Genomic DNA, 132,170 nt, shown 5'->3' with positions numbered 1-132,170 from the left:
CCAAATACTCAATATCAACACTTTTGCAATCTAGTATCGTATCCAGGTACATTTTAGGACTGGTATTTTTGACAACCCTATTAAAACCAAGCTAGCAGGCAAAACTGAGTCTGAGCCAATTCATGGTCGTCACAATTCTGCAGATTAACCTAATAAGATATTAATGCGACGTTCTTCTTCATACCATCAGTCACGCGCATGCTACAGTACTCTGCTCACTGTACATTCCCACAATGTTTCCTTATAATCCTCCGATTTGTCAGGTCTGATTTATGACCAGTGGCTGTCTTCAAAGGCCTCCTACCCGAGCGTTATCAGTTCACACGAGATTTGGTTAAGACAGTGCTAGCCTGGCTTCTGCTGTAGACTATCAGCTGTTTTTGCTAAAAGTTAAATCCCTCACAAAGACATACACAAGACTACTACTTAAATTCATGTTCTGTTAAGGTTTAATTTTCACTCCCTTTTCCAGCAACTAGCCCAGAAACGTGTGATCCCCCCCCCCCCCCCCCATATAGGCTATTTGTTCATTTTGCTTGATATATTCATGTCTCACTTGTTCGTCTTCTTTCTGATTTTATTTGGATAAGAGTGCAGTTCTCAACTTCCTCTCTGAATTGAGTTCGAAGCTGCAGATTAAAATTACACTTTCTTGTGAGCCACGTCAAGGGTTAACATGGAGGCCTGTCTATTCGCATTTGGAATAACACAAAGTGTACGCGTCGAAAGGTCGGAACGGAATGTTCTCGAAGTCACCTGGCGTACTCAAGTGCTTTTAGTCCTTGCCCGCAAGCTTTTAATTGTTATTTTCTGAATAAAATGATTTATGATTGCTTTCTTTTTGTTCCTGAATTGTGGGTCGTAATCTCCTGTTTATTAAGGCAAATAAAGAACCTGTGCAAAGAGTTAATTGACTTTTTTCTTCTTCACTTGCCTACCTGCTATTAAAAGATTCACAGCTCCACCACAAGTTTATTATCCAAAATCCCTAGAGGTGGGAATCTTGGTGCATCTAACGATTCGATTACGATTCAAAGGCTACGATTCGATTATAAATCGATTATTGTTGCTCCCCCCACCTGCTTTTATTGTTTCGTACATCAGTTCCAAAATTTTTCAAAAATCCTCTCAGGCTAAACCAAACTACTACTTCAGTATCAAGTTAACAGTTCGAAACAGTGAATAAAATACTCAAGTGCCCATTCTGTGTCAGCAGCTTTAAACTACATTCAATTATTCATTCATTTCATTCATTTTCCATGCCGCTTATTCCTCACGAGGGTCGCGGAGGTGCTGGAGCCTATCCCAGCTAACTTCGGGCAGTAGGCAGGGGACACCCTGAATTGGTTGCCAGCCAATCGCAGGGCACAAGGAGACACACAACCATTCACGCACACACTCACACCTATGGACAATTTAGAGTGTTCAATCAGCCTACCATGCATGTTTTTGGGATGTGGGAGGAAACCGGAGTTCCCGGAGGAAACCCACGCAGGCACGGGGAGAACATGCAAACTCCACACAGGAAGGCCGAAGCCCGGGATTGAACCCTTGATCTCAGAACTGTGAGGCAGACGTGCTAACCACTCAGCCACCGTGCCGCCTACATTCAATTAATTTTTGGAAATCGTTTAATGTTGTGAATCAACTGTAAAAGTTGTTACAATTGCTCCCATTATTCCAAAATTTCCCTTATGTCTACTTTCGATATGTGAAAGTTTAAAAACTGTTTCATCATTTAAAGATAGATTAATGTCAAGATTTTGCCGATTTAGGAGTATTTTAGATAAAAAGTTAATTAGGTTAGCTATAACAGAGCCTTCCAGAGAAGTCTACTGCTTTAAGATGATGGCTGTTTACTTACGCCAACAAGTCTTTCATTTTGCATCTAGTTCTCTATACATGTTCTAACGCTGCCGTTGTCTGTCATTTAGCTTCTAGTTCTATATATATGTGATATCTACTGTCGCATGTGGCCGTATGTTTGTGGCAACTAGCAACTGGGCGTTGTTTGTAGCGGCTGTCGGCCAAAGTCAGGTTTTATTGTTTTTTTATCTAGCGGCATGAGTTGATCATGAGATTTACTCTCGGTCCGTTCTTCATTGCGTCCCGAAGACGGCGCTGACTGTTTTAGTTCCGCTTTACCTGGTATAATTAAATAATCGGAATCTGGATGTTTGTGAATCGTTCTCGAATCTTCCACAGCCGAATTGCGAATAATCTTAGAATCCGAAATTTTGCACGCCTCTATGAATCACTATATAGCCCCTGTCACAAACATATGCTGGTAAATTCCTGTGTAAGGTGACGTGGGATTTACTTGCATCCTTGATTTCAAGCATGTAGAGATATCCCGGGAATGATGCAGGTTAGACACTTTCACAGACTTGTCCCGTGTTCCCCACTGACGCTCTCTGTGCAGCCAATTCAAACTCATCGAGACTGTATTTAAGCCCAGGTGAGTCAAGAGAAGGGTGCAGCGATATTAACTTGCTGGGCGCCATTCGGTACCTCGTTTTGAAGTCCCCTACGTTTTGTTGGTATTTGAGTGTATTTGTTTTGTTGTCTTATCGGCTGTCTGCCTACCGCTTAGGTTAGGATTATTGATCCCCGTCAACCTACTGTCACAGACCCATTGTGTCAGGTTCCACACCCGTTATGCGGAGCTCACGTTGCGTTACTCCTTAGCCCGAGGTTGAAACCAACGATGATGAAAAAAGTGAGACCGATCTTGATCCGGACTCATCAGATTCAACCGGGAGCAGCAGAGAGCCTTCCCCGTTGTTATGTGTGCAAATAGTTCAACAGTTCAATAGTTTAGTTATGTGTAAATAAATTGTTACTTTGCGATCGGAAGCTCTATTTGTCTTGTTGTTTGTTATTGTGTAGAACGAAAACATTATTCAGATGTTTGGGATGTCACATAAGCGAAAAATAGCTGTGTTCATGTCAAAGTTATATTTGAAATGTATGCGTTCACAAAAAGCTCAATTTTTCAGTTTTTTCATCAGAAATTGGAAAATTGCTCAAACTAAGCTATTTTCAAATGCTGATTTCTAAAGAATGGAAAAAGATATGAACTAACTTTTTTTTCTGCTGAAAGAAGAGAGTCTAATCTTTCTTTTGGTGGGTTCCAGGTTTATATAGCAATAAAACAGAATTTTCTGTGGGCCTTACAAAATCAGTCAAAATCCAGTAAAACGGCTGGGAGCGAAGGGCCTTGCTTCCGTGAAAATGGCTGGGACTGAATGAGTTAATAAACCCTTGAAGGCATTCCTCCATTGTTTTTTGCTTTGAGCTACAACCTTGTTTCCGCAGTTGCGGACCCTAACATCGGCAACAAAATAAACCACGCATTTCCAAAGCTGGACGATGGACTCTTCCTCGGCTCTACAATCCAGTAGCAATTTAATCTCGTTACATTTTCGTTTAATTTAGCTATTACAATCTTGCTATGTTGACATTTGCGATGTTTGTTTACCACTTTTCGTCTTACTGCAAAGAAAGAGGAAGTGACGATCGGCATGCAACGATATTTACGTCATCAGCCCGGGACCCGGGAATTTAACACTTGCTTTCACATGACAGTCCTGGACATTATACAAAGACGCGACCCCTGAAATGTCCACGTAATCTCAGTGTCAGTACACCCAGGAAATTGCTTTCACATACAAGGGCTGCCCGTTTAAATCCCGGGTTTTATTAATCCCGGTGTTTAGGCATATGTGAATGGGGTTTATGTTTATTCAATGTGTACACAACTGTTTGATTCGTTTTGTAGCTCTTTTAATCTTATCATATCAAATGTTACCATACATGGAACTGCTGGTGGCTTGTAATGTTCAGTGAAATTCTTCAGATAAGTACAGTAATAAATTTAATCTATCAAAGTAAATTTTTTATAAGCTATATCGTCATAAAACGTTCAAATAAAACTAAAGAGTTGATATACTTCATTATTTGAATGTACTGTAGTTTTTCTAAAATGGTTGAGATGCTGAGGGTTCTCCATTTGATTGACACTCAAATTCACGAATCTGAGAAAGGGCTGCTTTCCTTAACATGCCTGCAGGCCAATCACAACTCGATCCTTTTTGCCCGTTGCCCGCCCCCGTAGCTGCACACGCCTTTCAACTTCCATCTGGTCTCTTTTATTTCCCGGTGTCCTCGAAAGCAGCAGCAAATCAACTAAGCGCTTCCCGAATTCATTTTGGACCGGGAAGTATTGCGAGGAGACCGACAAGAAGGTAAAAGCCGCGTTCCACGATGTATCGACAAGGCACACCTTACTGTTTGTCCGGCCGCGAACACGATGGCGGCAAAACGTCGTTTCCGGGTTGAACGCCTTTTTGTGCACACGGCACCGAGCTAGGGGAGCTGGTGCCGAGCGCACAAAGCAACGTGCTTGTGTTTATGTACCTTCCCCGAACGTTGACGTCAACGCGGCTTCATTGTTGCACTTTGAACGGCTATTAGTCATAATTGAAGCCCCTGCGTAGACCGACCAGCTTGGGCCTATCGGCCCGGCCGAGCCTTCGCGGACAGCCGGCTGTGACGTTCCGTCGCGTCTTCAATGGTAGTTGAGGGTAATCTGCCGCTAGCATAATGCTAACGGAGGTAGATGCGAGATTCACTGTGTGAGCATCAAACGTTCTAAAACATGTATTTTATGAAAATGTCATGATCTAAATTTTAATACGCTTTTAAAGGCCATCATTCAAAGACCAAGTCGCCTCTGGCTTTCTGGCATTAGACGTTTAGGACACCAGACTCCGTGCGTAAAACCACCTATATAAGAAATGTTATTATATTAAAACAATGTAATTAATATCACAACTCTTTGGACTTAAATGGAGGTAATTGATAGACGGTCTTCATTTCGGCACCATTCTAACTGTCAATCGACCATAATCAGCATGTTATTTATTCATAACCTTTCACGTGATCAGCAGGTATACCGAAATATGATTGATGGAGTTTGTTTTATTTTAACTTTTGAGATCAAGGTTCATTACAATAAATACTTCAAAGTCTGGTTCTACCTAAAACGTTACTTTTATTTTTAAAATTTGCTCTACTACAAAGGACTAGAGGCTGTACATCATTAAAGACACAGGCCTGCGGTGACTGCTTCTCTTTTAGAAGTTGAGAGACAAATCCGCATATCTAAAATGGCTCCCTGACGATGTGGGCACATCGTCTTCAGTTCACACCTACGCAGCGGGTGTGAACATCTCTCTCCTATGTTATTACCATGCCGACTGACCCTGTGGACATTATCTGATCTTCTGGTGCGAGGGGCTGGGAAAATGCATGAGAAAACAAAAGATGAAAGTGGAGACCTACAGCAATGAAAAGTGAACTCATGTAATTTACAATCTAAACATGCGACAAAGAGGCCTCTAAGGGTGATCTAGATTAGAGTAATATTTCAGTGACCTGACCACACGAGCCCAGACTTGGGAGAAAAGCTTTTGAATTGAATTTGGAATGCTCATGTTTGAGTGCAGTTGATGGGGCTGGATATCCAATTCATTTTGATTCAGTTCAGTCAAAAATGAACTGGACGTCTAGCGTCGTCAATGGCAGACAATGAGTTGGTAAAGACACTACTCTAGTGGATTACTTTATCCTAGTGCAGTCCTTCTCAAATAGTGAGGCGCACCCCAAAGCAAAGCCGGGTGATGGGTGTCTCATGGGAAGATACTTTTTTTGCCGTACCACAACCCCTAGCAAAAAGTATGGAATCACCAGTCTCGGACGAGGGCTCACCCAGACATTTTATCATGTAGAACAAACTCAGATAAAAAGCTTGAAAAAATAATTCAATTAATTCAAAAGTGCAACTCTTTAGCATTCAGAAACACTAAAAGAAATGAATAAAAAACATTTTTGGTGGTCTATAAATGTTACCTTTAAAGAGCAAGTGCAGGAATATATATATGGAATCATTCCATTCTGAGGGAAAAAATATGGAATCGTGAGTCATAAAAAAGAACAATCAAAACAAATCTGTAGTATATAGTAGCACCACTTCTGGATTTTATGACAGCTTGCAGTCTCTGAGGCATGGACTTGATGAGTAGTCTTCATCAAGTTGGTGCCAACTCTCTTTGATTGCAGTTGCCAGATCATCCCTGCAGGTCGGAGCCTTGCTGTGGACCTTTTATTTAATTTTCACCACAGGTTTTCAATAGGGTTGAGATCTGGGCTACAGTATTTACAGGCCATGACATTAACTGGATTAGTCTTTCTCCAAGAAATGCTTGAAACAGTTTTGGCTCTGTGGCATGATGCATTGTCATCTTGGAAAATGACAAACATATTTTCAATTGGAGGGATAAGAAAGCTGTCTAAAATTTCAATGTAAACTTGTGCATTTATTGAAGATTTAACCACAAGTGTCTCCCCAGTGCCTTTGCCTGACAAGCAGCCCCATATCATCAAGGACTGAGGGAATTTTTTTTCTTCAGGCAGTCATCTTTGTAAATCTCATTGGACAGCACCAAACCAAAGTTCCAGCATCATCACTTTGTCCAATGCAGATTCTTGACTCTTGACACCTTGTCCAATGCAGATTCTTGACTCTTGACAAGGAGATGCCTGTGGTTAAATCTTCAATAAATGCACAAGTTTACATTGAAATTTTAGACATCTTTCTTATCCTTTCAATTGAAAATATGTTTGTCATTTTCCAAGATGACAATGCATCATGCTACAGAGCTAAAAGTGTTAAAGCATTTCTTGGAGAAAGACTCATCCAGTCAATGTCATGGCCTGCAATTAGCCCGGATCTCAACCCTATTGAAAACCTGTGGTGGAAATTGAGGAAAATGGTCCACAGCAAGGATGATCTGGCAACTGCAATTCGAGAGAGTTGGCACCAAATTGATGAAGAATACTCATCAAGTCCAGGCCTCAGGACAAAGCCATTTTCCTCATAATACACATTCAGCAAGAAAACTACAGCATGTTCACATTATTATACCCACCTGGACGCCACAAACTTCAAATTAAAAAAAAAAAGTGAGTTTAAAAGGACATTGGCTGTTAGCATTAGCCTAATCCTAACATGAATGTGAATGCTATGCTACATTCATGTTACATTTAGTGTGTGATGATCACTCAGAACAGAACTTCAAAGGCTAAAGCAACATAGCATATTCTCTCTTGCCAAACTAAGAAAACAAATCTTACAGTGTGTGTTTCAAAATAAGCAATCTTGGAGAGGACACCGGTGAGTTGGGATTCAGCACACAACATGAGTGATACAACCAAACACTGCTAAAATGCAGGCTTTTACTACACATAAAAACATAACACATAGGGAACAACAAAAACTGGCATTGGTCTCCAAAGACAGGTTTTTAGCTTGTTCTCATCATCGTCATGAAAAACTACTCGTCGATGAAATGTTTTCATTATCGTCATCGTTGACGAAAACAACACTGTTTTGAACAAACCCTTCAGCTACACCGTGAACAAATATTTGACAGGGATGTCGTGAATGTCTCCCGAAAGCTAAGACAAGGAAATATGACAAAGTGTACGTAGCGTTTGGTTTCACTTTTAATACAGTGGGAGACAAGAAAAGACAGGTATGTTTACTGTGTCTAAAAAAGACTGCAGCGGACAGCATGAAGCCAAACCAATTAGGACGTCAATTAAAGACATTAGAACCCAACCGCATTGATAAGCCGCTTGATTTTTTTTTTCCCCCCAGCGAAAACGTGTTGTCAAATTTTGCTAACAGTCGTCCTGCTTTACGAGTACTACAGCAGTGAACCAGTAAGCACAGTTGGCATCATGTAAGCTGCCATACAAAGTTGCTTAGTTCAACAAACCCCAGACCATAGAAAAGGAGTTAATACTATCGGCCGTGCTGGACCATACAAGAGCTGCAAAAATAAAAACTAAAAATTGTATGGCATATTGTACTCTCAGTTAATGTTGCTAATCAATTTGAATTTATTATTATTTGTTGATTTTATTCAATTTTTTCGGTATCAAATGGTCAAATAATGTCCTTTGAGTTCTTTTTTTTAATTCAGGCAAATTGATGTGCTTTAAGTCTTTTCTGTTACAAAAATGAGCAATGTTAATAAAGTTAGACTTTATTGTAAGTTGAAGCGTTTAGTTCTTCCTTGGGGGCGTAACAGAAAATAATTGAGAAGCACTTCTCTAGTGGAAAATTTCTGTTCTTTTATAAACAGTTTCATATTTTTAAAACGATAAATCGATTCTTAGTGGGAGCATGTCAGTTGGCCTTTAGCAGTGAAGGAGGTTTTTTTTTTTTTTTTTTGTTTTTTTGACTGAATAGTGTATTTTTCGCCACAGAGATGTTTTGGGGTGAGGCGATCCGGCCCATCTTGGTCGTTACTGTCTTTTTGACAGTGGCGCTGTCGGCACGAGACGACTCCAACAATAGCGCGGTTGACATCAGCAGAGCGCCTGTCTTGTCATCAGCAACAGACGCGCGGCTGGCTGAACAGAATCAGAAAAAACACCTGGAGGCGCTTTTTAACAGGTTGGCGCCTCTCTGCCCGTAGTGGACTTTCGAGCTGGGTGCTTTGTGACCGTCACTAACCCGATCCTTTCAGGTACGGCGAGAATGGGAGCATCTCCTTGGAGGGCCTGAAGCGCCTTCTGCGCAGTGTGGGTTTGGACCGCAACAGGATCGTGACTGTGCAGCACCACAACCATCACCACCATGATGAGCACAGTCACCATGACGAGCACGAGCACCATGACGAGCATGACCACCATGATGTACATGACCACCACGATGAACACGACCACCACGATGAACACGACCACCATGACGTACACGACCACCATGATGACCACAATCACCATGATGACCACGATCACCATGATGACCACGACCAACAGCAAGTTGAGGTGAGTTTGCAAAATTGCAGACCTGGAATTGCTTCCGTGCCAGTGATGGCAGTAGGTGTAGATCTTAGCCTGATAAAAGTGCATACACCACATACAGGTATGGTGCATAAATAAAGAGTTAATGAAAAAGAAAAAATAATAAGGTGGTGAATGAACATAGCCACTACTACTACTACATCGGGAGAGGGCCTCAAACAAAAGCCATTGCCATTGATGGTGATAGACAAGCAAGATCAGCTCTAAACTGAACTGTTTTTACGTTGAGCACACAGTACCACTTACACCACTTCAAAGAAGGAAATGCATCAATGACCCTGAACAACAATTTTCTGGAGAATGTTGTCCCTACAAATTACATGGTTATTCTTGTAACAATAACCACTAAAAAGAGAGAGATTCTAACATTGTGCCTTTTGTTCCTTCTCCAGTGTGAGAACGCATCCAGCATCCTTTGGTCACATGGGATGACTCTGGACGGCGGCCTCACCCTGGCTGACTTTGCCTATCTGTGCCCAGCGCTCCTGCGCCAAATTGACGACCGCGCTTGCATCTGGCACACAGGGAGAGGTGGGTAGAGTAGACATGAATTCTACTCAGGTAAGAGTAGCGTTACTTCAAAATAATAACACTCGAGTAAAAGTATAAGTAGTCATCCAAAAAAATGTACTCAAGTACAAGTAAAAAAGTACTTGATGCAAAGAATACTCAAGTCAGAGTAATATTGTGAGTGTGACATTTTTTTTTTTTTTTTCAACAATGGTAATTTTATTCTCAACTTTTGTTATAATGATACTGTGTACAATAACCCATTATGTAACCACATTAAAGTGCCTATGGCAGGATAAAAAGAAAGTCTTAAATAGCATTATTATGTGAATTACAATCATATGTTGAGACAATTCGACTATATACAACAATTTGGCAAAGCGCAGATGACGAGAAATTAGTCTTTTAATCTGCCGTTTAGCCCCTGCCTGTCATTATAGTGTTCTAGCGTCCCCCAACAATCTGATTAAAAATTCAGCCCATTGAGAGGGAATTATTCAGAATGAGGAAAATGCGACAAAGAGGGCCGCAAAAATGTCATAGCTTCAATCTCTCTACTCCAATATTTTTACAGGATATTCTTTTTATCTCAGTATTTTTCCCCAATTGCTAAATAAATGGTATGGTCATGACAAAAAACAGTTTTGTGCTAAATGGAATATGAAATATTAAAAATGCATTTTTTCAGTACGACATTGCAAAATTTGCAAAATTACTCCATAATGGTCAAAACTCTACTTCTTGCACTTTCCCGAACGATATTTTATGCCACCGGAGTCAGTACGGCTTTTGTCATTTCCCTGCCCTGGTTTCGGATAGCGTAAACAAACCAGGAGGCGTGACAGCTAGCCGACATGCTAACCCGAACCGAGTGATGTTTCAAAGTAATTTTCTCGCCTTTCGAAGCAAAAAATCACACAAAACTAGCCCGGATCATATCACACGGCGGCGGGGTTGTCGATTGTCCTTGCTAATCGGCAACCCGCCCGGCGGCGAGCGAATTACGGCTCGTCTTTCTCCTGCGGCGGGCAGGAGAGCTCGTTTGCCGGGGAAGCATGAAATTGGTAGAGCTACTCTTTGCATCACTGGCAAAAAAAATCTAATATGTAGAATAAAGAGGAAAAATGGAACAACTCTTGTGCATCCCAAAGAAGCGGAATAAGAGTAGCATTTTTTCTTCATAAATCTACTCAAGTATAAGTAAACTACTCTTAGAAGTACATTTTTCTCAAAAAGTTACTCAAGTAAATGTAACTGACTAGATGTAAAGCGTTACTACCCACCTCTGCACACGGGTGACGTGGAGTTTCACTGTACCTGGCACATGCTTCCTAACATAAAACATGGAACAAAGTATTAAATTAAATAAGCACAATAAGACTGAAAAGAATCCTTTTCGAAAGTCCAACTGCGAAAACAACCCCGGCATCACCCCCTGTCTGAGTTGGGGGGGGGGGGGGGGGCTCTACGGGGGCCAGTGTTTATATTTTCTTATGAACATGAGCAAGTTAATCCTAGCCTCCTGGACCGCGCCATGGAATCACACACTATGGAAAAGTACTCGCCGGCAGTGAAAAAGTAAACATTAAATTTGTCCTGTTATCACAATTTTGAGGAGAGTTCAAATGTTTCCAGAAAAGGGAGCAGCCACTTCTGTATGGAACCTCAAAAGGGTTCAAATTGAATAAATGAAAAAAAAATTATGAAATAAATATGTCTTTGTTAAATAATGAACAAATTGTGTTATGTGGCCCTTAAATGTTAAAATAGGTAATATTATTATAAAAAAAAGCATTTTTCACAAAATATTGTTTTAAATATATGATGTCGTTTTTCAGCACAATGAAATTTTACAAGATGCATAGTGCTTTTCACGAATAATTTGTTTTCATAATGTCTTTTTCCACAATCCTTTTTATTTCATAATGTAATTTTTCAGCACAATGAAGTGTGTGCTGTCAATCAAGCACATAAGGCGGAGTCAGTTAAGTGATTAGCCCAATCATGGAGTCTAGATAGCTGCGCTATAATTTGGTAGCGTCGATGTACTGTTAGGTAAGCTTTCAGAAGCATCTACTTTAAAACACAGCTGCTGAAATCCTTGCTCAGGCTGAGGTAAAAGCTGTTCATTACTAACAACCGGTTCGCAACTTCTCTTAGTAACTGTGTCAGTTATGCTACGAAATGTTAAGCGCAGCTAGCCAGCCTCCGTGATACATTCAGCCAATCACTTAACTGATTTCGCCTAATGTATTTGATTGACAGCACACGCTTCATTGTGCTGAAAAATGACATTAGGAAATAAAAAGGCTATTGTGGAAAAAGACATGATGAAAAACAAACACTTTGTGAAAAAACGCTTTTTATCTTGTAAAATCTCATTATGCTGAAAAACGACATTATGAAACAAAAATGCTATTGTGGAAAACAGCATTCTGAAATTAAATTAAATTTAAAAAAAAAAAACACTTTGTAAAAAATGTGTTTTATCTTCCATCCATCATCTACCGCTTAATCGAGGGTCGGGTTGCGGGGGCAGCAGCTTTAGCAGGGAAGTCCAAACTTCCCTCTCCTCAGCCACTTCAACCAGCTCCTCCGGCAGGATCCCAAGGTTTTCCCAGGCCAGCCGAGAGACAGACAGTCCCTCCAGCATGTCCTGGGTTGTAAAATCTTTTTTTATAAAAAGATTTACCTTATTTTACAATTTGAGGGCTATATTACACAATTTGTCTCTTATTTATCAAAGGGTATTAATTTCAAAATGTTGTTTTTATTCAGTTAATTTCGACCCTTTTGGGGTTCTGTACTTCTGTGCATAAGCTGGAGAAACGTAATAGAATTGTAATGACCAAATATGTGCAATTATATGTGAATAAATGAAAATCTATTCCTACAATATGTAGATATCTGGGCTGGTAGTGAATGAGTGAACTGATTGGCTACCATCAATTAACTTTTAATTCCACGACATATGAGTTGAACCTTGCACAGAAATGACATGGTCCCGTGTATCTCCTCTTCAGAGCATCATAACCACAGTCACCATGACGACCAAAGCGAAAGTAGCAAAAACATCGCAACAGGTGAGTCAACTTGGAACTTTGTTGAGAGTGCCAAAACTGAACGTGTGACTCGCGTGCGTCCGTAAGCATGGCTGGGCGGCTTCCTATCCATCACGGTCATCAGCCTCCTGTCGCTTGTGGGGGTGGTGCTCATCCCGCTCATGAACCGAGTCTTCTTCAAGTTCCTGCTCAGCTTCCTGGTGGCATTGGCCGTGGGGACGCTCAGCGGCGATGCTTTTCTGCACCTCATCCCACATGTGAGCACGCCTGCTGCTGTTTGTAACCACGAATTGGTCTGAATGATCATCTTTATACACTAGTAAATACGTATTACAGTAACGAGATGAATCAAACACTAATCCGTGATCAAAGAAATGTATTCTACAATAGTCATGGGTTCATGGTTTAGAGATGAATTTCACTCCAAACCCATCCTTTGTGTCGTTTGCTTTCCTTCCCACTCAGTCTCAAGGAGGTCACCAGCACCAACATTCGGAGGACCATATGCACCACCAACACGATGAGGACCACTTGGACGGCGTTTGGAAGGGTCTGACTGCTCTGGGTGGAGTCTACTTCATGTTTCTCATCGAGCACTTCCTGACGCTGGGAAAAATGTACAAGGAGAAGAAAAAGAGGGTGAGAAGTCATCTTTACTCTTACTGCATGTTACCCCTTAAATCAGCGTACACAATATACAGGTAGTCCCCGGGTTACTGACGACTTCCATTCCTACGCTGGCGATGTAACCCGAATTATACATGTAAATCGGAACTAACCCTTTAAGTACCCCTAAATACCCCCTAAATCTCAAAATAATTATCCATATCGTCTATTATTCGCCATTGTACTGCCCTTGCTAAGACGTTGGAGCTAAGTCCTAGCTAGACAGCGAGCTACCTCATAACCCAGGGACTACCTAAACACCAGAAGTCTCAAACATGCAGCCTGGGGGCCTATTGCAGCCCGCGGGATTGTTTTTTGGGCCCCCTACCGAACTGTTCAGAGCGTTCATTCAATCATCGACAGCTGTCCTTGTCCAAATGAATTGAAAGTCTATCGGTGTCGATGGCAATGAATGAGTTAATAAGTTTTTACAATGTGCGGTTTGCTCTTCTGTAGACGCAGAAGCGCAAAGGGGAGCCAGAAAAGCCCCTGCCAGCCCCGATGGAGGATGACATCAAGACATGTGAAGGTGTGTCATGAAGAAGAAAATGTTCTGAGAAATGACTTAGATCATTGTAGCAGCCACCATATGTAAACAGAGCTTTTCCGGTAAAAATTCATTCTTGGGAATAAATTAAATCCCTGCATTCTTTAAAGATATGGATGTAAAACTGTCTCGATTCTTGGTTCAAAGCAAAAAAAAAACCCTGCAGTTAGCATTTATTATATGTAAATATGTCGAAGTACGATGCTAGTCTGTCAGTCAATATGGCGGCTGCCATATGTAAACAGAGATTTTCCGGTGAAAATTCTTGTGAATAAATGCTTGCATCCCTAGATTATTTAAAGATATGGACGTAAAACAGTCTCGATTCTTGGTTAAAAGCAAAAAAAAAAAAAAAAACGTGCAGTTAGCATTTATTTTACGTAAATATGTCGAAGAATTATGCTAGTCTGTTAGATAATGTGGCGGCAGCCTCACAACAAAAAGCTTTTTCACGTTGAAAATTCTTATGAAAAAAACAAAAAAATATGATAATTACCTTGAATCCTCGAACAAATCACTCCTGAGACAATCCTTCCTGTTTGTATGCGGTACAGCTTTCGTTCTTTTTCAACATAAATCCAGCATTGGATCGCTAAATGTGTCGCTTTGACCGACAGCGAATAACTGAAGCGGATTGTGGGATGGCCCCCTACTTGAAGGCGTGGAGCTGTTGAGGTCGAATCTGACCTGTCAACATCATTTTGAAGTCTATGCTTCCTGTTCATTGGTCACTTCCTGTTGATTTTGGGGCATTTTTGGGTCATTTCCTGATGATTTTCGGGCCCTTAGAGGACACTTTCTGTAATTCATTCGAAGAGTTTAGTTCCTAAGAGCCACAAGATTTCACCTCTATCATCGTCAACGGTGATTTGAAAATTTAAGTATCGTTACAACAGTATTCCACACCTGATTTTTCGCTCGGTCCTCCAGCAGACGTGGAAACCAACGGCGGTGGAGTGTTTGCCGAGCGCCCCGATGAGGATGGTGTGGCGGAGGAGGAGCAAGTAATGCTGAAGCTGTCGCCAATGACAGCGGTGGCGGCAGCTTCGGGCTACACAGCGGAGGACTGCGAGAACAAATGCCACTCGCACTTCCATGACACTGTGGGCCAGGCGGACAGCCAGCACCACCACCACCACGATTACCACCATATCCTACACCACCACCACTCCCAGAACCACCACCCACACAGTCACACGTACCCGCGCCACCACTTCAAGGACGCCGGCGTGGCCACGCTGGCCTGGATGGTCATCATGGGGGACGGCCTGCACAACTTCAGTGATGGCCTGGCTATTGGTGAGCTGCCGCCGCTTCCCTGCTTCTCAAGATTTTTGACAGCAGAATTTCGAACACTGAATTTGAGTTTGTTTTTCTTAAGCATCAAAATTCAGCTGAAAAAAATGAGCCACAAGAAAAAAATCAGTAGGAAAAATTTAGTTGCAAGAAAACATCAGTCGCAAAAAAAATCGGCTACAATAAGATAATTTACGAAAAAATTACTACAACTACAAAAATTAACCTGCAAAAAAAGAAGAGTTTTGAAAATGGCTGCAAAAAAAAATGTTAGAAAAAATTCAGTTGCAATCGTTCATTCATTCATTCATTTTCCATGCCGCTTTTCCTCACGAGGGTCGCGGAGGTGCTGGAGCCTATCCCAGCTAACTCGGGGCAGTGGGCAGGGGACACCCTGAACTGGTTGCCAGCCAATTGCAGGGCACAAGGAGACATACAACCATTCACGCACACACTCATACCTACGGACAATTTAGAGTGTTCAATCAGCCTACCAAGCATGTTTTTGGGATGTGGGAGGAAACCGGAGTTCCCGGAGGAAACCCACGCAGGCACGGGGAGAACATGCAAACTCCACACAGGAAGGCCGAAGCCTGGGATTGAACCCTTGATCTTAGAACTGTGAGGCAGACGTGCTAACCACTCAGCCACCATGCCGCCACAGTTGCAATCGGTTGCTAAAAAAAAAATCCAGTTGCAAAAACAATTTTACAAAAATAGTGGTTGCCCAAAAAATTCAGTTACAAAGGAAATCCGGTGCCAAAAAAATTCAGCCGCAGAAAAATTCAGTTCCAAACGAAATTGGTTATCAAAAAAATTCAGCCGCAAAATAATCAGTTGCAATTAAAATATTAATAAATTATTTTCTTATATCAAAGAAAATGTAAATAAAAGTGAACTTTTTGATATTCGCCCTCCCACTTCAAAACGATTGGACGTCTACTTGTGACAAACACACCATAGAAGTGTGAGTGGACTCCACATGATTGAAAGTCTAGCATTATTGCCAATGGCACTGAAAGAGTTCACGAAGTCTAGCATCTTTGTCAATTGCACTGAAAGAGTTCACTGTAAATTCAGGTTAACCTGCTAGCAGAAAGGTGAAAACCAAATCACTCTATTCATAGACCAGAAATTTCACTACACTTGGACCATTTTTTTTTTAGGGAACGTGAAAGTGAACATCAGCCTGGGTCATTTTTCAAATTAGAGTTGACTTGTTATTTGATTGATTGATTGATTGATTGATTGACAGGCGCTGCATTCAGCGAGGGTTTGTCCAGCGGCTTAAGCACATCAGTGGCCGTCTTCTGTCACGAGCTTCCACACGAGTTGGGTAAGTTTCTTCTCCAGGTCGAATCCCGGCCAGTTATGGAGGACAGGAAGTGGTCAAATTCTGTTAAATTTTTTTTTAAAATCCTTAACCCATTATAGGTCACTCATTTAACTGATTGTCGGCCAAGAGATCCATTTCAGCCAAAATGGATTGGACATCTAGTGCCGTCAATGGCACTGAAACATTGTAGTCAGTCCTCCCAGTTTAAATGAATTGGACAGTGACATCTATTGTTATCAAAGCTAAATACCATGGGGAAAAAAACCCAACAACTTTAAGTTGTTTTTTGGGGCCCAGGGTGTATTGGTTTGTTTTTATTTATTTTTATTGACGTTTTATTAATTTATATTTTTATTTAAAATATAAAAATATTTTCAAAATACAATAATGATTAATTATATATGTACAGTACAGGCCAAAACTTTGGACACACCTCATTTGTGCGTTATCTTTATTTTCATGACTAGTCACATTGTAAATTCTCACTGAAGGTGTGTATGTCATACTCTTATTGTGAAACATTAAATCTGTTCAGACCAACCGGACACTTAGACTTCCATTCTCCGTGTCAAACAGCTGAACAGGACAGGTTAAAAAAAAAAAAAAGTAAATTCTCACTGAAGGTAATAAAACTATGAAAGTGTGGAATTATGTACTTAGCAAAAAAAAAAAAAAAAAGGTGAAATAACTAAAAACATGGATACAATTCTAGTTCTGTATCTTCAAAGGAGCCACCCTTTGCTCTTGATTACTTTTTTGCACACTCTTGCTATTCTTTTTTTGTTTTTTTCTTGTTTTGTTTTTTGTCCTGTTCAGTTGTTTGACACAGAGAATGGAAGTCTGAGTGTCTGATTAGTCTGAACAGTTTTAATGTTTCACGTCTGAATATGACATGCATAGTTCTTGCCATTCTCTTGATTGGGGCTGTCCCAAACGATTATTTTTCTCACGATTAAACTGCAGACTTTTTTTAACAATTAGTCAACTAGTGCAATGATTTTTTAATGATTTTTTTTTTTTTTTTTAAACTAGCAATTAAATTTATGTTGACGATCATTAATTCAGAAAAAAAACGTTTTGGAACACTTAAATTATTAAATTACAAATAAACACATAAATAACGATAATAAATCCCAAATGAACAATGAGGTCAAATGCTGATGGCATTAACTAATGCAAAAGAATGGAATGTAAACAGGTTCAGAACACTGTGACTTTACTTTTCCAACAGGATTCAAAACAATTCTTACTTTCTCTTTTTGTGGTATGGCTATATTGTTCCCAGCATTAGAGTGAGCACCAGCTGAGCAAATAAATATCATGTATCACCGGTGTGAAGTACATGAAAAAAACGTATTGATGCACGTTGATACGATGTTACAACGGCGTATTAGGGCCAAATAAAAGTTGTACTATTGCTAAGAGGGAAAAAGTCTCATTTATTTTGTAGGGGTAATGTAGCTGGCTAAGCATTTTACATACATGTACTTTTGCCGGGAGGTATGACGAAGAATTAGTATAAATTCTTATATTGATTATAATTTGATGTAGAAGAAGCAAAATAATAAGGATGTCCTTATTTGTAAAACCGATTCCAAAACATAACATGCTTTCAATATTGTTGATTTTAACGGAGGCGGTGACGCGCTACGTAACATACTTAGCTGTTTTGTCAGCTACATTAGCCCGACATTAGCCCCTAATACTTTGTCGTACGACCCATATAAAGGCAACATCAATAAAAAATGTCGTTATATGGGCTTACGATCCGCCAGCATATTGTCTCCTGTCGTCTTCCAAAATTATACCTGGGTGACGGCACTTCAGGTGTTCATTCACGGCCGACGTGCTGCCGTGGTATGCAATCTTGGCATTGCAGAGATTGTACACGACTGGGTACCCTCCTTTGTTGCGTTGAAAAAAGTCCATGATTTGGTCACTCTGGTGTGCTTATTTGGCTTTGAGCCGCTTTCCCCGTTTGAATCCCGAGCGTCCGCCATTCCCGACTTTCCACGTGTATAATTTTTTAACCCTTTATTACCCGTCGACGAGATTGTGTGCTCGTCGACGCATTTACGTACGTCATCGATGACGTCGACTAGTCGGGACAGCTCTACTCTTGATGAGCTCAAAGAGAGAGTAAAAAATGGTAAATGGACAGTACTTATATAGCGCATTTATCTGCATGGTTACCATGCCCAAAGCGCTTTACATTAGCACACATTTACCCGTTCACACACACATTCACAAACCAATAGCCCTTTGGTCCAAGGACAGCTCTAGCTACCAACTGCGCCACGGCCGCCCTGTGTCACCTAAAATGTTTTTTGACTTCACAGGTATGCCTTTTCAGGGCTGATTAGTGGAATTTATTGCTTTATCAGTGGGGTTGGGACCTTTATTTGTGTTGCATTTAATGAGGTGTGTCCAAACTTTTGGCCTTTTAATGTATACATACATATGGCAGGAAGTTCCGCTATGAGACCCCCAATTAGGCCAAATTCTAAAAGTGTCCTATATGCAAGTGTGATACATCATTGAATTACAGTTTTTGATTGGGCTTGATTTGTGCATAGAAAAAAACATTTCCAGGGAAATTTTAGAGGATAAATTCCAATGCCCTAATATTTTATTTTTTGCAGTGGGCTTTTAAAATACTTTGTCAATTATGATTAAAGAATGTGAATGCAAGTTACTGAGAATAAAAGGCTCCATATGCATAAAGAGAACATATAAATATAAGTCCATAACAATATTTATTGTATTTAGCCTTTTAGCCTAGGACCTAGGCTTTATGATTTAAGCATCTAATGTATCTAATACATCAATATCATCCCATAATAAGCTATCCAAACTGCAACAAGGGTCGAAAAGATAATAGACAGCATCCTAGTCAGTTAGCCTACTGTGTCCATAATTCTCTCGCGAGCGTTCGACTGCAATTTGTGTCGTTTTGTGGCTTTCCGGTACCTCAAGGTGAGAGCATGAGAGAGCATAATTGAAGACACCATGATTTTAATGAGATGTTGTTGCATACTTACCATGTTTCGATGCAAAAACTCCGTGTAGCATGTATCACCGAATGTCAAGACACAACTGTGAATGGCCACAGCCGGACTTTGTGGGGATTTTATGGGTGAAACAAGGTAATATAACAAGGTCGCGATGCAGAATTCACAGACAACAAGGAGTGGTCGAGTTTTTGTTTTTCAAATATTTACACTTTTAAACTTTTTTTTTTTTTTTTTTTTTTTCAAATTTTCTTTGTTTGGATCGATTATTTATCATGTAAAACATCAGGGAAAATATGACAGTAACAAAAAAAATACAATTAAGCCATAGTTATGAGGTACACTACCGCTCAAAAGTTTGGGGTCACAAGTGACTCCAAACTTTTGAACGGTAGTGTAGATATCAGTGACCTATTTACAGACACTATTTTTTTCCCGTTGTGACGTAATTCGTTTAAAAGTTTAAAATATGCGAGTGAGTAATTTTTTAGTCTTTTTTTTTTTTTTTTTTTTTTAACTAAATATTAAACATCAATTAATTTCGAATAATAATTATAATTACTTCTTTTTATGGTAAAACGGACAAATAAAAATAGTCCGAGGGCCTAATGCGCCATGGAACTGCTATGGCAGCATATAGACATATTGTTCTATCAAACACAACAGTTCTTTTGGCTCAAAATGCAGCACTTTATTTCAAAGAGGGGTTCATGAGCAGAAACTGCTTTTTCTGCCTTGTTCGTGTTTTCAGCCATATATATAGTCAGAATTATCACCTGTCCATGTATTTGAATGGCAAGACTTCATTAGGTTACAATTTTTTGTGTTTTGAAAAATTTTAAATAAATCAATAGAAATTGAAATTCATAAAAAATACAAGGGAAAGAAGTGTTGAAATAAATACGGATTGAAATAAATAAAAATTGAAATATCATTACAAATTGAAATGGGAAAAAAATACTACATGTAACAAATATTGAACGATATATTAATTGACTTTGGCTGTTTCAGGTGACTTTGCCGTACTGCTAAAGGCCGGCATGACGGTGAGGCAGGCCATCCTGTACAATGTGCTGTCTGCCACCACGGCCTACCTGGGCATGGTGACTGGAATCATCATTGGCCATTACGCCGAAAACATAGCCATGTGGATTTTCGCCCTGACGGCCGGCCTCTTCATGTACGTGGCACTGGTGGACATGGTGAGTGGACGCTGTCGGCCTGTTCAAGCACTTTTCTTGTCACTACCAGCTGCTCGCCTTCACGGGCAGCATACATTTAATGAAGAAAAGGGTTTTAAAAAAAACAATTAATACATGAAATTATAAAAATGAGACATTTATTATTTTTTTAAAAAGTGTATAAAAGTGCAAATGAATTCATCTTGGTAAAGTGGCATTGAATTATTTCTAGTCGGCTTTATAGCAAATTTTTGCAATTTTTAATTTGCATGAAATAATGTCGGGAGAAATTTTTGGAAATCTAGGGGTTTTCTAGGGGGATTTTTGTGGGGGTTGGGGTTGCCCATGACATTCGCCTGGAATTGGTCTTCAATTCTCTTTTAAACTCTTCTATAGTCTTCAGTTTCACTTTCTGGAACCCAGTCGGTTCCCTGAACTCCCTTTACAGTGATACCTCAACATACGAACACATCGACATGCGATCCTTTCGACATCCGACGTAAAATTTGATTCGTCATTTGTCTCCATATATAATGACATGGTCGAAATACAGTGGCACCTCTACATACGAAGTTAATTCGTTCCAGGACCTTTTTTTGTAAGTCAAAATGGTCGTATGACGAGCAGGATTGTCCAATAAGAAAACATTATTATTTCATTAATTCGTTCCACAGCCCAAAAACCTACATTAAAGCCTTAATAAATACTTCTGTTACTATTGCAAATGGCAATTACAAAGACCAAAACAAATAAATTATGAATAAAAATCAGAATAATAATAGAATAATAGTAATAATAATAATTATACCTGTAATAATTTAACGAATCAGGTTCTAATAAGGCGGACTTTTTTGCTGTACCTGAATGCACCACGGGGCTGACGTGACACTGAGCAAGAGAGCGCAGCTCTATTTTACTTCCTGTTTTGTTGCTGGCGTCAGTGTTGCACAAGTGGATGGAATAAATTAATAGAAACCTGACGAAGCTGGCGATTTCTTTGGCGATATTACCACAAAAAGAATTGTCACCTTAACATATAAAGACTGGCGAACGGAGGAGGACCGCTGGCCGAGATCTATCATTTACATCTTCATTTCAATGGTAAACGTCACCTTTTCTTTTTTTCTCCACCTGCACTAACTTTTTTGGATGTAGTGTTGATTTCTCTCACAAGAAAATCAGCCATGCGTCCAACTTCCGGCAAAACAAACTGCGGCGCTGTCAAAAATCGTCGTATTTCGAGCATGTCATTGGGTGTCCAAACAAATGGCGAGTCAAATTTTACGTCGGATGTCGAAAAGATCATGTGTCAATGTGATCATATGTCGTGGTACCACTGTACCATGATTTACAACAGCGATTAATTGCATTGTTTTCCCGCAAGACTGCAGCACGGCGGGTTTTCTTTTTTAGGGAAATAAACATGTGTCCCTAGAAGCTGAGCGCAAGTGGTGAAAAAAAGGAAAAGGTGATGCTTACCATGGAATACTTGTTTACCATTAAGATGAAAATGATAGAAAAATATGAGCATGGTGTGCGTGTCAGTCAACTGGCTCGACAATACGGCCGGAATATGTCTACAATCTCTTTTTTTATAATGCTAGGGTGGTAGCAGGTATAGCGTCTGATGCGTCTCATAGATATCGCATGTATATAGATTAGATGCGAAATGACAGACTCGGTGGCGTTAGTAAACAGCTGCCACCTTAAAGCAGTAGACTTCTCAGCGCTAATAAATAAGATTAACGCTACTCTCCCTTGCTCACGTAACGTTAGCCCTGCGGAGGGTTAGGTTTTTATTAATTATGACTACTGTCGATGCTTGGCTAATGTGTCTTACATACAGGCTTTATTTAATCTGTAAAAACATGGCGCTGTAGCGTGATGAGGGTGTAAAATAAAAACAAAGCTAACTGTCAATTTTAGCTCAGTAGTCATTGCTGGATAAAACACCAAGTTTCATTGGTCATTAATGTGCTCCAATGCAGCAGGTATCATACATTTATTTTGAACACTGCAAAAACTCAACATCCTATCAGGACTCACAGTTTAGACTAACTTAAAACTTAACTAGAACTTAGAAATAGCTTAACACAAATGGAAATTCAATTGAAACACGTGGGGAACTTTTAAGTGATGTGTGTTATCAAGCGTAATGCCATTTTTAGGTAAGAATGAAGATTTTTTTGATGAAATCTAAAAGTTTTTTGAATGAAAGCAGTGAATTGTTATTATTATTTTTTAATTCTAGTCACATCTGAGATGCAATTGTTGGCTGTTTTCAACAACGTACCTAAAAAATAAAGACATTGATTGACTGAAAATGGTTTAATATTAGAGGAAATGTCTTGTTTTCTCATGTATATTTATCAGAGGTGTGTATCGGCACTGCCCTCACGATTCGATTCGATTACGATTCAGAGGGTCACGATTCGGTTCGATTTGGCAATGCATCGCGATGCATTAAAGCCTGGGATGCATTAAAATTCTCAAGCAAAGCATATTTTTCGTGAATCATGAGGCAAAACAAGCGGTCAGACATTAAACATAGTTTTTATCTTGTGTCACTCCTGGTTGAAGTCAAATGAAAATAGTATACTTTAGAGCTGTCCCGACTAGTCGACATCGTCGACGTCATCGATGACGTAAATCCGTCGACGAGCACAACATCCCATCGACGGTTAATAAATGGTTAAAAAATATATGCGTGGAAAGTTCAGAACTCTGTATGCAAGCGGGGAAAGCGGCACAAAGCCAAAAAAAGCGCACCAGAGTGTCCAAAACATTGACTTATTTCAAAGAAACAAAGGAGGGAACACTCTTGTGTCCTGTCTCTTCAGTGCCAAGCTTGGCTGCACGTCGGCCGTCAATAAACACCCAAAGCGCCGTCGCCCAGTTTTTAAGTCAATCTAACTAACTAATGACATGTTTTATTGAAGTTGCTAAGCCTGTCACGATATGCAATGAGTCCATTTATCGCACGGCAAATAAAAATGTGGGCGGTAATTTTCACAGCTGCCTTTTATAGCTGCGCACGTGCATGCGTGCATACATTAGTGCGTGCGTGCTGATGGCATATGAGTCTCGAGTTCCTTTCTCTTATCAACACGCTGTAGAATTAAAGTTCAGACATACAAAATAAGAAAACACATCTATATTAAACACTGTAACGTTAGCACTGCTACACTGAGGTGAATGGGGGGAAAAGGCAACTTACTTTAGCCTGCTATAAAACTTTGGCAGTCGTCTCGTGAAAGCAAACTTGCGGTTAAAAGGTGACACTTCAGACATGAAAAATCGCTGGTTAACAGCATTTGCAAACGAAAAAAATGACCAAAAAAATCTATTATTGACACTACATGCAATGACAAAAAAGTGCTTTTTTTGCGGCATGTAAAGCTGAAGTTAGCGGTTTAGCGAACGTACTTCCGGTGAACATTTCAAAATAAAAAGCATGTCATGCTCATCATATAAATAGCGATTTCTGAAGTTAATCCCACATAGGCTACTTCAGAATTCAGATTCTACACTAAGCCTTTAAAATGACACCCTTTATGAAAAATCTGATTGGCAATGAATAATTATTATAATTATTATAATACTATTATATATATTACTATGCTATACTATTAATGCTCGGTGTTTTTTTAAGAATTGTTTTGTATCATGTTGGAAAGGCGAAGTCAGTGTTCTGAATCTGTTTACATTCCATTCTTTTGCACTAGTTAATTCTATCAGCATTTGAACTCATTGTTTATTTGTGATTTATTATTGATTTACGTGTTTATTTGTACTTTAATAAATAATTTAAGTGTTCCAATATGTTTTTGTGAATTGATAAGCGTCAACAAAAATTTCGTTGCTAAATTAGTTTTAAAAAAAAAAAAAAAAAATTTTTTTTTTTAATTATTAGATTAGTCGACTAATCGTAAAAATAGTCGGCTGACTAGAAAAAGAGAAAATTAGTCGTTTGGGACAGCCCTAGTATACTTTTAGATATATATATTAAAAAAAAAAAAACTGATCAAAGCATTTAATTTGTGCTTTGAATGAGACCACGGCTTTCTCTTTTTTTTTTTTTACACACAGTAACACTCCCTCTTTCTCCGCTTCAGCCATTGTTATGTTATGTCCTATCTCTCTGCTCTCTCGATTGCAACTGCACATGTCTGTGACGTTACTCCGGTGAGGAAGCAGATTTGGGTTCCTTGTCCCCCCTGCATTGCTTTGAATGTTAAGTAGCTTCCTCTACAGGTAAACATGAGAATAATAGTACAAATGGGGCAGCCAAATCCGTTGCATCACCGGAATTGCGCAGGGGAGATTTTTGAACGTACTTGTTTTAGAGCCTAGTTCGGGCCAAAAAAATCCAGCCCGACCCGACCCGGCCCGGCCTGTGCGTATTAAAGCCTGACCCGGCCCAAGCAATTAACTTACCTTGCAGGCCCGGGCCCGAAAAAACCTGAAATTTAATTTTTTATTTGTATGCCCGAGCCCGAAAACCCCCCGAAATTTTACGTTTTATTTGTAGGCCCGCGCCCGGAACCCCCCCAGCCCCCCCCCCCCTAAAATGTACGTTTTATTCGTAAGCCCGAGCCCATTTTATTTGTGAGGACTCAGGTGGGGAGGAAATGCGGGGATGCGATGCGTGGTTGCGATTTTTGTGACGATGCTATGTGCATAACGATAACAAATTAAAGCCTGTCTTTTGTAACAAACTCTCCCAGTTAAACAAGACTGTAAGATGCATATTCAATAAACATTTATGTCTTTGATATTTTTGTGTCTGTTCTATCAGGTGGATAGTTCATGGGTCATTTCCTCGGCAAAATGCAATAGACATTTGTTTTAATTTCTTCAAGTTGGCAGAAAAAAACGCAAGTTTTCTTTAAAGGGCAACTGAAGAGCTTTTCAGATTTCGCTCTTAAGTGTTTTACTCAGTTGAATTGTATTAAATGCATCATTTGCTCGCTCAAAAAGTCACATTAAAAAAAAAATAATAATTGACCGCGTAGTTTTTAAGTTATGGCCATAGCAACACCATAGCAACGAGGGACGCGCCGTCCTGCCGACCGCTACCTCATGACGTAACTTCCAGGAAGCCTCGCCACCACTCTGAACACGGAAATATAGCACCACGTTATCCTCGCCATATATTGCAAACATTTTCTGGGTTTTACTCGCGGAATTCGTCATGCCATCTCGATGTGTAGCGATGAATTACTCACAGGAAGACTCGAGACTCTAGGAGTGGTCCAAAAAAAAACTTCTGCAAAGGTTTGGACCGTTTTTGTTAGCATGCATACAGGTCCCCAATCGGCTCATTGTTTTCATCATTTCAGCCACGACAGCTTTGAAAACCTACAACAATGCAACCTTGGTTTTACAAAGACGTAAGTAGAACTTTAATGGCTTTTTTTGATAAACTAGGGGGACTCCTACTGCCTGTTTGTTGAAGTGCGACATTTTTTTTTTTTTTTTTTTTTGCTGCTGGCTTGTCATAAGTAGATAGGTTGGCTGACATGTCGTCTACTCATGTGATTTTATTACTATATCAATGGGTGTTATGTAAATTCAAATGTTATGCTATGTGGAGAGCATGGAAAAATATACAACCATGTAATCGCATTCTCTCTAATAAAAAAAATCACGATGCTGGATTTAGGCTTACCACTCACTCTCCCGTTCGTGAAGTGTCGAGCTGTCAAATAGCGTCATGGCGCCATCTGCTGTGTCAAGTAAATCGCCGTCATCTGACGCCTCAGGTTCAAACATGTAGGGATTAATTGTAGTTCATCTTTCCTGGGAGCCTTTGCCATCGGTAGCGTCACGAAAGAGCGATCCTGAATGGTTACCTTTGGTGGAAGTATCACTGACATCGTTGTTGCTGCTATGCTAGCTGTGGGTAGTCTTCTGTTGCCTACGTCACACTTCCGGGTTTGCGAAGGGACAATTAACGGAGTGCAAAAAAACTAAAAAAACGCAAATTATCCTTACAATTACGTGTTGATAATGTCATGGTTGTTTTGACGAACTCGTCCAAAGTTTATATTCATAAAATTACACCAAAATCCGGAAAGGTCTACAGTTGCCCTTTAATGTTTAAATAGTAAATTTTCTGATCATTATAAATACATTTACACAACGAAATAACGCTGGAAAGGTTTTGTTAAATTTATTTCTGTGTGGGATATTTTGCTCACTACGCGCCTCTATGACAATGAGAGGAACAGCAGCATATTCCCAAAAAAAACCTAAAATACTTTTAAACAACATTCTTTATTTTAATGACTCTCATTAGAACACACAAAAGAACAACCTGCCTTAAGGAGCACTGAAAAAAAAAAACATTCAAAGGAACACCACGATGTCCTGCTTAGCACGAAGAGGTGCAGCCCTCGAAACAAATGATATTAACGATGTTTGACTAATATCATCTTTTAGGTCAGTACAGTTTTTTAAATGCCTGCTCAGCGTCAAGGTGCCAGTCTTTCTGCTCTCGTACGAGAGCAAAGCGCCACATTTGTTGCATTCGGCAAGGCCAACACGGTTTTCTGTAGCATCTTCCACTATCGATTTAAATCCTTTCTACACACTCTTTTCAATCCCCCCGTCTTTAGTTTGCGTTTCACCTCTTCTTGCTCCATATCGAAATTCGAAAAGGAAATACGAGGATGCAGTTGCAGACTCGCGGAGAAGCCAAAGCGCGAGGGAAAGATTAAAAGCGCCTTCTCTCTATTTTATCCAATTTATTTATTTATATAACAAATATTCCTTAGTTTAACATCCATACATCGTTTTAGTATACAAATATATATTTATTTTAAAAAAAAAAAAAAGCGAGCGAGAAGTCCGGCTAGACCCGACCCGAAAGTAAATCATTGACATTTTGGGCCCGACTCGGCCCGAAATTCGGGTCGGGTTCGGGTTAGGGCTCAAGATCTAGGCTATTATATATTTATATTTATACATATGTATTTCAAAATGCGCTGAATCGATTCGGCTTGTTGCTCACATCGAATCGAATCGTCCATGCCACGCATCGGGATGCATCGCCGCATCGATTATTGTTGACACCAGTAATATTTATAATTGTTCTTTACCTTAAAAAATGTTTTATCGGATTACTCAATTAACTCATTTGCTCCCAAAAACTTATAAATACATTGTTTTTAATTGCTTCAATGTCCCCAAAACGTATTTATACGTCTTTTGCATTTATTTTTTTTTACAATCGGCATCTCTAGGTTGCCATCTATGGAGGTAGATTTGTGTCTTTATTATTCAATCAAAAAAAAAAGTTGCTTCAATCAAATAAAAAGTTGCTTCAATCAAAATATATATTTTCAATCGAAGAAAACGTCTCTTCAATCAAAAAAAATGTGTTTGAATGCAAAAATAAATTTGAAACTCAAAAAAATATATTTGAAAACTATTTTTCTTTGATTGAAATTTTTTTTTTTTGATTTAAGTCAAGTTTTTTTTAATTATGGTTATGGTGTTATGGTGTTATACTTATATAGCGCTTTTCCACCTTTTGAAGCACCATTTTTGATTGAAGTCATGTCATTTTGCGTTTGGACCACATTTTGGCTAGGACATTTGTGTCTTTATTATTCAATCAAAAATGAAGTCGCTTCAAACAAACAAAAAAATATTTTCAAAAGAAAAATCACTTTAATCCAAAATTTTTAAAAATTCAATCATAGAAAAAAAGGTTTGAATGTGAAAAAATATTTGAGACTCAGAAATTCGTATTTGAACACTTTATTTTTCATTCAAACCGTTTTCTTTGATTGAAGCAATCCTTTTTGTGTTCAAGCCATATTAGGTGTAGGACATTTGTGTCAAAATCATTCAATCGCAATAAAAGTTGCTTCAATCAAAAAACTATTTTTAATCAAAGAAAAAAATCATTTGCAAAGATATATATTTTTTGAAAATATATTTTTTTTATTTGAAATATATATTTTTTTTTATTGAAGTATCACTTTTTTTGAAAAGCAAAAAGTTTTAAACTTTTTTTTTTTTTTCAAAGTGGAAAAAGTTTTGAACACACTTTTTTTTTTGAAGTGGGAAAAGTTTTGAAGGCACTTTTTTTCGATTGAATCATTTTGACACAAAGATTCAACTTCAACGCTAGTTCCGGTGTGTTTGAGTGGCAGCTGATTGCGCCAATGGCATAAAAGTATGAAGCAAGAATAATGGCCATTGGCCACCAGGTCTCCATCCAGCCATCGGAGTCTCCTGGAGTCCAAGCCGAATATAGGGCACTGGTAAGGGGGTGTAACATCGGCATTTCACCGGAGTACGGTGCCCTGCTGCTTAATGTGATTCAACACGGCGAACTTCACCCGCTGCCCTGACGTGACGGTTGGCAATCGGTTCCAACCGGAGTGTCCGCGACGCGCCGGTACAAGAGTGGTCGGCGAGTGGCCCGACACTAGCCTGCCCAGTAAGCGAGTGGACTACCGGCAAGTCGCCGGCGTCCACGCCTGGAGCCCCGTCACTTCAACTTTGAATGAGTGTCGTGTCATTCGCGGACCATCCACTCGACAGCCGGCCTCCGCGCCTGGGGGGTGATATAGGGGTCCGACCAGTGTGCCGCGACAGGCCAACGTGCCGTTGCGGGTACTCCGGTGAAATGCCGATGTTACACCCCCGTACCAGTGCCCTATATTCGGCTTGGACTCCAGGAGACTCCGATGGCTGGATGGAGACCTGGTGGCCAATGGCCATTATTCTTGCTTCATACTTTTATGCCATTGGGGCAATCAGCTGCCACTCAAACACACCGGAACTAGCGTTGAAGTTGAATCTTTGTGTCAAAATGATTCAATCGAAAAAAAGTGCCTTCAAAACTTTTCCCACTTCAAAAAAAAAAAAGTGTGTTCAAAACTTTTTCCACTTTGAAAAAAAAAAGTTTAAAACTTTTTGCTTTTCATAAAAAGTGACACTTCAATAAAAATATATATATATTTCAAATTAAAAAATATATTTTAAAAAAAAATATATTTTTGCAAATGATTTTTTTCTTTGATTAAAAATAATTTTTTGATTAAAGCAACTTTTATTGCGATTGAATGATTTTGACACAAATGTCCTACCCCTTATATGGTTCAAACACAAAAAGGATTGCTTCAATCAAAGAAAACAGTTTGAATGAAAAATAAAGTGTTCAAATGCGAATTTCTGAGTCTCAAATATTTTTTCACATTCAAACCTTTTTTTCTACGATTGAATATTTTTTAAATTTTTGATTGAAGTGATTTTTCTTTTGAAAATATATATTTTTTGTTTGAAGCAACTTAAGTTTTGATTGAATAATAAAGACACAAATGTCCTAGCCAAAATGTGGTCCCAACGCAAAATTACATGACTTCAATCAAAAATGGTGTTTCAATCAAAAAAAACTTGACTTCAATCAAAAAAAAAATTTTTCAAAGAAAAATAGTTTTCAAATATATTTTTGGGAGTTTCAAATTTATTTTTGCATTTAAACACATTTTTTTGATTGAAGTGACGTTTTCTTCTATTGAAAATATATATTTTGATTGAAGCAACTTTTTATTTGATTGAAGCAACTTTTTTTTTGATTGAATAATAAAGACACAAATCTACCTCCATAGCCATGTATCTAAGATGGAATGCACAAAGCTCAAAACCCATTTTAAAGCAATAAAACTGGCCACTGGAGGGCAGTAGCGCATTTGGTAAGACCCCCAACCCGATTGAACCAGTACAGCGTAGTTGAGTCTGTGCTGCTCGCCGAGCAGAGCCCGCGCCGCCGTGCTCGCCGCTCGTGTCCCCCGCACCTTCAAGTGTCCCCCATGGAAACGTGCATCGCCAAACCAGTTCCCCCCCAGGAACAAGTTCCCCAGGCGAACGAGGCAGTGGTCACCACAAAAGAAAGGCTAAAAAGAATCCATCTTTACGGGTCAGGCGGCGATGAGGAAGAAGTTTAACCCGCTGTCGCTGACATCAAGCGTCGTCGCTCAGTTAGTTATGTGTAAATAAATTGTTATTTTGCTACCAAAAGCTCTATTTGTCTGGTTGTTATTTTGTAAAAGGAAAACATTATTCAGATGTTTGGGATGTCACTAAAGCAAAAAATAGCTGTGTTAAAGTCAAAGTTGTGTTTGAAATGTATGCGTTTACAAAAATCTCATTTTCTGTTTTTTCATCAGAAATTGGAAAATTGCTCAAACTAAGCTATTTCCTAATGCTGATTTCTAAAGAATAGAAAAAGATATGAACTTAGGGTTTTTTCTGCTGAAAGAAGAGAGTCTAATATTTCTTTTGGTGGGTTCCATGTTTGTATAGCAATAGAACAGAATTTTCTGTGGGCCTTGCAAAATCAGTCAAAATCCAGTAAAACGGCCGGGAGCAAAGGGCCTTGCTCTGGTGAAAATGGCTGGGAGTGAATGAGTTTGAATACTCGATTACTAAAATGTTCGATAGCTGCAGCCCTAGTGGCCAGTAAATATATTTGGGTGGCACCCTGGTTGTGCCATCGTGGGCCGGTCATTAAAGGCAAAATTTGTGATCTTGTACGCCCCCGTGTTTATGGCGTGTGTCGCACAGGTCCCGGAGATGCTCCACAACGACGCGAGCGAGCACGGCTTCAGCCACTGTGGCTACTTCCTGTTGCAGAATGCAGGAATCCTGCTGGGGTTCGGCATCATGCTCCTCATCGCCATCCTGGAGCACACCGTTCGCTTCGACCTCCATTTCTGAGGATGTTGTTGCCGCCACGCTCCTTTTTTTTTCTATTTTTTTTTTTAGTTGTACTCCGTGACGGCTCAACTCTAGAACCTCTCACGAGCACTGCCCACCAGACAGGGCAGTTTGCGTATGACTGTCTACTTCTTGTTAGAAGCAGTCCACGTCTGACAAAAGGTCAAGTTAAGGTCAAAATGTCCCACTTGAACATTGTTTGTTTTAATTTATTTGTTTTTTTTTTAAACTCCGCCGAGGTGTGAAACAAAAAAAAAATTGTAGCTGCACATTCCAATCAATTATTAAACACAATCCAACCTCGGTTTCATTGTTACTTACAGTAAATACAGTGGTGCTTTGAGATATGAGTGAGACTACAGCGATCATGTTTCAGTGTCATTAACGGCAAGAGACGTCCAATCCATTCTGATTGGGAAGCTTGGACGTCTATCGCCGTCAATGGCAGCTAAAGAGTAAATTTATAATCATAATATTAATGAAAACATTAAAGCTGTTAGAATAGTAGGATGGTGTTTCTTAACCCTTTATAGGACAAGTGACTTTGGTAATGAATGTTTACTATGATATCATTAATTATTATGACAGTTATGAGTTTTTTTTTTTTTTTTTTTTTTTTTTTTTTAATTAGTACCTTAACTGTGTATTTATTAAAATGTTAATTCAGGCGAAATTATCTTGAAAATGGGGATACTTTTTTCTGCTCTGGTTCACTCCCTGTTGATTTACGTTCAATTCCAGGGCACTTCCTGCTGATTTTGGGGCTTTTCCTGAATGACTTCCTGTTCATTTGAGGTCATTTACTTTCCTTTCAAGTCATTTCCTGCTGATTTTGGGACATTTGCATGATTACTAAACTCTGGTCATGGCCACCAATAACAAACATTATTATTTTTTTAGTTCGCAGTATTCAAAGAATTGCCCGATAAAGGGTTAATTTCAGCACTGTAAGTAGTAATATGTCAAAGTTAATGCGTGGTCAATATAAAAACGGTTATTTTTAAAGCAACTCTGGTCCGTCGATTGCTGTCAGTGCATGGCACTGAATAAGTATGTCAAGGCACCGCTGTATATTTATCTTGTTGAATTTACAATCAAATCATTGGAAAAATGAACGTGTTCGATTTTTGTTTCTTTTTTTTTTTTCTTTTTTTTAATGTTCATAAGGTAAAACCATGGTGAAACAGAATTTGTAGAGATTTAGTTGCAAAGATGAACAGAAGAAAATCCTGCTCTCTGTTTGGGTCAAAAATGTATTCTGTAAAATTTGTGAATTTTGGCTTGGAAGTCTACTGTGTGTGAGTGTTCTGTTGCGACCGACTGACATTCCTCAGCACAAATAAAGTCTGTCTCATCTCGACCGGAAACCATGATTTCTCTTGTGCGATCCCCATGATTTTGCATCTGCTGGTTCAGAACTTAAAGCCTTGAGGCTTGTTCTTGGCCTGCCGTCTTCTTTTTAGGAGTTTGCATGACGAATGCAGCACTGTAGATGACTTTTCAGAAGATTCCAAAAAAGCTCTCCTTTAGAATATCTCATTTTGAGGTTCTGTAACTGTTAGGGATTCTTCTTAGTCTACTTCTGGTTTGTTACAGTTTGTAGAAAAGTACTTTCTAGCGGACCTTCAGAGACCTTCGGTGATAAGCCCAACCACGCTTAGAAGAAATAAAGCTGTCCAAAGTCTTCACTCGGATTCCCTCACTGTCAACCGTGACCATGGACGGGTGAGATCAGTTGGAGGTGGTCCTTGGGAATTACAATTGCCTCCGTGCAAACCTCTTCCGGCTGCTCTGTGGGCACGTTGGTTGCTGTCCAGTCGAACTTGGAGAGAACCTGTGTCAGCGGTTCCTTCATGAAGTAGCGACAGTAGTTATGTGCACGGCAATGAATGGCGCACCACACGACGCCGAAGGTCACGCAGCCCATGAGGAGGAGCGTCAGCACCGCTGTGGTAGGACTCTTCCAGACATCGTTTGGACCTGCGTGACAAGAATTTGGGAGTAATGAGGTTGCTTTGAAGATGCAGCAATTATTTTTTCATTAATCAAGTAATTTTTTAAGTAGATTTCTTTGAACTCAATGACTGCCATTGAAGGCACTAGACGTCCAATCAAATTTTACTGGGAGGCATTGAATGGATTGGACGTCTAGTAGCGTCAATAGCATTGAAAGATGAGCAACAAATTTGACATCTATGCTTGTCAATGGCAGGCAATGAGTTACTAGTATTAGGTCGTCAAAAAAATGTTAGTCAATATAAACTATGTAACAAGTTTTTAATATTTCTCGCTCAGCAATTATTTTAAGGTATTGGTGAAATAACCACGTTACTTTTGAAATGAAGTAATCAATTAAATAACCAAGATCCCCCTATTAAAGTCTAGGAATCACTCAGGTTGTCAAGTTACTTTTAAAATCATGGAATCACCAAAGTTGCCATTTTGAAATGAGATCAGTGGATTTCTTATTTTCCTTTCGGCTTTTCCCTTTAGGGGTCGTTACCGTGAATCAGTTTTTTCCATCTAACCCTGTTCTCTGTATCCTCTGCTCTCATACCAACTACCTTCATGTCCTCTTTAACTACATATATAAACCTCTTTGGTCGTCCTCTAGACCTCCTCCAAGGCATATGTAAATTAAGGATCATTTTGCAAATCTACTCGCCATGTCTTCTCAGGACATGCCCAAACCATCTCAGGCCATGTCTACACGTAGCAGAGTATTTGGCAAAAAGAACTTTTTCTACGGTTTGGCCTATCATCCGCACGTACACTCACATTTGAACGAGGGTTCGTGAAAACTGCGCCCAAAGTGAAGATGTGCGAATTCTGCGTTTGTGGCACCATCATGTGGACACTGATTACTGAAGATTTACCTGTGGAAACGTCGCTGACTGCGACAAACTTTGTCCCTATGTCACACATGAGACCAATGTTTACATTTGGAGTAAATTAGACAGGTGGTTTTTTGCTGCCATTTACAAACTCTTGCAGTGCTACATATTGAAAATCACGTGAGAAGGATGGGGGTATTATGGACAATTCAATGAATGAATGAAGCTGGCTGTGGAAGCTTTTTTTCCCCTGCAAACGTGCTGGTGTGCACGTAATTATTTTTTCCTGACGTTTTAGGGCAGGATATTCGGTTTTTAAAAAATCTGATAGGTTTAGACATGGCCTCAGTCTGGCGTCTCTGCCTTTATTTCCAAATCCTCTAATATGCGCTTCCATTTGATATGCTCATTCCTGATCCTATCCTTCCTGGATACTCCCAAAGCGAACCTCAGCATCTTTGTCTCTGCCACCTCCAGCTCTGCCCCCTGTCTTTACTTGAGTGGTGCCGTCTCCAGACCAAACAGCATCGCTGGTCCCACCAGTTTTATAAACCGTTCCTTTCATTTTAGGTGAAACCCTTCTATCACACATCACACCTGATCAGTGTTGTTAATAACGGCGTTACAATATAACGGCGTTACTAACGGCGTTATTTTTTTCAGTTGTGGGTAATTTAATTAATTACTTTTCTCATCTTGGCAACGCCGTTACCGTTACTGAGGACGGAAAGGCATGCGTTACTATGCGTTACTATATTGGTCGAAAAGTCTGAGGGAGACGGACTCACCGAGACGACAGAGCAGAGCAGGAGTGGGGTGAGGCAAGAAAGTTGTGACGCCGAGCAGACGCGATGCTAGGTAGCTCCAATAATCCATGTTGTAGCCGATAGCCTACAAACTACGCCTGCATGTTATGGTAGATATGGTAGACATGGTAGATACCACATGTACACAGATAGATATAACTAGATGCAAAATGACAGACATGGCACTAAATGCGTTAGTAGACAGCCGCCATCTTGAAGCAGTAGACTTTTTAGGACGGCTCTGTTGTAGAGAACCTTCCTAGCGAACCTAAGTAACCTTTTATATAAAATACTTCTAAATCGGCAAAATCTTGACTTGAATCTATCTTTAAATGATGAAACAGTTTTAAAACTTTCATATGTCGAAAGTAGAGAGAAGGGAACTAATGATGGGAGCAATTCTAACAACTTTTAACAGTTGATCCAGGGTAAAGAGTAAATTAGGGTAAAGAATTGGGCTCGGGCCAATTGTACCAAAAACCTTCACAAAAAACTTCACATAGTGTGGCCAATGTTTTTTTTTTTTTTTTTTTTTTTTTTTTTTTTTTTTTTGAGGGAAAAAAAAAAGTAATTATCACCAATTACTTTGCCAAGTAACTAATTACTCTTACATTCAGGTAATTGAGTTACTAACGCAATTACTTTTTGAGAGAAGTAATTTGTAACTATAATAATTACTTTTTTTCTGTAAGATTAACAACACTGCACCTGACACTTTTTCACCACCTGTTCCAGCCTGCCTGTACACACTTTTTCACTTCTTTTCCACACTATCCATTGCTCTGGACTGTTGACCCTAAATACTTCTTGGTTTCTTCCTCCTGTAGCCTCACTCTTCCACTTGGGTCCCTCTCATTTACACACAGGTACTCCGTCTTGCTACAGCTAATCTTCATTCCCCTCCTTTCCTCCACCTGTTCCCTGTTCTCACTACAGATCACATTGTCATCTAAAAACATCATAGTCCATGGGGATTCCTGTCTAACCTCGTCTGCCATCCTGTCAATTACCATAGCAAACAAGAAGGGGCTTTCAGCTGATCCCTGATGCAGTCCCACCACTTTGAACTCCTCCGTTACACCAACAGCACACCTTACCACTGTCTTACAGTCCTCATACATGTACTGCACCACTTGAACATACTTCTCTGCCACTCCAGACTTCCTCATACAAAACCACAGTTCCTCTCCGGGCACCCTATCATAAACCTTCTCCAGATCTACAAAGACACAATGCAGCTCCTTCTGACCTTCTCTGTACTTCTCTATCAACAGCCTCAGAGCAAATACTGCATCTGTTGTACTGTTTTTGGCATGAAACCAAACTGCTGCTCACAAATGTTCACCTCTGCCCTAAGGCTAGCTTCAACTACTCTATCCCATAGCTTCAATGTGTGGCTCATCAGCGTTATTCCGCTGTAGTTGCCTCAACTATGCAAGTCTCCCTTGTTCTTACAAATGGGCACCAGCACACTTCTCCTCCATTCCTCAGGCATCTTCTCACTATCGAAGATCCTGTTGAATAACACATTTAGAATTTCTACTGGTACCTAGATACTTCCATACCTCATCTATATTTCATCTTGACCTAGAGCCTTTCAGTCTCAATGCTCTTCAATGCCCCTCTGTTTTCATACTTACTAATATTTGATACTTCCTGGTCCACAACAGTCACCTCATCTGTTCTTCGTTCTCTCTCCTTTTCTTCATTCATCAACTCCTCAAAGTACTCATTCCATCTCTTCAACACTACTGGCATCTGTCAAAACACTTCCATTCCTATCTTTTACTGCACGTCCTTCCCATCGCTGTCCCTTTGCCTTGCCAACATGTATAGATCGGTCTCTCCCTCCTCACTGTCTAACCTACAGTAGCATACAAGTCATGGTAAGCCCGTTGTTTGGCATTGGCCACTTCTACGTTCATCTTATGCCGTATTTCCCTGTCTACTTTCTTCAGTCTCCTCAAGGTCCCACTTCTTTTTAGCTAACCTCTTTCTCCAGATGCATTTTTGCACCTCCTGATTCCACCACCTAGTCTCTTTATCTCATTTCCTTCCAGATGGCACACAAAGGACTGCCCCTACGTGTCTCCCTGATCACATTTGCTGTAGTTGTCCAGCCATCTGGAAGCACCTCCTGCCCACTCAGAGCTTGTCTCAACTCTTTTCTGAAAGTCACACAGCATTCTTTCTTTTTCAGCTTCCACCATTCTGTCCTCTGCTCTGCCTTTGTCCTGTTTCGCTTCCTCACCACTAGAGTCATCCTAAACACTACCATCCTATGCTGTCTGGCTACACTATCACCTACATCTAGTTTGCAATCGCTGATCTCCTTCAGATTACACCGTCTACACAAGATGTAGTCTACCTGCCTACTCTTACCTCCACTCTTGTAGGTCACCCTACGTTCCTGCCTCTTTTGGAAGCCATTTCCATCCTTTTTGCAAACTCAACCACCATCTGTCCTTCTGCATTCCTCTCCTGGATACCAAACCTGCACCAACATGTCCATTCAAGTCTGCTCCAATGATAAATCTCTCATTTCGAGGGAGGTTCTGCATCATTTTATCAAGTTCCAACCAAAATCTCTCCTTCTCCTCCAGCTCACATCCTACCTGTGGCGCATACCCACTAACAACATTGATCATCACTCCATCTGACACTCTTTTTACCTCCAGGACGTTCCTAACAAAAACCTCCTTCACGATAACTCCTACTCCATTTCTCTTCCTATCTACGCCATAATAGAAGAACTTCAAACCTGCTCCTAAACTTCTAGCTTTAATCCCTTTCCACTTGGTCTCCTGAACACACAGTATGTCCACCTCCTGCTCTGCATCATGTCAACCAGCTCTCTATCTTTTCCCTTCATAGTTCCAACATTCAAAGTCCCAGCTCTCAATTCTAGAATCTTGGTGTTTTTGTCTTTCTTCTTACGGACACACCATCCTCTTCTCCTTTTTTGACCAACAGTAGTCCAGTTTCCAGCGGTACCCTGTAGGTCAACAGCACCGATGGCGGTCGTTGTTAACCAAGGCCTCGACCGATCCGGTATGGAATTCATATTTCTGATTCGCATGTTTGATTTGGCCAAAGATATACGTCAGATGCCCTTGCTGACATAACCCTCAATATTTATCTAGGTTTGGGACTGGCACAGGAAGACACTTCCTTCTGCCCGCTTACGGCTACATTGAATGTTGATCAGTAGAGTACTAATTAAATTCTAAAATGGAGTATTCCGTCAAGAAGGAATTTTTAGAATACTGAGTAATGTTGATTGCTGCATACAGTAACCACATATGTTGCTCACACAACACAACAGGGATACTATGAGCTACCCACACTAGCATTGCGATCGACTGGTCGATCACGATCAACTTAATGAGCACCCCTGATTTGGCCTATCAATTATTTAGATTCATATTCATGACAAATGTAGCCCTGACCCCCGTTCACCCAATCTGTTTGGTCTTATAAATGTCTCGTCCCGAGCATACAGTAAAGTGTACATGCAGGTTATGCTGTTATATTGTCTATACCAATGTTGAGACCAAGCCTTTGCCCTTTCAATCATGTATCTCTTTTCATCCTTCTGCCGTGAATTTAAATGAGTTTGTCAAAAACAGACGTCCAACCCATTTAACGTTGGATTTTTATGTCCAATCCATTCAAATGGATTTGACATTTAGCGCCATCAGTAATAGCCAATTAATTTATTATTGATAACACTGGTTTGCCAGCCAATGTTGCCAACACACTAGTGACCCGCTAGCATTCCCAAGGCCGTACCTGGAATGCGCACACAATCTTCTGGAGTGCGCTGGCTTGGCGTTTGCTCTCCCAGCAACAGCAGATGCGCGCGGACGCAGTACTGGGCTCTCTCCTGCAGGTTGGGCACGCGTAACAGCTTTTCCTTAGCTGGGAAGGTAAACACCTGAGGCTGCGGGACCACAGCGTGTCAGCTATACTGCTGCTAGGGACCGCTTAGTGAGGCACACTCACCTGCTCCGGGGTGTCGCCACTCTTCAGCACCTCCACTTGGATGGATGCCGAAGGCGGGGCCTGCTCCACGGCGACCAGGAGGGTACCGCCCACCGCTGAAACCTTCATCTTGGGAACCATCAAAACGGCTGGAAACGACATCACAAGTCAGTGCGTTCACCCATACGTTAATCATTAGTGAACGACACATGAATACATGGGGCAAATTGTGAAACTTTGAAATAATTCAAATGTCAAACGACCCTAAAGGTCGTCATCTTCAAACACCTCAAAAGTCAATTATTTTCATAGTTAAACAAATTGGGAGGATCAAAAATCCCACATTTAAAATCAAATCGTTCAAAATCCAAATGCCCCAAAAGGCAAACCATTTTAAACACCTCCCATGGGACAAAAACTTCCAAAGCCAAATATTTCAAAATTCAAATGCCCAAGTAGAGAGTCAAATCATTTAAGAGTCAAATCATTTAAAAGTGTAAAAACACAGTCGAATGCTCAAAAAGTCAAACTCAAAAGTCAAACATTTTTCTAAAAGCAAATTTTCAAGCAATCCACCCTGAAACTCTTTAAAATTCACAGCATTTAAAAGTACAGGCGAACAATCCAACGTTCAAATAATTCGAAAGTCAAAAACTTTGAAAGTAAAATATTGACACTCAAATGGACTATAAAACTGGAGCTACTTGAATGAATAATTTGTCTCACTTACTGTCCCTCCGGTTGAATGACTGCTTCAGTTGCTGCCATGCCACCGTTTTGTTGCCGCAGTGCACTTGCACGCGGATGTTGTAGTCTGAGTCGGAGCCCAATTCCAAGGACAGGTCGCAGTGAGTGTGCTCTATATTCTGACACCCATGAGAATTCAGCCATGTGCCGTCTCGAATCATCAGCTCAAACTCCCTGTAAACCATGCCCACCATAACAAGAATATGAGAACAATTACTATAGAAGAAAAACTAGAGTCAAACTTCTCAAAATTCAAATAACTCAATATTTAAAGTCAAAGTTACAGTATTCAAAAGTCAAATGCCTCAAATAGCTTAGCTCAAACTCATCACAGGTATGTACAGTAGTAGTATTGTAATAACAGAATATGTGCTGTGGCCATTAGGAAAAGAAAATGGGAATTTACATCAACCTTTCATCAGCACTCATTGACTGCTATTAACGGAGCTAGACGTCCAAATTAACTTTGTTTGGGAGGGGCTGAATGAACAAACCATTCCCCCTCCCAGTCAAAATGGATTGGACGTCTAGCACTGTCAATGGTATTTAAAGAGTCAACAGTAAATATTTTCCTATTAATTTTTTTTTCACGTGTAATTTTTAAAAACATTTTTTAAACTGAAATAAAATGCTGGAAAAACTGTCAAGATTATATATATATATATGTATATATATATATATATATATATATATATATATATTTATATAATATTTATATAATATATATATATATATATATATATATATATATATATATATATAATATTTATATAATATATATGTTAGGGCTGTCAAAATTAGCGCGTTAACGGGCGTTATTTAATTTTTTAAAATTAATCACGTTAAAATATTTGACGCAATTAACGCACGCACTAAATGACCCACTCGCACATTTCCTCAACAGATTACAATGAGGCCATTTATGGACATTAAAAGTGAAGAGAATGCCACCAGCCGTTTGGGGGGAGCGCCGTTCCATACTCATGTTATTTCTTCCAAACGTGGGAGAATTAGTAGTTGTGAGGCGTTTATGCTGTATTCACAATACAATGCAAATTGCTATTTGTGCTCCACACGTATTTCGGTAAGTTTTCTTTCTTTTAGAAGCAATTATGTGTCTCTTGTTGTATTTTGGGTAAGATATGTACAGATATATGTTATACAGTAAAGGCGAGTTGACACAGGCGTTCTTTGGACCGCGCCGTTTATTGGCATAAGCTTCTCCTTCACAACAAACATAAGTATCGTTTAGTGAAAGCACAACAAAAATAATATTCCTATCTCTCCAAAAAAAAAATAATGTTCACAAAAAGAAAAGCACTTCAGTCTATAGTAATGAGGCCCCATTCTGACACACAGTTAAACAACAATGCAAAATGAACTGGCATTCCATATCAAAATAACTATGCAAAATATACGTAAAACTTAGACTTTGGTCACTCTATTTTTATTATTGTTATTTTTATTCTTATTATTATTTTATTAACTCTACTTTTGATTGAAAATTTTACAAATTTTATTAAAACAAAAACATGAAGAGGGGTTTTAATATAAAATTACTATAACTTGTAATTATAACAATTATCTTTTAAGAACTACAAGTCTTTCTATCCGTGGATCACTTTAACAGAAAGAATGTTAATAATGGCATTTGTGGATTCATTGTTACAATAAACAAATACACTACTTATGTACAGTATGTTGTATGTATATATCCGTCGTGTGTCTTATCTTTCCATTCCAACAATAATTTACAGAAAAATATGGCATATTTTAGAGATGGTTTGAATTGTGATTAATTGCGATTAATTACGATTAATTAATTTTTAAGCTGTAATTATTAGTGGGGCAAATTGAAACATTTTGGCGGTGCTCTCTGGCATTTCATCGTCCACATTTTCAATCCCTGGTTCTTGCTCAGTAGTAGTTGTCGCTTTTGAAAGCTTAGATTTGAAAAAATTATTTACATCCATCTTGCCTCTTCGGTCTGCGGGTGTTTTGGCTAAGCAAAGCACATGACCGTCTAAGGTGCTACTCACATAATCAGTTCGAAAAATAATTTTGACCCATTATAAAAAAAAATTTTTTTGTTCATTTCATTCATTTCTGTTGTTTGTTTTATTGCTTTACAAATTTATAGACAATATTTTACTGAAAACTCTTAATTTTTAAATCATACTGTACATAGGAAAGTCACTTTTCGGCCACCAGGCAGAGGCCGGCCCCCCCTTAAACTCTGCATATGTATAAAAATGCATCAAAACGTGACAAATAAATATTACTATTAGATTATTGCACAATAACAATAAAATAAGATTTGTGCATAGTGTAAAAAACAAATAATAAAGATAAAAGTTGTTGGACAACAAAGGGCGAATGAAGAGGACGCTGGGATACAAAAATACAGTAGAGGTCCCTCTTAGCCAATTGGATGCCAGGAATACTAGTCAATAGCTAATTGCAGAGCAGGTTTAAGTATGTTCCGTTCAGTAAACTCTGGGAGCTGCGAGTTGCAGCCCATACTTTATTTTTGTCTTTCGCATCCTGAAATTTCTTTTGTAACAAGAGGATATATTTTCCTGCTCCGGTGTGTCTTAACCTGAAAATTCCTCATGTAGAGTCGTTCGTAAGTAGAGGTACCGCTATATTTAGTATTTCAAAGCAATTAATTAAAAAAAGAAAGAAAAAAAAAGGAAAAACTAATGATAATAATTTTTTATGTATTTACTAAAAATAAATAATGTGAGAGAATATTTAAAATATAAAAGTCAACAGAAAATATTTTCCCCTAAAATTGTTTTAGGTGTTTTTTTTACATTTTCAAATTAAAACAATTATGAACGGGTAAAAATACAGGTAGTCCCTCGGTTACGAACGAGTTCCCTTCCTACGCTGGCGATGTAACCCAAATTTCCGCGTAAATCGGAATTAACGAAATTAATTGTCAGAGGTCAAAAACACCCATTAATGGGGATTGACTTCCAATCCATTTAAACTGGGACAATGAAGTCACAATTGAATGGACATTTATTTCCGTCAATGCCAGGAAAAGCTTTAGAAGTGGAATTCCCCAAAAACACGTTTCAAAGTCCAACAGCCCACATGTCTCAAAAGCCAAATTCATGCATTGTCTCAAAAGTCAACTTATTCAAATGTCCTATGCCTTAAAAGTAAGACATATTCAATTTTCTCACAATGACAAAAGAGGCGTGTGCAGCTGGTGTGATGCTTAATAATAATGTTAATTGTTGTGAGTCACGTTGCCAACAGCTCGGAATGTTGCCCGTCAAGCAACAGGTGTTTTTACCCTCAGGTGATTGCACCCACATAACTTTTTTCTTCAGAAAAATATGTTTTGTTTTTTTACTTGAAATTATAGGACATACCTCAGCGTTAACAAAAAGAAAAAAAAACGGCCTATGCTTTGCTTGTGATGGGACCGTTGCCCCTACCAACATGGCCGCCACACCAGGCATCACTTTATTGGCAGCCAAAGCACCTGACATAAACCAAGCGTATAATGGCCGCCTTGTAGTCTTACCAACAGTCCCAGATTGGGTGGGACAACTTGGAATTTAGGTTCTGACTGGTACCGCCGCCGTCGGTACCAATCAGAACTTCCTAAATTCCAGGATGTCCCACGCAATTCGGGCCTTTTGGCAACCATACCTCCTTGTCACTTCCTGAGCTGCATGTACAAGTACTTGAACCATACACACCCTTGGTACTGCACTGAGTAGAGCAACGGCCTGCTGCAATGCACGAGCGGGGGGCGCCATCTCAAGATGTGCCTCAGGTTGATGGAATCCATGGTCACGTGACCTGGTGGCTGCGCACTTGTAAGAACTGAACCAGAAGAAGAATCTATGTCATTGAAAATTCGGTGAGGTCGAAATTACACCGTGGCATTTCGCGTTTACATGTGTGAGCGTACAGAGATGTGAATCCAGGGGCCGAGCTCGGGGGGGGGGGGGGGGGGGGGGGGGGGGGCGGTTGGCCTCAAAGGGGCCCGGTTTGTGGCTTTAAAGGGGGCGTGGTTGGGTGAGGGTCAAACAGAAAGGTGAGATGATGCTTGAAATTGGAATATGGTGTTTAAGTGTCAAAATATCTCTACCCCCCCCCCCCCCCCCCCCCCCCCCCATGCCCCTTGCTTGACTAGTTTTTGCCTGCAGAAAATTTTAGCACTGCCCCTGCCCCACATTTCAGACGATCGTCTTAAAGGGCCCGCGAAATTGTTGGGGGGCTAGCGAATAATTATCCTCTATGACCCCCCCACATACCGGATGTTTACCTCGGGGGGCCCGTTTTTAATTATTGCACCGGGCTCCGTTCACATTTGTTCCGCCACTGTATGTATCAATGGACATATTCCACAAGTGTCAAATTCGCGGCCCGGGAGCCAAATCTGGCCCGTCGTGACTTTTGTGTGGCCCGTGAGAGCAAATCATGTACGTCTATTAGGGATGCAACAATAACAATAACAGTTAAGTCACTGTTCGGTACGATTTTCGATTTGATTCAATGCTATTGATGCTCTAAAACAAAAAATACAAGTGTTATTATTATTTTTTTTGTTTGTTTGTTTGTTTTTATTTTGCTAGCAAGCAAAAATAACAATGCCATCATATAGACATGCATTTTAGTGCATAATATTTGTGTGTTTACTTCTTACTGAAGAAATTTTGTATAAAAGTGCTGAGAACAATCTTTACTGTTTCTAAAGTGAGGCGGGGCACGCTGTTGATTGCTACCGCTCCCTTAGCAGCTATGTTTACCACATGAGCAAAACATCCTATTTGTGGTCCAAGGCCATCTGTGTTACATACTGAATTAACAATATTTGCAGCATTATCTATAGTCACTGGTATGGATTGATTTGGCCTGCTTAACTTCCATTCAGTCATGGCGGTTTTTAATTCATCGATGTAGTATATGGACTACGGGTCCCATGATCACTCAGGTCTCAGGCAGCCAATGGCATGGTACTTTGAGGGATCTAACGTAGTACATCTATGTTGCTATTTGATGATATCTAGTGTTTGCGCGCGAGTGTTGTCGGGGCATTAAAAAGTTAACAAACGCCGCAGAGGTCACGTCTGCTCATTACTGCACAACACCAGCATTTAAATATAAACTTTCATAAACAGGACGAGTTTGAAGTGCAGCGCTCTTAATTTGCCACTCATTGTTCATCATGTAACCATAAGTTAGCTCTCTGTGTCCGTCTGTGACGTTCTCTTAAACAATCTGCACGTAAATTAAAAAGACTTTGGCGCCGTTCCAACACAGAGCACAATCTCTCTGCCTGGAAACACAGTTTAGTGACCTATAAACAGGCCTTGCATATGACTAAAACCAGATATTACTCATCCTTATTAGATGAAAACAAGAATAATCCTAGGTTCTAGTGACGAGATTTGTCGTTCACTTGAGCAAACGAATCCATTCCGGTTCGTTCAGTAAAAAGATTCGTTCAAACAAATCGTTCAACGAATCGTTCGCCCCCCTCATCTCCCTCCCCGCCCAAACGAATCGTTCGGTTACTGAACGGGAAGTGACGTTGCCGAACGAATCACCAAAGAGTAAAGACCGCTTCGCAGTGTAACTGAACGGGAAGTGACATTGCTTGGTCCCTCCCTCTCTTCCACATTGACCACTCGTCGTAGTTTCAGAAATGAGTGACAGGCGGTATCATTCTGCTTTCACAGACAGCCTCGTCTCCCTCCTGCTGCTGCAAAAGCGAGGGAGAACTTCCGCGTCGTCTGTCCTAGTTCTATGGGCTCAAAGTCATGGCTCGTGCTTGCATTTCGATTTAGGACACGGTTAAACATTTTCCTTTTGTGAGGGGAGTAGGGGGCGGGGGCGCACGGACTTTCTTTAGCAGGTTCTTGATCACACATACAATCACATATACAGCATGTTTGCTGTCACGAAAATAAAAATACATCGAAAGTTTAATTTCTGAATATGGAACGACCAACACATCATATTTACATCTCGCTCTGTTGTATTTTTGTTTTTTAGTATTAAGATGATCGTGTTGAATTTTTGCACTGGTATTAATAAATAAAATAATCCGGTCAGCTCCCTTGTCGTCCCCGCATCTCAGATCGTCAAATGCTGACGAGAAATAATTGTTAGCTCTTTACGATGTCGCCTTTCTACTCTCATTAGTCTGTTAAGAAAAATGTAGACATATTGCGACATCTCCCGTGTCTGCGTGCGTTGTTTTGGGCGCTTGAGTAGCACATGATGGACGGATTGACATAATTTGTCAAACCAACCAACACCCGACACGCTGACACGAAAAAAAAAATAAAACACTCGGGAAAAAATTGACATGTATATACAGTTTCATTGCAAATCAGTATTATGGTGATCATACTAAATATTTTTTTCTGTGCACATATGAGGTAAATATCGCTGCCATGAAGCCTCCATATAGTGACAGTTCTCTGCCCGCTTCACTGCCGTCACGCGACCGCAGCTCAGCTTTTGCTTGCCTCGTAGCTACCCGTGTTTTAAATTACTGTAAATTTGATAGTATGTCGTCATAGGCAGTCACGAGTTTGTTGAGAAAAGTACTACTCTAAACAATGCTCGCTAGATTTGTGTGGTGTTGTTGTCTGTTTGAGCAGCATTTGATAGGCTCCACGTTAACAAATATGTGACAAAGTCATTTCCTTTCATTTTCTGATTCATTCACCGCATAGTCATTACTGGAAAATCAAGTTAGCAGCAAGCTAGGTCAGGAACCGGAGGACCGAGTCACTGAACGGGAAGTGACAAAACTCAGTCTTGCCCCCCTGCCTGCACGCTGGCTGCTTATTGGCCACACGTGGACGTGAGTGACAAACGCCCTGATTCTGTTTCCGGTCCCTCCCCTGCCCGCGATGAGGCTGGCGTCTGATTGGTCGTGTGCGATGTCAGAAGACGCTGCCGCTTGCTCAACGCCCTCCCACGCAGCGAACAAGCACCACCTTCATAGAACGAATCAGTGCAGATGATGATTAGTTCGGTCTCGTTCACCAAAACAATTCGTTCAAAAAGAACGAATCGTTCGCGACCGATACAACACTACTAGGTTCCTGTTCAGCACTGTAGCAAGGCTGACAAACAGTCACAGCTCAATAGAACCTTATATCCCAACCACCCTTAGCTGTGATGACTTCCTAAAATTTTTTAACAATAAAATCTCAACTATTAGAAATAAAATAAATGAATTACTTCCAACTATTAGGTCTGATAAAGTGCAGACTGAAAATTCAGAATCTCCTATAAATCCCTCTAAAATATTCAATAACTTTACCACTGTTGACCAAACCGATGTAATGCAATTATAATGTCCTCCAAACCATCAACGTGCCTCCTTGAACCGATCCCTACCAAACTTTTTAAAGAGACCCTGCCTCTAGCTATTGATATTATCCTAAATATAATAAATACCTCATTAGTTACTGGCCACGTGCCTCAGTCCTTTAAATATGCAGTTATTAAACCGCTTTTGAAAAAACCTACTCTTGATCCTGACATCTTAGCCAATTATAGACCTATCACTAATCTACCCTTTCTCTCCAAAGTCCTTGAAAGAGTGGTAATTAAACAGCTCTGTCAGCACCTACAGGACAATAGTTTATTTGAACATTTCCAGTCTGGCTTTCGAGCTCATCATAGCACTGAAACTGCATTAGTCAAAGTAACTAACGACTTGTTACTAGCCGCTGACGCTGGATTAGTCTCAATCCTGGTTCTGTTGGACCTGAGTGCAGCCTTTGACACAATCGACCATAATATCTTATTGCAGGGACTAGAATGTGACATAGGCGTTAGAGGAGCAGCCCTCTGCTGGTTTAAATCATATTTATCTAATAGGTACCAGTTTGTCAATGTAAACCAGCAATCATCACCGCACTCTAGAGTTAGTTATGGTGTGCCGCAAGGATCCGTCCTCGGGCCCATCTTGTTTACGCTGTATACGCTTCCTCTAAGTAATATCATCAGAAAACATAGCATTAACTTTCATTGTTACGCTGACGACACACAACTGTATTTATCAATTAAACCTGAGCAGATCAGGCAAGTGGATAAACTAAGCACCTGCGTCCGAGATATAAATACCTGGATGAGCACTAACTATCTTCTACTTAACCCTGAAAAGACATAAGTCCTTATAATAGGCCCGAAAAGTGTGAGAGACCCTTTAACTGCCCAGATAGTCACTCTGGAGAATGTAAGTGTAGCCTCCAGCACCACAGTTGAAAACCTAGGAGTTCTATTTGACCCAGACTTATCGTTTAAAGCTCACATTAAACAAACCTACAGAACCTGTTAAACATTGCCAAAATTTGAAATATTTTATCTAAAAAACGATGCAGAAAAATTAATTCATGCGTTCGTTACATCTACATTGGATTACTGTAACTCCCTACTTGCAGCTTGTCCTTAAAGTTCTCTAAAATGTCTTCAGCTCGTCCAAAACGCAGCAGCAAGACTTTTAACAGGAACTAATAGAAGAGAGCACATCACCCCTGTGCTCTAGGCCCTTCACTGGCTTCCAGTCGAGTTTAGAATTAAATTTAAAATCCTCCTTCTTACATTTAAGACCATTAATGGGTTGGGGCCATCTTATCTTACCGATGCTCGTGTTCCATATAGCCCCAACGGAACACTCCGCTCTCAGAATACAGGTCTACTGGTAGTTCCCAGGTTTTCTAAAAGTACTGTTGGAGCTAGAGCCTTAGCCACCAAGCCCCTGTTTTATGGAATCAGCTTCCAGCTAATATTAAAGAAGCCGAGACAGTCTGCACATTTAAGATTAGATTAAAAACGTTCCTATTCGACAAAGCTTATGGTCAGGCTAGTTAAAGTCGGATTAGACTCACAGTTCAGTCGAAGCTGCACTAGAAGCTATCATGCTGGGGGAAGTACAGCCACTGAGTTCTATCTCCTTTTTCTCACTCTATCTACCACTTGTCTTACTTTCTATTTTCCAATGTTAATATCTAGTTAACTAGTCTCTTCATCCCTAGTCACCCGGTGTCTCCTTTCCCCCCTCCCCTCTGGGGAGGGGCTATTTTTCAGCTGCAGCCTCCTGACTATCCGGACCCCTGGCTGGATGGACATCCTCGTTGCCACCCCCGTCTCATCTGGCTAGATGGACCTCTTCTTGTTCCTTTACTCTACTGCATCTTTACAGACTAACCCCGTCTGCTAATTCCCATTAGCAGTCCTGGTGCATCCTGTCTATCCGTCCTGGGAGTGGATCTCTCCTGACTGTGGTACTCCCCAAGGTTTCTCATTTTCTCACAAAGAGCTTGGAGTATTTGGAGTTCTTCCTTGCCGACATGGAGGGTCCAAGGATGGGGGATGCCCAGGGCTTGAACTTTATTTATTCATCTTTGTTTACTTATTTGTTGTTTCTGACTGTGTATCACATTGCCTCTGCAAAGCCCTTTGAGACAACCTTGTTGTGATTTAGGGCTATACAAATAAAATTGAATTGAATTGAATTGTGTCCTAGGGTGTTAAGCTGTCTGGTGTCAAACCGAGGCTAATTATAGCAGCCAAGTCGGCAACAATATATTTGTCGGGCATTGCTGTGCATATCCGTAAAGATAGTCTTTGTTAAATATGTACGAGTGGGGATAGTGTATCAGCTAACCCCATATGCTGCCACACTATGGATCTTTACGACGCTGAAGCCGTCACTCCACTTCCTTAAGCTTCTGTTTTTCCTCTCAAGCAATGATCCTCGTGCGCCACGGCTCCCGTACTTCAGGCAGTTTGGGGGAGGAGTGGAGGGGGGCTGCTTGCGGGGAGGGAGCCTTCTCATAGCTTTTTTTTTTTTTTTTTACAATGCAAAGATGCGGCGGACATGATAGCGAGAGAGACCACAAATAAAGTTCGGAAAATACATTTTGGGAGCTTTTTCAATTAGATCGAATGTTTTTGCGTATTGAATCGAAGAGGGCGTATCGAACGGTTCATTATAAAACAGAGTATTGTTGCATCCTTAACGTCTATGCAGGTTTCTTGCTAAAAGATCAAAAACGTTGAGATAAAGTAAGGTTTTTTTAATACCAACCCCCCCGTTTAACTCGAAATGCCAAAATGGGATTGGACGTCAAGCACATTCACAACCAGTCCGAAACCTAAACCTATCCTGGTTTAACGAAATTTAATGTCTGTTGTTGTCAATGGCAGGCAATGAGTTAATAGTATATATTCTTATTTGTTATATTGGCAGGCAAATAATTAATTTAACCTTATTCATTTTAGGTTGTTACAGGTCACTTCATGTACATTTTGAGTAGTATTTAATGCTAGCCCTGTTAAGTTCAAATGGATTGGACGTCTCTTAGTTACAAACTAATATCAAATTCACAGCAGAAGGACATGATTGGATATTTATCACTGTCAACAGAACTGGAAGAGTAAAATGCATAGATTTTTTTGTTTTAATTTAACTAGCTTTGAATTTACAACCTGGTATCAATCGAGTTCTTGTGTTCATTTAACTCACTCACTGCCATTGATAGCCAAGGATGTCAAATCATTTTGAACTGGTTTAGCAAGCATTGAATGATTATGTTCCACTGCAATTGACAGCGACAGACTTCCCTTGCATTTTAGAAAATGACACAGCATGCAGCATTTGACCCCCAGGCCTTGAGTTTGACACCAGTGGTCTACGAAAACCTGAGACGATTCTCAGAGATGCGTACTCACCGGTTGTAAGTGAGGCTTGCACAAGCAGCACGATCCATAAAATTCGGTCAGCCGTCATCTCGAAATGTTGCGAAGCCGCCACGAGTCCGCATGACGTTCCGCCTAGCTTTGAGGCGGTTTGATCTGTGCAACTGGATGCTGAGGTTCCGCTCCACTTAACCAGTCTAACCGGTCGCCTCCAAGCGCACATCTTTCAGGCGCTGTGATTGACAGACTGCGTTGGCACTGTTCCAGTTGCGCTCATATCCAGAGGCGCCGCTGTCTTTCCATTGGATCGCGGTCCACAGATGGCATAGGCGGTGATTAAGGAAGAGCAGTGGAGCAGTGCCACCATCGGTGGCCGAAAAAAATCATTGCATGTCATTGACTTACCAATAAATGAATTTAAAGGGAAATTTCAGAGTTTTTGATATAAGGCTTAAAATGCCTGTGACACCATTAAAAAAATCTTAAATAGCATTATTATTTGAATTAAAATCATATTCTGAGACGTTTGGATTATATACAACAATTTGGCAAAGCGCAGACGAGAAATGAGTCTTTTAATCTGCCGTTTAGCCACGCCTGTCATTATAGCGCTCTAGCGCCTCAGGCTGGGTGATGACTCCGGCAGTGTAAAGATTTCAGCTGATTTAGAATTTAGCCTATTGAGGGCTAAGATTCACAACGAGGAAAATCTCTCCAATATTTTTTTACAGGATATTCTTTTTATCTAATAATTTTTTCCCCAATTGCTAAATAAATTGAATGGTCATGACAAATAACAGTGCTAAATGGAACATGAAATATTAAAAATGCATTTTTTCCAGTACGACAGCGCTAAATTACTGCATAAAGGTCAAAACTGCCAACCTCTTAAACCTACGGGATTTTATGCCACTGGAGTTAGTCCACTTTTGTCATTTACTTGCCCTGGCTTCAGAGACAGGAAAGAGCGTTAAAAAAACACAGGAGGCCTGACAGCTAGGCGACATGCTAACCCGAACCGAGTGGCTCTTTCAAGTCTCTTTCTCGCCTTTTGAAAGCGAAAAATCACACAAAACTACCCCGACTTGTGTCACACACAGCGGCGGGGGTGATTGTCTTCACCGATCGGCCAGCCTCCGGGGGAGAGCAAGTTACGGCTCGTCGATTTGCTGCGACCCCGGAGGGCGGGCAATGCTCGTCGCCGGGGACAGAGGGGAATGAACGCTGAAAATAGCGCATTTTCGGTGGACAAACCGGCCGACGTCAGAGCAGGGGGCTGCTCGGGGCCAAGCCGAGGAAAGCAATCTGTGGGCGGGCACGCGAAGAAGACCAAGGGGGTTGGAAGTCTACACAATCAAGAACTGGAGACTAGAGCGGACGTGGGCTCGCATGATGCAAGCAATAAACAAATTAATCCGCAAAATCAGCCGAATCCAAGACTCAAGCCAGAAGTCCCTCATTTTCATGGCACGGGATTTAAAAAATGTAATAAATATATCGATCACTTCCACACACATCCAAGTGGTCCATTTCATTTAGAAGCATAAAATACTGCGTGTAATATGAAATAAACATGCCTTTTTGTGTCACAAGCAATTTGCTCTTCGAGTTAGCTGGGGTTTAATTAGTTGGTGGAGTTGATTTGAACAAATTCCTTGCAGTTTGTTATTTGTTAGTTTCAGGGCTCTGTAGTGGCTTAGCTAGTGCGAGTCAATGGTGTCTGCTTAGCATGCCGTTAAAAAAACGCATGAGAATCACCAATGACCCATGCAATTAATAGTGTTGGCTATGTTTGCAGGATAAAGGTATTAAAACTTACCATTGCATGTCAATCATTTTAGTATGAACAGCGACATTTGTAATCCAGAGGCTCTTCAGGGAACAGGCTGTCGAGGCAAGCAGAACGGAGTGATATCAATTGGTTTGTTCACTGCTGATTGTTTTTTTTTTTTTTTTTTTGTGGGAACGAAAGGGACTCCCCGGGGAGACTGAGCACAAGTGGCCGAAGACTTCTTCCCTATTGTAGTCACATCACGCATCTAAAAAAATAGTCTTGCAGAATGAAATGAATTACGGCAGTTTGGTGTGACATTGTTTTGGCCGCATGGGTATTTCAAACAATGATCTGCATTTTGAATTTATTTGACTATCTTAGATCTGTTAATATCGTTTTTTTTTTTTTTTTTTAATTGGAGGCGCCATTGACTCGCACTAGCTTAGCCACTCCGGAGCCCTGAAACTCACAAATAACTGACAAATTACACAGAAGTTGTTGAAATCAATTCCACTGACTAATTAAATGGCTGCTAACGCGACTTTTAAGCCTAATGCATAGACTTCAAAATAATATTGATGGGACACGGAGTGCGGGGCCGATTAATTGGGGGCCTATCTCGGTCAAAGTTGACCATGTGGAAACACAGACAAAGGACTTTTTACGTTGAAAATTCTTGGGAATAAATGCTTAAATCCCTGAATTCTTTATAGATATGGACGTAAAACAGTCTCGATTCTTGGTTAAAAGCAAAAAAAAAAAAAGGGGCAGTTAGCATTTATTTTACGTAAATATGTCGAATGTGCTACTGGTCTTTAAGCCACTGTGGTGCCGCCTTATCACAACAAAGAGCTTGTTACGTTGAAATTTGGGGGAATAAATGCTTAAATCCCTGAATTCTTTATAGATATGGACATAAAACTGACTCGATTCTTGGTTAAAAGCAAAACCAAAAAAAAAGGGCAGTTAGCATTTATTATATGTTAATATGTCGAATGTGCTGCTAGTCTTTAAGCCACTGTGGCACCACCTTATCACAACAAAGAGCTTTTTACATTGAAAGTTTTGGAAATAAATGCTTAAATCCCTGAATTCTTTATAGATATGGACGTAAAACAGTCTTGATTCTTGGTTAAAAGCAAAAAACGAGCAGTTAGCATTTATTTTACGTAAATATGTTGAATGTGCTGCTAGTGTTTAAGCCACTGTGGCGCCGTCTTATCACCACAAAGAGCTTTTTACATTAAAATTTTTGGGAATAAATGTTTAAATTCCTGAAATCTTTATAGATATGGAAATAAAACAGTCTTGATTCTTGGTTAAACGCATTAAAAAAAAATACAGGTTCAGTGGGGTGAACAAGTATTTGATACACTGCCAATTTTGCTGGTTTTCCCACATGCAAGCCATGTAGAGGTCTGTAATTTGTATCATAAGTTCTCTTCAACTGTGAGGGACGGAATCTAATACAAAAATCCAGAAAATCACATTGTATAATTTTTAAATAATAAAGTTGTATTTAACTGCATGAAATAAGTATTTGATACATTACCAACTAGTAAATAGTTCTTTTTTAAGAACCCCTCCTGTTCTCCACTCATTACCGGAAGTAACTGCACCTGTTTGAACTTGTTACCTGTATAAAAGACACCTGTTCACATGCTCAAACAAACAAACTCCAACCTCTCCACAATGGCCAAGAACAAAGAGCTGTGTAAGGACATCAGGGATAAAATAATAGACCTGCACAAGGCTGGGATGCGCTAAAGGAAAATAAGCAAGCAGCTTGGTGAGAAGGTAACAACTGTTGGAGCGATTATTAGATAATGGAAGAAGTTCAAGTCGACGGTCAATCTGCCTCGTTCTGGGGCTCCATGCAAGATCTCACCTCGTGGGGCATCGCTGATCATGAAGAAGGTGAGGGATCAGCCCAGAACTACACGGAAGGACCTGGTCAATGACCTGAAGAGAGCTGGAACCACAGTCTCGAAGAAAACCATCGGAAACACATTACGCCGTCATGGATTAAAATCCTGCAGCGCACGCAAGGTCCCGCTGCTGAAGCCGGTGCATGTCCACACACGTCTGAAGTTTTCCACTGACCATCTGTATGATCCAGAGGAGCAATGGGAGAAGGTCATGTGGTCAGATGAGACCAAAATTGAACTTTTTGGTCTAAACTCGGCTCGTCGTGTTTGGAGGAAAAAGAAGGATGAGTACAACCCCAAGAACACCATCCCAACCGTGAAACATGGAGGAGGAAACATCATTTTTTGGGGGCTGCTTCTCTGCCAAGGATACAGGACGACTGCACCGTATTGAGGGGAGGATGGATGGGGCTATGTATCGCCAGATCTTGGCTGACAACCTCCTTCCTTCAGTGAGAGCCCTGAAGATGGGTCGTGGCTGGGTCTTCCAGCATGACAACGACCCAAAGCACACAGCCAAGGCAACTAAAGAGTGGCTCCGTAAGAAGCATCTTAAGGTCCTGGAGTGGCCTAGCCGGTCACCAGATCTGAATCCGATAGAAAATCTATGGAGGGAGCTGAAAGTCCGTGTTGCCCGGCAGCAGCCCCGAAACCTGAAGGCTCTGGAGAAGATCTGCATGGAGGAGTGGGCCAAAATCCCTGCTGCAGTGTGTGCAAACCTTGTCAAGAACTACAGGAAACATTTGGTATCTGTAATAGCAAGCAAAGGTTTCTGTACCAAATATTACGTTTGATTTTTGTGATGTATCAAATACTTATTTGATGCAATTAAATGCAAATTTATTTTTTAAAAATCATACAACGTGATTTTCTGTTTTTTTTGTATTAGATTCCGTCCCTCACAGTTGAAGAGAACTTATACAAATTACAAACCTCTACATGCTTTGCAAGTGGGAAAACCAGCAAAATCGGCAGTGTATCAAATACTTGTTTTCCCCACTGTAGTTAGCATTTATTTTACGTGAATATTGCGAATTATGACGCTAATGCCGTAGCGGTTAATTTCTCCTATTGATTTTTTTCACTTCTCAAAATGCATGCATGCTACAAAAAATACAATAATTATCTTGAATCTTCAAATAAATCACTTAGACAATCTTTCCTGTTTGTATGCGGTATAGCTTTCGTACTTTTTCAACCTAAATCTGGCGTTGGATCACTGCATGTGTTGAATAACTGCGACCGACTTCGACCGACTGAACCGGAGTGTAGGACGGCCCCCTACTTGAAGGTGCGGCGCAGTGTCTGGTGTAGGTGACCCGTCAATATCATTATGAAGTCTATGCCTAATGTAAAAAAAAATCTGAACTTCCCCTTTAAAATAAAGTCCTGGCCCTTAAAATGTTGTCTCTAAAAGTTGTGAAGCAATAAAACAACAAAAATGAATTAAATGAACAAGAATCCTGCGATATATTTCATAATGGGTCAAAATTATTTTTCAAGCAGATCATGTGACTATAGGCAAGGCAAAATGGATATTTTGAATTTCTATAAACATACGGTAAGCTTTCAAAAGCGCCCACAACAACTGAGCTTGAACCGAGGACTGAACACAGACAGTGTCTTCCCTTTTCAGGAGGGCACGACTACTGAAAAGGCAAAACAAGATCCAACATACATACCTGGGTAACAAACTGTAAGGTTTTCATCAAACTGAATGGAAGTCCTGAGGAAGCTAAGGTTTTGGTAGTGAAGAATATAGAACAACTGGATAAGTTTAACTAACACGACTCACCAAATCCCAACATCAGTTAAAGGTAACTTGTAACCATTCATATTTCTACTATGCGTAACGCAACAAAAACTGTGGCTGCACCAGGAAATGAAATGGACACGCTAAAACAATCATCCAGCATAAACAAGTGGAACTGGAAACATGTGAATATGTTGAGCACAGCACAATTGATCTCATTTCAGATACTCATGAAAATGTTCTTTCTAATTCCATGAAAAAATGTGATTACTATACACAAGAAAATTTTAAAAAGTGTATTGGAAGGCAAGCTGTTTATAATACAGTGCTGTCCAGATAATGCTCAATTTCTCCTTGAAACTGATTGCAATTAAAAATGCTTTGGTAGTAATATCTTCATTTATTTTGCTTGCAATGAAAAAACGCAAAAGAGAATTTAAAAAAATCATTATCATTTTACACAAAACTCAAAAAATGTGCTAGACAAAAGTATGGGCACCCTTTGAAAAATCGTTTGATGCTTCTCTGATATGGGTAATTGACAGCACCTGTTACTTACCTGTGGCACAAATTGGTGGCAAAAACTAAATCACACTTGCAGCCAGTTAAAATGGATTAAAGTTGACTCAACCTCTGTCGTGTTTTCTTGTACCATTGAGGGCATTTCTTTTAACAGCATACTCGTTTTCAATATCAAAAAAAATGCCCCCCCCCCCCCCCCCACACACAAAAAAAAATCCTAAAACAATTACATAAATAAATAAGGGTTGTCACGCTACCAGATTTTTCCTGTGAGATAATAGAATACATTGGTTAAATGTTCACGGTTGTATATACCTGTATTTTCATTCTAATATTATTAAGTATATGTAGTAACATATGGTGTTAGGGTCAATTTCCACCCATATATGTTTACTTCGAAATTAGACGGTGGGGGGAGGGCTGCTTGTAATTTTGCTATGGTTGTTTTGGCTGATGTTGAGGTAGGGCTAGCAGGACATGCAGCTATGGATGTGGAAGGAGTGCTTGGTGAGCTCGAGTTATGGAGATTTGATTGTCGAAATTTAAATTGAACAATCGCTGCCAGCCATGTCTGTCCAAATGGATCTGACGTCTCTCCTTCAATGGCTGCCAATGAGGTAATCTTTCATCTTGTGTCAGTTTGTTTTTATGTGCGGTGGTACTGAAATTTGACCTTTGATGTAGCTGCAGTTCAAACATTGACTCTGGCTTGCTATAAAAGCATAAAACCCACACGCAAAACAGCAACTTGAGTGGATGTCCTTATATGGTCGTCTGCATGCTGGTGATGACCTATCAGAGAGTCTGTCCCCACCCAGCGATGACCTCATCAACATCCGTCATTTCAATGAAATCCGTTATTAGTACTTTGGATTGATTGGACTTCTTCTCATGCCATTACCTGAACAAGGTTCTTCCATTATTATTTTGGTGATATTTTCAAGCAAAACAAAATCACAGTACACAAAAGTTATCAAAACCGTGCAATTTTGCCAAAATTGACAAAAGCGACATTTTCATCCCACAAAAAAAAAAAAAAAAAAAAAAAAAAATCCATTAATTCCAATGTATTTTCAACTCGGATCTGCAAATAATGTCCATTGGTGGTCTTTCATTTTGACTCCCCACCCCTCCACCCCCCAAAATATGAAAATGAACAGCAATGACCGGTAAATGCCCCGAAAGGCACATAAAGTTAACCAAAATTAACAGAAAAGTCCTGTAAATCCATAAAACAACAACAACAAGTGACCCGAAAATGCCCCAAAATTAACCGAAACTGACCGGTGAATACCCCAAAGCGTGTAGAAAGTGACCCAAAACGTACAGGAAGTAACCCCAAAATTTCCCCAAAATCAACAAGAAGTGATTTAAATTCAACCTCTCAGTGACCTAAAATTAACAAGGAAGTGAGCCAAAATTAATTCATTGCCTGCCACTAGGAGGAATGGCTGTGAATGCTCATCTTTCAGTGCCATTGACAGTGCAAGAAGTCAAATTAATTTTGCCCCCTAATTAACAGGAAACGCCTTAATTTCTAAAGCAAATTATCCAAAATATTCAGCAAGTGATACAGGAATTCACAAAAATGTGTAGGAAGTGACCTAAAATAAAGCGCGTAAGAGGAGCCAGCTGAGGTGGCTTGGGCATCTGGTTTGGATGCCTCCTGGACGCTTCCCTGTAGAGGTGCTCCGGGCATGTCCCGCCCGTGGGAGGCCCTGTGGATGACCCAGGACACGCTGGAGAGACTATGTCTCTCGGCTGGCCTGGGGATAGTGGATAGATAATAGATAATGGATAGATGGATTCAGGAAGGGACACCGGAATGCCACACAAAGTGACCCAAAATCAAAAGGAAGTGACCCGTAAATGCCCTAAACCAACAGGAAGTGAACCCAAAAGGCCACAAAATCAACTGGAAGTGACCTGGAAATGCCCTAAAATCAATAGGAAATTATCAAAAATATTCAGGAAGTGGCATCGAAATGCTCCAAAAATGTATAGAAAGTGACCCGAAATCAACAGGAAGTGCCACTTAAGTACCCTAAAATTCAAAAGGAAGTGACCCAAAATTAACTAATTGCCAGCGATTGATGTTGCTAGACATCCAATCCATTTGGACTAGTGGGGCAAATAAGCGAATGTCCAGTCGAAATTGATTAGATATCTTGCCCCATCAATGGCAGCCAATAATTTAACAAGTAAAGTGACCTGAAAATGACCCAAAATTAATTGGAAGTGACAGAAAATCTATAGGAAGTGACTCCACGCAAATTCTGAAATAGCATTTTCTTGTTTTCCAATATTAGTGTCTTTTTTTTAAGCACTAGCATTTTGCCGCTTACCTTTAGCCCGCTAATAAGGGCGCGGCACATCCGAGAGTGTTGACGGCTTGGGCGGGACCCAACGCTTTATGGCCCCCAGTCCGTCAGGGGCCAAAGTCTTCAGTCGTCATTCGAAAGATCGCCGGTGTCGGGGACATTTTTTGTTGCGCTTCTAGCGGCGGATCACATTTTGGCGGGATGTCGACAGCGGTGGAGGCGACGGGCTTCGTCATGTGCGTGCTGAGCTGGCTCCTGACGGGCGCGGCGTTAGCCAACGACTACTGGAAGATCTCCACCGTGTCGGGCAGTGTAATCATCTCGCAGAGGCAGTTCGAGAACTTGTGGCACTCGTGTGCCGAGAACAGCGCCGGGATTGCCGAGTGTCGCGACTTTGAGTCGTTGCTCTCGTTGCCAGGTAGGACGTTTACGATATTTGACGCTCTTTTCTTTGGTCTACTCATCCTCTTCAGATCCTATTCTTTCTCTTTTTTCCACCATTTTTTGTGGTGGCGTGGGCGTCACTCCCACGTAACGGCGCTCATATAGACCATAAAGAAGTTGATCATTAACTGACCTGGATAGCTAAGCGATAGAAAGCCCATCCATTTGACCTAGGATGGCTGACGTTGAATGATCATCTTATGCTACCATTTATGGCTCTAGACATTTTTCAGTCCATTTTGACTAGGAGGTCGAAATGGTCAAAATCAACTGGAAGTGACCTGGAAATGCCCTAAAACAATAGAAAATTATCTAAAATATTGAGAAAGTGACACCGAAATGCTCGAAAAATGTGTAAGAAGCGACCCAAGATCAACAAGAAGGGACATGTAAGTACCCTAAAATTAGCAAGGAAGGAAGTGACCCAAAATTCGCCCCTCGCAGTCAAAATGGATTGGACATCTACTGCTGTCACTAGTAGCCAATGTGTTCATTTTGGGCACTTATGGGTCACTTGATGTTGATTTTGGCCAACTTCCTGTTGAGTTTGGGGCATTTTTGGGTCACTTCCTCTATACTTTTGGGCATTTCTAAGTCACTTCCTCTTGACCTTTTAGAGGTATTTAAATTGAACGGAAGAAAAGTATCTTCCCTAATTTTTTTATTGCGTTCAGGTCATGTTCAGGCGTGCCGGGCCCTGATGATTGTGTCTCTGCTGCTGGGTTTGGGCTGCATGGTCGTTTCCCTACTGGGTCTCAAGTGCATCAAGATCGGCTCTGCCGGAGACACCTCCAAGGCCAAGCTGGCTGTCACTGGAGGCATCCTCAGCATCCTGGCCGGTCAGTCCTTATGTGCAGACCAATGTTAATTCGCAAAGGAAAATAAAATTACAATCAATGATTAATACATGAGATTTTCTCCCTAATGCAATTAGTCATTTAACTTTTTTTTTTTTTTTAAATTCACCATGTTTTTTTTTTTTTTTTTTTTTTTTATTTTACATAAAACAAAAGGTAAATGCCAGAAAATTGCACAATTTTCCACATCTTTTCCACCCCCCAAAAATGAACAAAAAATATTAATAATGAGTTTTTAAAATAATATTTGTTTTATTTCATTTTATAAAGAAAAGAAAGATTTTTTAAAAAATAATAATAATTTTGTCATCCTTTCTAGTGGGGCTTGGGGGGGGGGTGGGGGGGGGGGTTCTAGTCATCAGCAAGGGGGCTTGAGGGGAGAAAAATGGACCGGCACATTCAGCAAGTGAAACAAATATAAGTCTGAACATTAAAAAAAACAATAATTCACTTAATAATGGTAGGGTCTATTTTATCCTTACAACATACGGGAAGACTATCTAAACTACCTATATAACTGAACTCATTATATAATGCAAATAAGGTTACTTAAAAGTTTGTGGGCACAATTTGAGCATCCTGAAAAGTTGGTAGTGTTAAGTGTTAGGTCCCGACCTATGCAAACCTACGCCCTTGAGCGAACCAATGTACCTCAACTCTGGATATTCAGTACAGTTCTCCCGTTTTACAGGACTGTGAAGCTGCAAGAATAAATGAAAATCAAGCTGCATTGTAACCAGTGATGTGAAGCTAATTTTGAACAAAGGTTGAGCGTGTTAACTCTTTTTTTAGTCACTGAGATGTACACACAACAGTATACATTTGATCACTTACTGTATATTTTAGATACTTTAAGGCAGGGGTCGGCAACCCAAAATGTTGATCCATAATGGAGCATAAAAAACAAATATGTGTAGAGCCGGGAAAAAATAAAAGCAAGCCTATACAAGCCTTATAATTAAGCAGTAATGTCAAGAACGTGATTATACACATGCTGTATGTATGTATCTTAGCTATATTAGCCTACTACAAAAATACTAAATTGGCAACAAATACATAAAGAGCCTTCATGATTTCCGCATTATCCGAACTATAAGGCACACCTTAAAGCCTTCAATTTTCTCAAAACCTGCCAGTGCACCCGCCTTTATAATCCAATGTGCCTCATACAATATATGGATCAGTATTGGTTGATCATGGCATGACATTTCATTAGCTCAGCGCCATCTTGTGGATGCATAATGCTACACCAACCACTACTACTACTACTGCTACTACTGTGCCTTATAATTGAGTGCGCTCTATACATGAAAACGGTTTTAAAATAGGTGAACCCTAAATCTTAACCCGAAATTTGGAAACCACGCCAGCCGAACCGCCGGACCTGCGCTGGCGCAGCTCCAATGACCCGGGCCGGCGGTAACCCGACAACCTGGCCAAAAGGCCAAACTCCACGCGTTCACCTTAATCTTAGTCTTAGTTACCATATCACAAGTAAACAAAAGGTTCCCGAGAAAATGACAACAATTAGTTAAACATTTAGTTTTTTTGAAGGCTCTCGCGGGGCGGGCTGCTCAGTAGTGTCATCATTTGGATTTTGGGTGGTGTTCCTTATAGGACAGGACGTTCCGCCATTTGTTCTGGACTGTCCTGAAGAACTGATTGCGAGATTTGATGTTGGAGACGCGTGCTTGTACAGGGTGACCCAAAAAAAAGTTTTCACTGCCATAATACAACTTAAATGCCATGTTTATTCATCTTAGAATTAGAATTTAATCACAAATTATACATTATTGTAAAGAACATGTACAGTACACTCTATTTTTCAATGTGTCCTCCCTTAAGTGTCACAACAGCCTCCAGGCGCCCGCGGAACGCTTGACAGGTCTTCTTTGTGTAGGATGCTGTCATCTTTTCCCAAGATCTAACAATGGACCTCTCCAAGGCTGCCACAGAAGTTTGTGGCTTCTTACAGGCACTGTCCTCCACAGTTGCCCATATGCTATAATCCAGGGCAGGGCTGGACTGGGACAAAAAATCGGCCCGGGCATTTTGAGCCGAGACCGGCCCACCAGGTATTGATGGAAAGACAATTAAGCCTATGAATGAAAACAAACTTTCTTGTGACAATGCTTTCACACTGTCTTGTTGGTGTATATATACTTAAACATAAACTTAAACAAACACCATCCTTCCAGTCCCAATATTCTATACAGTACTTAGCGGATATCAAAAGGCTGCATGGTCTAGTTAACCTCCTGAACAATGTACAACATATGATGGGATCCTGAAATTAGGACAGGGATTAATATGGAATAGAGGTGAGACATGATCATTGATGAATATATTAAAATGAATAAATGACAGATTTAGTGATTTTTTTCATAGACTATTTATTTACTGCATCAATAAAAGTGCAAATAAATATATCCACAGAATAGGCCCTCAAACACGGAGACCTTTAAAAAGTGAAAGGAGACAGAGGAAGATAAGTGATAAAGAATAACACTTTATGGACTTGTATGATCACAGTACTGGTTTCTAGAAAAATCTGGGAAAATAGTTGCATCATATACTCCATATAGTACTTACTTAGGGCAAACCCCTGAACAAACAATGAACAAAGTATGATGGGATCCTGAAAAATAGGACACAGAGTTGAGATGAATATTAAAATGTGTAAATTACAGACTGTAACTATAAAAACACTCAGAGAGCACAGACCTGTTTGTATGTCTGTACCCTCATCTGTTACCTCACTGTGTCAAAAAAATATGATAAGCCCCTATTTTTCTCATGTACTGGATCACAGTACCCAGAATATTGGCAGAATTCAAATCATAATGTGTCATTTCATAGCAACTACCATGGCCATGTCCTGTATTTTTTTTTTACAAGCAATCTGGGCAATTTTCTTGGAGTTGCATACACATATGCTGAAACTCGCCCTATCCTGCAATGATAAAGAATCCTTCAAAAAAATCCTGGATCAAGACAGTGATCCGGATCGCCTCTAAATCTAAATTGAATCATCTCTTCCTTGTCCCAGAGTGGACATTTCCTGAAAATTTCATTAAGATCCGTCCATAAGTTTTTGAATTATACCATACACAAACAAACCAACTTAGCAGAAGTAATTAAGTGATATTTTCACAGATTAATGTACTTACCATATCAATAAACAGTAACCTTGAACCTCCACTGCAGCAACACTTTGCACAGCAACACCAAATGCTTCCTCAAACATGGGAACCTTCAAAGTGAAAGGAGACAGAGGTGAAAAAGAATGTCACCTGATGGACTTGCTCTGATGATCACAGTGCTGGTATTTTTACTCAGTTGAATCATACATATAGCACAATCTCTTCAAAGGTGAAACAAATAATCATGAAAAGTATGGAGTGATCGACTTATCATAAATATGGTTTAACTTGGCCAATTGAGACCACTCATAAACTGTCATATAGTTGAGATTTCGCACTTTTGACAGAAGTTTGAATGGAAACTACCAGGCTAGATCTTGCCTGTGTTGTCTTACAAAAAAAAAAAGTTATGTGCTCGGACGCGCCGGTGTTGTGCCGAAAAATAGCCGCCCCGCGTGAAATGTCCCCCCTGACGGGAACGCTTATTTATAACGCTTTATTGAGCGTTTATTTTATTTATTTATTTATTTATTTTATTATTGAGCACCCACACGTCACTCGTACAGCTTTTTCTTACCAATCGATGGACATGGAAACGATTTTTTTGTACCGTGAGTATATGTTTGTTTGGTTTTTTTACTCTGCTTGAACTAATAAATGTCATACCTGTGTGACTGTCATTGAGATATGGTCGTGAAAACCTGTAGACTAATACATTTCTGTTCAAAGATGGTTATGTGGCCCAGTCCACGATTTCTTACAAAAATAAAGTACTAGTATTTGGTCTAATTTATTTATTTAAAACTGATTTTGCAGTCGTAAATCCATTACTGTAATGCGTCCATGAAAACATTTGATGTTTTCACCTCAATAAAGCGTTATAAATAAGCGTTCCCGTCAGGGGGGGCATTTCACGCGGGGCGGCTATTTTTCGGCACAACACCGGCACGTCCGCTCGACCTTATAAAGTTTTTAACTACCTAACAAATAGAGATAATACTTAACTAACTAAATTAATAAAATAAAGTTACTTAAGCACTAACATAATTACAACTAGAATAGCATCATAGAAACCGTCCAGCATTAGAGAAACCCCATCATGTTAGTCTGCATGCACAGCTAGCTAAATTGCTTAACGGCCTAATTATAACTACTGGCGGTGTTAAGAGTTAGCGAGCGCAATGAAAATAAACTACACCCACGCTTAATTCATATCTGAACCAGATAGACTGCAGTTCAACACTTCTTACCTGAAGTTCAGATTCCCCTCCACTCGGACCGCCGGCGGCCGCGGGTCTCTCCTCCTGCCTCCCCTTCCCCTCATCCACCTGACGGCCACCCCCGCCATCGTAACCTGCGGTTGCTGCTGTCGCTGAAGAGGAAGCTCCGCCACCGGCAACATTTAGCGGCATCCACATGAAGGGCTTGTCTCTTTCTATCTCTAATTTTTTCCGCGCCTCCTTTCCTTTTCTTGTAGTTATCCATTTTGTTTATCTCCTCTCTCTGTATGTCTGATTAATGTATATCTGATACCTCTGATCAAGAGGGAGGGGGCATCGGCCCTCGTTTGTAATTGGTCCAGCCCATAACCAATCTTGACTGATGGGCCGATCTACCAGTTTTGTGTACCAATGTGATTAATGCCGTTAGGTAAAAAAAAAAAAAAAAAATTCAGGACCGGCCCAAAATCGCCATCGGCCCACCGGGCAAATGCCCAGTATGCCCGATGGCCAGTCCAGCGGTGATCCAGGGGATTGAGATCTGGACTCTGGGGTGGCCACATATCACCTTGTCAATCAACTTTTTGGTCCGCACAGATCGGCACTTCCAGACCCAGGTTTTCGTGAGGCTGTTCCAGTATCTTTCAGCTTCTTTTTAACTTTGTAGACTGCACATCTGGATATTCTCAGATTTGCTGCAATCTCAGTAGGTGTCAGACCGGCACGCAGCAATTCAGGTACAGCTAAAGTTTTCTTCATTTTCAGCAGAAGCACAGGAATTGTAGAGACGAGAGATTACCAGCTGCATTGAGTGACCTTAATGCATCACTTAAGCATGACAACCTATTTAGATATGTTTCAATGGCTTTTAAACAAGCAGTCAACTGAGTGTAAACTTTTTTTTGGGTCACCCTGTAGATGTCTTGCCTATAACCTGGTTGTCAGTGTCAGTCTTGCTCAGTCAGTTGCATGATTCACGCGTTGGGCTTCCGTGATCAGAAGGTGTCCTGTATCTCTTATGCCCTATATCAAATATATCCTGCTTGTTTTTCTTAATTTATGATATAAATGCTATTTGTTTTATATTAGGTACGTTAGAGTAATACAAACTGCTGAACGGTAAATACGAGAAAAGATACTATTCCCTTCATAGGCCATTCATGGAAGGTGTGCCTGATCGTGCGGAAAATACCCTAAATGTTTATTTTCCCTGTAGTGGATCAGGTAGAGAATGACACACCACGTGACTACTCTGTTGTACGATGCCTCCACAAGTTTAATTTAATTACAATATTAATGAATTTCAAGAATGTTTGTCCTCCTACAAAAAACATATTAAAACTAAAAATATATTTCCCTGCTGCACCTTTTTCCATTTTCAAACATTTTTGAAAAAGCTCCATGGCGCCACTAGAGAGACGCTAAAGAGCCGCATGGTGCTCTAGAGCCGCGGGTTGCTGTCCCCCGCTTTAGGGGAAGCTGAGCTTCGCTTGCAGTCTCAGAGCAATCGCCACTGATGGATACATTTTTCCATTTCTTGTTTGTCCAGCCGCCGCTTGATTCTAGCTATGTTTGTTTTTGTTATAGGTTTGTGCTGCATGATCGCGGCGTCGTGGTATGCTAGCATGGTGGTGCAGGACTTCTACAACCCTCTTTACGTTGGCGTCAAGTCAGTTCTGCGCCGATGATCCAGCTCTTAATTTGTATTTTTTGTTCGTTGAGTTTGACATCCCTGTATGCAGGTTCGAGATGGGCGTGGGTCTCTACATTGCCTGGGGGGCTGCCTGTCTGGCCATGCTGGGGGGCGCCCTGCTCTGCTCCGCTTGTAAGAGGACGTCAACCAGCGGAAGCAAAAAAGGGTACCTAGCACGCCAACTTCTTTCAAGACACTATAAGAATGTTATCCCTTTATAGGGCACTTGTCCAACTCATTTGCTGCTATTAACGGTGCAAGACGTCCAATCCATCAATGGTACTAAAAGATGAGCATTCACAGCCAGTCCTCCCAGTTGAAATGAATGAGTCCTTTATCACTGCCAATGGCAGGCAGTAAGTTAAATCATAGACTTCATAACCTATTGACATGACACGAGAAACGGGGCCGATCCGTAGGGGGCCTATTTTAAAAAACTTCAAATATTTTCAAAACCAAAGCTGCTACCGACCAAAAACCAAAACAGGCCACCTACCTCAGCCATATATGAGTCTCCATGAGCAGCGGCATCAAAAAATTCAGTCGTTCCCGATAAAATCCCAATTATTATTTTTTTTTTTTTTAATAAGTATATCAGACCTTAAAATGACTATACAAGTCTCAGATTTTACACTAGATGCACAAAAATCCCCAAATGCAGAGATAGTCACCTATATTTTCAGGATCAATAGCAATATTTAACATATAAGTTTATGACCAAAATAGCAACTTAATGTTTTTTTATTTACTGCAAGTTTTCAACAGCTAATAAATCACTCAATTTAACATCAGAAACTTTATACTTGAGGAAAACAGAATCAATTATAAATAATATTTAAATATATTATTAATAAATTTTCTATATACAATCACAACTTTTAATAGAAAAGAATAGCCCTTTATTGTAATTATACAGTTGTACAATGAAATTGTGACACATTTCCCTTTGCAGTGCATGATAAGTTAAAATCTCAAAAGTGACTTGCACGTATAAAATCTAAATTAACACATTTAAAACGCGTATGAGATAGCCCTATGTTCAGGCAGTGCAAATAATTGAAGTGGCAGTAGCAGCAGTTTGACAGTTGAGGCTATGAATACTGCAGGTGAGTAAGTATTGCACTAGAATAGTGACTCAATGCTTAAATCCCTGAATTCTTCATAGACATGGACATAAAACAGTCTCGATTCTTGGTTAAAAGCAAAAGAAACCATGCAGGTAGTATTATTATGTTACGTAAATATGAGGAATGTGCGGCTCGTCTTTAAGATCACTGTGGCGGCGCCTTACCACATGTCCACAACAAAGAGTATTTTATGTTGAAATTCTTGTGAATAAATGCTTAAATCCCTGAATTCTTCTGAGATATGGACATAAAACTCGATTCTTGGTTAAAAGCAAAAGAAACCGTGCAGGTAGTATTTATGTTACGTAAATATGGCGAATGCGATCTTTAAGATCACTGTGTTACCGACTTACCACATATCCACAAACGAGCATTTTACATTGAAATTCTTGTGAATTAATGCTTAAATCCCAGATTTATTTATAGATATGGATGTAAAGCAGTATCGTTTCTTGAGCAGTTTTAATTTACTTAACATAAATCTGTCGAAAAATGATGCTAGTCTGTTCGGTCTTTGTTATGATAAGCAGGCTGCCACAATGGCTTTTTCCGTTCAAAATTATTGTGAATAAAAGCTTAAATCACAATTCTTTAGAGATATGGACGTAAAACTGTCTCGATTCTATGTTAAAAGAGCAAAAAAACAAGCAGTTACGCATCTATTTTAAGTATATATGCCGAAGAATGACGCTAATGCGTAGCGGTTCCCATTTTCCCATTGATTTTTTTCTAAGGTTTCAAAATGCATGCATGGTACGAAAAATAAAAATTTTACCTTGAATCCTCAAACAAATCACTCCTGCAACAATCCTTCCTGTTTGTATGCGGTACAGCTTTCGTAGTTCTTTCAAAAATACAAGCTTAAATCTGGCTTGGAAAGAGCGTGTGCCGTCTTCGGCTGACTATTACTAAATGAAGCTCGGCGGCTTGGCCCCCTATGGTAAGGAAAGAATGCAAAGAATGATGAAGTGTCATGTCAATAGGTAATGAAGTCTATGCCAGACGTGCACCTCCAAAAAATTCCTGACTACACGGCACTTCAACGTCGAAGCACTGTGATTGGTCCGCTCAGAACGTTGCACAACAACACCGCCGTTTTCAAACATTCACAAACGTCTTCAAACACAACGCCACACCCATCTAGTGGCTTGGCGGTGAAATACAGATCAATGCGTTCCCTTGACGCAGAACTTCGAATGCTCATTGACGACGTAGGGTCTACGCCGTCACCGCAATGCAGATGCATAAATCAGCCCTAAGAGTACATTTAGTATCAGCACATTATTTGTTGGGACTCGCCGATACAAATCCAAGCCTTTTGGGTGCTGTATGGACCCCTTCCGTAACTAATATTGGTACTACATTACTACGTTACCTCAAAACAACAGCAAAGGAAGCCCAACAATAACATTGATGATGGTGTCTATCATTACATTAGATAGCTTCATAAATTAGCACTAATGCTGCATTCCGATGTTAGCGTTTAGCTACTTCGATTTTTTCGCCGTGTTGGACTTTTAAAAAATGTAACCGTGTTTTCCACAGTTTCCACGGCAGCGCCCCACCACGCAAAGTCTACAGAGCGACCCCGGCGTCGGAAGCGGACACGGCCAGAGCTTACGTGTGAACAACACACAACAGCAGAAATGTGTCGTATTTTTTTGTGATCACAATTTGTATGATGAATAATAAATTAGCTTGTTTGTTTTTTCACTGTGCACATGTACATCTTTATCTGGACACGCTGGTCTATCTGTAAATGTTTTATACTGCCCCCGGATGGCCGAAATGAGCTGCACAAAATCCGGTTGGTTGCAGGAAAGGGGGTGACAGACTAGTACCTCCTTTGTTCTTTTGAATGGAATGACATTAAAAAGTGAGACAAATTTGTCATGTGCATGTGTAATCTGTTGTGAGTCATCACAATGATGCCGGCCATAATCCAGGTAAAGCGTGTTGAGCTGCTGACCGGCACAAACCTGGATTACATTTTCACTGATGGAACACTGCGCTCCACCGGCTCGCCTAAATTGGAGGCGTACGTCCTTCGTACGTCGTCATCTGTGCAGATATCTGTGAAATAGCCATACAAAAAACAGTGCAGATCCCTAGCGGGACCACCCTGACCTTTGACCTTGATGTGTTTCGTGATTGCAAACAATACTTCGAGCAGACGCCAAGATATTAAACCGGGAGAAATACTGGAGACATCCCATATTATCAGCTCCTGACATGGAAACAAAACACACATAGACACACCCACAAGTACATGTACATACAGTATTAACAAATCCCACTAAGACACCTGAACTAAACAATAATAACACATAATAACACAGACACACACACGCATATGTGTGCATACACATCAGACTAACACACATACGCAAAAAGATTCACACCCTCACACATCAATTTACTAACTTACTGTATTTAGATAGAGGGCATTCGCTGACACCCTTCCAGTTCAAATTGATTGGATGTCCACTGGTAATAAACTCATTTAAAAAGTTTTAATATAGTGTTTAAGAGCCAAGGGATTAAATGTCTATCATCATCAATGGCGGTGAAGGAGTTAATACACAGACACAGCACAAGATTAATCTGATGGGCACTGCTGACGTTGTGGAACGCTTCAATCCTCTCAATGGTTCATTGAAGGGAGGAGGTGGTGGGCGTGGTCAACACAGGCGCGGTCACCGTGGCGATGCTTAACAGCCGTGCCTGCCCATTGGCTGTCGGAAGGGGGGAAGCCCGTGATCTTCACATATAGAGATGGAGAGTGCCGGTGTGGCACTTTATTGTCCTTGTCTCCGTCGTCCTTGTCTTCGACGTCCCCGTCTTCATCCGGGTGAGTCGATGTCATCGCTGTGTCATCGCGGCGGCGGCCCCAGAACTTTTGTTGACCGCTTCTTGTTTGTCTTCTGGCCAGAATCATGAGCCCCAAGAATGTGGTCTTCAAGAAGATCTGCAAAGACAAATCGGTCAGGTCACGCCATCCTGTTGGATCTTGGGCAATGAATGGTTGAATTTGTGACTGGATGGAAGGATGGATTGATGGATGGATGGAAGGATGGATTGATGGATGGATGGATGGACGGACGGACGGACGGACGGACGGACGGACGGACGGACGGACGGACGGACGGACGGACGGACGGACGGACGGGCGGGCGGACGGGCGGACGGGCGGACGGGCGGACGGATGGATGATAAATAACTGAATAACTTGATGATAGGTGGTCAGATGATAGATGAATGTATAATTTAATGATAGTTGACTAGATGATGAATGAATGACTACATAGTTGGGCAGATAAATAGATAATGAATGAATGAATAATTGTTTGACAGCCGGTGAATGAATGAATGGCTTGTTTATAGCTGACCAGTTGGTGGATGGATGGATGGATGGATGGATGGATGGATGGATGGATGGATGGATGGATGGATGGATGGATGGATGGATGGATGGATGGATGGATGGATGGATGGATGGATGGATGGATGGATGATGAATTAATAACTTGATGATAGTTGGTCAGATGATGGAGGAATGTATAATTTAATGATAGTTGACCAGATGATGAATGAATGACTTGATCATAGTTGGCCAGACGATGGCTGGAATCTAAATGGATAAATGAATAAATGAATAAATAATAACTTCATGATAGTTGGCCAGATGATGGATTAATAAATGAATAATTTGAGGATAGTTGACCAGATGATAATGACTGAATGAATAATTTTTAGAGCTGTCAAAATTATCGCGTTAACGGGCGGTAATTAATTTTTTTAATTGATCACATTAAAATATTTGACGCATTTAACGCACATGTCCCGCTTAAACAGATTAAAATGACAGCACAGTGTCATGTCCACTTGTTACTTGTGTTTTTTTAGTGTTTTGTCGCCCTCTGCTGGCGCTTGGGTGCGACTGATTTTATGGGTTTCAGCACCATGAGCATTGTGTCAACAATGGCGAGCTACTAGTTTATTTTTTGATTGAAATTTTTACAAATTTTATTAAAACGAAAACATTAAGATGAGTTTTAATATAAAATCTATAAAACTTGTACTAACATTTATCTTTTAAGAACTACAAGTCCTTCTACCCATGGATCGCTTTAACAGAATGTTAATCATGTTAATGCCATCTTGTTGATTTATTGTTATAATAAACAAATACAGTACTTATGTACAGTATGTTGAATGTATATATCCGTCTTGTGTCTTATCTTTCCATTCCAACAATAATTTACAGAAAAATATGGCATATTTTATAGATGGTTTGAATTGCGATTATTTACAATGAATTAGTTTTTAAGCTGTGATTAACTCGATTCAACGTTTCAATCGTTTGACAGCCCTAATAATTTTTTGGAGTTGGTTAGATGCTGAATGAATAATTTGAAGTGAGTTGGCCAGATGGTAAATTAATGAATAATTTGATGGGAGTTGGCCAGATGGTGAATGAATGAATGAATGAATGAATGAATGAATGAATGAATGAATGAATGCATGCATGAATGAATGAATGAATGAATGAATGAATGAATGAATGAGTAATAACTTCATAGTTGGTCAGTTGATGGCTGGATGGCTGGATGGATGGATGGCTGGATGGATGAATGAATGGATGGATGGATGGATGGATGGATGGATGGATAGATGAATGAATGAATGAATGAATGAATGAATGAATGAATGAATGAATGAATGACAGATGTGAATGAATGAACGAATGGACTGATTATAGCTGGTCAGTTGATGGATGGACGGACAGACGGACGGACGGACGGACGGATTGATGGATGATAAATGAATGAATAACTAGTTGATTATTGGTCAGATGATGGATGAATTAATATTTTAATAATAGTTGGCCAGACAATGAATGAATGACTTCATCATAGTTGGCCAGATGATGGCCAGAATTTGGATGGATAAATGAAAGAATAATAACTTGATGATAGTTGGCCAGATGATGGATGAATAAATGAATAATTTGAGGATAGTTGACCAGATGATGAATGAATGTATAATTTGAAGAGAGTTTGCTAGATGCTGAATGAATAATTTGATGAGAGTTGGCCAGATGATAAATGAATGAATGACTTGTTGACAGTTGGCCAAATGAATGAAAGACTTGATAATAGTTGGGCATCTTGTGACTGAATGAATAATTTCATCATAGTTGGCCAGACAATGAATGAATGAATACTTTAATGATAGTTGGCCAAATAACGAATGCAAGACTTAATGATAGCTGGCCATCTGATGAAAGAAAGAATAATGTAGAGAAAACTGGTCGGATTATGAATTAATAACAAATTAATTAGTTGTCCAGCTAATGGATGAATGAAAGGATAAATGATCCTAACACATTGGTCATCATCGTGTCGATGCCATCCACTCCCAGTCCTAATGGATTGGATGTCTGTCGCCGTGAATTGCAGCCAAAGAGTTCATTTTGGCCGAGATGATTGTTGCTTGGTTTAAAAAGTTTGCAAACCACTGCGTTAACAGTAAATTGACGGATGTCCAGGTGGGCGTGTACATGGGGAGGCGTGACTTTGTGGACCGCGTGGACTCGGTGGATCCAGTAGGTGAGGTCATGTAGGTGCCTGGTTAGTCGCCGGCCGCCTACTGGCGGTGACACTCATGCATCCCGTGTTGTCGCCCCACTAGATGGCGTCATCGTGATCGACCGCGAGGCCCTGCAGGGGAGGAAAGGTGAGTCTCGGCTGGTCCTCGACGAGCGCTCTGGTGGCCTTGTGAAAACGTTGTCACACCCCTCTAGTGTTCGTGACGCTGTCATGCACCTTCCGCTATGGCCGTGACGACATGGATGTGATGGGCATTGCCTTCCGCCGCGAGCTGTACCTGTCCACGCGCCAAGTGTATCCTCCCCTGCAAGACCGAGAACAGGGTGTCCACACCCGCACGCAGGCCAAGTTGCTGCGCAAGCTAGGAGACGACGCGTACCCCTTCTTTTTTGAGGTGCATACCAAACGAAAAACTAACGACAGCACTGTAAAGAAAAAAAAAAAAAGTGCAATTACGGTACACTAGAAAATTTCTGGAAAAATTGGGTGTGCCATTGGCTGCGCAAAACATCCAATCCATTTTGACTGGGCGGGCCAAATAAACGCTTGTTCGTACGACCCTCCCAGTCAAAAGGAATTGGACGACTAGCGCCGTTGAGGCCTGCCGATGAGTTAACAAGTAAGTTACCTGAAAACACCCCAAAGGTGAACAAAAATCGACACAATTTCTCCAGAAATTTAATCTTCTCGTTTCCCGTAAATTTTACGTTTTGTAACACTTTTCGGCTAATGTCTTCCATGCTGTTCCAATCGCAGTTCCCTGACAACTTGCCCTGTTCGGTCGCCATGCAACCAGCGCCCCACGATGTCGGCAAGGTAACACACAAACTACAGTATGTTTTTACCATATCCCGCAATCTCTTGCGTCTTGCCCACTCAGCAATGCGCGGTGGAGTTTGAGGTGAAAGCATTCAGCGCCGAGGCTCAGGACTCTAAAGTCCACAAAAGGTAACGTCGCCTGTCAGCTAAGCGCTGCTCAGCCACATCTCTATGCACTCCCGTCGTCTTCCAGGAGCTCGGTCAAGCTGATGATCAGGAAGGTGCAGTATGCCCCCGAGAGCCAGGAGGGGGCGACGGCGCCCTCTGTGGAAATCTCGCAGGATTTCTCCGTATCGGACAAGCCGCTGCACGTGACAGCGAGGCTGGATAAAGAGGTGGGGGCGGGGCAAAGAGGTGGAGGCCTGGCCATGGTAACCTGGCGTCAGGTGACTTCTTGTCCTTGTTTGCAGGTTTTTTACCATGGTGAGACCATGAGGCTGCACCTGGAAGTGGTCAACAACTCCAGCAGGAATGTCAAGAACGTGATCGTCTCCGGTACAGTGTAGTTTCCGTCTTAACTCTTTTCCAGCCATTGACAGCGGTGAAATTTAGACTGGGTATGTCTGGCGACGCCCATGATATGAAAAAGAATTGACATCCCTTAATTTAGGGTTCTTAAAGTTACGCATTGAATTTCACTTGTGGGAGCTGTCACTCTCGCAAAATGAATTTGGCTGGCGGACCACAAGTTTGACACCAGCATTGTCGTCCGTAGTGGATCAAGTTGCCACGGTGGTTCTGTACTCCAACGACAGCTACGTCAAATGCGTCGCCATAGAGGAAGGGTGAGTTAAGACCGAGCTTTGACGCGCACAAAACGCAAAAGTGCCGACGCTAGTCGTTCTCCTTCAGGGATACAGTTCCCGCAGGGACTTCGCTTCGCAAAGACATACTCCTGCTCCCCCTGTTGGCCAACAACAGGGAGCGGCGAGGTATCGCCCTTGACGGGAAGCTCAAGCATGAAGACACCAACTTGGCATCGTCCAGCATGTGAGCTGGTCGACCGTGTTTTGCGGGGACAAACGAATCCCATGTCGATGCTAACGATGAGTTTTGGTTGCAGCATCAAGCCGGGCATCCTGAAAGAGGTTCTGGGCATCTTGGTCTCCTACAGGGTGACGCTGAAGCTCATCATCGCAGGGTTGGTAGTTTACAAAATAGTAAAAAACGAGAAAAAAGGAGAAAAAAACATTTTTTAAATGACTCAAAATGGAAAATGTGATATGAATAGATGTCCATTCCATTTGACCTTCAGTTCAAGTACACTGCTGGCCAAAAGTATTGGCACGCCTGTAATTCTGTCAGATAATGCTCAATTTCTTCCTGATAATGATTGCTATTACAAATGCTTTGGTAGTAATATCTTCTTATATTTTGCTTGCAATGAAAAAAAACACAAAAGAGAAAGAAAAAAAAAATCATTATTATTTTACACAAAACTCCAGAAATTGGGCCGGATAAAAGTATTGGCACCCTCAGCCTAATACTTAGTAGCAAAACCTTGAGACACAATAACTGCGAACAATCGCTTCCGGTATCCATCAATGACTTTCTTATAATCTCTGTTGGAATTTTAGACAATTCTTCTTTGACCAACTGCTCCAGGTCTCTGAGATTTGAAGGGTGCCTTCTCCAAACTAATTCAGATCTCTCCACAGGTGTTCTATGGGAAGTCTCCAGTGCTTTCTCTCAAACCATTTTCAAGTGCTTTCTGAAGTGTGTTTTGGGTCATTGTCTTGCTGGAAGACCCATGACCTCTAAGGGAGACCCAGCTTTCACACACTGGGCCCTACATTATGCTGCGAAATTTGTTAGTAGTCTTCAGACTTCATAATGCCATGCACACGGTCAAGCAGTCCAGGGCCAGAGGCAGCAAAGCAACCCCAAAACATCAGGGAACCTCCGCCATGTTTGACTGCAGGGACCGTGTTCTTTTCTTTGAAGGCCTCGTTTTTTTCCCCCTGTAAACTCTATGTTGATGCCTTTTCCCAAAAAGCTCTACTTTTGTCTCATCTGACCAGAGAACATTCTTCCAAAATGTTTTTGGCTTTCTCAGGTAAGTTTTGGCAAACTCCAGTCTGGCTTTTTTAAGTCTCTGGGTCAGAAGTCGGATCTTCCTGGGCATCTTACCATAGAGTCCCTTTTCATTTAGACATCGACGGATAGTACGGGTTAACACTGTTGTATCCTCGGACTGCAGGACAGCTTGAACTTGTTTGGATGTTAGTCGAGGTTCTTTATGCACCAGCCGCACAATCTTACGTTGAAATCTCTTGTCAATTTTTCTTTACTGTCCGCATCTAGGATTAGCCACAGTGCCACTTATTGATGACACTGCGCACGGTGGACACAGGAACATTCAGGTCGTTAGAGATGGACTTGTAGCCTTGAGATTGCCCATGCTTCCTCACAATTTTGCTTCTCAAGTCCTTAGACAGTTCTTTGGTCTTCTTCCTTTTCTCCATGCTCAATGTGGTACAAACAAGGACACAGGACAGAGGTGGAGTCAACTTTAATCCATTTTAACTGGCTGCATGTGTGATTTAGTTATTGCCACCACCTGATATGTGGCACAGGTACGTAAAAGGTGCTGATAAATACACACATTAAAGAAGCATCACATGATCTTTCAAAGGGTGCCAGTACTTTAGAGGGGCTCATTTTTGGAGTTTTGTTTAATATGATAATCATTCTTTTTTTTTTTTTTTTTCCATTCTCCTTAGTGTTTTTTCATTGCAAGCAAAATCAATGAAGATATTACTACCACAGCATTTGTAATTGGAATCATTTTCTGGGAGAAATTAAGCATTATCAAACAGAATTGCAGGGGTGCCAATACTTTTGGCCAGCAGTGTAGATTGGACATTCATTGCCATCAATGGCAACCAATTAATAATTGGCCAAATAATCCTGCCTGAGTTTCACAGTTAATGACCCCATCAGCTCATCCAAGTGTCTTAGCAAATTCATATATTTTGATTTGACCTTTTCTGTTTTAAATTTTATATTATTTCATATATTTTTCTTTTATACATTTTTTGGTAAATTTTTAACATGGTTTCTGGTTTCTAGATATTTTATTATTTTAAAAATAATTTTTCAACCTTTTTATTTCATTATATATCTATTGTTCCATTCTCTATCTTGTTTTTTTTATGTATTCATTATTTAGAATAGTTTCATGTACTGTTTCACTATTTATTTCATTTTGTTTTAAAATGTTTTGTGAAAAAAGTATACATTTATTTATATTTTTTATGCATTATCAAATTAAATTTTTATTGTACATATTTTTAATGGTATTATTTATCATACTACTTGAATTTAGCACGTTTATTTCAAATCTAAAAGATACAAAACTGTTTAAAATTGTATTTTTAAATGTAACTACTGCATTATCTTTTTAATCATACATCAATCTGTACATGGAATATGTCTTTCAAGTTATCTGTCTTCATACTACATCTCTAATCATGTTTTCTTTGGACATTGCTGCCGACGCTTACAGCATGATGAGCTCAAGGTGCGTAATGTCACCAACACACTTACACTGGTTAATGTTTCAAATTTAATGTTATCAAATTTCAAGTCAGTGATCAATCAAAAAGAGTTAAGGTTTCAAAAGAGGATAACAGATCAGATATCCTAAATAAAAAAAAAAATTAAAAAAAGGAAAAAAAAGGAAAAGAAACCAGTGTTAGGTACTTTGTGGCATATGCAGGTTTTGTCTTCTGTTCAAAAAAACACAACCAAAACTGTCTTTCTTTCAGCCGCTGTGGTCCTAGAATTTACAACCAGGCTCAAGTCAAAAGAAGAAACTGTCTATTTTGTTGTAATTTTCCTGTAGGGGACAGCAACCAGACTAACACATAACAAAGTCACAAAGTAATAAAAATAATAATTTTTAAAAATCTGGCAAAATAAAGAAAAAACACTACAAATTGGCAAAAGTAAAATATCCTCAAAGCACATATGTAAGAGTTTAAATATTAAGTTTTAACCATTATTTCTTTTTATTTTTGTTTTTCGATAGTTTTCCACAAAAAAATGAAAATTCAAGTGAAATTGGTTGACTTGAAACTACTCTTTTTTTTTTTTGCGGTTGATTGGGACCGACCCTCCAAACCTCCTGCGAAAATTTAAAATCTGTGAATTACAGGCGGAGTTTTTTAACATTGAAAACATTTTGGTCTGTTCAATGTATTTATTCAGATTTAGCAGCATTAGAATTAGATATTATAACAAATGTTTTGTAAGCACTGCAAATGTAATAATTATGAAATAAATGAGATATTCTGTATAAATAAAAGAACACAATGATTTGTACATGTATACATGCATATATCTTAACATTTTTAAATAAAATACTGTATTTTTTATTTTTTAATTAAATTTTTTTTTTTTTTTTTAACATTTTTATTTCCTTAACTAGGAATGCTTAATCAGGTCCCATATGTATTCATTTAGAAATGTAGAGGTCCCTGGAGATCCGAAACCTTCGGTACACAAAAAATTCATTTTACTAATGCTAATGTATGAAACAAAAGAAGAATCATAGACTTCATAATAATATTGACGGGACCCATTGCGCCACGCCTTTAAGTAGGGGGCCATCCCACAATCCACTTATTATTCTCAAACACATGCAGCGATCCAACGCTGGATTTAGGTTGAAAAAGTACAAATGCTGTACTGCATACAAACAGGAAGGATTGTCTCAGGAGTGATTTGTTCGAGGATTCAAGGTAATTATTATATTTTTCGTACCATGCATGTGTAACCCGAGTCTGTTCTGTGCCGCCCCGCGTTCCGCTCCCACCTCTGACTAGGCTGGGACGCGAACCCGCGCGCCGCGACGATTCTAGTCGGCAGGCAAGCTCGGTAACCACTGCGCCAATAAAGCTCGAGCCAACGACGCAGCCGTTAGCGACCTTACATGAAGGAATCGGCGGGGAGGTTTCCACATGCTACAACGGATACACTTTCTGTGTACCCGTTACACTCTCCCCCCGAAACCTTCGCTGCCGATCCCGGACGAGCCCCCATTTGTAACCCGAGTCTGTTCTGTGCCGCCCCGCGGTCCGCTCCCACCTCTGACTAGGCTGGGACGCGAACCCGCGCGCCGCGACGATTCTAGTCGGCAGGCAAGCTCGGTAACCACTGCGCCAATAAAGCTCGAGCCTACGGCGCAGCCGCTAGCGTACTTACATGAAGGAATCGGCGGGGAGGTTTCCACGTGCTACAACGGATACACTTTCTGTGTACCCGTTACACTCTCCCCCCGAAACCTTCGCTGCCGATCCCGGACGAGCCATTTGTAACCCGAGTCTGTTCTGTGCCGCCCCGCGTTCCGCTCCCACCTCTGACTAGGCTGGGACGCGAACCCGCGCGCCGCGACAATTCTAGTCGGCAGGCAAGCTCGGTAACCACTGCGCCAATAAAGCTCGAGCCAACGGCGCAGCCGTTAGCGACCTTACATGAAGGAATCGGCAGGGAGGTTTCCACGTGCTACAACGGATACACTTTCTGTGTACCCGTTACACTCTCCCCCCGAAACCTTCGCTGCCGATCCCGGACGAGCCCCCATTTGTAACCCGAGTCTGTTCTGTGCCGCCCCGCGTTCCGCTCCCACCTCTGACTAGGCTGGGACGCGAATTTATAACCCGAGTCTGTTCTGTGCCGCCCCGCGGTCCGCTCCCACCTCTGACTAGGCTGGGACGCGAACCCGCGCGCCGCGACGATTCTAGTCGGCAGGCAAGCTCGGTAACCACTGCGCCAATAAAGCTCGAGCCAACGGCGCAGCCGTTAGCGTCCTTACATGAAGGAATCGGCGGGGAGGTTTCCACGTGCTACAACGGATACACTTTCTGTGTACCCGTTACACTCTCCCCCCGAAACCTTCGCTGCCGATCCCGGACGAGCCCCCATTTGTAACCCGAGTCTGTTCTGTGCCGCCCCGCGTTCCGCTCCCACCTCTGACTAGGCTGGGACGCGAACCCGCGCGCCGCGACGATTCTAGTCGGCAGGCAAGCTCGGTAACCACGTAGCGGGTACACAGAAAGTGTATCCGTTGTAGCACGTGGAAACCTCCCCGCCGATTCCTTCATGTAAGGTCGCTAACGGCTGCGCCGTTGGCTCGAGCTTTATTGGCGCAGTGGTTACCGAGCTTGCCTGCCGACTAGAATCGTCGCGGCGCGCGGGTTCGCGTCCCAGCCTAGTCAGAGGTGGGAGCGGTTACACTCTCCCCCCGAAACCTTCGCTGCCGATCCCGGACGAGCCCCCATTTGTAACCCGAGTCTGTTCTGTGCCGCCCCGCGTTCCGCTCCCACCTCTGACTAGGCTGGGACGCGAACCCGCGCGCCGCGACGATTCTAGTCGGCAGGCAAGCTCAGTAACCACGTAGCGGGTACACAGAAAGTGTATCCGTTGTAGCACGTGGAAACCTCCCCGCCGATTCCTTCATGTAAGGTCGCTAACGGCTGCGCCGTTGGCTCGAGCTTTATTGGCGCAGTGGTTACCGAGCTTGCCTGCCGACTAGAATCGTCGCGGCGCGCGGGTTCGCGTCCCAGCCTAGTCAGAGGTGGGAGCGGAACGCGGGGCGGCACAGAACAGACTCGGGTTACAAATGGGGGCTCGTCCGGGATCGGCAGCGAAGGTTTCGGGGGGAGAGTGTAACGGGTACACAGAACGTGTATCCGTTGTAGCACGTGGAAACCTCCCCGCCGATTCCTTCATGTAAGGACGCTAACGGCTGCGCCGTTGGCTCGAGCTTTATTGGCGCAGTGGTTACCGAACTTGCCTGCCGACTAGAATCGTCGCGGCGCGCGGGTTCGCGTCCCAGCCTAGTCAGAGGTGGGAGCGGACCGCGGGGCGGCACAGAACAGACTCGGGTTACAAATGGGGGCTCGTCCGGGATCGGCAGCGAAGGTTTCGGGGGGAGAGTGTAGCGGGTACACAGAAAGTGTATCCGTTGTAGCACGTGGAAACCTCCCCGCCGATTCCTTCATGTAAGGTCGCTAACGGCTGCGCCGTTGGCTCGAGCTTTATTGGCGCAGTGGTTACCGAGCTTGCCTGCCGACTAGAATCGTCGCGGCGCGCGGGTTCGCGTCCCAGCCTAGTCAGAGGTGGGAGCGGACCGCGGGGCGGCACAGAACAGACTCGGGTTACAAATGGGGGCTCGTCCGGGATCGGCAGCGAAGGTTTCGGGGGTAGAGTGTAGCGGGTACACAGAAAGTGTATCCGTTGTAGCACGTGGAAACCTCCCCGCCGATTCCTTCATGTAAGGTCGCTAACGGCTGCGCCGTTGGCTCGAGCTTTATTGGCGCAGTGGTTACCGAGCTTGCCTGCCGACTAGAATCGTCGCGGCGCGCGGGTTCGAGTCCCAGCCTAGTCAGAGGTGGGAGCGGAACGCGGGGCGGCACAGAACAGACTCGGGTTACACATGCATTTTGAAATGTGAAAAAAATCAATTGGAGAAATTAACTGCTACGGCATTAGCATCATAATTTGCAATACTTACGTAAAATAAATGCTAACAACCTGTTATTTTGCTTTTAACCAAGAATCGAGACTGTTTTACGTTCATATCTATAAAGAACTCAGTGATTTAAGCAATTATTCACAAGAATTTTCCACGTTAAAAGCTCTTTGTGGTGATAAGGCGGCGCAACAGTGGCTTAAAGACTAGCAGCACATTCGACATATTTACGTAAAATAAATGCTAACTGCCCGGTTCTATGCTATTCTACCAAAGAATCGAGACTGTTTTACGTCCATATTTATTTTTAAAAATCAGGGATTTATGCATTTATTCACAAGAATTTTCAACGTAAAAAGCGCTTTGTGGTGATACGGCAACGCCACAGTAGCTTAAAGACTAGCAGCGCATTCATCATATTTACTTAAAATAAATGCTAACTGCCTGGTTTTTTTTGCTTTTCACCAAGATTCGAGGCTGTTTTACGTTCATATCTATAAAGAATTCAGGGATTTAAGCATTTATTCACAAGAATTTTCAACGTAAAAAGCTCTTTGTCTGTGTTTCCACTCGGTCAACTTTGACGGAGATAGGCCCACTATTAATCGGCCCCGCACCCCATGTCCCCTCAATATATTATGAAGTCTATGGAAGAATATAACTGGGCACAACCAGCGAGATGAACTAGCAAGCAATGGCTGCTGAAGTTAGCTCATCTTTTAGTACTCCATGCCTGCTGTGATCTTGAGTAGTCATGTGATAACATCCGGAGAGTGAGGTGGTACCTAACAAACGAGTTACACTTGAGCACCACTAGGGGGTGACAAATCATTACAAATGAAGACAGGCAATCGCAGGACATGCGAGCAAATTTAATGTGGTGTTTGAGTAGAGCTTGGAATGAATTAAGCGATTTACATGTAAAATGTGATTCATTATATGAAAAATCATGATACAAACAAATTCATTTCATATATTGAGGTACCACTGTATTGATCAGTTGTTTGTGTGCCAGTGAGGTCTCGCTGGAGCTTCCTTTCAAACTGATGCACCCCAAACCCGACACAGGTGATGTTCTTCATTATCTTCTTAAAAATATACCTACAAACATCACAAATATCTCATACACTTATTTTCCTTCTTCTTCTTGCCAACAGTCAAGGAAAGGTAACAAGCGTTTAATTCTAATTTGGGCTAAGGGTTGCCAACTCGCTGAAAACAAAATATGGGACACCTTATTAGTCGAGCCGGCCGGTCGATAACCATCAGCCTTTATTATTATTTTTTTTTATGTGAAGTGATTTTTTAAAAATTGAAACTGTAACATAAAATTTACTCAAACCTGAATTAATTAGGTACATACTTGAGTGATCTAAGCACATGGAAAAACAATAAGTATCAGCAATCACTGGTAAAGTCAATAAAGTGTTTGTCCAATATTTTTTTTCTTCTTGTAATTGTACTTTATTAAAAGATGCACAGTTAATGGATTTACAGTTACTCACGTAGACTGCGACTGTTTTTGTTTTAGTGCATGCGCTGTTAAAGGATTCGAGGATAGATTTGTTTTCCCAATTTAAACTCTTTTGGGTCGTACCCGTGAAACTGAATTCGTCCACAGACAAGATTCGTCGTGGTCGAAAAGAGTTGTATTCACACACCCACAAAAAAAAATCCGACATCAGAATTTTGTAGTCACAGATACAAATGCCTAAATACGAACACGAACGCGTAAATATGAGAACAAATCTTTTATATACGAACACGAATGCGTAAATACGAGTACGAACCCAGATAGCAGACTGACGTTGAAAAGATCTCAACATTCCGCTGTCGATGTTATATCAATGAATGAAACGTCAATTTTGCACCCTCAATTAATGTTGTTTCAACGTTGAAATCCTTACAACACCTAAACGTCATTTCGACTATCAATGATATTGGAACAACGCTGAATCAATGTTGTTTTCGACCAAAACGCCCGCTCATCCGTAATTCAATGACTTTTCAATCATATTTCCCGGTCAATCATAAACCAACTGTTTGTCAACATTAGTTCATCAAATATAAAACAATGTTAATCCAACCATCGCCTGACATACCATAGAACAACGCTATTTCAACATCACTTGAAATTTCGATGTCAACCATACTGATGATTTTGATGGAAAAATCAACGTTTATTCAATGTCGGTCTGCTATCTGGGAATCTTTCTGACATCTATCTTACTCCATAGGAATACGAAAGAAATAAACAGAACACAAAAATAATGATACAATTGGTGGAAATAAAGTACACAGAGAAGAACAAGAAAACAAATGATAATCATTTTAAATATGCTTTTTACTCGCGCTTCATTGAAACCACTTATCTCCCACACTCTTATTTTGCCTTCTGTTAGGGACAGTACCTCGACCAATGAGATGAGTGGGGTTTCATATTGTTTCATCAGCTAATTGGTCAAAAAGCAGGAGAGGAGGAGAGTGTGTATTTCCCTGCATATTCTTGTAAAGCACCATTTCAATACTCGTATGTTCTACAAATAAGACACTAGGGGTGGGAACCTCTTGATACGATACGATTTGCTATACAAAGCTCACAATAAAGATGATTTCACGTTATGGCGATACGACTATTATCGATACATTGGTCAGGAAAAAAATTTCGAATATTCCACAAAACAACTAATAAACAGAAAAACATGCTATTTTCATCCTCCTGCTGTGAATTGGAATGAGTTTATCACTAGACGTCCAATCCGTTTGAGCTGGCATCCCTCCCACCTCAAACAAATTGGACATCTATGGCGGTCAATGGCAACCAATGAGTTTGATTTGGGCATATTTCAGGCCATTTGCTGTTGATTTTTGGTCAATTCGTATTGATTTTGGGGCATTTATGGGTCCCTTACCTTTGATTTTGGGGCATTTATGGGTCCCCTCCGGTTTACTTTGGGTTACAGAACAGGAAGTGACCCAAGAATCTCCCCAAAAATGACTCAAACTCAACAGAACGTGACCTGTAAATGCCCATAAATGAACAAAAAGTGACCTGTAAGCGCCCCAACGATATGTCGATTCTTGGCAGGAGCATATCGGTAATCTTTTGGGATCCAAAGTATCACGATATATCTCTAGTTTGATATTTTGTCACATTCCTATAAAACACTATTTTCGAGTTTTATGATAATGCAGGTCAAAGCTAAATAAGGAACGTGTACTTTTGTTTCTGAATACGGGACGATTCCGTTTTTCAAGGGACAGTTGGCAACCCTAGCTAAGGTGGCTACTTAGCTATTTTCGCTAACGTGATGTTTTGTGTTTTTGCGTCCGTGTCAAGCGAAATGGAGGAGGAGATGGTGTTCCAGGAGTTTAAGCGATCGTACCTTCGAGGAATGATCGCAGACGACGATGAGGAGGAAGGAAACGTGTCGGGCGGCGATGACATGGCGCCAAAAGAAAAATGAGAGAGTGCTGGGAGGATGGATTAGCCACCCTAGTAGCTAACTAGCACCTGACATTGGACTGGGATGGTCAGCATTGGTTATGTTTTAGTGGAATTGACATCCGTTTGTACTGGGAGGGGCGAACCCTATCAGTCCAAACGGATTGGACGTCTAACGTCGTCAGTGGTAGTCAGCGAGTGAACGTGTGAAAAATGCTAAAGCCGTTAGAACAGTGGGAAGGTTATTAATGTCTTTCCACAGTTTGAGTGTTGTAAGTGTTCATTTGACAAAAATTACAGTGTACTCTTTTTAAAAACAGCTTTTTCAGAGCAACGCTGGTACAGCCGTCAGTGCCAGTCGCAGCCAATGAGTTCATTGTTAGCATGCTATTAGCAAGTTAGCTGTTGTGGAACATTCCATAAGACAAAAAGCCCAATAAAGTACTTGAAAACATCACAGTGTCGAATTGATATCTTTTAGTTCAGTGATGACATCATCATGGTCGAGAGTTCAAAGTGAGATAATAATTGAATCTAGATTAAAGTCCGTTCTTGTAAGATTATCTCAATAAAAAAACGTCAAATTAAAAAAAAAATGACATAATATCGGCTGTCTATAATAGCAATTACTTTACATTAAAATGAGTTTGTAATAATTCACTATTAAAAGAATATATACTGTATATAGCGGAAAACAGACGACTAAAAAAGCAGTTTCTGCTCTTGCACTACTGTTTAAAATAAACTGCGGTATTTTAAGCCAAAATAACTTCTGTGTTTGTTAGAACAATATGTCTATATGCTGCCATAGCAGATTCATGGCGCATTAAGACACCGAACTATTTGTAATTGGTCTGTTTTACCCTGGAAACCCCCGTTTGCGGACGTCACGCAACCATTTTTTGTTTCAACCCAGCCATAAAACGAAGGTAATTAATTATATTTATTAATTATGAGGTCTGTCATTTTAGCTTAGAATCATTAATTGATGTTTAAAAAAAACAACTTTAAAAAGTTATTCACTCGCATGTTTTAAACTTTTAAACATATTCCGTCACAATGAAAAAATTAACGTCTGTAAAAAAAGTCACGGATATCTACCTCATAACTATCGCTTAATTGTATTTTCCTCATTACTGTCGCATTTTCCCCAATATTTTAGATGATAAATAATCTATCCATACAAAGAAAAATTGAAAAAAAAAAAAAAAAAAAAAAGAACATTTCGACCACTCCTTGATGTCTGCGATTTCTGCATCGCGACCCTTGTTATATTACCATGTTTCACCCATAAAATCCCCCAAAAATCCGGCTTTGGCCTTTCACAGCTGTGTCTTGACACTCGGTGATTCTTGCAGTGACGTGCGGTGAGGTTCATGGTTGGTGAGGCACTGACTCCTTTAGTGTCAGATTTCCAAATATATAAACCAAAAAGGGTAGCTTATTCAATTGGCTACTGGTTATTTCATATCTCATCAGCATTCTTTACAAAACGCGCACACACGGTACATATTATCGATACGTAAAAGTAAGAAAATAACATGCATTTGCGATAATTCATGCAACATAAATGAGAGTAAAGAGTGGTGTACAAAACCACAGAATCTTATTCTGACCTTTAGTGAAATATTCAGTTGTTTTTAAAACTTGTAATTCTGATACTTTAATCAATTTATTACAGATTGCTAAACAAAAAGTGTGAAAAGAAAAACAATATTTTATTTAAGGCCAAAATTTAGTTTTTAAATATTCTATTGTATTTTTCTTAGTCTAAGCTCTTTTTTTAAAATTGTTTTTAGAAGATTGAAATGAAAACTGTTTGTGGTCTTGCGCCTGTCCTTCACCACAACAACCGCCGTTACTTTGGAAGAGCATAGGTTTGGTCTCAACATTCGTAGGGACGATATAACAGCATAACCTGCATGTAGGTACACTTTTTGCTGGGGACGGGACATTAATAAGACCAAACAGATTGGATGAAGGGGTCAAAGGGCCACATTTCTCATGTATATGAACCTAGTTAATTAATAGGCAAAATGATCGATGCAAAATAAATCCTTATCTACTGATAATAACTTTTATGTGCATTGGTTCAGATGATACACTGTTCGATTCAAACCTTTGTTTTCAAAAAATACTAAAGAAACATTTTGAAAACTTCCTGAATAAATGTCTGGTTTTTATTAGCATAAACATAATGAAAATAATTCACTTACTAATGGTAGGGTCAATTCTATCCTTACAACATATGGAACTATTGAAAGATCTAAATTCTCTATATAACTGAACATTATATCATGCAAAAAAGGTAAGGCTGCTTAAACGTTTGTGGGGACAATTTTAGCATCCTGAAAAGTTGGTAGTGTTATGTCCCTACCGTCCCTATGCAAACCTACGCCCTTTTTGTAAAAGTCCTCCTTATTTTCCTTTACCTTAAAAAAAATCTCTCCGCCTCAATGGAGAGGATTGCTTCAATTAGATCGCTGTGTTCTATTTGACAAGCCAGAAGACACAGTGGATGTGTCCAAATGTCTAGCTAACCTTTCATCTTTCTTAGCAAAACCATGTAATCGTTCTACATATATGCCACGTTTAGAAGAGCTTACTCGCTCATCGTTACCACGAAATGTTAACTCCTGTTTAGCTAGGATGCAGGTTGCATTAATGAGGTCTTTCAAACTCTTTACCTTAGCGTTCTTGATGCTACCGTTGAGCTTCCGCTGTTCGTCAAAGCCAAATCGATCCTTGAGCTTCCAAAAGTTTTTAAAGCAATCAGGCTTTGAATGTGAGTGGTCGAGCTCTCGTGTAGCTTCGTGGTAGTTTTTTAATGTCACAATATCTCGTGTTAGTCCAGAAATTGGCACAAGTTGAGAAAAAAAGGCAGGGAAAGCAGCAAAGCCGATTTTTTCGAAGGACAGCCACATAGCCAGTCTTTTCGGGTGTACCAGTCCGTTTGAAAAGCGCGAGTTATCTTCTGTCCCGTAGTTTGAAGCAAACCTTTTAGCTCCGGTGTCGTTAATCGCGTCCACTTTTGACGGAAAGTCCAGTTTCACGTACGCCCCCTTTCAGTGCGGCAGAGTACTATCTGCCGCAGCCTGTGCCTTTTCACTGCGGTTTTATTTCCCATCAGCAAAACTAAATATGTCGCTAGCAAACATTAAACTTTCAGGGTTAAAGACATTAGCCAGACTGTGGAAAATCAGGTCAAATAAACGTATCTGGAAACATTATAATGGTGACATGCAGATGTACGGCAACCAGCACGCTCCAATTCCATGTATCAACCCAGTTTGTTATGGATTGCGCAATCAGAGGTGAGGCTTTACTCGTTGCTGCCGCACCTCTCGTTTCATTTCGTTATTTGAACAGGAAATGGGCAAATTCAGCGATTTTGACTATAAAAAATGTTTGAAATGAGTCATACACAAAGAGCAATGGACAAATATTAATATAAATTTGATGCTATAATTATTTTTTTGTCATGATGACAGGTGAGGCTCCCCTGACCGCACGTCACTGGATTCTTGCTACATGGAGGTTTTGGATCGAAATAAGGTAAGTACAAGATAATATCTCATTAAAGTCATGGCGTCTTTAATTCTGCTCTTTCATGCTCTCACCTCCAGATGGGGTTTCGCTGTTATAAAAATAAAAAATAAAAAATCTTTTTAAATGCCCTCCTGTTCAAAATGTTTCTTCCCCCAGAAAATTGAGATTTTAAGCTTTCCAATGATTTATCACACGTTCATATGGGACAATTTTGAAAGCTGGCCAAATTGGGGGTCTCAGAGCAGAACTTCAAGTAACCTGAGTGTTTTCCGCAATATATATTTTTTTAAACATGGTATCGGTTCAGTATCAGCATTGCCTGATACCACACAGCCAGTTATTGGTATGGGAGGTCAAAAAATAGTATCGGTGCAACACTACTTTTTACAGGTGTTTGCAATAATACAACAGTTAAAATGTTATTCAAAACAGGAAGTGCCACGATTTTTCAGATTTTTCAACAGTACAATTCTGGCAACCACAGCTGTCAGGAATTTTTTTTTTTTTTTTTTTTTTTTTTTTACAGTGGAGCGAATAAAACCCAGCAGGCGTCGGGCCACAGCAGATACCCGCTGAAAGTACTGCTGCTGTCTTTAGCCGCATACAAACCGTTACTGAGTGCGTCCTTCACCTTAAGATACACCGTGTCCCCCGCAGTGCAATGCAGCACCACCGTGTGGCCAAAGGTGTACTTGCGCTTGCTGTTGACCACCGGCTGGGAGTTGAGGAATAAAGCCACATCTAGCCACTTCTGGGCAACCGCTAGGTGGAAGGTAAAGACAAAGGTACCGTTGACGGGGGCTGTGTAAATCCCTGAAAGAGGGTCGAAGTGGCCCTGCTGATTAGTGATGACATGCGGGAAAGGAACGGGCCGCTCAGGAGCGGGAAATGATTGGTTGACATGTGCAAAGAAAGCTGACTTGATGGCAGGGGTACAAGGCCCAATGGAGCCGGCGGGGCCCGGAACTCCTGGACTGCCCTTCGACCCCTGTGGGCCGGCAGTACCTCGATCCCCCGAGTCCCCTTTAGCTCCCTTGTTACCTGCTGCTCCTTTGGCACACTTACAGCTGCCTTGCTCACCCAGGGTACCTTTCTGGCCCCTCATCCCGGGATCTCCGGCTTTACCCGACACCCCCTTATTACCCTTGGTACCTCGGGATCCTTCAATTCCCCGGACTCCGGCTGATCCCGGGGGTCCTTGTAGACCAGGGGGGTTCTTAACACGCTGACAAGCTGCAGGGCATATTCCATTTTCTCCTCGTGGACCCAGCAAACCTGGGAAGCCAAGCTGTCCTCGGTAACCCGTCTCCCCTGCAGTCAGTGAAAACATGGTTTAGGTTGTGGAGACAATGTTAAACAGCACTACTGTTTTTTGTTGTTGTTTTTTTTCAATACATTTTTTATTTTAGAATCTCGGACGCCATTTTACCATGTATTATTCATTTATTTATTTTACAAGCTACTTTAGATGGTCCTTTTGGAGCTCTTCTGCAGATTATTATGAATGAAGTTTATTATGAACCCACCCATGACAGTGGTTACTACAGTTGAAACCTAAAACCTTTAATCCCTCATAGAGTAATTGACTAATTTTGGTAATGCAAAATAATAATAATAATGATAATAATAATAATAATAATAAACATTTTGGGGGAACTTTGACACTTTATTGGCAAGTGACTGTTTTTGTTCATTTACACAAACGTCAAAAACTTTTTTAAAAAAAATTTTTTTTAATCCTTATTGTTTTGTTTGTTTGTTTGTTTTGTTTTGTTTTGTTTTTTTAATTGTATAAGTATAAATGCATTAATCAACTGGAAAATGCAATTTATGCAGAAATTACGATGTTGGCTTTGCTGTGATGGTTGATATATTGGGTCACTCCCTGTTGATTTTGAGGCATTTTGTTATCTCCTAACCATTAATTCATGAACAAATGATTATAGTTATCAATACATTTGACAATCAATTTTCATTGATTAGTCGAATAATTGTTGCAAGGCTAGTTGGCAGACATCATGGAAGGAAGGTAAACCCTAACTACAATGTTGTCAGCAACAAAAAAACGAGGTAGCTGACCTTTTTCTCCTAGATGGCCTGCCGTTCCAGTGACACCAGAACCTCCGGGTGGCCCCTTCTCCCCCTGTTGCCCCATTTGACCTGACCACAGACAGAAAAAATACAATAGAAAGACATGAGGACCAAAGAAATGCCTTTAGATCAAATTTAGATGGAAGGTCAGTCTCACCTTTTGAACCCGGATGTCCAAGGATTCCCCGAAGCCCCGTGAACCCGGTCAGTCCCATTCTTCCGGGACTTCCTGACGCACCAGATAAAAAGTCAGGGATGAGGACGGACGTGGTCACTTGTCGGCATCTTAACTTTTTACAGGGCACTCATTGAACTCATTGGCTGGGCGGGGCCAGTGGACGAACTCCCAATCAAAATGGATTGGACACCTTGCGCATTCAATGGCATCTTAAGAGTTAACAGTAAATATTTTCCCATTTAATTTTTCAAATATTTAATGTTTTTTTTTTCAGAAAAGTTAAGTTTTTTATTTTTATTTTTTACTTTTTTTGTAACTGTAATTAAGAAAAATAATTTTTTTTTTAAATCTGTAAATATGTATTATATATATTTAATTTAAAAAATGTTTAGTTACAAAAAAAAAAAAATAAATAAACTTCATTTTAAAAAAATATTTTCTACACATATTTTAAAATTAATTAATGACACATATGTTAAAAAAACACGCACACACAAAACGAGCAGTCATTGGCAGTACGCCCAGTTTAAATTAAATGGATGTCTATCTCTGTCAAGGGCATGCAATGAGTTGAATACAATGGTGAAACAAATCGATTTAAGAGTGTTAATGTGGGCCATAATCCAAATCTCTTTGAATTCATCGGCTGCCATTGACAGTGCTTGATGTCCAAACCATTTCGACTGGAAGGACTGGCTATGAATGCTCATCTTTCAGCACCATTGACAGTGACAGATGTCCAATTAATTTCAACTGGGAGGGACAAATGATGTTCATTCGCCCCTCTCAGTCAAAATGTATTGGACGTCTAGCGCCATCAATGGATGCTATAGAAATATGGTAACATATTTTGTTTTATTATGGTAACGTATGTCGGAAAACACTCAGGTGAATTGAGGTTCTGCTCTGAGACCCCCAATTTGGCCAAATTTCAAAATTGTCCGATATGCATGTGTGATACATCATTGGAAAGCTTAAAATTTCAATTTTCTGGGGGAAGGAAAAATTTAACCAGGAGGGCTTTAAAAAAAAATTTTTTTTTGAACAGCAAAACCCTAACTGGAGGCGAGAGCACGCGAGAGCAGAATTAAAGACGCCACAATTTTAATGAGATATTATCGCGTACCTACCTTGTTTCGATCCACAAACTCCATGTAGCATGTGTTACCGAGTGTCAAGACACATCTGTGAATGGCCACAGCCAGATTTTTGGGGGGATTTTATGGATGAAACATGGTGATATAACAAGGGTAGCGATGCAGAAATTGCAGACAACAAGGAGTGGTTGAGATTTTCTCTTTCATATAGTTACCCTTTTAAACGTTATTTTCCCATTTTTCTTTGTTTGGATCGATTATTTATCATCTAACATATCAAGGAAATTGCGACAGTAACAAAAAAAATACACTTAAGCGATAGTTATGAGGTAGATATCCGTGACTTTTTTACAAACGCCAAATTTTTCATTGTGACATAATTAGTTTAAAAGTTAAAAACATGCAAGGGAATATTTTTTTTAAGTCGTTTTCTTTTTTTAAGCTAAATATTAGACATCAATTAATGATTCTAAGCTAAAAATGACAGACATTTGGAATAATAAATATAATTACTTACCTTCTTTTTATGACTAGGTTGAAACAAAAGTGGTTGCGCGACGTCTGTAAACGGGGGTTTTCAGGGTAAAACCGACAAATTAAAAATAGTTTGGGGTCTTAATGCGCCATGAATCTGCTTTTTAATTCATATTTTGGGGGGAAATGTTTGAAAATGTGTTATATGTGGGACAGGGATTTTCACAAATTCAGTAGAATTGCCCATGCCAGTGGTGGAAGGTAACGAAGTAAAAGTACTTCATTACTGTACTTAAGTACAATTTTGTGTATCTGTACTTTACTTTTTACTTCTACTTCACTATATTTTACAACAGATACCTATACTTTTTACTGCACTACTTTTCAAATTGTCAGCTGTGTTACACATTACATTTGTGTGTTTGTTGGTGTTTGTTTGTTTGTTTGTTTGTTTGTTTGTTTGTTTTATCTGTTAGTTTTTTTTTCATTGTGAATTGATAGTTTTCATGCCGTCGGCGCAATCGATAAACCCCGTGCAACTATACTGTAACCGAGCACTAGAGGCAGCAGCACGAGTGCGAGCACGATTGGGTAGATGAAAAAGACACAGTGTTGATCAATACAAATCACCACACTCTCGAACAGCAGGTGGCAGTATGCTCCTGATAGTTGCATGGAAGTCGCCATTAAGCCAAGTTTTGGAGTTTTTGAGCTTGTTAAGCTTCTGTGTGTGGTGCAGTCAATTTTATCGCTCGTTTTTTCTATTCTGCACAGTTTTAAATAAAACTGAGCTGTCAATGAATTTTTTGGTTGTTTCTTAAAATATTGACTCAGATCTCTGTATGTATGTGCGTATGTACAGTGGTACCTCTAGTTACGAAAGTCTTTACATACAGAATTTTCAGGTTAAGACTCGCCTCAACAGGAAAATATTGCCTCTTGTTATGAACGAAATTTCAGGGTACAAAAGGCAAAAATACAGTACGCCTGGAACAGCTCCCAGTGTTTACTGAATGTAACATACTTATAGCTGCTCTTCCATTGGCTGTTGCCTGGCATTCCTGGCATTTAATTGGCTAAAAGGGACCTCTACTGTATGTGTGCAGTATGTGTGTATCCCAGCACCCTCTTCATTCGTTACTCTTGTTCTGACAACTTTACATGAGTTTATTGGCTTTTATTCTTTATTATTTTCTTGTTTTTTTTTTTACATTATGCACAACTCTGATTTTATGTTTATTGTGCAAGAATCTAATTGTAGCATGTATTTGTTACATGTTTTGATGCATTTTTATGCATTATAAAAGATTTATGTCTGAATTTTGGGGGGCTAGCAATCATTTACTAAACTACTAATTACTAAACTACTTCTAGAACCAATTAATTTCGGAAGATACCACTGTATATAGTTGTACACTACCGTTCAAAAGTTTGGGGTTGACCCCAAACTTTGTAGTGTATATATATACGTAAAGTATATTACATTTTGTATTGGGAGAAAATACTTTTTCTCTTTTACATGCAAAGTAAATTTTGAAGCAAGTACTTTTGTACTTGAGTGAATATTTTCTTTGATACTTGTACTTTTAAGTAATTTTTTGCATCTGTATCCGTACTTTAACTTAAGTAAAAAAAAAGTGAGTACTTCATCCACCACTGATGATATTGAAGTACATCAAATATCAAATGGTATACATGCCTGAGGGACCAGGCTCTCCACACTCCCCTGGGGGCCTCGCAGAGCTTTCACACTGCAAGCACAAACACCAAACCGGAGTTTGCGGCGACACCGTGGACTTCAGCAGCATGTCGCAAATGGTCATATCAGGGTTGGGCGGCGTTGCCACGCCACCAGTCCGCAGCATTCGGAGGCTCTCCGAGCCTTCTGGGATGTTGACCAAGTGGGGCGGCATCTGCGCCCACGGGGGTGTTCCATTTTCCCAGTTGAAGGGGTCAGGGGCGGCACCTTCACTTTCCTCAGTTGGAATTTTTGCAGACTGGGTCAAGCCTGTTCCCACTACGTCAGGCCAGTGGAAGGCGTTGGGGGGCATTACTCTGCCAGCTTCTGGCATATCGACCCTGTGGGCTCCAAGTGGACCTGCGGGCGGCATCTGCAAGGGGGACACAAGGAAGGCATGCGCCCATGGGGGTGTTTCGATGATGGGCCGACTCCCGTTTTCCTCCAGGTAGGATAAGTAGAAGGTGCTAGGGTCAGAAGCGGCACTGTCCAATCGATTCGTTCCATTTATAAGCTGACTCCTCCTTCGTTCATCGGTGTCAGAGTGGGCGTCCACCCTCACGGCGGTGCCATCAGGGAGGACCCCAGCCCGGCAGGTGGCTGATGCCAGCAGGACGACCAACAAACGCGACATCTGGATCATACAAACTTGCCCATGAAATCATTTTTTTTTTCCCAAGCTTTATTTAACCAAACTTAACTATAAAACAGTAAATATTCATTTTAAGTTATTTTTAAAAAAAATTTTTTTTTTCCCAAAATCAAAGTAAGAATAAAATAAAACTGCTAACCTTCCCAGTACAAATGGATTTAAATATATCGCTGTCAATGGCAGCCAATTTCAGTTGAATTATCAGTTGTTATTAGCTACAGTGCTGGCGAAAAGCATTGGCAACCCTGCAATTCTGTCAGATAATGCTCAATTTCTCCCAGAAAATGATTGCAATTACAGATTCTTTGGTAGTAATATCTTCATTTATTTTTCTTGCAATGAAAAAACACAAGAGAATGAAAAAAAAATTAAATCGTTATCATTTTACACAAAACTCAAAAATGGGCTGGACAAAAGTATGAGCACCCTTTAAAAAATCACGTGATGCTTCTCTGATTTGTGTAATTGACACCACCTGTTACTTACCTGTGGCACAGACTGGTGGCAAAAACTAAATCACACTTGCAGCAAGTTAAAATGGATTAAATTTGACTCAACCTTTGTGGAATCGTTATCATTTTACACAAAAATGGGCCGGACAAAAGTATTGCCACGCTCAGCCTAATACTTGGTAGCAAAACCTTTAGACAAAATAACTGCGAACAACCGCTTTGGGTATCCTTCAATGAGTTTCTTACAATAATCTGCTGGAATTTTAGACCATTCTTCTTTGGCCAACTGCTCCTGGTCTTTGAGATTTGAAGGGTGCCTTCTCCAAACTGCCCTTTTCAGATCTCTCAACATGTGTTGTATGGGATTCAGGTCTGGACTCATTGCTGGCCCCTTTAGAAGTCTCCAGTGCTTTCTCTCAAACCATTTTCTAATGCTTTTGAATTGTGTTTTGCGTCATTGTCCTGCTGGAAGACCCATGACCTCTGAGGGAGACCTTGTTTTCTCACACTGGGCCCTACATTATGCTGTAAAATTTGTTGGTAGTCTTCAGACTTAATATTGCACACATTAAGCAGTCCAGTGCCAGAGGCAGCAAAGCAACCCCCCAAAAATCAGGGAACCTCCCCATGTTTGACTGTGAGGACCGTGTTCTTTTCTTTGAAGGCCTCGTTTTTCTTCCTGTAAATTCTATGTTGATGCCTTTTCCCAAAAGCTCCACTTTTGTCTCATCTGACCAAAAAACATTCTTCCAAAACGTTTTGGCAAACTCCAACCTGGCGTTTTTATGTCGCTGGGTCAGAAGTGGGGTCTTCCTGGATATCCTACCATAGAGTCCCTTTTCATTCAGACGCCGACGGATAGTACAGGTTGACACTCTTGTACCCTCGGACTGCAGGACAGCTTGAATTTGTTTGGATGTTAGTCGAGGTTCTTTATCCACCATCTGCACAATCTTTCATTGAACTCCCTCGTCAATTTTTCTTTTCTGTCCACATCTAGGGAGGTTAGCCACAGTGCCATGGGCTTTACACTTATTGATGACACTGCGCACGGTAGACACAGGAACATTCAGGTCTTTGGAGATGGACTTGTAGACTTGAGATTACCCATGCTTCCTCACAATTTTGCTTCTCAAGTCCTCAGACAGTTTTTTAGTCTTATTTCTTTTCTCCATGCTCAATGTGGTACACACAAGGACACGGGGCAGAGGTTGAGTCAACTTTAATACATTTTAACTGGCTGCAAGTGTGATTTAGTTATTGCCACCACCTGTTATGTGCCAAAGCTAAGTAACATGTGCTGTTAATTACACAAATTAGAGAAGCATCACATGATTTTTTCAAAGGGTGCCAATACTTTTGTCCGGTCCATTTTTAGAGTTTTGTGTAAAATGATAAGGATTTTTTTCCCCCATCCTCTTTTGTGTTTTTTCATTGGAAGCCAAATAAATGATGGTATTACTACCAAAACATCTGTAATAACAATCATTTTCTGGGAGAAATTGGGCATTATCTGACAGAATAGCAGGGTGCCAATACTTTTGGCCAGCACTGTAAGTGATAGGTGGTCATGCGGATATAATTCATTAGTTAACTCAGAAATTAGTTAACACAGAATAATTATTCTAATCGTGCATTAAAATCAGAGCCACCAAAGAAAAAGTTCAGCCTTTTTTAGATTCACTTAGACAAGTTGTATATATTACATATGTACAGTATTACTATATATCGTCACAATCTTAAAATAAAATTGCCTTTGTCATTGTTTTACACACACATAAAAAAAAAATCTAAATTGTTCATAGATATAAGGATTCATCAAAGCGTTTTTTTTTTTTTTTTTTTTTTTTTTTTGCTTACTGAAAAATCTGGGGTGGGGTGATAACTTATCAATATGCTACCTAACTATAAGTAGCAAGTCACATGTCAAATTAATTAAACGTCTGTTGCCTGTCAATGGCAGCTAATAAGTCTCTCCTTGAATGTGACATTTGAATGAAGCAGAAAACATTTAAAGCATCATGGGACCTACCTCAGTGTTGGACAAGGTAGATGAAGAGTGTGAGGAAGAGCACTAAGCGCGGGATTTGGTTTGTGGAGGGAGGGGCCCGCGACAGACTAACAGAACGATAGACGGATGGGATGACCTCCTTCAGGCGAAAGAAACTCATCTCCTCTTTAAAGCGGAATCCAAACAAGCATTCACACAAAAGTAAAGCGAGACGAGCAACAACAAAAGATGAATGGCTGACCTTGATAAGTGTCCCGATTTGGTGACTTACTGTTTATGGCTTAGTCACGGGACACGTGGAAGTTTTTCTACTTGGTCACGTTTGACACACAAATGGTGGTCGCTGCGATAAAAAAAAGACAATGTGTACTTGTGCTAACCAGTACAATTGATGATGAAATGATTTCACAACTTTTTTTTATCGTCGGTGAATCATCTACAGACATTTGCCACGTTTACATGGAGCCAAATATTCCAATTACAATCGGAATATTTGTTCAAACCGAATAAATGTGTTCCATATAAACACCTCATTCGGAATGAACAGGCCCAAACCGAATGGAATTTCATTCCAATTCACAGGGGTGGAATATTCCTTTTCCCAAACCGATTAGAAGTAAAATTATATCAAGTAATTTCTGCACATGCTCCATACTGACGTGGTGATGTCACTTTGTGACGTAAGTAACGTCACTTGCAACATGGCTTCCAAGCACAGCGCACCTAGTTGGAGTCCGGCGGAAAGATTGTATTTAATTCAAACTTTAAAAGAACTGAATATAATTGCTCGCTTAGACGGGCGTAAAACGAGGAACAGTGAACTATTTAAAAAAGTTGACGAGAGGTTACACGAAGCCGGAATAGACCGGAGCGTTGACCAGATTAGAAACCGGTGGAAAACCGGCTACTACAAGGCAAAAGAGCAAAACAGCAGAAGCGGATACGACCCCACAAACACAACAAGTGGGTTAAAGTTAAAACAGCAGCACTCCGACGATCGATCTCCATGTTTTGCAACGTGACGCTTTGTTTTGATTAATCTGCGCATGTCAGACGGCAGTTGTCAAACGTCCTTTCGGAATAAAGGCAGTCACATGTAAACGCTGGATCGGAATAGATGAAGTGACATATAAACAGCTGATCTGAAATTTCCATTCGGAATGATTTGAATCGGTATGAATAAAAGTCAGCATGTAAACGTGGCTAGTGATGACCTCAAGTTGTCAATTTGGAGACTGGTAGGACTTGCTTTAAAAACTTAGCTATTTTTACATTGACCTCAAGTTGTTATATTGGAGACTGGTAGGATTTGCTTTAAAAAAAACAACTATTTTTTAGGGCTGTCAAAATTATCGCGTTAACGGGCGTTAATTATTTTTTTTAATTAATCACGTTAAAATATTTGACGCAATTAACGCAGATGTCCCGCTCAGAAAGTTTTAAAGGACAGTACACTGAAACGCTCACTTGTTGTTATGGAGTTTTGCCGCCCTCTGCTGGCGCTTGAGTGAATGACCATCTCGCATGTTGCCTCAAAATGATTACAATGAGGCCGTTTATGGACATTAAGAGTGAAGAGAATGCCACCGGCCGCTTGGGGGCATCGCCGTTCCATACTCATGTTATTTCTTCCAAACGTGGGAGAATTAGTAGTTGTGAGACGTTTATGCTGTATTCACAATGCAATGCAAATTGCTATTTGTGCGCCACACATATTTCGGTAAGTTTTCTTTCTTTTAGTGGCAATTATGTGTCTCTTGTTGTATTTTGGGTAAGATATGTACAGATATATGTTATACTTGCGAGTGGACACAGGCGTTCTTTGGACTGCGCCGTTTATTGGCAACTCCTTCACAACAAACATACAGTGGGGAGAACAAGTATTTGATACACTGCCAGCAGTGTATCAAATACTTGTTCTCCCCACTGTAAGTATCATTTAGTGAAAGCACAGCAAAAATAATATTCCTATCTCTCCCCAAAAAAATAATGTTCACAAAAAGAAAAGCACTTCAGTCTATAGTAATGAGGCACTATTCTGACAAACAGATACAACAATGCAAAATGAACTGGCATTCCATATCAAAATAGCTATGCAAAATACACGTAAAACTTAAGACTTTGGTCACTATTTTTATTATTGTTATTTTTATTCTTCTTATTATTAACTCTACTTTTGATTGAAAATTTTACAAATTTTATTAAAACGAAAACATGAAGAGGGGTTTTAATATAAAATTACTATAAATTGTAACTATAACATTTATCGTTTAAGAACTACAAGTCTTTCTATCCGTGGATCACTTTAACACAGTACTTCTCAAATAGTGGGGCGCGCCCCCCTGGGGGGGCGCAGAGCGATGCCAGGGGGGGGCGCATGTGTCCTCAGGGAACATGCTTTTTTCTTTTTTTTTTTTTTTTTTTTGCCGGACTGGAATAAAGTGTACTTGCACATCCACTCAGTGGGTGGCAGTGGCGCTCTCATTTTCAGAGTGCGTGCAGTATTTTTGAACTAAGGAAGAGCACTCAGCACTAGTGACGAGATTTGTCGTTCACTTGAGTAAACGAATCCATTCCGGTTCGTTCAGTAAAAAGATTCGTTCAAACGAATCGTTCAACGAATCGTTCGCCCCCCTCATCTCCCTCCCCGCCCAAACGAATCGTTCGGTTACTGAACGGGAAGTGACGTTGCCAAACGAATCACCAAAGACCGCTTCGCAGTATAACTGAACGGGAAGTGACATTGCTTGGTCCCTCCCTCTCTTCCACATTGACCACTCGTCGTAGTTTCAGAAATGAGTGACAGGCGGTATCATTCTGCTTTCACAGACAGCCTCGTCTCCCTCCTGCTGCTGCAAAAGCGAGGGAGAACTTCCGCGTCGTCTGTCCTAGTTCTATGGGCTCAAAGTCATGGCTCGTGCTTGCATTTCGATTTAGGACACGGTTAAACATTTTCCTTTTGTGAGGGGAGTAGGGGGCGGGGGCGCAAGGACTTTCTTTAGCAGGTTCTTGATCACACATACAATCACATATACAGCATGTTTGCTGTCACGAAAATAAAAATACATCGAAAGTTTAATTTCTGAATATGGAACGACCAACACATCATATTTACATCTCGCTCTGTTGTATTTTTGTTTTTTAGTATTAAGATGATCGTGTTGAATTTTTGCACTGGTATTAATAAATAATCCGGTCAGCTCCCCTGTCGTCCCCGCATCTCAGATCGTCAAATGCTGACGAGAAATAATTGTTTGCTCTTTACGATGTCGCCTTTCTACTCTCATTAGTCTGTTAAGAAAAATGTAGACATATTGCGACATCTCCCGTGTCCGCGTGCTTTGTTTTTGGGCGCTTGAGTAGCACATGATGGACGGATTGACATAATTTGTCAAACCAACCAACACCTGACACGAAAAAAAAAAAAAAAACACTCGGAAAAAAATTACATGTATATACAGTTTCATTGCAAATCAGTATTATGGTGATCATATTGTTTTTTTGCACTGGTATTAATAAATAAAATACTGGACTGTCTCAGGAAATTAGAATACACAATATTCTAATTTTTTGAGACAGTCCTGTGTATATATACAGGACTGTCTCAGGAAATTAGAATACACAATATTCTAATTTCCTGACTGTCTCAGAAAATTAGAATATTGTGTATTCTAATTTCCTGAGACAGTCCTGTATATATACACAGGACTGTCTCAAAAAATTAGAATATTGTGTATTCTAATTTTCTGAGACAGTCCAGTAATCCGGTCAGCTCCCCTGTCGTCCCCGCATCTCAGATCGTCAAATGCTGACGAGAAATAATTGTTAGCGCTTTACGATGTCGCCTTTCTACTCTCATTAGTCTGTTAAGAAAAATGTAGACATATTGCGACATCTCCCGTGTCTGCGTGCGTTGTTTTGGGCGCTTGAGTAGCACATGATGGACGGATTGACATAATTTGTCAAACCAACCAACACCCGACACGCTGACACGAAAAAAAAATAAAACACTCGGGAAAAAATTGACATGTATATAGTTTCATTGCAAATCAGTATTATGGTGATCATACTAAATATTTTTTTCTGTGCACATATGAGGTAAATATCGCTGCCATGAAGCCTCCATATAGTGACAGTTCTCTGCCCGCTTCACTGCCGTCACGCGACCGCAGCTCAGCTTTTGCTTGCCTCGTAGCTACCCGTGTTTTAAATTACTGTAAATTTGATAGTATGTCGTCATAGGCAGTCACGAGTTTGTTGAGAAAAGTACTACTCTAAACAATGCTCGCTAGATTTGTGTGGTGTTTTTGTCTGTTTGAGCAGCATTTGATAGGCTCCACGTTAACAAATATGTGACAAAGTCATTTCCTTTCATTTTCTGATTCGTTCACCGCATAGTCATTACTGGAAAATCAAGTTAGCAGCAAGCTAGGTCAGGAACCGGAGGACCGAGTCACTGAACGGGAAGTGACAAAACTCAGTCTTGCCCCCCTGCCTGCACGCTGGCTGCTTATTGGCCACACGTGGACGTGAGTGACAAACGCCCTGATTCTGTTTCCGCTCCCTCCCCTGCCCGCGATGAGGCTGGCGTCTGATTGGTCGTGTGCGATGTCAGAAGACGCTGCCGCTTGCTCAACGCCCTCCCACGCAGCGAACAAGCACCACCTTCATAGAACGAATCAGTGCAGATGATGATTAGTTCGGTCTCGTTCACCAAAACAATTCGTTCAAAAAGAACGAATCGTTCGCGACCGATACAACACTACTCAGCACACAGAAAACAGATATGAAGAGCAGTGCGCCGCCGCCGTTTTCGAAAGCCGTTTTCCGACCGGACTGACTCACGCAGCGACCCACTGTCTTGTCCGGTTCTCACGTTGCCGCCCGAGAAGTGCCATTTTCGGCTTGGGATCGTCACGACGACCGCCCTCACCTACGGTTCTACCTCGGCCGCCGAGAATGCGCTTTTTTCGGGCCGTTTGCCTTTTAGCTTTGACTTTTAATACAGTGGGGTGATGAGGAAAGACTACTGTTTACTGTGTCTGAAAATAATTATAGCGGACTGCCAGAAGCCAAATCAATTAAGACGCCACTTAAAGACATTCGACCCCAATCTCATTGATAAGCCGCTTGACTGTTTTGCAGCGAAAACGTGCCGAATATTGCCAACAATAGTCCTGCTTTGTCAGTGTTATATCAGTAAACCAGTGAGCATTGTTAGCATGCTCATTGCATAATGACTCCACACCATTGCAAAGGAGGTAATACTGAGTGTGAGCAGCAAAAATAAAAACTGTCCTTCTGTCCAAGGACACTCTTTTTTTCCTTTATTCATTTTTGTTTTTTCGGTCAAATTTTTTGGCATATTGTCCTCATGAGTCAATGTTTCTAATCAATTTGAATTTGTTATTATTTACGTATTTTATTACATTTTATTTTTCTGTATCAAATGGTCAAAAATACCTTGAGTGTATTTTTACAGTTTGAATGTGACTTTTTTTTTTTTTTTAATTCAGGCAAATTGATGCACGTCAAGTCTTCTCTGTTACAAACAAAACAATGTTAATAAAGTTATACTTTATTATAAGTTGATCTGTTCCTTGTTTTCTTTATTAGAAAAAAAGGACACAATGTTAGGCAGATGCGTATTTATAATAGTAATTTTATAGACGAATAATACTATTTACAGTGGCGGCGGAGAGTTTGGGGGGGCGCGAAACATTTACGTCTTGCTTGGGGGGGCGTAACAGAAAATAATTGAGAAGCACTGCTTTAACAGAAAGAATGTTAATGCCATTTGTGGTAGGCCTGAACGATATTGGGAAAAACTATTGCTGCGATTTTTTTTGGGTTTGCGATATATTGCGATATTATATTGCGATATTAAAAAAAAATTATATATATTTTTTTCAAGATATTTTCACAAGATGACTTAAATAGCTGTTTGGAAAGACTTTAGATCACCACAGTGTACAGTCATCCCTTTTTTTTCGCGGTTAATGGGGACCAGAACCCGACGCGATAAGTGAAAAACCGCGAAGTAGCCCACCCCCCCATTTTAAATTTTTTGTGTGTGTGTGTTTTTTGTGCCCAATGTATTTATTCAGATTTAGCATTGGAAAGAGATACATACAGGTTGACCCAAAAAAAGTTTACACTCAGTTGACTGCTTGTTTAAAAGCCATTGAAACATATCTAAATAGGTTGTCATGCTTAAGTGATTCATTAAGGTCACTCAATGCAGCTGGTAATCTCTCGTCTCTACAATTCCTGTGCTTCTGCTGAAAATGAAGAAAACTTTAGCTGTACCTGAATTGCTGCGTGCCGGTCTGACACCTACTGAGATTGCAGCAAATCTGAGAATATCCAGATGTGCAGTCTACAAAGTTAAAAAGAAGCTGAAAGATATTGGAACAGCCTCACGAAAACCTGGGTCTGGAAGTGCCGATCTGTGTGGACCAAAAAATTAATTGACAAGGTGATATGTGGCCACCCCAGAGTCCAGATCTCAATCCCCTGGATTATAGCATATGGGCAACTGTGGAGGACAGTGCCTGTAAGAAGCCACAAACTTCTGTGGCAGCCTTGGAGAGGTCCATTGTTAGATCTTAGGAAAAGATGACAGCATCCTACATAAAGAAGCGTTCCGCAGGCGCCTGGTGGCTGTTGTGACACTTAAGGGAGGACACATTGAAAAATAGAGTGTACTGTACATGTTCTTTACAATAATGTATAATTTGTAATTCACTTCTAATTCTAAGATGAATAAACATGGCATTTAAGTTGTATTATGGCAGTGTAAACTTTTTTTTGGGTCACCGTGTATAAGATGTTTTTTTCTCCCCCCCCCAAAGTGATTTAAAAAATGTATATAAATAAATGGTTTTTAAGCACTTCAAATTTCATAATTATGATAAGTTTTAAACATAACTGTCCAACCAAATCATTTTTGACAAGAATAAAGTACTGTAGCAGATAAATGCTTGGCTTTATTAAATGCTTCTGTTTATCTACTTTAGCTGTGACCGTTGAAGTGACATGTAGAAATTTCAAACTCCTCATGATCACTTCTGGCATTTAAATGTCTCCAACGTCCCCACAGTACACACATTCATTCTAGCGCGGCTTCCTTGCAACTGTTTAACAAGTTAAACGATGATTGACAGATGCCCGTGTGAAGTCTGCTTCTTTGGCCAGATCAAAGCCATTGTTGTGCCGCAGTGACTGAGAGGATCAAAAGGCTGGGAGAGGGAGGGTAGGAGGCTGTGCGCAGACCAGAAAGTGAGGCGTATGTGGATCAAAAAAAAAAGAAAAACTATCGCACGTGCTTGCGATGGGACTATTGCGCACACGCACATCGCGATGGCGATGTTTAAACGATATATCGTTCAGGCTTAATTTGTGGATTTATTGTTACAATAAACAAATACAGTACTTATGTACAGTATGTCGTATGTATATATCCGTCGTGTGTCTTATCTTTCCATTCCAACAATAATTTACAGAAAAATATGGCATATTTTAGAGATGGTTTGAATTGCGATTAATTTCGATTAATTACGATTAATTAATTTTTAAGCTGTAATTAACTCGATTAAAAATTTTAATCGTTTGACAGCCCTACTATTTTTACATTGACCAACAGTAACTATGATACGGATGCAATATGATTCACTCCAATTTTTACCAAAATGTAACAATTTTTGGACCAAAAATAAACCAATTTGGACCATAAAATTAATTAGTTTTTTTTTTACCATTAGATGATGGATGGATGGATTTCAACATCTTGGGCCAAAAATGAATCAGTCTCTTATATAACAAATATTTAAAATTTATTTACCAAAAATGTATCATTTTAGACCAAAAATGTACCCCACTTTGGACCAAAAAACAATTACTTTAAAAAAAAAAAATGTTGAGGAACAACATTAGATGGGCATTTTGCATTGAACAGCTCCTATCAAATTAGCTGTTTTTAAATTGGTGGCCTGGTAAAAGAGTGGTTAGCACATCTGCCTTATAGTTCTGAGATCAAAGGTTGAATCCTGGGCTCTGGCCTTCCTGTGTAGAGTTTGCATTTTCTTAGTGTGCCTGAGTGTGTTTCTCCAGGCACTCCAGTTTCCTCCTACATGCCTAAAACATGCATGTTGGCTGATTAAACACTTCAAATTGTCATTTACCCTTTATTTCCAAATGTATCACATTTGATTTACCTAAAAGTTCATGATTTTGAGACATTCAGAAGTTTGACATTTCTTTTTGAACAAAAAAAAAAAAAAAAATGATGGCTGCAAGTCAACACGTGCATCTGCAGGTTCCATGAGAAGAAAAAAAGCAGGATTTAGCAAGGGTTATAGATATTAGAGCGCTTATTACACATATTCATATTGACTTTTCTTTTTACAAATTTGAAAAAAAGGTTTCAATATGACCTTATTATTCAAATTTTGGGATTCTCTGATACTTGCTTCATGTTGCAGGTATTTAAGGGCTAGGTATGAGTGTGTGCTTGACTTGATTTTCTTCTCGTACCCTGCGATTGGCTGGCAACCAATTCAGGGTGTACCCCACCTACTGCTCATAGCTGGGATAGGCTGGATTAATTGATTTATGGCGAGCGGCTAGCCTAGCTTGGTTAAAAGGTGGGACTGGGCAGTCGGCTAATTTAGAGAGTTACACAGAGAAAAAGGCTATTTCATGAGAAAAATAGTTAAACAACTAAGGTTTAGAGGCACACAAATACACTCGAGATTCGACTCATTATGTGTTACCTCTGCGTAGGGGCTGCAGGCGGGGGCGTGGATGTCAGCTATTGTATGTGCAGCTCCTGCTGCCAACAATGTACCAGTAAAAAAATCCTGGTTTCAATATTTTCAGATAATAAATGATTTAAAAAAATTTTTTTTTTTAATCGATATACATGCTGTGGTGTCGGGAGGCGTAAATGTAAGATATTTACCATTCAGGCACCCGAGATCTCGCTCCTTGCCGCTTACTCGTCCTCTCACTCGTGCCGTGTGATGGTGAATGTGTGCCTCCGGTTTGAACTTTTATGGTAAAATCTCCCCGGAATCATGTTCTTGAGGAATTCCTCCTATGATCCACTTTACAGAGGCAAACCGTAACAAAAATGTTATTTTTATTACACAGTTTCAATGTTGATGGATTTGCGTGAGGCTTGATAATACATTTTTGGAATACTCTTAGTCTTTTAATTAGTGTGAAAAAGAAAGTGATAAGGAACTTTAAATTAAAGCAGTTCTCAAGTCCTAATACATATTTAGTCAATAAACTCAAGAGCCTTAAAGAGACCCTTGAAGCCCTGATTGTAAAAGACCAATATGACGAGGAACAGAAGGTTGATGAGAGAGTTATCAACCACCCCAAGATCTTCTACGCATATGCTAATTCGATGAGGCAACCCCGCTTAAATATTGGCCCCCTCGAGGACCCATCTACAAGGGAAGTCACAAATGACCCGAATGAAATGGTTAATATCCTTGCACGCCAGCACACCTCGGTTTTTCATCCCCTAAGAACCCGTAAATGCAGCTACTGCCCACAAGAGACTGCCTGTTTTCGGATCTCACCGTGTCTGTTCTGGACGTCACCGAGGCATTGTCAGCCTTCAAGTCACACAGCAGCCCAGAACCCAATGGGGTAACGGCGGCGTTCCTCAAGAACTGCATAGGTCCGCTGACACACATGCTCCCGACCCTTGTCCAATGATCATTCAACAAGAGTATTCTCCCCAAGTCCCTTAAGGCATCTGACATACGGCCAAAATTTAAAAGAACCTGCCCTCGATCTCAGCCATCATCCTACCGGCCGATTTCTGTCCCCCTATAGCCAGCAAAATGCTAGAAATAATACCAGTCAAGCACCTCAAGCAATTCACACTCGACCATGCCTGTCTTTCAAGCTCCCAGCACAGTTTCACGAGCTCGAGGAGCATTATCTCACAGCTAATTAGCCAAGTTGCGTATATTGCGGAGCTCCTGGAAAACGATCAAGCTGTCGACATCCTTTGCCTGACTGGAAGAAAGCTTATGACAGAGTGCAACACAAACAGCTCCTTGCAGGACTGCAAGCTATTGGCATTGGCGGCTGTTCCATAGGCTTGGTAAGGTCATTCCTGACCAATACAACCCAAACTGTCACCGTCGAAGACGCCAGGAACAATGAGGCCCTGGTGGTTTCAGGAGTGGTACAAGGTTCCTGCATGGGGCCTCTCTTGTTCCTGATATTCATGATACAGTGGGGCAAATAAGTATTTAGTCAACCACCAGTTGTGCAAAGTCTCCTACTTGAAAAGATTAGAGGCGCCTGTAGTTGTCAATATCAACATGGGTAAACCTCAACCACGAGAGACAGAATGTGGAGAAAAAAAAAACAATATCACATTGTTTGATTTTTAAAGAATTTATTTGCAAATCATGGTGGAAAATAAGTACTTGGTCAATACCAAAAGTTCATCTCAGTACTTTGTTATGTACCCTTTTTTGGCAATAACGGAGGCCAAACGTTTTCTGTAACTCTTCACTCTTCGCTTGGTGTAAAGAAATCAACTGTAGGAGCAATAATTAGAACGTGGAAGACGTACAAGACCACTGATAATCTCCCTCGATCTGGGGCTCCATGCAACATCTCACCCCGTGGCGTCAAAATGATAACAAGAACGGTGAGCAAAAATCCCAGAACCACACGGGGGGACCTAGTGAATGACCTACAGAGAGCTGGGACCACAGTAACAAAGGCTACTATCAGTAACACAATGCGCCGCCAGGGACTCAAATCCTGCACGGCCAGACGTGTCCCCCTGCTGAAGCCAGTACACGTCAAGGCCCATCTGCGGTTCGCTAAAGAGCATTTGGATGATCCAGAAGAGGACCGGGAGAATGTGTTATGGTCAGATGAAACCAAAATAGAACTTTTTGGTAGAAGCACAGGTTCTCGTGTTTGGAGGAGAAAGAATACTGAATTGCATCCAAAGACCACCATACCCACTGTGAAGCATGGGGGTGGAAACATCATGCTTTGGGGCTGTTTTTCTGCAAAGGGACCAGGACGACTGATCTGTGTAAAGGAAAGAATGATTGGGGCCATGTATCGAGAGATTTTCAGTGAAAATCTACTTCCATCAGCAAGGGCATTGAAGATGAGACGTGGCTGGGTCTTTCAGCATGACAATGATCCCAAACACACAGCCAGGGCAACAAAGGAGTGGCTTCGTAAGAAGCATTTCAAGGTCCTGAAGTGGCTTAGCCTGTCTCCAGATCTCAACCCCATAGAAAATCTTTGGAGGGAGTTGAAAGTCCAGTTCCAAAACATCACTGCTCTAGAGGAGATCTGCATGGAGGAATGGGCCAAAATACCAGCAACAGTGTGTGAAAAGCTTGTGAAGAGTTACAGAAAACGTTTGGCTTCCATTATTGCCAAAAAATGGTACATAACAAAGTATTGAGATGAACTTTTGGTATTGACCACCACCATGATTTGCAAATAAATTCTTTAAAAATCAAACAATGTGATTTTCTGTTTTCTTTTTCCACATTCTGTCTCTCATGGTTGAGGTTTACCCAGGTTGACAATTACAGGCCTCTGTAATATTTTAAAGTGGGAGAACTTCCACAATTAGTGGTTGACTAAATACTTATTTGCCCCACTGTACTTGTGGAAAGCATTGCCAAGTCTTCAAAGGCCTTCTTCTATTGCGATGACTCCAAACTAGGTGGCCGAACGAGGGTTGATCAAGGAGTCAGTACAGGCAATCCAAGAAGATCTTAATGCCATACTCAAATGGGCACAAGATAATGGCATGACAGTCAACGCCTCGAAGTGTAAACACTTGAGAATGTCAAATGGCTCTAACAGTGTCATCGGCCACTACCATGACGATATGGGGACAAACTTTGAGCATGTTCAAACACCAACTGACCTTGGTCTCACCTTCAACTCAGCAGTTTTACCAGCCACGTGAAGCTCAAGGTTTCTAAAGCTGCCCAGCTCTGTTGCTGGATCAGAAGGTGCTTCACACCAAGAGACCCTCGGACCATGCTAACGCTATTTAATGGAATAATGAGACATACTCTTGACTTCGCATCCCAAGTATCGAGTCCTACTTTCCAGCGAGACATGAACTATGTTGAGTCGGTCCAGAGGAAGTTCACTAAAACCATCGTTAATAAAAACGAATCTCTCCTCTTGGGAGAGACTAAAATATCTTAAAATCTACTCACTCCAACGCAGACATGAGTGCTATCTGATCATTTACCATTCAAGATGTTAAACAACTTGGTTCCCAACCCTAGGCTGGAAATTAGGGTCTTGGATTTATCCTAAATGCCCCTAAAGCCAAAGGAGGCAGCAAGAGGCTTCGGATGTTGTAAGTCAATTAATTTACATCAAAAGCACCAAAACTAAACTAAATTGGACCAACTCCTTAACCCAGTGGAGGCTTTCAAAAGGAAACTGGATGGGTTTCTTGGCGCCATACTTGATGAGCCAACGGTTCCTGGCTTTGCTAAACGAGCCAACTCCATTTTCCACCAAGTGTTCTCCCGATCACATGCACCCAAGATCCCACCTTTATAAACGGCTGGTTGTCCACAATCGGCCTCGGTTTAGAAAGCCCGAAATACACTGAATAGGAATAAGAAACTAATCAATCGGGGAAAAAAAAAACAATAATACAATATATCTTCTAAAAAAGGGGAGAAAAACTCACCATTGTCTAGTTTCTATAGTTCTCAATGAAAGCAGATGATTTGCTTAGCAATGAATCAGATTGAGACATTGGCAAACATCTACATCAGCTTTGGAAAACAATGACACATTTCCACAATATTCAAGGTCCAACTTGTCTCCATGTTTTCGCAAGAGTAACATAATGTGATTTCTGAGCTGATTAATGGCAAAAATAGCAGGTGATTATTGGAAAAATAAAAGTAATGCTTTATGGCAGCCTTAGTATTGCGTAACATGACAAAGTTATCACTATAGAAGAGATTTGGGAAAGACCTGAGAGTTAAGTGCATTAAGTGGGGTTGGCTGGCTTTTTGTGTTGACCGGGCGGCAGACTGTGGACTCTCAGTAAACATCGCTAGTCACTCATTGACACGCCACAAACATAGAGACATCGAAAGACATCAAAAGCGCATCAAAACGCCATTGAAAATCAAGCAAAACACCATCGACACTAGCAAGTAAGTGATCAGAGTTTGGACGTTGATCAAAGTGAAAAATTGTATTCATGTTGATTTAGATCAGGGGTGTAAAACACAAATTTATCAGGAAATAGAGTCCCAAAAAAACGGACTAATGTGACTTATTCATTTTGGCTAACTTGCTAGCAAAAACAGCTGCGAAAGGTATCATTAGCTTGAGCTATGGGAAGGCATAAGCCAAATACGTGAGGTCCATTTTTTGAGGGGGAGGGAATTTTTTAAGTCATTTACTTTTAAGAGCTGGGCAATGGTTACTAATATGAATCATAATTAATCGCATGAGATTAAATGCGATAAATTCAAAAGCAGTAATTCGCACACTTTATTTTGAATGAACATTCGTTGATTTGCTGCCAGGCTACCCACTTCAACTAGATTAGACCTCTATTGCTGTCAATGGGAGACGGTAAAAAACTGAGCGTTAATGCGCAGTTGATACAATTAACTGCATGATTAATTGCATGCAATTGCATTAACCGCATTCTGTAATGAATTTAAAAGTGCTATTTAGCACTTTTTTAAAAATAACATATTATTTATAACATATTTCTAATAACATATTAATCAAATACAGTTTATGTATTACCTCACAATAAGTTAATGTGCAGTTAAAATAATTTACTCTAATTAATGTGAGTTACTGATTTTTTTAAAGTCTTTTAATTTTTTCATAAAATCATTCTTTATTTTTGCAAAAAATGCCAAGGACAAAATATGAGTGGGCTGCACTTTTTTTCGTTCACGATTGTATTTTTTCAGTTTATTTTCAACTATTGTTTTTAAAGTTTTATAAAATTTATTTTTTATAGATTTCTAAAATATATTTATTTATTATTACTATTATTATTATTTATTGATTGATTATTTTTTTTAAATACGCACAGCCACAATACATATATTTTTTAAATTTATATATTAATTTTTTATTTTACTTATGTTCCAGTCTGTCGTCTAATCATAGGCCTGCTTTTTTCCTAGTCAGATAACATTGCATATGATTTCAAGGTTTTCTCACTTGAGCCACGTAACGTCATCCAGCCGTCACCCGGTAGGCCATGTTTGTTGTTCGAGCACTCCACCCGAGCGTCTGCGCCTGCTTGACGCTGGCCCTATGGGCGGCGTCCTCGCTCAGCCTATCAGGTGAGTGAGCGTCCGTTTAGCGGAAGGCCGGACGGCCGGCTCAGGTGGAGTCTCCTTCTCCTCAGTGTTTTCGGATGCGCCCCGGGCGCACATGCTGTTGCGCTCGCGGCGCGAGAACACCTTCCTGGAGGAACTAAAACCGCCATCTTTGGAACGTGAGTGCAACGAAGAGACATGCAACTTTGAGGAGGCCAGGGAGATCTTCAAGGTTCGAGAGGCCACGGTGAGAACAGCCAGATTTGCTTCAGCTCTTTGTAGGGCAGTTCTACTCAAATAGTGGGGCGCGCGCCCCCCATGGGGACACAGAGCGATGCCAGTGGTGGCCAATGTGACCTTGGCGAACATACTTTTTTTTTTCCGTACTAGAATAAAGTGTAATTGCACATCCACTCAGTAGGTGGCAGAGGCGCTCTCATTTTCAGAATGTGCGCAGTATTTTTCAACCAAACAAGAGCACTGGAGATATGAATAGCTAAGACGAGGAAATATGACGAAGCTTATGTAGCGTTTGGCTTTTGGCTTTGACTTTTAATACAGTGAGAGACGAGGAAAGACCAGTCTATTTACTGTGTCTAAAATTATTTGCAGCAGATAGCAGGAAGCCAAATCAATTAAGACATCACTTAAAGACATTAGACCCCAATCGCACTGATTAGCTGCTAATTTTTTTTTTTTTCTCCAGCTAAAATGTGCCGAATACTGCCAACAAGTGTCCCGCTTTGTCAGTGTTACATCAGTAAACCAGCTAGCACTGTTAGCATCATATACTGTAAGGTGGCATACCAAGTTGCTCAGTGCAATATAACCCCACACCATAAATAAATAAAAATGAAAACTGTCCCTCTGCCCAATGAGACTGTCATTTTGGTTCTATTAGTTTTAGTTTTTACCATCAAATTGTTTGGCATACTGTCCCCATGAGTTAATGATGCTCATCAATTTGATTAATTGATTTTATTACATATTATTTTTCAGTATCAAATGGTCAAAAAATGTGCCTTGAGCATATTTTTACAGTTTGGATGTCACTTTTTTTTGTTTATTCAGTATTTGCATTGAGTCTTTTCTGTTACAAACAAAACAATGTTAATGAAGTTATACTTTATTGCAAGGCGATCTACCTTACTTTTTCCCTTTAATACAAAAAAGGATACAATGTTATACTGATGTGTGGTTATAATAATACTAATTTTATAGACAAATTACATTATTTACAAATTAGACTATTTACAGTGGCTGCAGATTGAGAAGCACTCTTATAGGGCAAGTGACTATCCTTCCACATTTAAAAACATTAATTTAATATCATTCATTATTATTATATAATTATGTCATTACTTTTTTTTTTTTTTTTTCATTTATATATACAGTACTGTGCAAAAGTCTTAGGCAGGACACCTGCCTAAAACCTTTGCACAGTACTGTATATATATTTTTTTAATTATTAAATTTATTAGGATCATGGATGCTTCCACTTGGGGAAAATATATACATACAGTATATCCTGTATATACATAATATTAAAAAAAATATACAGTACTGTGCAAAAGTTTTAGGCAGGTGTCCTGCCTAAGACTTTTGCAAAGTACTGTACATAAGAAAATGGTAACAGAACTAAATTTACTTGAAAAAGCTATTTCTGGAGCAATGGATGCTTTACTCTGCTGGTTGGTAAACTCCCACGGGTTACTTCTTATTGGATTTTGGGCATTTGCAGGACACTTCCTGTTGATTTTAGTTCACTTCCTATTAACTGGACCACTTGCAGTAAATTTTGGGTCACTTGCGCTTGATATAGGATCATCTCCAAATCATTACCCACTGATTTTGGGTCATTTCTGCGTCACAAACTGTTGACTTTGGGCCTTTTTTAGGTCTCTTCCTGATTATTTTGTGTCACTTCCTGAAAATACGATCTTAAAGTCATAATACTATATGACATAAATTTATATGATATAAGAACAGTAAAGTCGTAATTTGATGTAACTTTATGTAATATTACGTGAATAATATCGTAATATTACGTTATGTACGTAAAATCGAATATTACGTCTTTATTCTTTAAATACTACATTAGGGCTGCAGATATCGATTATTTAAGTAATCGAAGTAAGTACGTAATCTCTCAATTAGTTAGTTCGCATAATCGAGTATTCGGATTAGGAACATTTTATGCATTGCAGAATACATTTTAGTCCTTCCAAGACTCCGCTTTCTCCGCAAGAAGCTTGGGGTCCCTCGATCCCTCAGCAGCATCACTCTGTATGGCCATTCCACCATGCTGCAGCTCCTAATCAGTGGCCTTTCTGAGGAGTTTCAGGTTACACGTGCCAGGGAGTTGATGATATACCAGGACTCTGCCCACAAAGAAGTCGCCACAGCAGGAATCGTGGTGAAAACCGGGAGGAAGTGGAAGACGCAGGAAGCCATGGACAGAGCAGAGGCACGACTGCAGCACAACATCTTGGTGGGCAATACGGCTGTGGGCCAGGCAGTGCTTGGCAGCTACCCCAAGCCCCGCTACGACAAAGCCATAGGAAAGGAAAAACGTCAGATGGTACAGGATGCGATCAGAACTGAGGTGGAGAAGGATCGGCAGGTAAAGATAGTGGCTATGAATCAACAAGGCGCCTGGACGAGGTGGGAGCATGCTGAACAGCGAAAAATCCCCTGGTCAGAGCTCTGGAGGCTTGAACCCCACCACATCAAGTTCTTCATCCAATCAGTGTATGACGTTCTCCCAAGCCCAACTAACTTGCAGCATTGGGGCTTAGCAAACACTACAGAATGCCAGCCATGCCAGAAGAGAGCCACCTTAGAGCACATCCTCAGCTGCTGCCCAAAGACCTTGGGGGAAGGGCAGTACCACTGGCATCACGACCAGTTTCTGAAGTCCCTGGCAGATACATTTAGTGCAGCTATTACCAACTGCAGGTACCAGCACACTCCCAAGCAGCCTTCGTCAGAACTGGGGAGCAGGCGCGACATCAGCCAAGTACAGTGCCTTGCAAAAGTATTCGGCCCCCTTGAACCTTGCAACCTTTCGCCACATTTCAGGCTTCAAACATAAAGATATGAAATTTAATTTTTTTGTCAAGAATCAACAACAAGTGGGACACAATCGTGAAGTGGAACAACATTTACTGGATAATTTAAACTTTTTTAACAAATAAAAAACTGAAAAGTAGGGCGTGCAATATTATTTGGCCCCTTTACTTTCAGTGCAGCAAACTCACTCCAGAAGTTCAGTGAGGATCTCTGAATGATCCAATGTTGTCCTAAATGACCGATGATGATAAATAGAATCCACCTGTGTGTAATCAAGTCTCCGTATAAATGCACCTGCTCTGTGATAGTCTCAGGGTTCTGTTTAAAGTGCAGAGAGCATTATGAAAACCAAGGAGCACACCAGGCAGATCCGAGATACTGTTGTGGAGAAGTTTAAAGCCGGATTTGGATACAAAAAGATTTCCCAAGCTTTAAACATCTCAAGGAGCACTGTGCAAGCCATCATATTGAAATGGAAGAAGCATCAGACCACTGCAAATCTACCAAGACCCGGCCGTCCTTCGAAACTTTCTTCTCAAACAAGGAGAAAACTGATCAGAGATGCAGCCAAGAGGCCCATGATCACTCTGGATGAACTGCAGAGATCTACAGCTGAGGTGGGTGAGTCTGTCCATAGGACAACAATCAGTGGTACACTGCACAAATCTGGCCTTTATGGAAGAGTGGCAAGAAGAAAGCCATTTCTCAAAGATATCCATAAAAAGTCTCGTTTAAAGTTTGCCACAAGCCACCTGCGAGACACACCAAACATGTGGAAGAAGGTGCTCTGGTCAGATGAAACCAAAATTGAACTTTTTGGCCACAATGCAAAACGATATGTTTGGCGTAAAAGCAACACAGCTCATCACCCTAAACACACCATCCCCACTGTCAAACATGGTGGTGGCAGCATCATGGTTTGGGCCTGCTTTTCTTCAGCAGGGACAGGGAAGATGGTTAAAATTGACGGGAAGATGGATGCAGCCAAATACTGGAACATTATGGAAGAAAACCTGTTGGTATCTGCACAAGACCTGAGACTGGGACGGAGATTTATCTTCCAACAGGACAATGATCCAAAACATAAAGCCAAATCTACAATGGAATGGTTCAAAAATAAACTTATCCAGGTGTTAGAATGGCCAAGTCAAAGTCCAGACCTGAATCCAATCGAGAATCTGTGGAAAGAGCTGAAGACTGTTGTTCACAAACACTCTCCATCCAACCTCACTGAGCTCGAGCTGTTTTGCAAGGAAGAATGGGCAAGAATGTCAGTCTCTCGATGTGCAAAACTGATAGAAACATACCCCAAGCGACTTGCAGCTGCAATTGGAGCAAAAGGTGGCGCTACAAAGTATTAACGCAAGGGGGCCGAATAATATTGCACGCCCCACTTTTCAGTTTTTTATTTGTTAAAAAAGTTTAAATTCTCCAATAAATTTTGTTCCACTTCACGATTGTGTCCCACTTGTTGTTGATTCTTGACAAAAAATTAAAATTTTTTATCTTTATGTTTGAAGCCTGAAATGTGGCGAAAGGTTGCAAGGTTCAAGGAGGCTGAATACTTTTGCAAGGCACTGTACCTGTGAAGGGCTTCTCATCACCGCACAGGACTGGAAACTCCAAGTCGACCTGGGGAGAAAGCTCAAATTCCCAGAGAACATCCTAGCCACTTCACTCCACCCAGACATGATGCTAACATCAGAGTCAACAAAGCAAGTGGTCCTGGTTGACCTTACTGTCCCCTGGTAAAACAGACTGGAGGAGGCTAGGAACATAAGAGGGCCAAATATCCAGAGCTGGTGACCGAGTGCCAGAGCAATGGCTGGAAAGCCTGCTGCCAATCAGTTGAGGTGGGGTGTCGGGTTTTGCTGGCCAGTCACTATCTTGAACCCTCAAACTCTTTGGAGTAAAAGGGCAGATCTGTTGAAGAGCCATAAAATCACTCTCTGAGGCTGCAAAAAAAGCCTCAAGATGGCTATGGATCCAGAGGGGGATCCTTGGAATAGCAGGCCACATAGACACAAGTCGGGGGCTGATCACCCCCGGTTGGGTTGCTGGAGCGAGTGTGTCTGATGATCAAAGACCCGAAACACCCTATGACCTCCTACTAATGATGTGTCCATGTAGCACATAGAGGTGTACTTAAGAAAAAACACAAAAGCTTGCTAAGAGCATTAAATGAGACTACAAATTAACATTCACAAGTTTTTTCAAACTGCAAAATTACACTTTCATTTCACTAGAGGTTAAAACGCATTTTAAAATAAATTAAGATACCTGAGCTTACCCTCAAACGGTAGGAAAAAAACACAAAATAATAATAATTGTCTAACTTACATAGCAAAAATCCGCTTTCTTAAATGCTATAAAATGCTAACGTTTTTTTATTTTTTATTTTTTAATTATATGTTCTTAACAAATTCATTCAAACACATATTCCCACAAAGAACTGTGAAATAAACTTTTAAACTAAATTCCGAATGCATAAATAATCATGTTAGCTCAAACAAAAACATACAACCTTATGTTGGTGTTAACGGGGAGCAGCTGGATTCAGCCATGTTAAATGAGTTATGTCATATTCACTGTTGCCACTAGTGGGCAATGTATCCACCCAAATCAATAAAACTAAATGCAAACACTTTCAAAACAAACCGCTACAACGCCACTCTAATTAAAGGAATCCTTGAAGCAGCAAAAATTTCATTTGAAGTTTTTTTTTTTTTTTTAATCAAATTATTCGAGTTCATCGGTTAATTATGGCAGCACTATACTACATAATGTTACATCATGACATTAAGCTCGTAGTATTGCGGTATTTAAAGTATGTAAAATTAGGTAAAGTTGAAATTTTTCCTTATGATATTATGATTATATTATGATCATTTTCAATATGTTAATGAAAAAAACATGAAATTTTAAGTTTTGTTTCCTTCAAATCTTTAATTAACACAACTATGTAAATATGTGACACACTCACACATATATATTGTATGCATATGTATAAAGCGCTTTGAGCGCCTTGAAAGGTGGAAAAGCGCTATATAAGTATAACACCATAACCATAACAATGCACACGCATACAGTACACAAAAATAAAGGATGCATCGAGGTTGACTGTGGCCTTTCTTTTGCCAGCTGGAATTCTGGACAGTGTACCGAGGTGAGCTGCCCTGACACAGTCGGTTACGCAAAGCATTGTGGGGAAAAAAGGAAACACGCTGTGTGTGTGCGCGTTTCAGACGGGAACCAGTGCATATCCAACCAGTGTGTCCATGGGCGCTGCGTGGACATTCTGCAAGATTACGTGTGCAGCTGTAACCCCGGATACGAGGGCAAGTACTGCGAATACGGTAAGTTCCAACACCAACCCACAACAAATATTATTTGATATCAGCTTTGGACCAAAAATGAAATAGAACCAAATAGTGCAACCGAGTGAATTTACTTTACGTCATTAGATTCCAATAACGGGACAGATGTCCAATCCATTTGGACTGGAAGAAATGTTCGATTACTAGTACTGTGCGATACTCCTATGCGCCATATACTGTATGGGTGAATGACTATCAATGTGTCACTACATAATATACAGTGGAATCTCAAGATTCGAAATTCATTCCAAAGTGGCTTTCTTATATGTATAAGGAATCGTGTTTTACATGTAAATCGTCTAATTCAGTGATCCGGGGACCGGTACCGGTCCATGGCGCATTTGCTACCAGACCGCAGAGAAATAATAAATAATTTGGTAATGACTGCAATCTGTTATGTGCCTCTTGATTAATCCGAGTAGAGATTTGTGCACATCGCCCTCTAGTAGTTGGCCGCCATTGCTGGGGTGTTTGCACACCTATAGCAGCCCAGCGTCAGTCAGTGTAAACAATAATGTTAGCCGCTGTCTTTACAGGTAGTCACAGGGTTACGATGTACCCGACTTACGTGATTTCAACTTTACGACGCTGGAGTCTCGTCCGCCATTTTGTCTCCAGTCGTTTTTTTTTTTTTTTTTTTTTTTTTAATATGACTGTTCAGCCCTTAGGCAAAATGTGTATTTGATTAAAATGTTGACTTTTGTTTTGTGATGCATGCTTTTATTTTAGCGCAGGAAGTGTAGACCAGGTAATACTAGCACGTGAGTAAGAGCGCATGTATACATGAAGAAGAAAGTATTTGCACACACAAGGAAGACCGCATTTGCTCCTATGCAGCCGAGTGAGAGAGAGAGAGAGAGAGGGGAAAGATTTCAGCCTAGCTCACTGTATAGCTAGAATTTAGCTCCGACGTCATGGCTAGGGCAGTACAATAATGTATATTTCATGTTTTTGGATAGTTATTTTGAGATTTAGGTGGTATTAGGGGCACTTAGAGGGTTAATTCCGATTTACGCGGAAATTCTGGTTATGTCGCCAGCGTAAGGGTCGTAACCCAGGGACGACCTGTATTTGTAATGCTTTGTCACCCCCTAGAGCTACTAATGTGTAACTAGTTTGTTAGGTTCCAGCTCATTCTATATTGCGTTATATTGCTGCCACTATTATTGTTTAACTGCTCGCTCAAAAAAATTTTTCTGTGCTCAAATTCAATTTTTCTGTGCTTGAAATCCATTATTGCTCGCTCAAAATAGTGGCAGCCATAATTCAACAGGCGTTATCAAATGACTACTCCAGCTCAGAGCAAACAGAGTGCTGAAAGACGAATTAACTTCGGCAACTATTGCTTGCTATTTCATCTCGCTGTTTATGCCCTAAAAAAGTCGTATTCTTCTTAAAATTCATAATATACAGTATGAGCATTGTGTAGCACTTTGTGGTGTGTATATTTCGTTTGTTGACATTTATAGTCAAATGTACAGTGAAGCAAATAAGTATTTAGTCAACCACCAATTGTGCAAGTTCTCCTGCTTGAAAAGATTAGAGGGGCCTGTAATTGTCAACATGGAAAAACCTCAACCATGAGAGACAGAATGTGGAAAAAAACTGAAAATCACATTGTTTGATTTTTAAAGAATTTATTTCCGAATAAGAGTGGAAAATTAGTATTTGGTCACCTACAAACAAGCAAGATGTCTGGCTGTCAAAGAGGTCTAACTACTTCTCACGAGGTCTAACGTGGTCTAATGAGCTCCACTCGTTACCTTTATTAATGGCACCTGTTTTAACTCATTATTGGTATAAAAGACACCTGTCCACAATCTCAGTCAGTCACACACCAAACTCCACTATGGCCAAGACCAATGAGCGGTCGAGGGACACCAGAGAAAAAACTGTAGACCTGCATCAGGCTGAGAAGACTGAATCTGCAATAGGTAAAACGCTTGGTGTAAAGAAATCAACTGTGGGAGCAATTGTTAGAAAATAGAAGACATACAAGACCACAGATAATCTCCCTCAATCTGGGGCTCCATGCAAGATCTCACCCGTGGCGTCAAAATGATAAGAAGAAGGGTGAGCAAAATCCCAGGACCACACGGGGGGACCTAGTGAATGACCTACAGAGAGCTGGGACCACAGTAACAAAGGCTACTATCAGCAGTGTTGTTAATCTTACTGAAAAAAAGTAATTAATTATTGTTACAAATTACTTCTCCCAAAAATTAATTGCGTTAGTAACTCAATTACCTGAATGTAAGAGTAATTAATTACTTGGCAAAGTAATTGGTGATAATTACTTTTTTTTTTTTTCCTCAAAAAAAAAAAAAAAAAAAAAAACATTGGCCACACTATGTGAAGTTTTTTGTGAAGGTTTTTGGTACAATTGGCCCGAGCCCAATTCTTTACCCTAATTTACTCTTTACCCTGGATCAACTGTTAAAAGTTGTTAGAATTGCTCCCATTATTGCATTAGTTCCCTTCTCTCTACTTTCGACATATGAAAGTTTTAAAACTGTTTCATCATTTAAAGATAGATTCAAGTCAAGATTTTGCCGATTTAGAAGTATTTTATATAAAAAGTTACTTAGGTTCGCTTGGAAGGTTCTCTACAACAGAGCCGTCCTAAAAAGTCTACTGCTTCAAGATGGCGGCTATCTACTAACGCATTTAGTGCCATGTCTGTCATTTTGCATCTAGTTATATCTATATACAGTACGTGTTGTGTCTACCATGTCTACCATATCTACCATAACATGCGGGCGTAGTTTGTAGGCTATCGGCTACAACATGGATTATTGGAGCTACCTAGCATCGCGTCTGCTCGGCGTCACAACTTTCTTGCCTCTCCCCACTCCTGCTCTGCTCTGTCGTCTCGGTGAGTCCGTCTCCCTCAGACTTTTCGACCAATATAGTAACGCATAGTAACGCATGCCTTTCCGTCCTCAGTAACGGTAACGGCGTTGCCAAGATGAGAAAAGTAATTAATTAGATTACCCACTACTGAAAAAAATAACGTCGTTAGTAACGCCGTTATATTGTAACGCCGTTATTAACAACACTGACTATCAGTAACACAATGCGGCGCCAGGGACTCAAATCCTGCACTGCCAGACGTGTCCCCCTGCTGAAGAAAGTAAACGTCCAGGCCCGTCTGCTGTTCGCTAGAGAGAATTTGGATGATCCAGAAGAGGACTGGGAGAATGTGTTATGGTCAGATGAAACCAAAATAGAACTTTTTGGTAGAAACACAGGTTGTCGTGTTTGGAGGAGAAAGAATACTGAATTGCATCCGAAGAACACCATAGCCACTGTGAAGCATGGGGGTGGAAAGAATCATGCTTTGGGGCTGTTTTTCTCGAAAGGGACCAGGACGACTAATCTGTGTAAAGGAAAGAATGAATAGGGCCATGTATCGAGAGATTTTGAGTAAAAATCTCCTTCCATCAGCAAGGGCATTGAAGATGAAACGTGGCTGGGTCTTTCAGCATGACAATGATCCCAAACACACAGCCAGGGCAACAAAGGAGTGGCTTTGTAAGAAGCATTTTAAGGTCCTGAAGTGGCTTAGCCAGTCTCCAGATCTCAACCCCATAGAAAATTTGTGGAGAGAGTTGAAAGTCCGTGTTGCCCAACGACAGCCCCAAAACATCACTGCTCTAGAGGAGATCTGCATGGAGGAATGGGCCAAAATACCAGCAACAGTGTGTGAAAAGCTTGTGAAGAGTTACAGAAAACGTTTGGCCTCCGTTATTGCCAACAATGGGTACATAAGTATTGAGATGAACTTTTGGTATTGACTAAATACTTATTTTCCACCATGATTTGCAAATAAATTCTTTAAAATCAAACAATGTGATTTTCTGTTGTTTTTTTCCACATTCTGTCTCTCATGTTTGAGGTTTACCCATGTTGACAATTACAGGCCTCTCTAATATTTTCAAGTGGGAGAACCTGCACAATTAGTGGTTGACTAAATACTTATTTGCCCCACTGTAGTCACATAATTGCATTGCTGTGAGCAAGAATTATCTATTACAGTATGTATCAGCAGCAATAACATAAATAGTTTTGCTCAAATGTAAAGATACCTTTATTACTGTTACTTTTGAGTTTTAAAACTGCTCTACGTTAAGTTAGCGTAATATAATTAATAATCAATGAATTAGTATTGCTATCGGAACGAATTATGTTGTCCGTGTGGATTACATGTGTTAGAATTTTCATCATACATGCCAATTAACAAATTTTGGGTAGGATCATTTTGAGGCCGATTGGTGGCATATGGAATCCCAAAATGTACTAATTCTATGCAAAGTAGGCGCTATCTGCTGGCCAAAATATGCATTGCAGGAACAGGTCTATTTATGGTGACAATGGCAATCACGATAGACATGTTAGACAAGATGTCAGTGGAAAATTTTATATCGTTTTGCAGATATGTATCCTCATATTGTACAACACTACTGTCATTTATTTTAAAATATGAAATATATTTTGGGGACAAATCATAATTTGCGATTAATCAAGATATATTCATTACAAAGTCGCTAATTAATTAGAATTTTTTTTTCTTTGGCACCAAAATATTTGCTTTGGAAAAGACTTTTTTAGGGCCATTTTTAAAAATTAAGTCTTTAAATGAGTATCACTAGACAGTAGATGTCCAATCCCAGTTGTATTTAAAGTGGATTGGACGTCTAGCCCCCGTCAATGGCAGCCAATTAGTTAACCTTTTTCTGATGGAGTCCGCTTACCTTAGTTCAAACAGCGACCAACTGCAGTGAGAACAATGGAGACTGCGACCACGAATGCACGGAGAGCGAGGACGGCCTGAGGCGGACGTGCAGCTGCGTCCCCGGCTACAAACTGCAAAACGACGGCAGGAGTTGCCTGGCCAAAGGTCAGAACACAAAAGAAACAGCGCCACCTAAGCAAACAGTCTCATCGGCGTCCGGTTTCATACATGCAGGACTGTCGTCTTGCGGGCAGTTGCTGATCGGACGCTCATCCTACACGAGGCGCCTAGAGGGTCTGACGCCGTGGATGGTGGGTGGGGAGGTGGGCAAGAAGGGCGAGAGTCCTTGGCAGGTGAGAAAAATGACACACTGCTCGCACGACCACTTATTTACAGATTTTTAGTCATTGAGAAAATATTATATGGGTCATGTAGGCCTTAATATATTTTTAAACCTATCCTGTTCGACTACTTACAATGGTAAATCTAAGTGTCTTTAATTAAAGGGCAACTGAAGACCTTTCCGGATTTTGGTGTAATGTTATGAATATAAACGTTGGACGAGTTCGTCAAAACAACCATGACATTATCAACACGTAATTGTAAGGATAATTTGCGTTTTTTTTAGTTTTTTTGCACTCCGTTAATGGTCCCTTCGCAAACCCGGAAGTGTGACATAGGCAACAGAAGACTACCCACAGCTAGCATAGCAGCAACAACGATGTCAGTGATATTTCCACCAAAGGTAACCATTCAGGATCGCTCTTTCGTGACGCTACCGATGGCAAAGGCTCCCAGAAAAGATGAACTACAATTAATCCCTACTTGTTTGAACCTGAGGCGTCAGATGGCGGCGATTTACTTGACACAGCAGATGGCGTCATGACGCCAATTGACAGCTCGACACTTCACGAACGGGAGAGTGAGTGGTAAGTCCAGCATCGTGATTTTTTTATTAGAAAGAATGCGATTACATGGTTGTATATTTTTCCATGCTCTACACATAGCTAAAACTGGATATTAGGTAATGGGACAGCTCCTACCAATCTAAATATGATAAAGCTAGCCCAAATGTGGCTAAATGAATGATGTTATTGATATTTCAAAATAAATGACAAAACCATTTTATTTTCCAGGTGTTGCTGTAAACCGTCAAGTAATTACCCTTCCAAGAGTATGCCTGTGTCATCAGGAGATCCCAGACGTAAGAGCCAAACTTGAGGAGGCTGAAGCACTGACAGGGGCATGCATTACATTAAAAAAATAAAACCATAAATTGTTAACAACATTGACACATTTTGTTGACTGTTTAATGTATTCTATTGGTATATAATATATTGTACTAATTACGTTCTGAAAAAATATTCAATAGGCCACAATAATAAATGATACCAGATTTATGTTGAATCAGCATTGGCTTTCGTTGTCAGATTGTGACACAACATATGTTATTTATACCAAGCACACAATGGCACACATCAAAGAGCATAATTTTAGTAAGCAACACAAAGTTAGGATAGCAACGGACTAGCGCAACATTGAAAAATGATAATGGCAGTGGGAAATATGTATTTACTCTTTTCTGTAGCATGAAGAGTTCTCTATACAAAGATAATGCATTATCATTAACCCTTGAGAGTCGAAGGACGCGCCGGCGCGTCCTCAGCGCACGTCGTCTTTGAAGCGCCCTCACGTTTTAAATACGTCACCCACATGCCGTTGGCTGGTCTCGTTTTAAAGTGCGGAAGTTGCGGTTTACTCTCGTTATTATTTGAAGTCAATCGACCAATTAAAACGTGAGATATTGTCATTTAAGTTTTATAGTTTTATTGTCCTCTCAAAAAAACATTAAAACGCTGCATGGATCATTTGTTTGTGTCTATATTTCCATCATTTCTTGTCCTTTTTCAAAACGGAAGCTCCATGAAAAAAACCACAAATCAAACAAACCCTTTCGAAGTCACAGTGGAAGCACAAAATGCGTTTTTTAAATAAATATAACTGCCATGCGAGGTTCCACCGAACGAGAGGGAGGAGTGTTCTGAAGCAGCGAGGTGGCGGGCCGACGGCCGTTTGGATCGAGCAGCGACTTTGTGTGACTTTGAGAATGAACGGAAAACTAAATTTAGCGCAAGCAATTGTGCTATTTGATCAACTTGAGGAAGAGGATGGTCCAAATTCGTCATCACCGTCTTCTTCGGAAGAGTCCTCGAGTGAAGATAGTGACGTATTTGAACACGTGGGTGACGCCATCGACGAGCAGAGGTAAGCAAACTCACTTATTTTTTTTTTAGGCTGGAAAAAGTTTCTTTTGAAAGTTTCTTTTGATATTGCATGACAAAGTTAATTTTGATGCAATATAAGTGTGTGTTTGTGTATATAATAATAAAATGTGCATATCAGATCAAAGTCGTACGTGAACTGTGTGTATCCAAGGCAGGAATTTATAATTGTGGTGATCTTCTTTCTATATGAAGATTAGGGATGTAGCACATATTCAGCTATGGTATTCTTTCTATTGTCATACATATAGATTTCCATTATTATTTATTGCTGTATATATTTTTATTTTATACTTTATTATTTTCATAAATACTGACTTTTTTCATGTACATTTATAGTGACAATGAAAGTAAAGTGAAATGAAAATGGAAGGGTGGAAAGAGGACCAACACCCCATGGAAGTGTGGGCTGTGTGATGTCGCCCTGTTTCGAATTCCAGGACGAAACTGCTTTTCGAAATGGCATGCCTGAAAAAAATTTAACTTGTTTATTGTAAATATTTTTGAAAATACTTTTTTCCCCCCAATGTTATATATATATATACATTTTTTCCCACAATCAGTCTTCTCAATTTGTGTATATAAATGTGTGTTCAAGAAGCTTGATTGTGTGTACATATTTTTCATCAGGTGATGGGCCGCAATACCTAAACTCATAAAGAGATGGCCTCTAAACACTTTTTGTGTTAGATGGTATATATTTTTTCACTGTTCGGTCTGCTGTAAATAACCTGTTTTGACTAGAGCATGTATAAAGGCAAAAAACGCCTATGCTATACCTGTTGTTTATGTTGAATTGTCAAATATAAGACTATTTATTCTAAATTTTTTTGGTTGAATGTTCATCCTAACATGTTGAATAAATATTACAAAGTTTCAAAACGGTTCGTTACGCATGTTTGGTTGTCAATTGGACATCAAAATTAAAAATTTTGACAAAACGATTGTGGAATTTTTGGTCTTTTTGGGCCCAAAATGATGATTTATAATTGGTCAGTGACGGAAACAACAGTTTGGACATGAAGTTCAAGGTGTCACAAAAAAAGGGACCAAACCAGGCCATCGTAAACAATTCTTTCTTTGAAATATAAAGGCAACTTCAAACGCATGCAAAATCAGACAAAATAGGCCCAGACCTTAAAGGGTTAAAATATGAAGGTAACTAGATTTTTCTTTTAAAAAATGTGTACTGTATATATGACTAGTTTATGATTTCATGTCATCAAAATTTGCTACATTTATTTCTCCTAAGTCATTGTCATCTGATGTCGCAGATGAAAGAAATTCAGCATCTGGCAGGCCTCATAGGATCTCTTCAGTCGTCATCGCTGGTCACCGCATCACTTGGGTCATCATATGACTCGACCCACTCGCTCTTGATTTTGGGAAACTGGGTGGCAACTGACTTGCAACGCTTTTTTCGTGTTGAGGGTTTCCGCCACTTAATTTTTTATGTTTGGCTTCCTGGAGAAAAAAAAAATCACAGCAGCCTGAAAATATTGGATGAATCCTAATTTTAATTTAATAATAATTTCTTGGTGATCAAATAATAATGCCCCAGTCATAGCAGCATCTATTTGATGCTATTGTTCCCTCTTCAAATAGGCAGACCTTGATGTTGAAGTATAAAAAACAACGAGCCAAGGACCTATTTGGTGCTGGGGACATTTGAATTTACATAACACCTATTGATATAGTAATAAAATCACATGAGTAGATGACATGTCAGCCAACCTATCTACTTATGACAGGCCAACAGCAAAAAAAAAAAAAAAAAAAATGTCGCACTTCAACAAACAGGCAGTAGGAGTCCCCCTCGTTTATCAAAAAAAGCCATTAATGTTCTACTTACGTCGCTATATAAGTATAACACCATTTACCATTTGTAAAACCAAGGTTGCATTGTTGTAGGTTTTCAAAGCTGTCGTGGCTGAAATGATGAAAAAATGAGCCGATTGGGGACCTGTATGCATCGTAACAAAAACGATCCAAACCTTTGCAAGAGAAGTTTTTTTTTTGACCACTCCTAGAGTCTCGAGTCTTCCTGTGAGTAATTCATCGCTACACATCGAGATGGGATGACGAATCCCGCGAGTAAAACCCAGAAAATGTTTGCAATATATGGCGAGGATAGCGTGGTACCATATTTCCGTGTTCAGAGTGGTGGCGAGGCTTCCTGGAAGTTATATCATGAGGTAGGGGTTGGCAGGAAGGCCCGTCCTTCGTTGCTATGGTGTTGCTATGGCCATAACTCAAAAACTACGCGGTCGATTATTTATTTATTTTTTTATGTGACTTTTTGAGAGAGCGAATGGCGCATTTAATACAATTCAACTGAGTAAAACACGTAAGAGCGAAATCTGAAAAGCTCTTCAGTTGCCCTTTAAAGACTGATACAGTTTTAATGTGCCACATGAGTGGCACGTTGAGTTTGGTGTACTCCCATTGTTTGTGAGTGTTTCAAGAGGGTTTCGCGGGGCAAAGAGAAAGAAAGAACAGAGGGAATAGTGACACAAAAGATCGTTAACTCATTGGCTGCTGTTGGTGGTGATCACATCAAATCCATTTTGAATGTGTGCCGCTGTCAATAGCGGTAAAAACTCACTCAATGCCAGCCATCCCAGTTGAAATGGAGTGGATGCCAACTTTTATCAACGGCAGTTTCACTATATGCTCCCTAAAATAAGTAGCATTGCTGTCTAAAACTAATATAAGGAGAGGGAAGATAGGTCAGATGAGACTGTGACTGGGGAAGTCATGCACGTCTAGCTCTGCCAATGGCAGACACTGGGTTCAATGAGTGGGGTTAAAGAGTTAAGTACATTAGATTGTTTTGGGTGGTTGTTTTTTGTTTGTTTTTCTGAAATCTAAACCATAGGGTATTTTAACTTTGGCCATGATCATGGTGGAGTCAAGTGCTTGCCTTAAAATGTTAAAGAACCTTACATAAATAGTTTGTCCAGTAGTGACGCGGCAGCAGCCGTTGTGCCTCGCAGGTCCTGCTGCAGAACGCTAAAGGCCGTTTCCATTGTGGCGGCGTGTTAATCGACAAGAACTGGGTCCTGACGGCCGCCCACTGCCTGGAGAACAACCTGCGGTTCCGAGTTCGACTGGGTAAGTTGCTTGCTCCGTTTGAGATGTGAGAATAGGATAGCTCACTCTAAACATCAGGTCATATTGCCTAGTATCAAAACAGTGGGCAGAAATGGATGTTTAGTTAATAATTAAGATAATAGCCCTGTTAATATATACCAACGCTTCTCAATTATTTTCTGTTACTTACAATAAATACTTACAATAAAACCTTTATCAACATTGTTTTGTTTGTAACAGAAAATTCTTAAACCGCATCAATATGCCCGAATTAAAAAAAAAAAAAGAGTGACATCTAACCTGTAAAAAAACACTCAAGGTACATTTTTTTGTTCATTTAATACTGGAAAATAAATAATATTAAATTCAAATTGATTAGCAACATTAAAGCATGAGGACAATAGGCCAAACAATTTGATTGAAAAAACAAAAATTAATACACCAAAAACGACAGTGTCATTGCACAGAGGGACAGTTTTTATTTTTGCTCCAGGCAGTATCAGCTCCTTTGCTATGGTGTGGGGTTATTTTGTACTGAGCAACTTAGTATGCCACCTTATATGATGCTAACAGTGCTCTCTGGTTTACTGATGTAACACTGACAAAGAGGGACGATTGTTGGCAATATTTGGCGCATTTTTGCTGAAAAAAATAATAAGCGGCTTATCAGTGTGATAGGGGTCTAAAGTCTTTAAGTGACAACTTAATTGATTTAGCTTCCTGCTGTCCGCTGCAAACATTTTTTAGACACAGTAAACTGACCGGGGTTTTCTCGTCTCCCACTGCATTAAAAGTCACAGCCAAAAGCCAAACGCTACAGAAGTTTCGTCATATTACCTCATCTTAGCTCTTCATATCTCCAGTGGTCTTTGCTGTGTGCTCTTGTCTGGTTAAAAATACTGCACACACTCTGAAAATGAGAGCCCACTGCCACCCACTGAGTGGATGTGCAATTACACTTTATTCTCGTACGGCAAAAAATACTAAATATGTCAACAAAGATCTACGTGAATGAACTAAGCACAGCTAATAGCAAAGGACTGAGATTTGTCCAAATGGTCCGCAGGCGACTACGAGCGTTTCCGTGACGAGGGCACGGAGGTGATGCTTGGAGTGGTCAAGGCCTTCCGCCACCCCGACTATGACAGTAACACGGTGGACAACGACATCGCGCTCCTGCGCCTGGAAGGTCCGGCGCCTCTCTCCGATTACATTCTGCCTGCGTGCCTCCCCGGCCGGACGCTGGCCGAGCGCGTCCTCCACCGCAACGGGACCCCCACGGTGGTGACGGGCTGGGGCAAGGAAAGCGCGGACAGCCGGCGCTTCAGCTCAGCCCTCAATGTCATCCGCGTGCCGCTGGTGGACCGCGACGTGTGCGCAGCCCACATGTCGCACAACATCTCCGACAACGTGCTGTGCGGCGGAATCCTGGGCAGCAGCGTGGACGCCTGCGAAGGTGACAGCGGCGGACCTATGGTCACACTGCATGCTGGCACCTGGTTTCTTCTGGGCCTGGTGTCCTGGGGCGAGGGATGTGGCCGCCAAGACAAGCTGGGCATCTATACCAAGGTGTCCAACTACAACGAGTGGATTGACAGCGTGCGCCAAGAGTGGGACAAAAGCACACACCCGCCTCAATAAACTCCTCTAGGCTCAACACACCTCTTCACATCTTTTTAACAACTCTTTCAGCACTATCACCAATGCTCGATGTCCAGTCATGTGGCATCCAATCATCCTTCTATTGTGAATTTATGCCTGAAAGGGACTATAATGTCTTTAAATCCTCTTTAATTATAGGCATGGCAAAGTCAAAGTCACCCGATCTTGAAACAGTTCCATCTACATGTGCGCTACTTACGCTGTCACGTGCAAGTCCAATATTTTGTGAGTTTCAATTGACAGATATATCCAACAATTCCTATCTATCAACTGACGGATTTTTCCATCAATGGACTTGACGGATAATGTTGTCAATGGAATTGACAGTTATTGTAGTCAATGGAATTGACAGATGTGGTCGTCAATTGGGCATTGATGGATAGAGCCGAATTGGCTGTCAATTTTGAACAGACATACATTTGAATTGACAGATATCATAAATGAATTAAAGATAAAAAGAATAATATGCTTGATTAAAAAAACATTTTTTCAGCATGTGAAAATGAGCTTTGTTGTGCCTATATAAAGTTCTATTTTGAATCATTTCCGTCACATGAAGGTGACATGTTTTGTGCGTGCATCAGCAGGGCTCCGGTGAATTATTTATCAGGAGTTCCTCTTGTCTTCTTCCTTCTCGGATGCCGGCGGCAGCTCCCAGCATGCAACTGCGCTGCCTGAATAATTCATTACACTTAGGAGAACAAGGGGGCATCTCACATGTCCATTAAGAAAGCTGCCACTTCCTTCAAAGCACTGCCATCGGTTTTGTCAACAAGGCAACTCAGAAACTAACTACCAGTCAGAAACATATTTTCAACAGTTTTGAAAAGGCTTGTCAAACCCTTTGAGCACTTCAGCGTTACTTCAAAATAATATGACTAAAGTAAAGGTAGCCATCCAAAAATTATACTCAAGTACAAGTAAAAACGTATTTGGTGAAAAGAATACTAAAGTAATGAGAAACATTGTGAGTAACTGCTTACAATGTTAGTATTTTTTTAAACATTGGTATTTTTTTTCCCAGCATAAAGTTATCGATATGAACTGTTGTTATTGTACTTTGAGGAAGAAGACTATAACCTATTACATAACCACATTGATCCAAAGAAATAAAAAAAACATTGAATTCCGGAAAAAGAAAAAAAATTACAGAAATGAAGCATCATTCATCCAAAAAGCATGAGTGCCCTCTTGTGGAGAAAACATATTTTATTATGAAAGTAAAAGGATCATATCTCCGGTTTTTCGTGGTCAATCTGTGCCAAATAAAAACTGGGAGAGAGGTTAAAATCTGCGCATGCCCATTTTGATGGCAGCGCTCTATGTCCAAAAAAAATTTTTTTTACAGCACTTTAAAGAGGCCACATGATTAAACAGGCCTGCGTGATCATAGAACGGCAAGTTTAAGTCTGATTGGTATAATGGAGTCAAGTGATTATTGTTGCGGCGTCTCATTGGTGAAACTGGTAGCCTAACTGTTGGCGTGTCTGGCAGAAAAAAAGTCAAATTTAATATGTAGAATAAAGAGGGGAAATGTAACAACTAGTGTAGCCCAAAGTAGCGGAGCAAGAGTACCGTTATGGTATGGTAAGTATGGCTTAGTAAAACTATTCTTAAAAGTACATTTTTCTCAAAACTTAAGTAAATGTAACGCAGTAAATGTAACACGTTACTACCCACCTGTGGATCTGGGGCCCAACAAGGCGTCGTTTTTAACAAAGCAAGTGTCTCCAGGATTATTTGATTCAACTCGGAACAACGGAATGTAAAATGAAAAATGCTCCCACGGATGTTAACAGCACAAGATCGCTGATTTGTTCATTCGTTCATTCATTTGTTCAATCAAAAAAGCATTTAGCCTCAGACAGATCATCCAATCATCATGCAGGGAAGCTGAGCGTCCGGGCCAGCTTAGTCCAGCCCTATGCGCCCTAAACCCCCAGAGATGTGTGACGAGCCGAGCATTTATCCAATGGCTTGTCTCATTTTATTCGTCTACACTGAAGACTCTGCACCAGGGATCTCATCTCATTTTTGGTTCGCGGGCCACATTTATGGCAATTAGAGCTCATGTGGGCTGGGTTAGCTTATTTTTGGCCAAATTAGTTAACTCACTGTCTGCAATTGACTGTGCTAGATGCCCAGTCCACTTAGACTGAGAGGGGGCTTGCCTATCTCACTGATGCTGTGTTCTAATGTGCTACGAATGTAGTGAACCGTGTGTGGGATTTAAAAAAAAACTCTCCATGAGACAAAAGGCGAGGAGACTTGGAACTCTTTTGGCGAAGAAATCAACCTGCTATAACAACAACACTGTCGCGCCTGTGCACGTCTTCATACTGCTACACCCAAATGGAAATTGAAACGTCATCAACAATAGGCCAATAGGAGAGCAGAATAACATTAGCATAAAGCAGGAAGTACCGTATTGGCCCGTTTACAAGATGACCCCCTCTTTTTCAAGACTCAAGTTTGAAAAAAGACTTTTTGAACAGCAAATTAATTTTTGTACAGAAAATAATTACAGTACATCTGAAACAAATGATTATAACAATATATTTGAGAGAAAAAGCATGTTATTTTGCCTCATTCAAATCTTAATATCTCAACATTTAAATATATAAACTAAAGTGCAATCACATTCGTAAAGGAATGGCTTCTGGTTTTTGAAATGTAAATAAACCAATCTATTGTGATAAAACAACAAAATTGCAATAACTACAATAAGCGTCAAAGTGAGGTCTAACTGTAACTGTAGTCTTGAAACAAATCAGAATAAGGAAAAACATTGCAAAAAAATAATGCAAACTGGTTAAACCTGAGAGTAGCTGAGATCTGTCATGACAGACCTTTACTCCTCAAGTTCAGCATTCACTTC

At 40.5% G+C, this 132,170-nt stretch overlaps 7 protein-coding genes across 14 annotated transcripts; 4 read left to right on the top strand and 3 right to left on the bottom strand.

The window, feature by feature from the left end:
- The first annotated feature begins 4,103 nt into the window (after nucleotides 1-4,103).
- On the top strand, nucleotides 4,104-32,649 carry slc39a6 (solute carrier family 39 member 6). Of its 4 annotated transcripts, none has more exons than XM_057858194.1 (12): nucleotides 4,104-4,247; nucleotides 8,338-8,527; nucleotides 8,601-8,901; nucleotides 9,330-9,468; nucleotides 12,471-12,530; nucleotides 12,597-12,766; nucleotides 12,975-13,148; nucleotides 13,632-13,704; nucleotides 14,653-15,021; nucleotides 16,274-16,354; nucleotides 20,377-20,567; nucleotides 31,131-32,649. In XM_057858194.1, the coding sequence occupies exons 2-12, from the start codon at nucleotides 8,340-8,342 to the stop codon at nucleotides 31,281-31,283; spliced, it is 1,899 nt and encodes a 632-aa protein (XP_057714177.1). In that variant the 5' UTR covers nucleotides 4,104-4,247; nucleotides 8,338-8,339; the 3' UTR covers nucleotides 31,284-32,649. The 4 variants fall into 4 exon arrangements, with proteins under 4 accessions (XP_057714177.1, XP_057714180.1, XP_057714179.1 ...); XM_057858197.1 differs by having other exon boundaries at nucleotides 4,105-4,247; nucleotides 14,656-15,021; XM_057858196.1 differs by lacking the exon at nucleotides 4,104-4,247 and adding an exon at nucleotides 4,404-4,576.
- crfb16 (cytokine receptor family member B16) lies at nucleotides 31,879-50,453 on the bottom strand. Its single transcript, XM_057858198.1, has 6 exons — nucleotides 50,383-50,453; nucleotides 43,374-43,500; nucleotides 39,638-39,828; nucleotides 38,929-39,056; nucleotides 38,716-38,866; nucleotides 31,879-33,263 (listed from the first exon to the last, which is right to left on the bottom strand). Exons 1-6 carry the CDS (start codon nucleotides 50,438-50,440, stop codon nucleotides 32,989-32,991), a joined length of 930 nt encoding a protein of 309 aa, XP_057714181.1. The 5' UTR covers nucleotides 50,441-50,453; the 3' UTR covers nucleotides 31,879-32,988.
- Nucleotides 50,454-58,789: 8,336 nt separating this feature from the next.
- Nucleotides 58,790-68,989, top strand: cldn15la (claudin 15-like a). The gene is made up of 5 exons (XM_057857668.1): nucleotides 58,790-59,065; nucleotides 59,766-59,930; nucleotides 65,899-65,980; nucleotides 66,054-66,170; nucleotides 68,677-68,989. The coding sequence occupies exons 1-5, from the start codon at nucleotides 58,849-58,851 to the stop codon at nucleotides 68,756-68,758; spliced, it is 663 nt and encodes a 220-aa protein (XP_057713651.1). The 5' UTR covers nucleotides 58,790-58,848; the 3' UTR covers nucleotides 68,759-68,989.
- An 865-nt stretch (nucleotides 68,990-69,854) lies between these two features.
- saga (S-antigen; retina and pineal gland (arrestin) a) lies at nucleotides 69,855-87,994 on the top strand. Of its 4 annotated transcripts, none has more exons than XM_057858046.1 (16): nucleotides 69,857-69,982; nucleotides 70,064-70,115; nucleotides 72,683-72,743; nucleotides 72,826-72,870; nucleotides 72,938-73,137; nucleotides 73,500-73,559; nucleotides 73,624-73,691; nucleotides 73,756-73,897; nucleotides 73,973-74,057; nucleotides 74,278-74,347; nucleotides 74,415-74,552; nucleotides 74,626-74,703; nucleotides 77,071-77,085; nucleotides 82,040-82,107; nucleotides 82,197-82,206; nucleotides 84,380-84,938. In XM_057858046.1, the coding sequence occupies exons 2-16, from the start codon at nucleotides 70,068-70,070 to the stop codon at nucleotides 84,504-84,506; spliced, it is 1,215 nt and encodes a 404-aa protein (XP_057714029.1). In that variant the 5' UTR covers nucleotides 69,857-69,982; nucleotides 70,064-70,067; the 3' UTR covers nucleotides 84,507-84,938. The 4 variants fall into 4 exon arrangements, with proteins under 4 accessions (XP_057714031.1, XP_057714029.1, XP_057714030.1 ...); XM_057858047.1 differs by having other exon boundaries at nucleotides 69,858-69,982; nucleotides 82,055-82,107; XM_057858048.1 differs by lacking the exons at nucleotides 82,040-82,107; nucleotides 82,197-82,206; nucleotides 84,380-84,938 and adding an exon at nucleotides 77,333-77,858 and having other exon boundaries at nucleotides 69,855-69,982.
- A 559-nt stretch (nucleotides 87,995-88,553) lies between these two features.
- On the bottom strand, nucleotides 88,554-90,413 carry LOC130929414 (otolin-1-like). The gene is made up of 3 exons (XM_057856520.1): nucleotides 90,282-90,413; nucleotides 90,113-90,193; nucleotides 88,554-89,344 (listed from the first exon to the last, which is right to left on the bottom strand). The coding sequence occupies exons 1-3, from the start codon at nucleotides 90,337-90,339 to the stop codon at nucleotides 88,554-88,556; spliced, it is 930 nt and encodes a 309-aa protein (XP_057712503.1). The 5' UTR covers nucleotides 90,340-90,413.
- Nucleotides 90,414-93,542: 3,129 nt separating this feature from the next.
- LOC130929442 (uncharacterized) lies at nucleotides 93,543-105,603 on the bottom strand. Its single transcript, XM_057856565.1, has 2 exons — nucleotides 105,501-105,603; nucleotides 93,543-94,245 (listed from the first exon to the last, which is right to left on the bottom strand). Exon 2 carries the CDS (start codon nucleotides 94,243-94,245, stop codon nucleotides 93,556-93,558), a length of 690 nt encoding a protein of 229 aa, XP_057712548.1. The 5' UTR covers nucleotides 105,501-105,603; the 3' UTR covers nucleotides 93,543-93,555.
- Nucleotides 105,604-109,785: 4,182 nt separating this feature from the next.
- proca (protein C (inactivator of coagulation factors Va and VIIIa), a) lies at nucleotides 109,786-129,835 on the top strand. Of its 2 annotated transcripts, none has more exons than XM_057858172.1 (9): nucleotides 109,786-109,934; nucleotides 110,961-111,003; nucleotides 111,161-111,318; nucleotides 117,285-117,309; nucleotides 117,389-117,499; nucleotides 122,280-122,420; nucleotides 122,490-122,608; nucleotides 127,534-127,651; nucleotides 128,697-129,835. In XM_057858172.1, exons 3-9 carry the CDS (start codon nucleotides 111,187-111,189, stop codon nucleotides 129,269-129,271), a joined length of 1,221 nt encoding a protein of 406 aa, XP_057714155.1. In that variant the 5' UTR covers nucleotides 109,786-109,934; nucleotides 110,961-111,003; nucleotides 111,161-111,186; the 3' UTR covers nucleotides 129,272-129,835. The 2 variants fall into 2 exon arrangements, with proteins under 2 accessions (XP_057714155.1, XP_057714154.1); XM_057858171.1 differs by having other exon boundaries at nucleotides 109,793-109,934; nucleotides 110,961-111,095.
- The last annotated feature ends 2,335 nt before the right edge of the window (nucleotides 129,836-132,170 follow it).

This window comes from Corythoichthys intestinalis, chromosome 14 (assembly GCF_030265065.1).
Source record: "Corythoichthys intestinalis isolate RoL2023-P3 chromosome 14, ASM3026506v1, whole genome shotgun sequence".
NCBI lineage: Eukaryota > Metazoa > Chordata > Actinopteri > Syngnathiformes > Syngnathidae > Corythoichthys > Corythoichthys intestinalis.
The sequence above is the reverse complement of the archived record's forward strand: the minus strand, read 5'-3'. Positions and strand labels throughout refer to the sequence as shown.

Excerpts from the sequence above, each read along its gene's own strand:
- saga (XM_057858046.1), top strand. The coding sequence starts at position 70,068 with ATGAGCCCCAAGAATGTGGTCTTCAAGAAGATCTGCAAAGACAAATCG. Across the intron at positions 73,898-73,972 it reads CAGCGAGGCTGGATAAAGAG|GTTTTTTACCATGGTGAGAC; the intron begins GTGGGGGCGGGG and ends CCTTGTTTGCAG. Across the intron at positions 74,348-74,414 it reads TGCGTCGCCATAGAGGAAGG|GGATACAGTTCCCGCAGGGA; the intron begins GTGAGTTAAGAC and ends GTTCTCCTTCAG.
- slc39a6 (XM_057858194.1), top strand. The coding sequence starts at position 8,340 with ATGTTTTGGGGTGAGGCGATCCGGCCCATCTTGGTCGTTACTGTCTTT. Across the intron at positions 13,705-14,652 it reads TGACATCAAGACATGTGAAG|CAGACGTGGAAACCAACGGC; the intron begins GTGTGTCATGAA and ends TCGGTCCTCCAG. Across the intron at positions 20,568-31,130 it reads ACGTGGCACTGGTGGACATG|GTCCCGGAGATGCTCCACAA; the intron begins GTGAGTGGACGC and ends TGTGTCGCACAG.
- cldn15la (XM_057857668.1), top strand. The coding sequence starts at position 58,849 with ATGTCGACAGCGGTGGAGGCGACGGGCTTCGTCATGTGCGTGCTGAGC. Across the intron at positions 59,931-65,898 it reads CATCCTCAGCATCCTGGCCG|GTTTGTGCTGCATGATCGCG; the intron begins GTCAGTCCTTAT and ends TTTTTGTTATAG. Across the intron at positions 66,171-68,676 it reads ACCAGCGGAAGCAAAAAAGG|TTTCCACGGCAGCGCCCCAC; the intron begins GTACCTAGCACG and ends TGTTTTCCACAG.
- proca (XM_057858171.1), top strand. The coding sequence starts at position 111,011 with ATGTTTGTTGTTCGAGCACTCCACCCGAGCGTCTGCGCCTGCTTGACG. Across the intron at positions 111,319-117,284 it reads TCAAGGTTCGAGAGGCCACG|CTGGAATTCTGGACAGTGTA; the intron begins GTGAGAACAGCC and ends TTCTTTTGCCAG. Across the intron at positions 117,500-122,279 it reads GGGCAAGTACTGCGAATACG|TTCAAACAGCGACCAACTGC; the intron begins GTAAGTTCCAAC and ends CGCTTACCTTAG.
- crfb16 (XM_057858198.1), bottom strand. The coding sequence starts at position 50,440 with ATGACGGCTGACCGAATTTTATGGATCGTGCTGCTTGTGCAAGCCTCA. Across the intron at positions 39,829-43,373 it reads TACTCAGTGCAGTACCAAGG|GGAGTTTGAGCTGATGATTC; the intron begins GTGTGTATGGTT and ends CATGGTTTACAG. Across the intron at positions 33,264-38,715 it reads AGATTGTGTGCGCATTCCAG|GTCCAAACGATGTCTGGAAG; the intron begins GTACGGCCTTGG and ends CTTGTCACGCAG.
- LOC130929442 (XM_057856565.1), bottom strand. The coding sequence starts at position 94,245 with ATGTCGCGTTTGTTGGTCGTCCTGCTGGCATCAGCCACCTGCCGGGCT.
- LOC130929414 (XM_057856520.1), bottom strand. The coding sequence starts at position 90,339 with ATGGGACTGACCGGGTTCACGGGGCTTCGGGGAATCCTTGGACATCCG. Across the intron at positions 90,194-90,281 it reads TGGACATCCGGGTTCAAAAG|GTCAAATGGGGCAACAGGGG; the intron begins GTGAGACTGACC and ends GTCTGTGGTCAG. Across the intron at positions 89,345-90,112 it reads AGGCCATCTAGGAGAAAAAG|GGGAGACGGGTTACCGAGGA; the intron begins GTCAGCTACCTC and ends CACTGACTGCAG.